This window comes from Lepisma saccharinum, chromosome 5 (genome assembly GCF_977018435.1).
Source record: "Lepisma saccharinum chromosome 5, izLepSacc3.1, whole genome shotgun sequence".
Taxonomy (NCBI): Eukaryota; Metazoa; Arthropoda; class Insecta; order Zygentoma; family Lepismatidae; genus Lepisma; species Lepisma saccharinum.
Genome location: NC_139233.1, coordinates 98,040,415 through 98,184,593, shown reverse-complemented (window position 1 = coordinate 98,184,593; position 144,179 = coordinate 98,040,415). Strand labels below are relative to the sequence as shown.

Here is a 144,179-nt window from a genome sequence, read left to right as displayed (position 1 = left end):
AGATATAAGTGGACATTTGACAAGCTTAGTCTGAAACTTACAACTGAAATCGTACGTGTGTGTGTGTGTGCGGGAAGTGGCTACGTGAGGTAACACAGTGGAATATGATTCACAATACTAAAATTAAAATAAATATGTTGGAACAATATAAATCAAAATATGTTGTAGCTAGTGACGGCGCAATAGTAAAGATGGAGGGGTAAATCATATTTTTCCGGGGCAATCATGTTTATTATTCCGTGACATACGACACAAAAATGCATCTTTTGGCTAAAAGAGTATTCATTCATTATTTATTTTTTGTCGTTTTACTAGGGGCAGATAAGAGAGAGAGAGAGAGAGAGAGAGAGAGAGAGAGAGAGAGAAATTGTCGAACGAGAATAGGGGGCGTTCTTGCCCCCCCCCCCTTGTAGTGTGGTCACTGCCTATAGCTATGCTGGAGAAGAATGCACCAATTAATGCAGTATTAAATAAAACAGATCCTTTTAAAACTTTTAATCAAATTATTTGTGAACTATGATTTAAATTTAGAGAGAGCACATACCTGTTTAATTTAATTTGGATGAGTTAACTTCTGAAGCATGCCATTTCCGAGCCTTCTTCTGATGTAACTGCACTGCCCTTTGAGCCCTAGCTCCTGCGTTCAGGTGGCGGAAGGAGCAGAATACTAATTAAAACAAATATGTGACAAATATATATTTAAAAAAAACAACGTGTTGAAGCTATTGACAGCGCCAAAGAAAGGACAGAAGAGAAACGTGGAGAGTGCAGTGATATTTTGCGGGAAGCAGCAGGCACGCATCCAGGAATTCCTTTCGTGGGGGAAGGGGGGGAACACCATTTTTTAAAGAAGTATCTCAATTGTATGTTTAAGGCAAGTGGTGTCAATTGGGTTCCAAAATGTGGGGGAGGGGGACAAACATTAAGAGGCCATAGTGTGATAGTGTGGAGGCAAAAAAGAAAAAAAATGGGGAGCAACTATCTCCTAAATCGTCGCCACTGCTTAAGGCTGTCAGTTTAATCAGAACGTGAAATCGGGACATTTTCTACCACTCAACTCCTCTGTTTCCATGCATTAACATTGTGTGCCGGAACCATCTCAGTATGTGTGTTTGTCCATTTCTTCTCATCAGTGTACCAGAAGTGTTTTTACGAAGGTGTTACACATGCACGGAATGCACAATCCACTAGACAACGCGAGATTCAAACTGTGTGCTGGGAACTGGACTCAGACAGTTCACGAATATTTTTCTCTCATTCGAGCCTGAACCCCACTAATGTGTCTCGTCCTCCCATGTTTGCAGCTCTTATAAAAGCCGAAACGCACCAAATTGTTCATATTCAGGCCTAAGCACTCGCAAGTGTTCAAAATTGTCTGTTGAGTGTGTGTCGAACCCAGTAGCCTTAAACATAACTATTTTTTATGCCATGAAATTCTCGGACTGCATACACAAAATTTGGTCCTTGCACAACCAAATCATCACTCAAAACTTTGATTTTCAGTTGATCTGTGCAGCTTATTTCTTTTTTAATAAATCGCTCCAATGCCCAGCCCGATACTGCCGAAATATTCACTTTAGAGAGAGAGACCTTCGATCTCTTCGTCTTTCGACCCGAACTACTCGTAGCACTACTCGAAGTTCCGCTGTCGTCAATGTCTTTTGCTTTGGGAGCGAACTGGAACTAGTAGTAGACTTCGTTACTTTACGGTATTTAGTCCATTTCATTTTCGAATCACTAGATCTTATAAAGCAACCAATGGACACTGACTGATCACTAATCGACTGTATGAATTGTCACACTTACCTCTGAAGTCTCCACCTATTCTGTTGTACAGATCAACCGGGAAATTGAAGCCGCGTATTAATATCCTCATTATATTCTAGAACGTTCCGCAGATAAAACGATTCGTAAATATTGCCAGTAGTTCGACTCCTTCTCTTTTTCAAGAACGTTCCCTCTCGCACTTTTCAGAGATTAAAAAAATACAATGAATCCGAATCGCCCTACGTGTGGCGCTACCTTTGTTGTGCAGCTTCCAAATGCTGACAAGTCTCTACATTGTGTTCAAGTTCTCTACGACAACACCGAAAGCGTGAGAAAAGTTTACGTGCAATATTATCAACAACAGGGTTATAGAACATTCTCCGTCTTGCCTTGATAAGTATTTCTCTCCTAAAATTATCGTCACATTATTCAAGAAGACAACAACCTAATTTTATCTAGTGAAAACTGAAAAATTTCCTGGGAGGGGCACGAGTTACGATCCCCACCTTGGATACGCGCTATAAACAATACCAGGGTTATAGAACATTCTCCGTCTTGCCTCGATAATTATTTATCTCCTTAAATTATCGTCACATTTTTGAAGAATACAAAAACCTAATTTTATCTCGTGTAAACTGTAAAATATCCTGGGGGAGGGGGCTCGAGACACCTGATGCCCACCTTGGATACGCAATATTAAGAACAACAGGGTTATAGAACATTCTCCGTCTCGCGTCGATAATTATATATCTCAAATTATTATCACATTATTCAAGAAGCAAAAAACCTAAGTAATTTTATCTAGTGTAAACAAAACAATTTCCTAAAGAGAGGGAGGGCTCGAACCCCTGATCCCCACCTTGGATACGTACCATTAACAATAATGGGGTTATAGAACATTCTCCGTCTTGTCTCGATAATTATTCCTCTCCTTAAATTATCGTCACATTATTCAAGAAGTCAAAAACCTAATTTTATCAGTGCAAACTGAAAAATTTCCTTGGGGAGCGGGTGGGGGGGGGGAACCTCGAGCCACCTGATCCCCACCTTGGATACGCGCTATTAACAATAACAGGTTTATAGTACATTCTCCGTCTTGCCTAGATAATTATCTCTCTCAAATTATCACCATATTATTCAAGAAGCAAGAAACCTAATTTTATCTAGCGTAATTTGAAAATTTTCTGAAGGGGATTGAGCCCCCTGATTCCCACCTTGGATACGAGCTGTTACCAATAACAGGGTTATGGAATATTCTCCGTCTTGTCTCGATAATTATTTCTCTCCTTAAATTAACGTCACATTATTTTATTTGACACCACAAGAAACAAAAAACCTCATTTTATGTAGTGTAAACTGAAAACTTTCGGGGGGTTGAGCCCCCTAAGCCTCCCCTTGGATACGTACCTGGGAAGCAGTCGCGTTTATTACACCCTTACATTTACATACAGTATTAAAAAGTTCTTCTTTTAGATCTCGCACAATGCCTTTTTCACAAAAATGGGCAATCCCGCATTTTTTATATCAATCAAGCTGTGATATTTTAGATTTCTTCCGATAGTTTTCTGATAATAGTTTTCACAGCTTTCCATAGCATTTAGGCATGATTTCAGTTGACAAAAGAACAAAATAATCTTATTTCAAAACATAGAGCAAAAAGAAATCCATCGCGCTTAAGTTAAAACTCCCTTACATTGGAAGCCTGGAGAGAACAAAACAGGGGTTCCTTCGTAACACGATTTCTTGTAAACCATTTTACACATTTGAATCAACTTTGTGATAAATTGATTAGAAAGGATGAATCTTAACAGTAAAAGTTGTAACTTTACCCTGGCTACTATATTTTAGAAGATATTCTTTATCAAATTTCTCAATATTTGCATAAGGAACCAGCCTTTTCCGTGCCGAGTGTTTCGACGATGACGTCATGCATCCACGCACAACTGCGCATACGATCTGCGCCGCCGAATGATCACCCCCTGGGGTGAAGGGGGCAAGCATTGAAGTAAAAAAAGCTAGGCTAGCAAAATCTAAAAGTAGCAGAACAAGAAGGAATTAGTTTTCATGTATTTCTTTATTTTTTTTTTGCAGACGGTCAAGGGCACCTGCAAAGGGACGGGGGGCAGAGAGACAATTTTCATCTTCGATTTAAAATTTTATGCAAATAAAAATACATTTCGTAATTCCTTTTTTCGTAAATTTGTAAAGTTCAGAGCCGTAGTAGCTAAGGGGGTGGCAAATAATCTATAATTAAAATGAGAGAGAGAATGCGGCACACTATTATATTAATATTGTTTTCAGCTTGCAATAATTTGAATGCAAAAATGTTTTTGCGTGCGAAGCGAGCAATGGCATTTCTTTCTGTAATGCATTATAAATTACCAGAAAGAGAGGTAAGACCAACTATGTACTTCAGACTGTTATTGCTAAGCAGTTTGGTCTTAAGTGTATGAAAAATTGTTTGGATGGAAACAAGAACGCACATTTCATAGATTTATATCATTTTTGGTGTTGGTTTGTTATGAAGCGGATGAATTATGTAATGCATTTAAATAATGTTATATAAATGTATTTAAGAAACTTTGAATACGTACACAACTTAGTGTTAACATGTTGCATATGTGTTTTCTTATTTTTTTGCATCACTCCATGTTGCATATGTGTAAAACATATGTTGGACATGAAAGTTATACATGTTATATGTTTGTACAAAAATAATTATATTCGTCATGTATTTTCTGTCTTTCATAGATACAGTTTGTGTGCTTGTTTTCGATTAGGCTCTGAATAGCGGACACCTCTAAATTATGGATTTTTTTTAATTCCTCGGCAGAAATACATGGGGTTTAATCGCAATATTACTTCTCAATAACGGACATTCTTAATAACGGACGCGGACACTGAAAACTACCTCCCCAACGCAAATAAAATTTCTTAATAACGCATAGCCTGAAAGAAAAGGGTGGCAATTCCTGGAATTCGAGACAACAATGGCCAGTATCGAGCTAGCGCGCATTGTTTCATGTTACACCGAACATATTTCTGAACTTGAAGCACATATTGAAAAGACAATTGTAAAGAACATTAACCCTCAACTACAGTTGTGACGTCCCACGGACCGGAGTGTTCCGTTTGCTTGTTACTCCGCCAGTAGTTTTGACCTTGAGGCTACCTCTCTTTCAGTACCTTCCTCAATCAACTTCAGTGTGCTGTGAAAGCGTGAAGGGAAAGTTTGCATTATCTGCTTCTGGGTGTTCTATTTATATACTGCGGTCCCGCGGACGTCACGACTGTTTTTCAGGAATAAAATCACCGATGATTTATTACGATCAATAGACAAGAGAATTGCAGATTTTTTTATTTGTGGCATATACTGAATAGAGGGAGGGACCCGTGGTTTTGAAGAATGAATGTTAAACAATAACTAAGGACTAAATTCACGTTCATCAGCTACGTGTAAATACTCAGTTGAGAGATATTTTGGCTTAGTGAATTTGTTTTCCTTAAACTCACAATATAAACAAAATACTTTCTTTTAGAAGTTAAAAAAGAATGTTTCACTCTCAAAACTAAGTAATTGTTCTGAAGAGATATTTCAAATCGTTTGTCCAACGAATGTTTTAGCACCGACTTCTCCTCTTCTTGCGTGATTTACGAGAATAATAACTTGGTACCACTGGTGCTAGGCATGGCACGTCGCACAAGCCGGCCTTCGATAGGTGAAATCCTCAAGTTACACATATCGCGTTTCGCTTCGGTGTAAAATCTCCCTAAAATCACTGATTCACCGCGGATGCACTACTAACAAACCGAGGCGACATATACGCTATTGGGAAAACGGACCACTTTGAGTGACACATGCAGCTTGCCGTTTCGCTTCGGTTCAAAAAGTTGCGTTGATTCCTGAGAGTTCGCTTCCAAGCGAAACGTGTTGCTTGTCGCTTCGGTCCGAATAGAGAGATTTCACACTGATGCAAGAAGCGATACATGTCACTTTGAGGATTTCACCAAAGTAGGTTTGTGCGGCTGAAGCAGGTGTAAACGTTGGCTGACTCGTTCCCACCCGATATGCGTCTCGTGTCGCTTCGATATGAAATCTCCCTTATGGGAGGCAACTAACGACACGGACCCCTTCAGTTTGAAGCAAAACATTCACCGTGCATGCGCCACCAACGGACCTAGGCGACACGATGGACAGCATTGAAAAAACGGCCCAGTCTAAGCGACACGTGCAGCTTGGCGTGTCCCTTTTGTTTCGGAAGGTTTAATTTATTTCTGATGGTTGGTTTTTAAGGGACACGTGTTCTTTCCGCATGTCTGAAGTCTCCCCGTTCGTTCAATGAATTTACATTCCACAAAGTTCTGAACACGTATAAACATTTGCAACAATTATCTTTATGAAACGTGCGAACGATTTTTGCTATTGCGATATGACGATTTTAAATTTTAAATTTTGTACATACCATTAATAATAATACTATTAATAAAATCGCAACAGAAATGCATGTATAATAAACATAAATATGTTGTAAGGATGTTTACCTGGGGAACGTAATTTTCTTGCACCTCTTTTCTTTTATTATTATTTACTTTTTAACATTTCTTGCTACTTCTGTTGTTGCATCCGAAAGCTGCGCACAGAGGCATAGCTTCTCATTTATTCTCTGCTGGCAGTCATAGGTGCCGGTTTCTTCTGATATTTGGGGGTGGGAGCTCAAAGCTAAGCAAAGCATAAATACCTCCGTGGGTGGGAGGATGGCGAGAAAGTATTGTATTATCAATAATAAGGACCTTAAAACTTGAGTGAGCCTTTGAAAAAGTGTAATTACAATTACTAACTCTGAAAACATAATTATATACATATCAAGGTTCATCAATTTTGATTAGCTGAATAAAAAGTAACTAATTCCGATTAAATATCATGATGCAACATAATATATTTATTTATTTCCTTCAACAGAGAAATTATCTTCTTTTACAGAAAGTTGCCAATAAAAAAGAAGAAAAACATAATATAATGCAGTGAGACAAAACACAGGTATAACACATACACAAAAATAATGTAATATAAATTACTAAACTATACTATATAATAATATAACACCAAATTAGCAATTTAGAAGCGCTTCACCCAAAACAATACAAAACAAGACCAAATAAAACAAACCAGATGTCATTTTTATTCATATGCAGTGATATAACACTAAATCTGATAATTCATGTTGTAAACACTTGTCTTAATATTCTTTTGTACTTATTGATTGAGATACTAAAATCAAGATTAGTTTGCAATATAGACATTTTGTTGTACGCAAAGTACATTCTAAATAATGGTGAATTCTTGAATCTTTCTGTTTTAGGAATATCATAAGACATCAATTGCCACAGCCTTAAGCCACATTTATTTGCTCTGAAACATATCTTTTGGAGAAAAGTAGGGTTATCTATGATGCCAGTCATTGTTTTGTAAAGAAGAATTTTGTTGTCTTATTTCTCTTCTATTAATAGTGGAAAGTCGCCAAATATGGGGAGGTTTCATAATATGAGGAAGTGGGATTTCTCGTCAATAAAAGGAATTGAAAGGTGGGAAATTATACTGCTAGGTTATTCGCATAGTAGGTTGGCAATATTGGTAATACTCATTGGCAGTCTCATTTGGTGTGCTGCAGTACTGGAGGGAATTTCTTTGTTTTTCTTTGTTGTGGTCACGAATATTTTGAGTCGACAGGGTCAAGAAGAGAAGAAGAAGAATATTCGGAGTCGCGTGAAGAAATTACCTTTTCTGGTAATTGTAAGTACTGTATTGTTTGAAGGCAGGTCAGGTCGAAACAATGGTTACTGAGAAAGTACGGAAAATAGCATACCGAACGAAGTTGCCCAATATGGGGAGGTGCCGGGTGCCTAATATGGGGAGCTCAGAGGCGTGGCGTGCATGTAGCCGCTGTTACCGCAGGTAACATCAAAATATAAAGAATTGAAGAACCTGTCTTAAAATATTATTACGTACATAAACTGGTATTATTATCGTAAAGTAAACATTGCAGACTGACATTTTTTCTGACACCGGCAAGAGCGAAGAGGAGGACTGATCCGGTACCCTCCTCAGGCAACATGAAGAAAGGGCCCTGAGCCCACCCAAGGAAGACTTTCCGTCGCGGCAAAGACTGTTACGGCGGGAGGAGGAGGCGGGTTATTGGCATGACTGTTTAGCCGCCGCAGTTGCCGGTGATCCTTACCGGATACAGATCAGTGTTGCCATATTCAATTGACAGAAAAGAGCTAAGTCGCCTAATCGGGTCTATCTTACTCTGAAGGTGTCCAGTCACACTGGGGAACGATGGCGCAGTGGACAGTCAGTGCCACGGCACGGTAGAGTACAGACGTGTTGCGAGCTGCTGTGAGCAAACAAGTTAACCGAGTACCGTGGTGAACTGTTTCGCGATCAAATCGGGATTTTTTCCCACTGAATTTGTGAATAGACTTCAGACGACAACATACGATCATCATGCAGCGTGAAAATACCATTCAGGTAAGCTTTGAGAATGGAACAACTAAACCGAGTGCTAGTGAAATACATGAATTTATATACGGAACCTTTAAATTGACATTAGATGAAATATACGCCATTCAGATACCGACAACTGTTCGCGGTGTATATGTAAAATTAGTAAGACGAGCAACAATGGATAAAATCCTAGAAAAATACTCTGGTGAGGTAAACTTCCATTATGAAAATGGACAGATGACAAAAGTGAAACTCAGTGATGCTGGCCGAGAAGTGAAATATATTCGAGTGTTCAATCTCCCGCTTGAATTGGATGATAGACATATAAGTGCCAAATTAAGTGACTTCGGCGTAGCAGATAACATCACACGTGAAACATGGAGCACGAAGTTTAGATATCAAGTACAAAACGGAGTGCGAGTAGTGAAAATGTCATTGAAAAAACCCATACCGTCCTTTCTTCAGGTCGATAAATTTATGGCGCACATAATATATACTGGACAGACACCCACGTGTGAAATTTGTGCTAGTGACCTTCACAAAAAACAGGACTGTCCTCGCCGGAAAACAATGGTATTACGTTTTCCAACTCGCCCCATTAGATCGTATAGTGGAGCGGTAGTGCAGTTATCCATGGAAGACAAAGATGACGGGATTGAAAATGGAATTCCCCAGCAGACCTGTGACCAAAAAGTGAATGATAACAATAGCGACCAAGAGACGCCCCTTACCCCATTGATTCCGACCGTTCCAGTTGAAGAAAACGTGTCCACCCTTACAAGGAAGCAACCAGACTCCTTCCCTGAACAAGAAGTGGAACGAAAAATCGACATCACACCAACCCATGAGGTGGACGACCGAGAAATGGACCACGCAAATCCAATGGAACAAGAAGAGGATGACGAATCAACGGATGTTGAAAAGGATTCCTTACTTCCAAATAGAGGTGTGCGAAAGAGAGAACTACGATCCTCCTCACAGAAATTATCGGCTGGAACTGTAAGTAAAACAATAAAAAAACGTAAAAATAAACAAAAAAATGCTTCATTGGCTTATCCTAGGACGAAAAGTTTGAAAACAAATGACCCCAATTTCGATAGAAATGACCAGCCAATGGTTGATAAACCTTGACATTGCAAAAGGACGGGTTAAAAAAAAATGAGTGTATAATGGCCAAAAATGTTTGCACAATGTTATTATTTATACTAACATGTTCCCTTTAGTTCCTCTTGCAAAGTAAAATGGCCAATCCGGTTCTCCGTTTAGCAACCATAAATGTAAATAAGTTAAGTAGTGACACTAAACTTGTGGCCTTACGTGAATTTTTAATTAATAATAATGTGGATGTTGCTTGTATTCAAAAGGTGGGGATTCCTTCCTTGAAGTGTCATCAATACTATGAAGAATATAATAATTGTGTTCAAAATTATACGGGAACATCTATTTTGGTACGTCATGGTTTAAATATGTTAAATGTTCAGTTTCACCCCGGTGGGAGGATTATAATTGGTAAATTGGGTAACTTAAGTATTTGTAATGTGCATGTTCCTTCTGGTACTCAAAATAGAAATAGACGTAGAAATTTTATAACACAGGAATTATCCCCTTGTTTAGATGGTCACACAGATAGACTTTGTGTTACAGGAGATTGGAATTGTACGTTACATAAAGAAGACCAAACTTCCACCTTCAATTATTCTCCAGAACTCAACTCTTTAGTAACTGGTCTAAATCTCGTTGATGTATGGAAAAAATTACAACCAGGAAAATTAGGCTTTACTTATAAAACACAAACCGGGGCATCGCGTTTAGACCGTATGTATGTTCATAGTTGTTTACAACATTTGGTGTCAGACATTGAGGTAATTCCTGTAGTCTTTAGCGATCATGATGCAGTAGTAATGAAAATGAGATCCCCATTTGACTATATACATGTCGGAAGGGGATATTGGATTATGAATACCATAATACTAAAGGAGGATCAATTTATTGAAGCCCTTCAAACGGCATGGGAAGGTTGGCAAAGACGAACGCTGAGAAATACCGATATTATACGATGGTGGGATCAAGTTTTTAAACCATCCCTCCAAAGACTTTGTCGTACGTATTGTATAGAAAAGACGAGAAATTGGAAAAATTTAGTAAATTTTCATTTTTGTGTGTTACGAGAACTCCATAATAAGGCACAAATGGATAGGTCGACACAAAGTCGTATAAAGAAAGTCAAGGCGCAATTACTTCAGTTATATGCCAAAAAGGTAAATAGCATAAAGGCAAGAAGTAAATTAATAAATATTGACCCCGATGAAAATGTATCTTTAAATCATGTAGTTCAAATACATAAAAGAAAATCAAAAAAATTTAATTACCAAACTCCAAAATAATGAAGGAGAATGGTGTCAAAACGAAGAAACTGTACGTAATTTATTACGGGAGAACCTTTATGAAATATATAATGTATCAAGTAATTCCCTGTCTGATTCCACAGAACATATCCAACAATATTGTCCTCATGCTGAGTTTGAAAATGACACACAAAATGGAACAGAATTTACGATAGACGAAGTTTATCACGCAGTGTGTGCGGCAAAATCGAAATCCTCCCCAGGCCTAGATGGAATTTCTGGTACCTTTTATCATCAATTTTGGCCCCTTATAGGACCTACGGTAACAGAATGGGTAAATGCAGTCTTTACGACAGGGCATCTGAGTACCTTATGTAAAACGGGGGTTGCAATTTTCATAGCAACAAAAGAGAATCCACGGAAGACAGTTGATTATAGACCCATAACAATGTTTAATACGGATTATAAAATGTTAACCAGATGTATCTTAAATAGGTTAAAAAACAATATAGAAACATTAGTTCAGCCCTTTCAATATGGAGTACTAGGTAATAAAAAAGTATATCATCTGCTATCCAACATAAGAGATTGTATTTCACTGTGTGAAAATACTAAGACGGATGCTTTCTTAGTGTCTGTTGACTTTTCTCAGGCATTTGATCGTCTAAACCACCGGTATTTATGGCAGGTGTTAAATTATATGGGTATACAACCGGTCCTTATTACTCAAATTCGGAATTTAATGGAAGGTATACACATCAAAACAAAGGTAAATGAATTTCTCTCTAAGCCCTTTGTAGTAAGTAATGGCTTACCTCAAGGTAATCCCTTATCTCTGGCGCTATTTGCGTTATCTTTGGCCCCCTTTCTATGTCATGTGAATGAACAAGTCCAAGGATTTTCTGTAAACGGATTCCACATGAAGGTCAGTGCCTTCGTGGATGACGTAACGGTTGTTTGTAAACACACTGCAGATGCTTTGGCCTTAAAAACCTGTCTTATCGATTACGAGAGAGAATCCGGTGCCAAGGTCAACACCTTGAAAACACGTTGTATGGCTTTAGGGTTACAGTGGCCTGTTTCAGCTACAACAGTGTTCCCAATGCAAAATTCGTTAAAGATATTGGGAATAATGTTTGGCTCTACCATTAAAGAAAGTATAAACTTAAGTTACCAGAAATTATGTACAAATTTAAGATATTATTTATACATGTATAATCATCTTGACTTACGTTTAATTTCACGAATTACTTTCTTAAATATATATGGCCTGTCAAGATTATGGTATACTTGTCAGATACTACCATTAACACCTCAATATACGGCCACAATCAAGGGCCTGATTGGTAAATTTGTGTGGAAAAATAACGTTTTTAAAGTTAGACAATCTAGTCTTACACGTTCCTATGTACAGGGTGGCCTTGAATTGATCGATTTCCAAGTGAAAGCGAGAACCTTGTTCTATCAGCGGTTTGTAGCGCGGGTTTTCAGCGTAAATGAACCAAATGCTGATTTCTTACGACAATTGTTCACTGAAATTCCACTGGTGTCTCCGGTAAACAAACCAAAGGTGCCACCTTTCTTCAGTCATTACTCTCCTGTGATCATTGAGTTAATATACGCTTTGATGAGAAATGACGATCCACCAAAACAAACTGTGCGTGAAATCTATAAACAAAATATGGACAAGGAATCTCCTGCTTCACATATTATGGGAAAATATCCAACTTATAAATGAAACATAATTTGGAAAAATATACATGCACGCCTCCTCACAAAAAAACAAAGATCATGTTGGTTTAGAGCGATAAATGAGTTAATAGATTGTAAAGAAAAAAGAGCTCGATTAGGATTTAGTATAGATGCGTTATGTACCACGTGTAATGAAACTGATACAATCGAACATCGCCTGACTATGTGTGGAAAAATGAAAGAGGCATGGTTATTTTTACAACAATGTATAAGTAGAATTTGTCGTTTGTCACCCACTAGTGTTAAGGTAGAGTATATCCTAAAGCCGGAGTTCAATTTTTTTCCGGCTACCAAACAACAATCTTTACAGTGGCTTTTAGCCACTTTTGTAATGTATGAAAATATAGAAAATCTGGTTTCAGGAAACTTTCGAGTATTTTGTAATGCTTATGCAAACTCTTGTGGTGTATGAAAAAAAAAACAACATATGTATGCAAATTATTTGCAAATTGTAGTTGGATAATTTAATGTAACAAGAATTGAAGTTTTGGATAATTTAATGTAAAAAGAAATGTAAATAAAAAAAAGTGAAAAAAAAGTGGTTGCGTCGCCGCCTTGTAATCAAGGGATCCCGGGTTCGATACCCGGTGGAGGCACAAGTGGTTCGGATCCCACTTTAAACTGGCCCGATTTACATTACTGTACATGAGTGGACTTAAATCGCCAAATCAAAATTTTAAAAAACAAATCACACTGGGGGAAAAGCAAACTACCAAGTGATATTTTGCATTTACTCTAAATATCAGCGATTACGCAAGTCCTCTTTGTCCTTCTTCAACGTCATGGGCGAGAAGGAGAGGAGATGGATGGGTATGATCAAGGGGTCCGCTGTCCTTCTAAAAATGTCAACCTAAAATTCTATATTTCACACATATAATATTATTTCGGTTACAGGAATTTGTGATAATTGTTGAAAGGGCCGATTGAGATTGACATACGTTGTCGCGGGAATGCGATAATTTCGGATTGAAGCAATGTGTTTGAGGTTGTAGAACTGTTTTTGGGTGAAAACATTACTTACAAGCATAATTTCCCGATTGTTATCTTAGCACGCTCTGAAGTGTCAGGTGTCGCAGGTTCGAATCCTCAGCAAGAAATGGTTATTTCAATGTTTGTTGTTATTATTTTACTTACATAATTATAAAAATTAATAATTACATACACAAAGAAATAATAATTTTATTTCAATAATTCACTATGCATCCTCATCGTCATTATTATCACATAAAGCGAAAGCCTTAAAGGTAGCAAGAAACGTAAAATATACGAAATAGTAGTGGTGTCAGAAATGATATTTCTGTGGATTTAGCGAGACATGGGAATGGGAGTAGTTAGGAAACAGATGAAGACTACATCTACTCTACTTACGTCTTATTTGAAACGAAAAGTTTCGCCATTTGGGCAAATCTGGTTTCAAAAGAACTAAAATGGCAACAGTATTAGAACTGGACTTCTTGCAGGTTCCGAAGGAAATATTGGTGAAGCGCCGATGCTGAGAGGGGAGGGGGCAAGAAGGGTGCTTCACGTGTTACAAAAGTAAACAACGGTTTGCGGGAGGGACTGTGCAGTGCGAGTTTTGTGAGTGGTGTCTTCCGTCTTTGTGTTGTTTTCTTGCATTGTCAATTAATTAACAAGCGGAATGGAGCTTGCTCCGAGTTCCGAGGTGGCGGGTTCATCCTATCTGAACAGTGTGTGTAATTGTAATTGTGCGATAGAAGATATTTTGAAGCAATCTTTTGGTTCTTTCCTTTTCAGAAAAAAGCGAAATTGTGGCGAAAGGGAGGCCAAAGCTATTTTGAACGATTAAAAAAACCAAGTTGTCTGCTGGATATGACCGACATTTCAATGTTTCGTGGTATAACGACTATCCGTGGTTATGTGGATGTGCGCAGTTGTCGAAACTGTTTTGTTGGCCATGTACTCTATTTTCGGGTGAAAAAAGTGTGGAATTCAGGTGTGGATAACATGGACCATGACCATGACGAACCCAAAAATTCAAATTGAAATGAAAAACTTCACTTTATGACAGCATCATAGAACTTTTTTGATTTGATTTGATTGATTTTTGCTAATTTGCGAAAATGGGGATGAGTGATGATATGATGAAATTGATGAATAGACATCACAAACGTCCATGCCCAAGTCAGGATTCGAACCCGGGACCACAGCATCATATAACTATTTTCAAAGAAGAGTCGTCGGATTGATCTGCTCTATAAGTAGCCTTCGATGTGTCTGTAAGTATCAAATTACGTATTTCTTTATTAGGCTAATGTTTATTGTGTCAACAACCAATGTTTGCGATTTTACTTTAGTCCATATGTCAACATTTTTTTCCCTGGTTAATAACTTTACCAAAATCTAGTATTGAATTGCAGACGTACCAGATTAATATTATATGAACTACTTCGAAGACATGGGGGGGGGGTCATGAGGTGGGGAGGCGCCCAAGTCTTACGGCTCCTCCCTTAAATGTCCTGATAACCGGTAACACTTTTAAAAATCCCACGCCACGCCACTGGGGGAGCTCCAAATTGGGAGCTGCAACTAGACGTTTCATACTGAAGGTGACATTTCATCTTTTCAGATGGTCAAACGGAAGCAATGAGACCAAGGAAACATGGATACAGCTATTGCAGCTGTGAGTAAGAAAGAAATGGGAAATTTCAAGGCATCGAGCATTTTTTGTGTTCCACAGACAACATTAGAACGACATGTTAAAAAGTATAAGTCTCTTAATGAAGGGGAGGACTGTGACGAGGTTACTGTAAGAAAAAAATCTCGGCAGGAAACAGGTGTTGCTTTCAGTTGTGGAAGATGATCTCGTGAACTATTGTCTTACGATGAAAAATGTTTCTTCGGGTTGTCTACGAGTGATGTAAGACGTTTATCCTACCAGTTGGATGTTCGCAATGGTATACCTAACACATTTTCAAAGGCAAGTGAAAAGGCAGGGAAGAAATGGTTGAAGCTGTTTTTACATCGTCATCCACAACTAGCAGTTAGAACACCTGAAGGACTGTATAACGTTCGAGCCATGTCATTCACCCGTGAAGCAGTGGATCATTTCTTCAATTTATTCGAACCGGCTATGGATAAAATCAGGCATTCCCCAGTACGGCTCTTCAACTGTGATGAGACGGGTATTGTGGGTTGGAGGTGCTGCACAGGACCTAGGAGATAGTAGCGTGAACAGAACTGATTCTCAACCCACAGAGTCATCCAGAAGAGTGCACGCTCTGCTGTGTGTGGTAAACAAAAAAGTTCAATAGGAGGCTCCTCTTGTAAGAAATTGAAACTTGCCCAATGTAATAGACTCAGGTTCCCATAATTCAGAGACTACTGCATCAGATGACTGTGCTACGGCTGACACTGAGTGCTTATATTGCAGTGGACTTTTTTCCTCAGGATCATCAAGAGGAAGAATGGGTGCGATGTGTAGTGTGTTACATGTGGGCTCATACTCTGTGTGCCGGTGTGGAAAAAGATATTTTCATTTGTGAACTATGTTCTAATTGAGGCAATTTCCTGACTCTTTGCCTTTTTCTCACTAAACCAAAATTAATTACTTATCACTTCAGCACGATACTCAATAAAGATAGTCATCTCATGTATTCTTATGTCAAAGATTGTCTCTATTTCTCTGGATTTTTTCTGTACTCTAGATAGTACCAATAATTTCAATAAAGGGGCAGACATGACATGACAGATCCTTTTGTTCTTTCCCACGTTTCTTAGATGTGCAATAAATGGTAATATGACGAATGCCAGTTATAATTCTTAGATTTTCTCTTTGCAGTATTCTTATTCCATAAAGCAATCTCACATCCCTATATTCGTAATATGGTGAAAAGTAGTACTGTCAGATTTTTATTTTTCACTTTATGCATTCTACATGGTTGTCGATTTTGATGACTGCAATAGATCCACGGGGAATACACCTATCACTCATGCGAATATGAGAGACTTGCTTGTACTCATTTTTCCAGGATCACCATTTTACAAATACCTCCCCATATTTGGCAACTTACCCGTAAGACTTTCATGATGAAACTCATTAAGTAGGTCATTGTATGATAGGTTATTATAATATGATGGTACATTATACTTTTTGTAATACAAATATCTTAAAAATAGTTTTTGAATTCTTTCAATTAACAACTCCTGGGATTTATAATATGTAAACCAAACATTAGAACCATATTCAAGCTTACTTCTAACTAATGCATTATACAAGAGAGAAATACTATCTACATTAGTTAGATTCCTCGTATTTCTTATAAGAAAACCTAATGATCTAAATGCATTGTTTACCATGTAATACATGTTTGTTAAACATCATATTACTATCCATAATAATGCCTAAGTTCTTAATAGAGTTTATTCTTTCAAGCTCTTCTCCACAAATAAAATAGGAGATTTAGAGATATTTCTCCATAAAAGAACAATTCTTAATATTAAAATTAAGGTCATTGTTTATACTCCACTCATACACCATATCTAAATCTGTTTGAAGTTTCCTAATGTCTCCATCATTATTAATTTGTTTATAAATCTTCATGTCATCAGCATACATGAGACATTTAGAATATTCAATTTGTAATGGTAGATCATTTATAAACAATACGTGTACAAGAAGCAATGGTCCAAGATTCGATCCTTGTGGTACACTTGACTTCACAATATATTCAAACGACTTCGATTGTCTATAGGTTACATATTGTTCTCGACCATTAAGATATGAGGCTATGAGAGCAAGAAAATCCCTAGTCAACTCGAAACTTGAAAGTTTGCGTAATCAAATATTGTGATTAATTTCAGTCGGCAACGCGTCTGACTACCATGCTCAAGGTCCCGGGTTCGATCCTCGGCCGGTTCAAATCCGGGAATTTTTCTAACGTTGGAAGCGGCCCCGGCGCCCACCCAGCGTCGAATAACATAGGTACCTGGGGGAAACCCTGGGGGGTAAAGGCGGCCAGGGGCGTGATGCTGATCACATCACCCCCACTCACGACCGGATCAAGAAAGTGTGGGGCGTTACCCCAAAAGCCCCTATACACCTTCATGGCATGGTGCTAAGAACAGGGGAGCACTTTTACATTTTACCTTTTTTAAAGCCTTAGCAAAATCAAGATAGATCGTATGTATAGGTAATCGATTTTGAAATGCTGCATGAACATATTGAACAAAATTAATTACATTTGTTGTTGTTGACCTTCCAGGAATGAAACCATGTTGATTTTCATTTATGTAACATTTACTGTGATTCCAGATTCTTGTGTACAATACTTGCTCTAATATTTTTGTGGGCTCACAGAGAATTGCTACAGGTCTATAATTTTCTATTTTACAGTTGTCTCCTGACTGTGAAAAATTTGGCAAACTCGAGTTGATTTCCAGATATTCGGAAAAGTTTGATATTTTAGAACTAAATTGTATATAAAACTGAGTGGCTTCTTTAATATCTCTGCACATGCCTTCAGTAAATAGGGTGGAATTTTACAAGGACCACTAGCTCTCTTAGGTTTCAATTTCTTCACAGCATCAAAATATTCTTTATCAGTAATTATATGATTTGATATAGAATATGATACATTCATTTTAACATCATCATGAATATCATATGAGCTTATACCTTTCGCATATACAGATTTGAAAAAAAGACGCAAAACTATTTGCTACACTTTGACTTGTTTCTAATTTTCTATTTTCAAAAACCACAGTCTGTTTAATACAGTTATATCTCCCTCTTCTATTTTCTATAAAGTTCCAGAAGGATCTTGTATTATTTTTAATATTTTCTTCGGTTTCTTTAACATACCTAGAATAAGCCCTTCGTATCATTGTTTTAACTTTTTTCTTGTTTCTTTATATAACATGTTATTTTCTTCATTGCATGTCATGGATTTCCCAGTGTCTTTCATACATTTCCTATAATACTCTTTTAATTTTAATGTTTCTATAATCTCTTTTGTAAACCAACAGGGATATTTATTATTCCTGTAAAATTTTATTTTTGGTATAGTTGAATCAAATACAAAGTTCATTCTATCATAAAATAAATTAATAGCTGATTTGTAATATTTGTTTTATTTAAGTTCATAACTTCTTCTTTCATATCTCGGATCAGTTTGTAAATATCATCGAGAGTTAGCAATTCTGTCTGCACAGTTTCAAGGTGTTGACTTCTTCTTCTTTTTTTGCTACAAGGTTTACAACGCCATGTTTGCCCTGTAGATTTCATGTATTCGACATCAGTTTCTTTTAATTGGGCGCATTTTAAGTGACATAATTTCATACAGTCAATACATTGAACTTTCACTTCCTGTCATGACACAACTTTAGTACATTCGACACAGGAAGTAATTGCGATATCTCGAACGACTAGTGACTTCGCTCCACATAAATATTTTTGTGACTGGCAATACTGTTTGTTTATATTCTGCGTATCTTACCGCAAAGGCAAATATTCACTGAATTGCTGGCTTAACTCATCATTATAATGAATAATTTATATTCAGTGTGCATTAGTAATGATTACTGTTCTCCGTGTCTTACTTTTGTCGCCATCACTCAATTCAAACTTTATAATACTTTGTATGTAACGTTGATTACGCATAATATAAATGTGCAGCAATGAACTATGAAGTATGACACATATGTTTACAGCTATAAGTAAAACAAATCACTAATCCTGATTAATATAAATAAAACAGTGACATATTGCAAATCAGAATAATTTTACCCGTCTTTTACGAAGAGAAACAACATTGATCGCTTTAGAGTCAATATTATGCAGATCTCCTTATGACCTTCACACAACGCCACAGACTTAAGACGCTTTTGGTTCATAGTACTTCGAAAATAGTTGAAGAGGCGATGCAAATCACAAACTACTTTCAGCTTCATCGCTGGAAGACAGCGTCAAAAGCAAGTGCACTTTCTGCGGTTGTAACTATAGTGCACTATGCACAATGGAAAATAATCGGAACATGGAATATCTATGGAATATACTGTAGTTGTAAATCAAGTTACTACTTACATTTTGGATTTCTTCTTGAAATAGTAAAAGAGTTTCCAGTTTTTTTTCTCCATTCTTAACCCTGAGCTCAACAACATCCACCCACAACAATTCACTGCTATCTACTGAACAAATACGATCAATCTGTTTTCAAATCTCTTTCTTTTGTCTCTTTCGAATGCAAGTCATAGAGATAGCCAAAACGTTCCACATTCTGAAGTTCGTAACGTGAGGATACACATACTCAGGTGTAGAAACTAGTAAAGCGGTCAAAACTAATGATTTAACTGACCAAATAACAAAAAAAAATAAACCTGACCAAATACTGACAAATTTCTGATCAAATATTGACCTATTTATTTACACCATACCAATAAATTTCCATCCTAAAAGTAATACTGGTAATATATTTTTTTCTTTTTTTAATAATCTCGTCTCCACCATCCTGATAACTTTGCCATTACACATTTTTTAATGATAGTTTTCATAATTGTACAAAATTATGTATGGCAATAAAACAATTCTTTAAACAATAGTGTGTAGCAGATACTGAAAAGCAAAATACGTTGTCTTTTACTCAAAGTCACTCTTTTGAGATGAAAATCTTACACTGCCTTCTCAAGAGAGAACTTCAGACTGACAACGCAGGGGTGCGTCTTCATGCAAGCATGCCTTAAAGTAACAGATGACAATTTGTAATCTAGAGGGTTGAAGTCTGGGCTGCCAGATGGCACCAAAGGGGGAAATGCAATCAGGCACATTACTCTCAAGCACTGGAGGGTTGTTTGTGTGCCTTACGAGCTGGTGCAGAATCCTGCTGAAAGCTCCACTCCTTACCATGAAAAAGAGCGTTGCTGATATTCTTGACCATTATGTCCGTGACTGTCTCCTGGTTCATTCGGGCTGATGTTTTAGCCCTTTCTCGCAGAAATGGAACTCAGCGATGTCGAATTAGGTTGGTGACTCCCCTGGACCCTTCTTTCCTATTACCTTCTTATTAACTTGTGGTATACACAATGTCATTTTGCGTTTTGAAAGCCTTCTCAACAATAAAAGATTTTTCCATTGGTGAACAAAATTCCTCTGTGCCCATTTACTGTATCATTCTATCACTTCTGTAGCTCAACGAGAAATGACTCACTTAAGAAATGATTTCGTCACTGGTAGGAAATATGTCTTACCTTTAACTGAATTGAGAAAAATAAGAATCATTTCACTGGGAAGTGAAATGTGAAGTAATGGAGTAACATAATCATAAAAGTAACAATTGACAGTCATGAAAACACAAAAATACGGACTTTACTGACCACTTCAAAAATGACAAGTTACAAGATGAAAGAACTGACTTTTACTGATTTTACTGACAATTTTCCACCCCTGCATACATAGACAATAGACGCCGACAATGGAAGTTAAAAGTAGCTTACAATCCTGTGGAAAAAAATTGCACATATTTTTCGATGGATTGACTCACTCAAGAACACACGAACTACAGTATTCTCATGCATTTTCCTCTACTCTTGCATATAATCTTAATATACCATACGTTCTCTGTAATTCACTGTTACTTTGGAAAAATAAATACTGAAATAGAGTAAATACACAGACACACTAAACTATAAACACTCAACTGTGTAATTTCGTGCCTGTTGTATGCAAAGGGTGCAAAACTTTTTGACCTTAAATAAAATAAATCATTCAAACTAGAAATGTGTCGAAATAAGTATCTAAATGCTCTCACAAAGAATCCTCAGATATTTTGGGAAATTTGCATTATACAAATAATATTCTGTTACAACATGGAATCCTGTTGTAAGTTACACATTAGGCCCCTTATAGGGACGGCTCAAGAAAGAACTGTGGCGCCCGGGGCACCCTTGCCCCCCTCGCCCCCCGGTTTTGGCGTTCCTGCTCGCAGTGTAACTGAAATGTACATATATTATGCAATACAAACGAACATTCCACGCTCAAATCCCTACTCCCAGCACTGTATCAGCTGCAACTGTGGCGCTTCCAAAGATGGCGGTTTTACCTCGCCCCCTTCCTCTCATGACTTCATTTCCCTCGCTCAGAAAACACGCTTAGGCTCCCTTTTCCTTACTCTAATGGCAACGCTACAAGGCAAAAGGGAAAGAGGAAGAAGATGATGATTTGGCATTTTTATTTCTGTTCATATTTCAGTCCTCGTTCAAAATCGGACCCATGGCCATATGAACTTTTTGCTTACAATCACCCATACTACCATTTCCCAAAGTATTGCCACTTTCTCCCGAGACACCCTGTATGAAATATTTCCCCTACTGTTTGTATAGATAAAGGAAGGACAGAAAAATATTCTGTTTCCGAAATTGAAAGTACAACCCTTGCTTATAATATTAGGTTCAGAAAAGTAAATATATTCAAATGATACTGGTACGGTAATTGTATTGCACTTAGAAATAATAAAAACTGAAACATAATAACCAGTTACACAGCGGCGGCGCCAGGATTATTCATCTACGGGTGCTGAAGGGGTGCGGAAATAAATTTAAGGGGTACGCTTCTGAAAATAAGGAAAACATGAAACACGCATTCAACCTTTCAAAACTGGGGAAGCAAGGAGGTGCCAAAACTGAGGGGGGGGGGGGTGCAAGGACAATTTACTTTCCCTTAGTAGATAAGATTTAGCATAATGCGGGGGGAAAAATAGCATAAAGCGGAGGGCAACTGCATCCCTAATCGCCACCACTGATTAACATAAATTACTGACTGAAATTAAAATATATATGCGAAATATATAACTTTAGATTGACATTCATTTTCCATGGATGCTGCCCCCCACCTCCCTCCTCTTGGACGTCCATGATGATATATTAAGTCTTCTACTCCAAGAAAGGGGTCATGCAGTGTGAACATTCAGATACACGTTGCAGTCTTATTGAACTATGCAGTGAAATACAAAATAAAATCATCCTGCCCTTAAAAATACAATTTTTGAACCTTTTCAATGTTACCAATGGGGGTACAAAATACATATTAGATTATACCTTCCGTCTGCCACAAGACAAAACGCGAAGAGCACAGCAACTGTGCCATCTTTAAAATCCCTTCTGCCGCACCATCCCCAACAACGAACTGTAAAATTTCTTCGTGAACACTGGGCCTCTTCCTAACAGTTTTTGAAAAAGCTTGAAATGGTACGTTTACTAGACATGTTACGTGGAACAAATACATAGAACGTATTAAGAAGAAAACTACCCTTCATAGTACAACTCGCATTAAATAATTTCCCGAGCACGACATGGTGATACTTTGAAAGCAGCTCCAGTGTAAGGAAGAACAAGTAGGCGGAAAATAAACCGTTTATCAACAATGCAGAAAGGAAAAAAACAAACATAACTCACATTAAGCTATAGGCAATTATCAAAAACAACGAACAGATCATTTGAAGAAACAAAAGAAGAAAAAATTAATAACAGCAATGCTGACGAAAGAAGGAAAAACTGTCGCTGATCTTTATAGAGGCTGCCGCCAGTACAGAAAAGTACCAGCACCTCTTTTAGTGCTTGTCTGTTGCATACAATAATAACGGTCTTACTTCAGTACCTATCATTCGGCACTCAATATGTCGACATGACATAATATTGCATATTAATGTTAGTGTTTTCAGTTGAACATAGGGGGTGATGAAGGGGGTGCGGAAGAAAATTAAGGGGCGCGCAAGCACTCCCTCGCCTCCCCCCTTGCAGCTCCACCTCTAAAGTAAACAGGAACACGAAAGCAGAGGTTATCTCGATATAATCATTCAACTAATTGGGTCTAATTCCCTTTCAACCAGGTATTGTATTTATGCTGCAGTGGGCAGTGAGACTCATTGTATCAGATTGTTTCCAAATGAAACAATAATGTATTGTTTTAGGTAGAATGCGTGGACGTCTTAGGATATCTGTATTACTAATCATGTTCCCATGAACTACGACATAGCTAGTTCGTAGGAAGTAAACGGTCATCTTACCCTGATAACATTCCTGACTGCAACGAAACACAAAGACGTCATACTGTCGTCACTCTGTGGATGACTTCATTATTTGTTGGTGCTTGAAGGAGTACAGCTGCAGCAGAATGAAGCTCTTGATTCTCCTGCTTTTAGGCCTATGTAAGTATTATGTTTTTGAGATATTCTTTTAACTTTCTTAACTATATTACACCAGAAGCACAAACAGACCTATAGAATTTACTTAAGATTCGAGTTGAGCTATTTTAATGTGAACTATACTTCATCCAACGGATGATAGGTCATAACATAAGCGACTTACGAAATTATGCGTAAACAGAATCTAGTTATTGTAGATTAGACACACGATGTACTACATAGAAATTTTCAGCGAGAAATGCAGGCTCGACCAGGACTCAAACCCGGATCTGTGGCATACGGTGCTATTGGTTTAGCCACTGAGCTACCGAGCCTACCTGGCTTCGCGTGAGACGATTCCACGAAGGTAAAACAGCGATAGCGAAAAATCAGGCGGGGCCAGGCCGGCTCGGTAGCTCAGTGGATCCAAAAATGTATGAGTATTTTGGAAACGACCTCAGTGTTGTTTAGCAACATTAATTGTATATTTGTGGTGTGAAAGTGTAAACAGATATTTAATATATGAAGAAATGTATATCTTTATTACAGGTACAAATGTATGTTAAAGCCAAAAATCTTGTATAAGATAGCGAAAATAGGACTCTTACTAAATACAAATGTTAAAAATTCTATACAATACTTCCATCAGAAATTATGTAAGTAAACAGACCTCTTCGTATGCATATATGCTGATAAAAAAAAAGTGGTTAGAGCAATGGCACGGTGTGCCAGAGACCCGAGTTCGAGTCCAGGTTGAGCCTGCATTTTTCGTTGAAAATGTTTACGTAGAATCTAGTTTGTTTTAAAGATGTCTGCATGGCTTAGTGCAGTGGTTCCCAAAGTGTGCGCCGCGGCGCGTTGGGGCGCTCTGGCTGGCTTATAGGGGCGCCGCGGAATGTTCCAATATTTTCACTGAAATGACACTTACTTGCTGGTCTACACATGGTTTTAGATATGATTATTCTACATATGTGCTTATTTAGTACTGTTTACACGTAAAATGTTTCTTAATTTGAAATATGTTTTTATTTTTTAACTAAAGGCAACGAACCTAACCACACTAACTGAGCGTTGCAAGTGTTAAATAGGCCTACATTCTAAATTTCGGCGCCACGGAAAAATTTTCAAACACTAAGGGTGCCGAGAAACGAAAAAGTTCGGGAACCTTCGGCTGAGTGTGTTTATACCAGGACTTACGATCTCGCCATTGTCGGTTCCAGGTTCGCTACCTCGTGTGGGTATGGGTGTTTTTTAATTAGTGTCAATCATCACTTTTGCCGGAGTGGTTACAACAGCGCCTTACGACGCCAGGGGTCCTGGTTTCGAATCCAGGCCTGGGCATGGTTGTTCTTTGTGAGTGTCCTTCATCAATGTCACCATTTCATCACTTATACTCATTTTCGCGATTAGCCAAGAGTGGAAGAAAAGCGAAGTAAAATAAATCAAATCAGTTAATAATCAATTTTATGTAAACATCGCTTGCATTGTCGCAATAAGCACAATAAGGCAGAGAAAAGAGGTACGATAAGATAAATACAAAAGTACAGAATCTAGTTAACAAATATCTATTGTGTAGTGGCGTGAAGGTAACGTCGTCGCCTTGTAACCAAGGGCTGCCGGGTTCGATCTCCGGTCAAGGCGCATAGTAGTTCGGATTTAACTTTAAACTGTAGGTCTTGTCCCGATTAGCCTATCTATAGAAAACAAAATCTGAATATATTTATTTAACTTATTTATAATGGATAATACATTGAGTTGATGACAAATAGCTTAAGCTGGGTTGTTATTGCGATGCTTCTGATACATGTGAAGTAGGCTACGTACAATATATTTCTCAACTAAAACCCTGTTTTATTTTGTCTTTCGTTTCTTTGAAAGACAGTATGTATTTTGTATAATTTATTTTCGCTATCAAGCCAATCAGTTCTTTTGTTTTCAAAAACTATAGTGTGGCGGTTCACTAGAAGACAGAGGGGGCTTAGGTCTCCGAAACTCTTGCATTCCAGCGACACCTAACCCTCCTTTTTACAACTATTGTTACCAAACCCGTGTAACATTTTCTGAGTTCAGGTTCACCTATTTCGTCTATTATAATAGCACAAATCTTTTATCCTTTGCATACTGGAATATAAAAGCACAGTGTCAGAATACAACATAGAAAATATGGAATACATGAAATTGCGTGAAGGACATAGGGAGGAAGAAAACTGGGAGTTAACATTTGTGTGTGTGGATCTGCAAGAAGTGCTTCCCCCGTTTGTTGAGGAAGACAACGTGGACAAAGGATGGTGCAAGTGGACTGACCATTGGACCACGGGGCACGAAGGAAGGAAAGTGTGAAATAATTGTGTAATTCAATGGCTTTTTTTAAGGAAACGCGGCGAAAATGTGGCGTCTTCGTTTTTTTTTTCTTCCTTGATCTCTCCCAAGTAATGCAGCCTGTGGCAGGAGAATGGTGTGGAAAAGGTGAAATATTATTTTAGTAAATATTGTGCAAAGAGCAATACACCCCGAACTGAAAACACAAAGAATCCAAATTAAGTTTTCCTTTCACCAAAATAAAACACACAATTTTAAGATGTCTTAATTGTAAGACAGTTGCTTCCCTTCGTAGAGTCGTCGCAATGCTTCAAATTTCACAATTTGCCCCGGTTGTTGGCAAGAAGAGCACACAATCTGTCGTGTGAAGCTCATTTTGCTTCCTGACCTCGTCTTGGAAGTCGGAGAAAAAGGCAATTGGGCGCGTTCCGAATGTCACACGAGTTTAACGCGTTAAACGAGTTATGGCCACTGGTCGTTTCACAAGTTCTGTCGTGAACTTGGTGTTCGTTATGGCTTTCCTTAAGTCGATTTCCGTGCGATGCGTGAAGATCGTTCTTGCACGAACCGGGAGGCTGCTTTGTTCAGTTCAAAAATCGTCTGCTACTTGCAGACAATGCGTGTGCATGATAGTTTCAAACTGCACTAGTTCGGAAAATACTAATTTGAACAGAGAGAGATACGTAGCAACTTGCGCAAGTTGTGTGTGCATCAACTGTTCTTAAAATGTGATTAAAATGAGGAACAATCCCAGCAGTATTATTTCTGTCAGAAGGAAATGCCTAACGCTGGATGCCATGTGGAAACTTTCCATAAACAAAATTCTGCGATTTCGTCTAGAGCGTTTCTGTAGTCTGTGAAATAAATGGTTTCACCAGGTTAACGAGCCCAGCTATCTTCGGTGAATTTGTTCGTTGTTAAGTCCAGCTTTCGACGAAAGCATTTTCCTTAGAATTTTTCTTAACATTTATGCCACGAACAAAAAGCTACCCGTGTAAAGTGAGAAATGTTATGGCATTTAAGATGCCATGGCATATTTCATGGCATTTCTCAAGGATAGAACCGGCTCTATTTCCGTAGCAATTTTCGTAGCATAACCAATCAGAAGCGACTTCATGGTCACGAGTGCAGTTGTAATGGCAGCCGCGTGAGATGTAACCAACGTATCACTTCACATATTTAAAAGATGATAACTATTCAACCGAGAGGAATATTGCTTCGTATTACATGGTTTTAGGTAGATAAAAATGGCGCTGATTAAATACATAATTTACAACGTTTACTATACACGTATGAAATAATATTTTAGCATTTTCAATTGTAAACACCGAGCACACAGCATTGACGGTGTAACTCGACGTGCCTTTCGTGCTGTATGTATTGTACATTGTAATTGAAACAGCTAACCGAAATGTTCCATGAAATGCTTTCGTGTAAAGTACTAACTGTTATAAGATTTTTGGAAGCATTTACGTAACATTTATGCTAGCAAAAATGTTGAAGGAAACGCTTTCGTCTAAAGCCGGCTTTAGAACTACACTCTTTCCCTCGAATCACTGGAGCGAGCGAAAGAAAGGAAGTCTCTACGGAAGTGGTGACTTGAGAGTGCTCGACCAATGGACGTGCGAGAGGGGAAGTGAGTGCAGCTACCAACCACTTGCAGCAGATCACACTGCTTTGCTCCAGCAACTCCCTTTCTCCCCTTCTCTTATCTTATGCGCCGCCTGGCTCCACAGATTACACCTGCAAGGATGAAGTTGGGGGATGGGGGTAGAGGGGCTAGTTGTCCTACTGAGATCTGGTGTAATTCGAAGGGTGAAACTGTGGCGATGTTATATCACATTGTTTCTGTCATTTACAGGTGATTGGTATTTTAATAATTTTCAGACGCTTACTGCGTAGAAAATATCAAGAATGAACCACATATACGATCCTTTGGAAGTTCTCGATTGTTCGGGATCCCCAAAAGTGGGAAATATTTCCCGAATTTGGGACCTTGCCATGACAATTCACAAGCCGTCATTATGAATTACTTTTTTTTTACGGTAACCTTCGGCGCCTAAAGGAACAGATTAACCCTCTGCTGGGCACGTTGGAAGTAATACGTGGATGGGCACTTGGGGTCTTTTAAGACCCCAGTTTTATGTTTTAAGGAAATTGAAATTGGTGGATAATATATTGCATGCAAATCATTACTGTAATTCAAATAAGTGTTTTTACCTTATTTTTTATTATAGTAAGATATGTCATACAGAATGAACTTTATTAGAACAATAACTCTTCATATGATACTTCCTACACTTGGATCTACGGAAAACGGGAGTCTTTGCGATAACACTGTGCACCGAGGCCAACCAACAATCCAATTCTGAGAATCAGGGAACGATACAAAAGTTGATACCAAATTACCGAATGTATTGTTTACATTTCAACTTTGGAAGAACATGGCCTCCCCGATGGCGCAGTGGTTGCGTAGTCGCCATGTAATCAAGGGGTCCCGGGTGCGTATTTCACATATGCACATTGAAATAGAGATTGGGGGCGTGGCTTGTAATGGAGACGTTTCTGGTTGGCTGGTATATTTTTTTCTTTATTGAGTACTTCTATGGCGTGCCTAACAATTGACTACAGGCTTGAACTTGTTGAATGATGTAAACCACTTATATTTTCCTTTTCCGTCTATTTTCTACTTTTTATACATTGCTTTGATCTTTTCTACATCATTCTATTGTAGTTCACTTTCACTAAATCCATACTTATCCTCCAGCGATTTATTTATATTTCTTCACCTTGTGCTGCCATCTACTTTTCTTTTTTGAAACTCCTCTCTTTTCATCTTGTGTTGTTTCCAGTATGTAATATCTGGTTTGTAACAACTTCTTTACAAAACAAATAGTATCGCGCTTATATAGTCGAAATTAAGGTTTTGGCGCTACTCAAGGTTTTGACAGATTTTTAAAGTAAGAATTAAAAATGTTCCTTGTTTGCATCTGACGAAAAGCGGAAAATGACCCAATATATTAAATAATTGTATAAGAATTTTCATCCAACGCAACATTTTAAAAAATATTGCCTCTTTTATTTCCAATAAGAAAGTCTATTCGCTTTTCGAGTATTGATTACTATCCGATTGCGTTGTAATTTTCCCAGTAGATGGTTCTGCTTGTAGTCTGTGGTTTACAGAAAGTGTTCGCACAAGTCAATGAAATAAATGCCAGTGTCCTATCCTGTATCATTGAGGCAGTCTGCTAGCCAATAGGGAGCATTCATACACAAAACCACGCCACCCATCTCTATTTCAATGTGCACATGTGAAATACGCGTCCCGGGTTCGATCCCCTGTGGAGGCACATAGTGGTTCGGATCCCACTTCAAACTGTAGGTCCAGTCCCGATTAGCCTTACTGTGCATAAAGTGTACTTAAAACAACAAATAAATCAATCAATCAAGCAAGAACAATAGATATCCGGGAAACGGCACTTGTTGCGTAATACTGGCCAGCCAGACCAACCGACAATCATAATTCTGAAAAACAGCAAATTATACTATAATAATAATAATGCAATATAATAATAATAATAATATCGAGCGGTAGAAGAAACAATAAATCCAAATATTCATTGGGGTCCTCAAAGATCCCAAGTGTCCGTACGAAGTGGCATTATATTTAGGACCAATTAACGAAAAAAAGGGGAACACTTTACTTTTTTTTTTTTTTTTTTTAGTTTTTCGATTAAAATATGGCGATGGTATAGAAAATAAATCAAAATAAGATATTTCAACCGTTGGTGACACAGGTTTATATAATTTAGTCGTTACCCTTGAAAAAACACATGTGGGGTCTCAAAAGAACCCACGTGCCCAGCAGAGGGTTAAGCGGTCTCTTCTTGATATCTGTGCCCATGGTGAAAAAGTTTAAGAAAAACTAAGACCTATTGATAAACAATTTTTAGATGTTTATGGAAAGGGAGCTACTCGAATCCAGTTCCTATATATAGTCTAAACTTAAGGGGGTTCTAAAGCCATGTTAAAGCATAGGCCCAAATTTGAATGGATGAGCGTACAACTAATATAGATTCGGTAAGGAAGAAATTTTCCGATATAAAAGATTGTTTTATTCACTAGAACATGTGAACCTTATAATTTTGTTAAGATTAATGATATTTAAGTAAATAACAGAAAATAAAAGGTCTCCGTCATGTTCAAACTTCTGCGTACAGATGGCGCTGAAGTGGTAGTTTTGTCAATACCGGTGCATTTTTTTTTTCTTTTATGACTAGTATGGAAGATTTCGTGGTGAAACAAAGATCACATGTTCTTCCCGCAAGCATCTAAAATACTATGTGAAAAAATGAAAACATTTCGTACCTTGAGAGAGTAGTGCATATCATTAAAATTTTTGAAGTGGCGTTTCGTCGCAATATACTCCGTGGTGCAGATTTTAGCCAACACTGTTGCCGAGATTTCACTCTGTGCTTTCTAACGATATGATCAATGCAAGTGCTTCAAAATTGTGAAAGTTAAACCAAGTTACCAGAGAATAACGAATCCAGTAAATGTTGGAAGAAGGAAACATCGGAAAAAACGGAAAGGTGAGTATTCTATTTAAATGTTTGTTGCTTCATCCATCAAAAGCAAAACGTTTGCAATATGCAAGAATGATGCAGAATGTATGATTTATTTACATGTTGAGGAAATACCTTCCGATATAATTTCTGTGAGAATATCGCTTCGACGTGTCTACATTTTCAACGCAGCACGCATTTTATTTTTTCCTTACAAACGAAGTTGATAAATCTTTGCAATTGTAAAATCAGAAGAACATGTTATTTTAAATTAGGCGTAATGAAGATATTACAGTTTTGTGATTATTACTAGAGCATGAAATACCTTGATATAGATTATATTCTGGCATTAAATCGATATTGCACAAAATGCTCTACTATCGTTCTTGGGAGATTATTTTCGTATTTCACTGGTGCTATTCAAATGTACGTACATCGGAATTTGTATTACAAATCAGTCGTTCATTATAGTTTCACTTTGCCCTTGTACAAGGTTGGAACGAGTTGTTTCTGGCCTGTTTTGAACAAGATTTTTCTCCTTTATATATACATATATAGCTCGCAAGTGTTAAATGCATTAAGTAGGTTAAGCTAAGTTAGGTTGGATTGGAATAGATTTAATGTCAGATCCCCGAATTTTGTGCAAGTTCTGGACAACGTTCTGTTATCTTCTTTCACAGAATCAGGTAAGAAAACAGGTTTTGTAAGTCATATAAAACTCTTCGGTTTTCTCGTTCTTTCATAATTTTGAACGCCTTGTAATGGTAATGCAGCATTTCCAATAAGTTCAAGCTTTATGTATTTAAAGTGTAAAAGTACACCCTAACAGCTAAAAGAGTAAAGTCCTAACAGTCTACCAAACAATAGTTTGCGTGTTTACTGAGAATTTACAAATTAGTATAGATTAGGAAAGTTTACATATATTTTATAAGTGCAAAGCCAATCGTTTATTTGTGGGTAAGATTGATTGATTTTCAGAGAAATCATAATCTGTCCTGATTATGTTACGAATATTTGATTCAATAACCTACCGAAGTCCAAGTCATATTTAACATGCACTGTAAAGATAGATCTGAATCTGAGCTGATATAGTGAATCAAACCTTTAATAATTCTGTTATAACAGGACCACTACGTTAACAATTATGGTGTAGTTTAGATCAATTATATTCACATCCACTTACACAACATCTCTAAGTTGTTTTCATTTTATTATTAACTCAACTTGTCTCAGGTTGTAACAATGTAATGAAAATGTTTTGTTTTTTTTATCTTTGTTAAGTTCATAGTCTCATACACCATATTAACAATATTTTTATTTGCTCCTTTTTCAGATGAACATTTGAGAATCCATTTGATATATCTTCTAAGAATACCTTGAAATTTGTAAAAAGGACAACATATTTGACAAACAATGGCATCCCAATACCGTGGAACTTTGTGGATATGCTTGTATGGAATCAAAATCGTCTGTGGATTGTTTGACCTGTACACAATTTGCAGATACATGGTTGAATGGTGATGGTTTACAAGATATCAAAAGTCCAAAATATACTCAAGAAATTATGTTGCAAGACTTCTTAATATCTGGTTGCAAGTAGTCAGCAATTGGGAACGGTATATTAGAGAAACCGAAAATAAAGGGATTGGTATAACGTGTGTGTCTTGTCTGTCAAGTTATAGCACACATTCCTTGAAATTTTTGCTACTTCCAATTTTTAAGGGTAATTGCCCATCATTGCTAACTGAATGGGATAAAAAATATAGTTTTTGTAATCCTTTCATGCAATGATTTTTCAATGATTTGAATTTTATTCTAATGGTAATTATTACCATATTGTATCTTAGAAAACTTTTCTTACAATTCTTATCAAAGTAATGCTGAACTCTAAGATATCAACAGTGTTTGGAAAGTTACTTTTCAAAAGTAATTCAAAGTTAATCACTTGAGAAATTAATTCAGTTATAATTACTGTTGCTTTAAAAAGTATCTAATTTAGTTACTATTACAATAATTGTAATTATTACTTTATTCTAGATTAGTTGTATCTTTTAAGACATGGTTCAGAACATGAAATGCAAGCGCACTATTAATTTCATCACAGATGACCACCAACAACTTGGCATTAAGTTTCATATATAATTATAACTGCTGGTCTCCGTGTTGGAGTGGTTAGAACAGCGAGTTACGACGCTAGGAGTCTCTGATTCGAATCCCGGCATGGATATTCTTTGTATGTGATCCTGCATAAGTTTCATCATATTATCATTCATTCTCATCTTTGCGATTAGACAAAAATGGCAGAAAAGCATATTAAAATAAACTAAATCAATCAACCATATAATTATAACTAAGTTAATATATTTTATACGTAAATACAGAGGCAATAAAATCCACATCTTTTACTTAAAGATGAAAAAATAATATTTTATTGTATTTTTTTTGAGCAAACAATATATTATTCAGAATTACTGTTGAACTGTGGTATACCAATGAGGATTGTTGGAGATTATATAGCCTTATGTCGAAATTATTCTAATTAAAATACGCTTGGAAGAGATACATTCTGGTTCTTGGCAATAAATAAGATTGCTCTCATGGTCTCACGATTTCAATCCATTGTTTCAGGCGAGGATATGATTCAACAAATTGTAAAAATGGAACAAAAGAAAATTCCTTTCTATGCGAAAAAAGTAGTAATTGTACACTTCTGTTCAGATCAATTGGTACATACTTCAACTGTTCGACCCTATAAAGAGTGACACTTTATGTGAACAGGAGTGACAACTAACTTTCAATTTAGTTACTAGTTAGGTGGAAAAATAACTGAAGTTCAGGTACTAATTTCAAAAAGTAAGTAGTTTACAGTTAATGTTACTCGAAAATGTCACTGTTACTTCCAAAGACAGCTGCAGAACAAACCAGTATAATTCGTGAAGAACTGTGAAACAGGACTTTGGACATTGTGCGGAGGCAACTTGTGTAATATTGTACTTAAGTATTTTGAAACGAACAAATAATCACTCTGCTTCTCGTTTACCTTTATTCCCGGTTTTCAAATAAAAGCCTCCCCGATGGCGTAGTGGTAACGTCGTCGCCTTGTACTCAAAGGGTTCGATACATGGTGGAGGTGCATTACACAGTGGTTCGGATCCCACTTTAAACTGTAGGTCCAGTCCTGATTAGCCTATCTGTGCATAAAAAGAACTCAAAACATCAATTCAAGGTTTTCAAATAAATAATTTTCTTATAGCATAGTAATTTGAGCTTTAATTTCCATTGTAACACTGTTCAGCCTTGTTTCCATGTTAATAAAACATTAAAATGCTGACCAAGGAAAACTTTTATAGTATAAAAAATATGCATAAAAACGTAACGTTTCCGCCCTCAATTGTGAATATTCGTCTGCAGAAAACCCTGTTAGAGGGTGGAAACATTACGTTTTTATGTATATATGTTTTTATACAATAAAAGTATAAAAAGTCATGATTTTAATGTTTTTTTTAATTTCATCTTCAGTTTTCTTCCAATATTGCGAATAAGAACTTTTGCAGGTTTTAATATACCCGAAAATATTATAAACTAAAAGATTATTTGGTCTTATCGTCATCTGAGAAAATGGAACACTTTTTTGTATCAATTTGAATTCTGCAAGAAAAATACATTAAGAAACTGAAATTTACGGCCTTGTGGAAAAATTAACATTACTACTTTTAAGCATTTTTCAACAATGTTTATAATTGAAAAAATACAGGGTGCGGAAAATGGCGTTTCAACAATGAAAGCACAGTATTCTATCCAAGAATATTTTGAACGGTCACTCCATGCACAAGAAAAGAACTTCGCTGTAGTTACTAGCTTTCGCAGCATCGTGTACTGCTTCGCTCTGCCTACTCGACCCCCCCTTCTCTGCCGCTATGTGCAGCCTTGCTGCAGCAGAGATAGTCGGGACAGAGTATAAAGTCTCCAATCAATGGTAGAAAGTACTGTCATACAAAATGAAGTGTACAGTCATCGCAGGCACGTATCCAGAAATTCCTTTCGAGGGGGCTGAACAATATATTTTTAAGGGGTGTAGATACAAACTCACAAGTGTATGTTTAAGGCCAGTGGTGCCCTTTGGTGGCAAAACGGGGGGGGGGGAGCAAGTAAGTTTACTTTCTCTTGGCAGACAAGGCCTAGGCCTAGCATTAAGAGGCCATAGTGCGGAGGCAAAAAAATGGTAAGCAACTGTCCCCTAAATAGTAGCCACCGTTGAAGGCTGCCATTTTTATCACAACGTGTTTGTCCGTTTTGTCTTCTCATCAGGCATCAAAACATCTTTAGTGTCTTTGAGTGTTTTCACGAAGCTGTTACACAATGGATGTACAATCCACTCGACAATGCGAGATTCAAACTGTGGGCTGCGAACTGATTCGAGCCTGAACACCACTATTGTGTCTTGTCTACCCATGTTTGCAGCTCTTATACAAGCTGAAACCCACCAAACTGTACATATTCAGGCATAAGCACTCGCAAGTGTTCGAAATTGTCCGTCACAGCTTCCGCAGTCTTGTCATATATCGGCACGAGACAAAGGAAGTCATCTCGAATACAGCTGGATCCTGAAACAATTAATGCACAGTGAAAACCCTTCCGTTCCCAACACATCTAATGTTTCGTCTTCCAATATGATAAAATGCTCACTCATTTATCTCCAGTGGCGTGCCCAAGGGAGTGAGTGTTGGTGGGGGTCATAACCCTCCTTTGGCCCAGTATTTCTAAAAAAATGAATGTCAAAAGCAGAGAAAGATGGTAAAATAAGGACTGACTATCGAAAAGAGTATACGTACCCCCCCCCCCTTCGAAAATCCTGGGTATGCCAGTATAGCAACGGCACGATATACCAGAGACCCTGGTTCGGGTCCTGGCAGAGCCTGAAAATTGCGCTAAAATATCTACATATGCAACATCTTCCTGCTTTCTCTTCTTGACATTCATAAAATTTTCGGCTGTCCCTTTGTAGTAGTTAAGTGTTGAGTGTGTGTCAAACCCAGTTGGCTTAAATAAAAGACCTTTTTAACCCATGAAAGTCTTGGACTGCATACACAAAATTTGGCCCGGGCACAAATAAAATTACAGTTGATCTGTGCAACTTATTTATGTCTTAATAAACCGCCCCAATATCCGGTACTCGTGAAATGTTCACTTTAGAGACCTTCGATCTCTTCGGCTCATGCCCCGAACTAGCACTACACTGAGACTCCTAGTCGGCAATATCTTCAACTTCGAACACGAACTGGAACTAGAAGTAGACTTCCTTAGTTTACAGGAAATTGCGTCACTAGTCCTCTTCATTTTCGAATTACTAACAGATTCTGTTTACTGATCAACCGGGAAATTGAAGCCGGGTATTTATTTATGTCATATTCTAGAATGTTCCGCAGATAAAACCTTTCGTTAATGTTACCAGTATTTCGACTCCACCTCTTATTTAAGAGTGTTTCCTTTTCCGCTTTCCAAAGAATAAATAATACAAAGAATCGTCCTACTCATGGCAGGCTTTGTTGTGCAGCTTCTAAATGATGACAAATCTTTACACAATGATCGTGCTCGCTGCGACAACAACAATGAAAGAGCAATAAAAGTTTACGTGCAATATTGTCAACAAAAGGGTTATAGAACATTCTCCGTCTTGCCTCGGTAATTACGCTCCTTAAATTATCGTCACATTATTCAAGAAGCCAAAAACCTACTTTATCTTGTGTAAACTGAAATATTTCCTGAGGGCTTTGTTGTGCAGCTTCTAGATGATGACAAATCTTTACACAATGATCGTGCTCGCTGCGACAACAACAATGAAAGCGCAATAAAAGTTTACGTGCAATATTGTCAACAAAAGGGTTATAGAACATTCTCCGTCTTGCCTCGGTAATTACGCTCCTTAAATTATCGTCACATTATTCAAGAAGCCAAAAAACTAATTTTATCCAGTGTAAACTTATAGATTTCCTGCGGGAGCTCGACCCCCTGATCTCCACCTTGGATACGTGTTATTATCAATAAAATGGTTATAAAACATTCTCTATCTTGCCTCCATAATTATTTCTCTCCTTGAATTATCGTCGTATTTTTCAAGAAACCAAAAACCTAATTTATCTATTGTAAACTGAAAGATTTCCCGATGGGGGGGGGGGGGGTCGACACCTCTCCCTGATCCCCACCTTGGATACGTGCTATTATCAATAACAGGGTTATAGAACATTCTCCCTCTTGCCTCGATAATTATTTCTCTCCATCGTCACATTATTCAAGAAGCCAAAAACCTAATTTTATCAAGTGTAAACTGAAAGATTTCCCTGGGGAGGGGCTTGACCTCCCTGATCCCCATCTTGGATACATGCTATTATCAATAAAAAGGTTATTGAACATTTTCTGTCTTGCCTAGATAATTATTACTCTCCTCAAATTATCGTCACATTATTCAAGAAGCCAAAAACCTACTTTATCTTGTGTAAACTGAAATATTTCCTGAGGGCTTTGTTGTGCAGCTTCTAGATGATGACAAATCTTTACACAATGATCGTGCTCGCTGCGACAACAACAATGAAAGCGCAATAAAAGTTTACGTGCAATATTGTCAACAAAAGGGTTATAGAACATTCTCCGTCTTGCCTCGGTAATTACGCTCCTTAAATTATCGTCACATTATTCAAGAAGCCAAAAAACTAATTTTATCCAGTGTAAACTTATAGATTTCCTGCGGGAGCTCGACCCCCTGATCTCCACCTTGGATACGTGCTATTATCAATTACAGGGTTATAGAAAAATTTACCTTGCCTCGATAATTATTTATCTTCTTAAATTTTCGTCACGTTATTTTATTTCACACACACAAGAAACCAAAAAGACCCATTTTATCTAGTGTAAACCGAAAACTTTCGGGGGGCCTCGAGGCCCCCCTTGGATACGTGCCTGAGTCAACGCAGCATTTGCTTCAAACGAATTCACAAATTTTTTTCAATTATTTAAATTATTGTCCTCACTTCGCCCGTTTCTTGTTTGAATTAACTACACTTATAATTGTATTTTCTTCTCTGCGTTCTAAATATTAAAAAAAATACTTAATATAAAACAACGGATTTTATATTAATATTTCGACTATTACTACCTTCCACCTCTAACCAATATGGCTTCATCTCACATCGAGAACCCTTATCGACCAACCTGTATGTATCTGCCTTGATTACGCGGAGATCTGGCAACATGGCCCTCGGTTGCCATGCAAACGGTTCTGCCATCTGTTATCGAAAAATTACCACAAAATTGCCTTTAGTACGGCCTTAAAGCATTTTCGATTCAATTACAATTTTATGATTTGTAAAATAATAATAATAATAATAATAATAATAATAACAACAACAACAATAGACGATAAAATATAAGTGTCTATGACTGAAGGGTAAGACGTGAAATCTTACTCCCCCCTGAAAAAAATCCTGCGGACCCCCTTGGACAGAGTGTAGTGAAGAAAATCACAGAACTGTGATTTAATCACTGTGATTCGTGAATCACAACCACAATTGTGACTAAATTGAGAATCAAACTGTAATTAACTGTTACTTCTTTGTTCTCCTTTAAAATATCAGAGAGCAAAATTTAATAGCTCATTTTACAATATTGTGCTCCCAATTCACATGCTTTCAATACAAGGTTGTTTGCATTCATTTTGTTCCTAAGAATGCTACGTGATTCCTTTCACTCGAGACAACATTGGGTATCACACATAAGTTCAGTGCTGCCATCTGTGATGAATCAGCTTTACTACTTGCTTCCTGAGAAGGAAGTCGATTGTAACTGCTACGCAGTAACAAAATGCAGGGAACGCTTGCGTCACAGAATCACAAATAACTATAATCAGTAGGGGGCGGATTTATATGCACTAAAAGAAACAAAATATTCATGCAAATATGCACTAAAAAGGCCAAAATGTGCACTTAAAATATGCACTAAAAATTTTCGAAACAACCTATTTTAAGGTTCTGTTCGCGTTACACACAAACTAAATGTATCAGTAATTCACTGAACGCAATTATAGAAATGAAAGTGTGATAAATTGTGCTATTTAGGATCACCCACCAAAAAAATACAAATGGTTTTAGTCTCATATAACAAAATGTTTATATTACACGCATTTCTTTGTCTGGAGGCTCGCTCTACAACTGCAATATTGCAATTATAATAATATACGTATTTTGTTGCAAACACTATGCTCTTTTCGTTGCATTAATGAATATCTTATTCTTTTATATTAGCATTCAAATACAGTAGGTGTTATTTATCGTTGTTTTTTATGTAGACGGCATTAGAATACACAAATCCCCTTGACGCTATCTCAGTTTCTATAGGAATGCCATCTATCTCTTTCCAATTACTTTAATGGGAAAATTAGGACTTCAAATCACTACTACTTTCGTGGAGAAAATCACCAGAAAATCATGTTTAATCCTCACAAATATGTTGTTTGAATATTTAGCTGCAATCCATCGACAGACATAATCGCAAGAAGTTATTGTATAACGTCGTTCGTAAAGTAAGTTCCACTGATGAATACCGTGGCGCTGCAAGCGGGGCAGTGTGAATGCGCATGCGCCTTGTGTAGCCACAACCTTGATGAAGTGCAGACGTCAGTCTGAGGCAGGTTGGTCAGGATAGTAGTGCGTAGTGCGTTCTTGTTATGTTTCAGACAATCCAAACTCCCGCCACGTGTGAGGTGCGATCCGTGATCCGTTTTCTGGTTGCACGTAATGTTCCAGCTGCGGAGATCCACCGTCAGATTAGTGAGGTGTATGGAGAAGGAATAATGAGTGCTTCAATGGTAAGAAGATGGGTGAGACAGTTTCGTGGTGGACGGGTTAGTGTTCATGATGCAGAACGAAGTGGTCGACCGTCTGTTGTGAATCCCAATTTGGTTCGTTTAGTGGAAGAGCAGATTAGGGAGAACAGACGATTCACTTTGTCTGAGCTGTCATTAGAGTTTCCACAAATCTCCAGAACTGTGCTGTATGAAATTGTGACAGTGAATTTGAAATTTCGCAAATTTTGTAACCGTTGGGTCCCTCACCAGCTCTCCGAAAATGCCAAAAAGGAAAGAATGGGAAGTGCACTAGAGTTTTTGAAACGGTATAGTGAGGAGGGGGAAGAGTTGTTGGCGGATTGTGACTGGAGACGAGACATGGGTTTTGCACGAAACCCCAGAACAGAAACGAAGCACCATGCAGTGGAGGCACTCCACGTCACCGCGGAAAACGCAACCAAAACCAAAGCTTACAAACAAAAAAATCATGTGCACTGTGTTTTGGGATAGGCATGGAGTATTGCTTGTGGAATTTATGGAGCCTGGACAGCCCATCAATGCCTAAACCTATTGTGTGACACTTCAAAACCTGCGTCGTGCAATCCAAAACAAACGACGTGGCATGCTCAGTCGGGGTGTCATTCTCCTCCACGACAATGCTCGTCCGCATGTGGCAAATGCAACGCAGGAACTCCTGACGACCTTCCATTGGGAAAAACTACCACACCCCCTTACAGTCCTGATCTTGCCCCATCTGATTTTCATTTGTTCCTCCACCTTAAGGCATTCCTTGCTGGAAAACATTATGGTACTGACGAAGAACTGAAACGTGCAGTTTCCCAATGGTTCTCCATTCAGGCGGAAACGTTCTATGATAGGGGTATAACGAACTTGGTATCTCGCTGTGATGCGTTCTTGAATTCTTATGGCGATTATGTGTGAATGTTGTACCATGTATATATTCTCACCCCTATAAAGGTCATGATATTACTATTTATATTTTTCATTTTATTGCATGATGGAACTTACTTTCCGAACGACGTACTTTTATTATGTCTAATTTAAGAATGAAATACGATCATAGTGCATATCTTTATCATCTGACCATCATTCCCTCAGTTTCTACTTTCCTCTTATTTTGATCTCAAATAACAGAATGATCCTTCACTAGGTTATAGTGCAGCACTGTCCGCAAAAATTAACACAAGTTTATAAAAATCAGTGTCCAGGCCAGTAGCCTGCGGTGCTAAATCAGGCAGGGGAACACGTGACCTTCACTTGCCGACTCCCCTCCCATACCTGTCGTAATATAATACAGTAAACCAAGTAAAATTCAACAATTGTTGAAATGAACTAAATAAACATACGAAACATATGTTAAAAATTTTCAGAAGTGACATACATGAAGCACGTTAAAATTATGAAAATACCAATGTTAAAGCAAATATGATATAATGTAAACAAAACATTAAAAATAAATATTTCCTTTGATGATGCGCAACAAAGGAAAAATTAATAAAAGCAATTTATGATTGATCAGGAAAAAAAATGTTTTGTCGAATTGGTTTCATCTCTCCATTTGTAGATCAAGTTGACATTTTCTTTCTAGACTTGATCATTGTAATTCAAACGTCCTTAATGCAATAATGGCAATCAGATGGTCTAGTTTTTTTCATGACGTCCGCTAGATTTGTAGAAATTGTGACAAAATCTGAACCGTTCCAAACTCCCTCTTGGGATACAAACAAGGACAACAAAAATTTGCCACTGGAAAAGTATCCAGTTAATCATTTTACAGAGTTGTAGTAACTTGTTTGAAAATGCCTTGTGTACGATTTCGTTTCAGTTTCTAATTAGGTTAGGATAGGTGTATGTCTGCTGTCTTTCTGTAAAGTTCAATGTACTAAAAGCTTTCGTCTTCAGCGGGTCGATCATACAACATTCGCTTTCTTGTCCTGCGCTGCGCTTGTCTTGCTGGTGGAACAGGTGGATGCGAGTTGTTCCCTCGGAAGCTATTTCGCAGCGTTTAGCAAAGGCATTTAGCAGACGCTTAGACTCTAGAAGATTTTTCCAGTTCGTTATGACTGGCAGACGCAATTCTGCAATGAGATTAGGAGACTATGGATTTACTACACTCAAAACTATCACTACGACGCAATTAAGCTTTAGCACATAGCAAAAACTCGAAGGAAAACGAATTCGCTATGTCTCTCGTAGGGAACAGCTTGAGAGTTCAGCTTCCTCGGTGGGAAGTGGTTCCATGAGGATCGTTTACCTTAGAGCGTGGTCGGAAATACTCGGCGTCAGAGCAGAGGGTGGGACGACGAGGGGAGGTGAAGTAAACAAACTTCCAGTCAGGGTGAAAATTTTTCTTCGGCGTGTTGATTTCGGAAGAAAGAAGTGTTCTTATTATGTTATTATAGATAATTTAAATAGCTAAAAAGGGCGATAAGTAGAAGGGAACAGCCTGTTCCCTCTGTTCTATGGAGGGACCGCCACTGGTCCAGGCCTACACACTATGCAGACAACTAAGGTTTTTCTTTTGTTCTCGCGTAGCATGATTTGTTTACTTCCATTGTTATCGTTCTTTTCTGGCTTTGTATTGTTTTGCAGCACTACAAAGGCACTACTTCAATTGTCATAAAGAATTGAAGTGAAAATTACAATGACTTTGTGTAAAACACTGTTGCCAATACTTGAGTTTGTTTCCTTGTGAAGTCATATTGTGCCAACATTTCATGCTCTAACGCTCGAGGAAGTAGCAGATATATTAGAGGATCCTGGGTTTCAAGAAACTGTGATGAATATTGTGATAATATTGATGAAGATTTTTGTCCATCTGTCGTAGACAGTTTGACTGATGAGGAAGAAAGCCCAGATGAATGCTTTGCTGAATTTGAAGTAAAATATGTTCCAGGATCATTAGAAATTCAATATGTCATCGACTTCCAGGGATGAATATGCAGAAGAGATTAGTAACGTCGCAGGCAATTCACATCAACATCGCAGAATGGAGAAGAAACTCAATCTTCGGCTGTTGCTACGTCGAGTGGCAAGAAGGCAGCTCAGGGAAAATCAAAGAAGAGGAAACTTTGTGAAGAAAGCAGTAACTGGAGGAAAATGCATCCACATTACACAAAGCTGACACCTCGTGGTAATGAGGTAAATATATATCCACTGGAAATAAGAAACCGTGTTTTGCCATTGACACCAAATGAACTTTTTGAAAAGCAAATGGAAGGTGTTTGGGGACATATAGTGAAGGGAACAGTGTTCAATTGAGTACTAATGATGTGAGATGTGATGGAACGTCAAGAAATGTGTGACCATTGCCACCAACTGTGACACAATTGAACCTGTTAGTGCTGCTTCAAGGTGGAACAGAGCCACGAGACAGAAAGTCGGTATAACACAACCGAAGGTTTTGAAATCATACAACGCACACATGGGTGGAGAAGACAATCATGATTGACTGGGGAAAGTACGCAATAAGTATCTCGACTGCTTGATATGACTTTAGTCAATGCCTGGATTTTATATAAGACAGTTCATGGAAGATAATCTATGGACCTTTTGGAATTCAGACGAGCTGCAACGGTACTTTACCTAAAGTTAGGATATTTCTCAAGAGCACAACCTGGACTTCCTTTAACTTCATCCACCGTACGTGCTGTGATTCCAGACATAAGGCTAGACGAAAGGCAAAATTTAATCGCTCGTCGTAGCAAGCAAAGAAGATGTGCGAAGCACACGTACATATTGTAAAAAGTGCAATATTACTCTGTGCATCAAGTGCTTTGTACCGTACCATTCAAAATAAACTAAGTCTGAGGAGAAGAAAGATAATGCGTTAAAGGTGTGAAACAAAATTTATGTAAACTCTGCACAGTTTTTGAAAAGTTCAATTAAAATAATTATTTACTTATAACTCGTATTTTAGAAAAATCTGCAAAATGACAATTTTACCTCATATCGGCCCAGGGTCCTCATTTGAGGACGACACATTTTGAGGAAACTGTGAATGCAAAAAGTATTTGCAATATGTAATATGCTTATGTAAGTGTTTTTCAAGTGAATAAAACAATAGAATAGAAATAATAAAATAAAAACAATAATAAACATGCAAATATGCAAAAATCCGCTCCCTAATAATTAGTGTGCGAATTAACGGGGGAATGCCGGGGATCCCCCCACAAAAAAATTATCCCGGGAGAAGATGAATCATGATTGACTGGCGGGAAAGTACGCAATAAGTATAAGAGGGAATAAATGGTACTGGTGCCATTAGTAATGGTAGGGATGTTTCTATCCCCCACAAAGAAAATGGAAATAACATTTCTTAAATATGGAACAAACACCAATTTAAAATCATTCGGAAACAGTAATTTAAGTTGTAAAACAATTGCATTCTACTTGTACTTCGCGTCTGCATTTCTATTTTCAAATAGCCTATTGTTTACTTGTTTACATTGTCGTCAGGTGCAGAGAATTTACAAAAGCTCCAAGACTAGCACCGGTAAATAAAGTACGAAAACCTTTCGTCATGGCAAGTAGAGTTGATTTCATCAGCTTATTTGTTGAAGGTTGATCACATTTCTCGTCGCACGTCGTCATGGAGTTGAACTGGCAATAGAATGGTCAAGTTTTCTCAGTGATATCATCAGATGTTATGCCCTAGGTTAGAAATAATGTTCTAAGACATTGAGAACTTCCAAGCCAATAGGTTAGTTTACTAACTGGGTGGTAACATACAAATTTGGATACCCAAAAAAACTACCCTCTACTAAAATCGCAAATACGCCACTGAGTGGGCATCCCCTCCAAAGCAAAAAGCTTAATTCGCACACAGGCTATAATCCCAAGAAAGCACTAAAATCACGCTTTCCCAGTTGCCAGTCTGTCCCCATCAAACTGCTACCAATCGCAGAAAAGCAACTCATCAGGGGACCGAAAAGTGATTCAATCGTTTCGCGGGGAGGAGTGTACGCTTAGCCCCGTCTATTTCGCTGCACATTTTGACTCTCTTTGCACTAACGGGTCTAGTTGGTTTCAAAGTGCAACGCCGACTCGTCTACTTCGTAGATTCAGTGTCACGTAGTGTATTTGGTGTCTGCACCCTTAGCACAACGTTCTGGAGAGGTGTAGCGTGTGATGAATTGTCACGTTGTACGTGCTAACCAATCAAGTGAACGATGAAAGCAGCAGACAGGCATTTGTTGAATCTTCTGAACTTGAACACTGCTTTTTTTTTTTTTTTTTGCGTACTGGATCTACTTAGTTGAACTTCATTTCCTTGAACCAGCCTGACGTTGGGATACACCAGCACTGCATCTAGCGCAGTTCTCTGGGCCCCCCTTGCAAGTAAAATATTGTGGGGACCCTTACTGACAAAAATATTATGATGCCGGAGTGGGAGGAGCTAGTCCCCCCCGAATTGTACAAGAAATTAACTTTTACCCCAAATACTCTGTCTTCCCATTTTTTGTTATCGACTTATATATCAGTGTAATTAATACCTTCTTGAAACTAAATCAGGATGGCCTGAATCTCTGACAAATATCTGGAAGAATAATCTGGAAATATTTTATCTTTATTTCAACGCAGTGGCACAGCCAGGAATCTTTTTTTGGAGGAGGGGGAGGCTTCCCAATGACAAATATTTTGTTCGTGATCCTTTGTGTCTTTGGCTTGAAACATTTTTTTATTGAGATTATATATAATACGCAGATATTAAAAAAATAATGTTTTGGCGGAATTGTTAATTGTCACTGCTCTTTTGAACTTTGAGGTGGGTGCACCTTAAGCTTCTATGCCTTCCTCTGGCTGGGCCAGGCCACGATTCAATGTAATAGTCGCTCACATTAGCCTTAGCCTTCTATAACGAATAGTGAGTAATATACTCAAGCAAACTTATCACTGCAGTTATGGGGGTTGAACCGGATATTTAGATTGTCGGTGGTGGCCTAACATTACATAAAGTCACTTGCTATCTGGTACGAAGAAATGGCCTCGGTCTCGGGTCTTGAGAGATAATGCTGTCATAGGACTCTACTCACTGAAAATTTGGCACTCAATGAAATACCGCTTGGAAGGACTGACCCCCCACCAAAAAAATGAAAGGTTGCCACAGACTCAATGTTTAATGTTGGTATTAGTGGACCTCAATATCATTATTCATAATTTTAACGCTGCCACTTTTTCTTGATTGACCAATGATCATATATTTCTTAAAGACTTTTTCATGAAACAAGAAATGTTTTATTAATAGATCAACAGTGCTCGAATTTGCATAAGCATCCTCTTCCACCTATATCCTGTCCCAGCTATCTCTGGAGCAAAGCCGTGCACAGCGGCAGAGAAGGGAGGTGAAATCGAGTGTGCAGAGCCGACTGCAGTCGCTCCCTCCCCCTCTCCACGTAATCCAGTTCCTCACGTGATCATTCTCGTGTCACTAATTGCGTAGATACTTGTTTCCGTTCGTCTGCTCCACAGATATTAGGGACAGGGTATACTGCATTGTCATCAAGGTTATCCATACAATGATCCTTCTTTCTATCTCCACACTGGAACAAGGAAATTCACAGCTAGGAATTTTCACTTCGAACTATGCAGATCACAAAATCGTAACGTATTGGAAAAGAACTAGTTCGACAGAAATGTCCACAACATTTCAATAGAAAAGAAAAATGAACTTCACGAAGTAATGGACACATTTAACTCGTACGCTGTAAACCTTGCGTGGCAGAGGAGGGAATAATGGTCCTCGGTGCAAAGAGGTAATTGCCCCTGGCCCCATCTCCTACTGAGTTTTTGGGCTCCTTTGAAGTAAAAAGGATCAGATGTAGACAATATGGGAAATTCATTTCAGCTTTTATTTCAATATGAAAAGGCTTGGGGTCCTGTTGAAAATATTGAATGTGAAGTTATATTTTAAATGTAACGTGTAAAGCTAATACTTATTTGCGGTAAAAGGTCTCCATTTCTCCGTTGCTCCACCTACAAGGAGCCCAATGTATAACTTTCAACATGATTACCTTTTTGTAACAAAATATTATTTGCGTGATGGAAATTTCATAAATTATTTGAGGGCTCTGGGAAATTACTCAGGATTCTGCTCTGAAAAGGTTGTTTTACTCTATCTCAGTATTTATTTTTGCAAATACACAGTTAGTTAAATAAAACGCACGGTATCTTATGATTATGTGCGAGAATAAAGGAAGAATCAGGAATACTGTAGCCCCCATGTTCTTGAATGAGTCAGTCCATCGAAAAATAGATGCCTTTGTTTTCCAAACGAATGTAACCTACTTTTAACTTCCGTTGTCGGTGTCTGTTGTTGATGTATTGGTTAGCTACCTTACCTTATGAACTTCTGAGGCGCCAAAATTTGGACGGTTTTTGCTTTCACTTGCCTTTGAAAGAGAGAAAAGGAAGGAATGAAAAAACGAACAGATCGTCTTTATTCAGTGTATAGAAGTGAATTGTGGCGGGGGTTGATGTTGTTGGGCTCAGGGTTGAGAATGGGATATGGTGGGAAAAAAGTCGAACCAAGAAGGAAGAAATCTAAAAATGTAAGTAATAACTAGGTTTACACAACCTTACATAAAACTTAATTGGCTTATTAGATCTCATCAAACTATTAATTATAGACTTTATTATTATCACATGTAAAACACTTAGCTCGGCAGTGACGGCGATTACGGGGGGATCACTTTTCGCCACTTTTGCACCCGCACTATGCTAAACCTTATCTACAAAAGGAAATATACTCCCTTCCCCCTTCAGTTTTAGCACCTTGTCCTCCGGGTTTGGGAACCCAATCACCCCCACTGGCTCAGATACATCCCGAACTGTACTATACAGTGGCGCAGGAATCATTTCGGGATGGATCCGAGCCATTAATATAACTACAATCAAAAGAAACTGTATTTGTCGCGGGTGACAAGGAGCATGGTTTCGAGCCTGCAAACGACATTAAAGTGCCCTAAACCTGCCATTATCGCATAGAATCAAAAGTATTTGTGGAAATACCTATAAGATAACATTTTGATGAGACACTAATTATCTAAATTGAACTGTTATCGAACTAGGACAGTAAAATGAATAACGAAACATATTATCATTACTAAGTTTGTAAAAAAAATCTTTGAACGATATGCTATAGATATTCCATGTTCCGATCAGTACCCATGGTGCAGAGTTAGGGCAACTACTCAGGGGGGTTATAAAATTTACCCCCCCCCCAGGGTATCCTTTGTTTTGGCCCTGCTGACATTAGGTCTAATATTATCATCATCATCATCATCATCATTAATTCACTTATAGTGTTAATCACATGCCCTGCATTAATAACATTTTTTAACTTTAAAATGTAGACACATCTGATTAAGAATTTGACTAGATTTTGGACTTGTACGGCTTAAAATTCAGTATTGAAAATAGAGTTACAATGTAAAAGTGATTTGAACGCTAGAAGCTCTTTCCTTCTATCTTCTTTGATGGAAAATCACTTCAACCTAAAAAGAAAAGGTAAAGTGCTCCCCTGTGCTTAGCACTACGCCATGAAGGCGTATGGGGGGTGTGGGGGTAACGCCCCATACTTTCTTGATCCGGTCGTGAGTGGGGATGATGTGATCAGCATCACGCCCCTGACCACTTTTACCCCCCAGGGTTTTCCCCAGGTACCCATGTTATTCGACGGTGGGTGGGCGCCGGAGCCGCTTCCAACGTTAGAAAAGTTCCCGGATTTGAACCTGCCGGGGATCGAACCCGGGACCTTTAGCATGGTAGTCAGATGCGTTACCGACTGAGCCACCGCGGCCACCTAAAACCACTTCAACGGTTTGTTCTATTTTCTATTATTACAAATGTAAGGAATCAATGGTCTTTTTCTGCCTCTTCAGTCTCATTTTTGAGCGGCTACAGCCTAAAATAGCCTAGTCTTGTAGCAACTATTTAAGCAGAAAGACTAGTGCGCTTGCTTTTGACGCTGTATTCGTATTCCGAGGCTGAATGTAGTTTGTGCTTTGTATCGCCTCAAGAACTACATATTTGCAAAGTAAAATGGCTCAAAATGTTACTCTGGGGAATAATTCCTTTTATAGCAGTTACTTAATGTTGATGCCACCATTCTCTGGAAAACATGACAATATGCGCCCTAATATACACACTTAAATTACAGAACTATATAGCCGAGAGAAATAACTGCCTTTTGTCTTCAGGGGGGGTTATAGAATTTAGATCCCTAGGCTATCTTTTTTTTGGTCCTTCCGACATTACTATAAGATTGTCCAGCGAAAAGAATAGACTGTTGCTTCAAATGGGTTTTTACTTTTCCTACATCCCCCCTCTTTTTAAATATTGTTTTCACTACTGAGCGCAAAGGTGAACACACGCTTGCTTTTCTTTCGAATGCAAAACGCTATTCTGGAACTGGTTAAGCTTTCAGACCAGCAAAAGTTCCTTCCAGCAGCGCGTGTTTTTAATTTGTTTGTGCAGGGGCACGTGAACGGAGGGGAACGGCGAGCCCAGCGTTGTCGACTGCTTTCCACCACACACCCTCAGCCAGACGAGACTCTCACGGCAGCCTGGGCTCCCCCACCTCCTGCGCTAGCTTGCGGTGACGCATGCGCACGAAGGTTTTTTGTAGTGGACGGGCGAAGTTGAGCGTCGTTTTTTGATTTGATTTGATTTAGTTTATTTTACTTCGCGTTTTGTGCCTCTTGGCTAATTTGCGAAGATGGGGATGAATGATGAAATGATGAAATGAAGAAATTGATGAATTGACATTAACAAACAACCAAGCCCGACCGGGATTCGAACCCGGGACCCATCGCAGCGCGATGTGCTAACCACTCGTCCACAGGGTCGGGCTTGAGCGTCGTTGTGAACGTGGAACAAAACATATAACATGTTCATGCGCACGAAGGATGTTTGTTTTGGCGGAGGGCGGAGTAAGCGTCGTTTTGAACGTGGAACAAAGAATATAACGTTTCCACTTTACTTATCGGGAAAATATGCCCACTATTGATGAAATCATGCACATAAAATCACACTTCATATTCTTACATTGTAATAACAAATTGAAACACGTACCTGTGAATGTTGCCTTATCATTCAATGTGGGGTCCAACTGTTCATAAGTAAACTTTCAAGTGAACCAATGCTTCCTACACACGGTTAAGTTGAAGTTGAAAGGTTTGTGATATTATCCTCACGATTTAAGAAAAATCTAGACGTCTATACACACAAGTTCACTGTTTTCACTCTCGTATCTAGACAATTTTATAATTATTATTCGATGAAGATTTTTTTCGGAAAATGTGACCTGACCAGGATTCGAACCTCGGACCTTCGGTATTCCGTGCCGAATTATGTACAATGTCCCGGTATTTTATGATTAAAAATATATAGAGTATAAAACAGATGTCTATACAAGTTTACTAATTTTCATACTCGTATCTATAAAATGTTATTATAATCTGTACAATGTACAGGTATTTTATGATAAAAAACATATAGAGAGTATAACACATTATTTACAATTTCACACACGTCTAGGCAGACGGTTTTTCTTTCAAAAAGATATGTTTCAGTGTTCTGTGCATAGATTCCAGATGCATGTTTGTGTTGATTCCAGCATTTATTCTGTAACAGTAAGCCCAAATATTGCAGCACTTTGTGTAGTTTTGTTGGAAATAAAATGAAAAATCTTTCGTGGCCTCGTCCTCAGTAAGTTGTTGCACAAAAGTATCTAACATAAGCTGAAATGCAGTTTCATCTGTTTCCTGTAAAAGGGTCCTTTACATATCGTATGTCTCTTTCTGTTTTTCTGAATCTTTAATTTTTTATAGATTTTTCTGCCAGGCTCTAAGCACATGCCAAGTACAATACAAGCGTTTCTTCGGTTCGCCCAATATGTCTCGCCATGCGTTATAAAAAGTGTCTGCCATATCCGACATAAACACATTGCAGCTTATGTGTCGACTTTTTGTTTCACAGCTTCAAAAAAATCCTCAGGCTTGTGGAATCCATTTTATTTGATATGAAAAAGGCACAAGGGAAGCCTTGCCTTGGGTTGTCAAGAATAAGCAACGTTGTCATTTCGAAGCCATAAGCATTCATTCCATGAGTGCTGTCGGCACATATGACATCTGATCCAAACTTCCTAAGTATTTCTTCTTGTGCCTCTGTCATTATTGCAAGAATGAAATCTTTTTCTTGCAGTTGTGGATATTCGAGTAGTTTCTGTTTCAACCCAAGCTTCCACGCTGACTGCATCATTGGAATGCCTAACTGCTTCACTATTCAAAGAAAAATCTCTCTCAATATTATACAAATCATGTTTTGTTGTCAGGTGTTTTCGGTTCAGTTCGTCTTTGCTCACGGAAGACCGCACATTTGCTAAAATGACGTCATATGGCACTTTCATTGAAATTTTCGTGGCAATTTCTTTTTGTTCATCTAAATTTAAATATAAGTGAGCTAACTCATTTTTGTGGCCTACATGTGTTGCACAGTATTTCACAAGTACCTGCCCATCTTCACGTGAAATTATCTTAATCCTCGCAGGACAGTAGGCATCAATTTTTGAGGAACCCTGTATTTTCAACTCTCTTTTTCTACTATCAGGTGGAACTTTCGGAGTGTAGAATCCAGACCGATGACACTGGAAAGTAACTAACCGTGAATTAGAAGCTAATTTTGTTTCTCTTCTGGACTTAACAAACAAAGTATTGTCGCGATCTTCCACTGCTCTCTTCCAGCTGTAGAAGTCAGAAAGCGTAGTAAATTCCTTTGTTTCAGTTTTCAGAGTGATATCATGGGCTTCGGAAATATGATCCCCAAAACTATGGTGATCACGAGAATTAAGGTGGCACACAGGACATTTGAATGTTTTGCTTTCTAACAATGGAGGCTCTTGCAAGTCGTGCTCGGGATGAATATTGGAAAAATGAAACTCTTTTTAAATATTTTATTACACAAATGGCAGATTAACTGAGGTGATATTCTTGTATTACCTAGACAAAATGATAAGAGAAAACACTCACGCACGCACAGTCAAAGAAAATTCACACATACTAAAGTTCCTTCCTACAGAAGACAGATACAGAGTACAAGCACAAAAAGTAGTGTAATTGGATTGTTTCAAAATAATACTTAGTAGGTATTGTCTTTTTTACCAATTGAATATCATTTTTTTGACATATTTTGACAATTTTTTGTCGATGTTTTAGCGTTTGACGATTTTTCAGTGCAATTTTCACCGTATCTCATTTGTTTCCCACTCGTACTTGGTAGGTATGCATTTGTAGCCTCTTTTTTATCAATTGAAAATCAGTTTTTGACATATTTTGACAAATTTTTGTCGATGTTTTAGTGTTTAGCGATGTTTTTGTAAAATTTCCTATTTTTCCCTTTTTTCCCACTCGTACTTGGTACGAATGCCACGATCTTACGTGATATAACTTAACCTATTCATTTTTTTTTCGTGCTAAACTACACGAGAGCCTCTACGTGCTTTGACCTACTTTAGAGTAGAACCATAAAGACAGAGCTGCAACCGAAAGTGAGGCTCGAAGTGAGGCTCGGTGAGGCTCGCCTTAATGGTTTGCTCTTGTAAGGCATGAGCCCTATTTTCTGGCAGTGTTGCCAGCTTCTTACTCGAAAAAATCACCAAGGTTTTTTTCTTGGTCTAACCTATGTTATTGAACTGCGTCGTCACGTCCAAACCTGCATGACTTCCGAACACTATTGGTTTTATTCATATTTTTTCTTACGTATAGGTGTATATGATGAATCCCCAAACAGATTTTTCCTAAGTCTTACTGTTTCCAAGATAACCCCACTTCCGGTTGCTATTTTGGATTTCTGAACATAGGTTCTACTCATACTTTTTCTCACGTATAGGTGTACCTGATGAATCACCAAACAGATTTTTCCTAAGTCTTACCGTTTCCAAGATAACCCCACTTCCGGTCGCCATTTTGGATTTCCGAACATAGGTTCTATTCATATTTTACTTACATATAGGCGTATGTGACGAATCCGCAAACAGATTTTTTCTAAGTCTTACCGTTTCAAAGATAACCCCACTTCCGGTCGCCATTTTGGATTTCCGAGCATAGGTTCTATTCATATTTTACTTACATATAGGCGTACATGACGAATCCGCAAACAGATTTTTTCTAAGTCTCACTGTTTCCAAGATAACTAGTAGTGCAGTTTGGACAGTTGAACGCCCTCTTGTGGTGAGCTGAAGTGGTGAGCTCGCCTTAATGGATTTCTATCGTAAGGCATGAGCTCTATTTGATAGCGCAGTGTTGCTAGCTCCTTACTCGAAAAAATCACCAAGGTTTTTGGGGTAACCTAACCTAAAACAAGGAGTTGGCAAGTTTTTTCTTGCAGTGTTGCCAACATCTTACTCGAAAAAATCACCAAGGTTTTTGGTTTAACCTAACCTAAAGCAAGGGGCTGGCAATTTTGGCCATTTTGGATTTCCGAGCATAGGTTCTATTCATATTTTACTTACATATAGGCGTACATGACGAATCCGCAAACAGATTTTTCCTAAGTCTCACCGTTTCCAAGATAACTAGTAGTGCAATTAAGCCGGTTCTAAGCCCGAAAATGAGGCTCGGTGAGGCTCGGTGAGGCTCGCCAAACCTCAAGAACTTATTTTTTCTCCATGTTTCGCGTCTTATTTATTGCGCTGACGATGTTTCACAGCGTAGAAAACAGCACCAAAACATCAAAAACTTATTTTGATTATTTGGAGCTCACTAAAACCTCAAAAACTTATTTTTATTAATTGAGGTTCACCAAACCTCAAAAAATTTTATTTTTTCTCTATGTTCAGCGCCTTATTTATTGCGCTGACACAACGTGATGAGTAAATAATGCAGTCTCTTATTCTTGAAGGATGAATGCATCTTATCGTAATTTTCCAAGCCCCGGTCAAATGTTTGTATATCGTGACTTTTGTAAACCTCTCTCTCGGGAACGATGTGCCATACACACGCGCGTGCACGCCTATATTGTGACGCAAACAAACAAACAAATAATATTTTTTTTAAGATTCTTGCCCCCTAACCCCACTTCCGGTCGCTATTTTGGATTTCCGAGCATAGGTTCTATTCATATTTTACTTACATATAGGCGTACGTGATGAATCAGCAAACAGATTTTTCCTAAGTTTTACTGTTTCCAAGATAACCCCACTTCCGGTCGCCATTTTGGATTTCCGATCATAGCTTCTATTCATATTTTTTCTCACATATATGTGTACACGATGAATCACCAAACAGATTTTTCCTAAGTCTTACCGTTTCCAAGATAACCCCACTTCCGGTCGCTATTTTGAATTTCCGAACATAGGTTCTATTCATATTTTACTTACATATAGGCGTTCGTGGTGAATCAGCAAACAGATTTTTCCTAAGTCTTACTGTTTCTAAGATAATCCTACTGCCGGTTGCTATTTTGGATTTCCGAACATAGGTTCTATTCATATTTTACTCACGTATAGGCGTACGTGATGAATCCGCAAACAGATTTTTCCTAAGTCATGAATTGGAGGGTTCTATGGCAACTTATATTAATTCTCGTAAGAGAACAGAAAACACAAAAAAAACAAAAAAAACAATACTGTGGTCACTACAACAAATAGTCTTCTTCAACCCCTATCCAACAAACCAAAAAAAATCATCATCCTAACTAGAACCATGTAACTAATATTGTGATGACTCATATTAAACACCTCTTAATTGTATTACTTATAAGGGTATACTATTGCACAATGTTTTTGCAACAAGTTATTACGTAATATTGTGATGACTCATATCTAATGCTTTTTGTTGTATTAACTATAAGGGGGTAAACTATTACACAACATATTGCAACAAGTTATGACGTAATGTGATGAGTCATATCTAACGTGGCGTCTTCTGATTGGTTAATTATTACAAATGTTTTCAATACGGTTTATATTTTTATTATATGAAACGGCATACACTACAGATCAGTCAGTCTCGTGAGAGCAGCCGAAGAGTACGGACGTTCTGTTGCAGTGCTCCTTGTTTTTTGTAAAAAAATAGGTATTTAATTTTCTTTGAAGCTACATACCATCTATTATTTCAAGTTCAAAGGTGTTTCACGTGGTTTTTCATAGTAATTTCGACCAGATTGAATTTTGACGTGATCGTGCATTTTCTATTTCACCTCAAGAAATTATATATAAATAACATACCTGAAAATTGTATCGCTATATACTAGATTTTTTTGATTTCTGTGATTTTCGAAAAAGCAATGGCATCCACCACCAGTTTCAATTGTAAAAATGATAAAACTGAATGTGTTACTTGTGGGAAGCTAATCTCAAGGAACAATTTATCGGTACACAGGGCAAGATGTAGCGAAACAGGTTCGAGAATTAATCGTTCGTTACCTTCTAAGCCTTGTGCTCGATGCGGAAAAATGATCAGCATTGCAAATTTAAGTAAACACCTCAAAATTTGCAAACCATCGACCGGACAAGCATCGAAAAGAAAAATCGATAATGCAGATACGGAAGCTTCCACTTCCAAGCAAATTAAATTATCCAATGAACGCAAACCAATTAGATCTGCATTTAACGACCAACTCCAGGATTTTTCAATTAAGTCAGAACCAGGCCGTGACATCCTTAGTTTCTTGGACGAAACGAAAACACCTGTACTAAATATTTTGAAAGATAAACTTGAAAACAACTCTATAAAAGTATATGTTGTTCTGTTTTCCGAATACGAGAAAGTCGATGGCACAACGAGTATTTTTTATCATTGTACAAAAAACCAGACTCTTTATTTTGCTGACGTCGAAAATTTGGACAACTTCTATTATAAAGTTTCCAACGAGCTGGTTAAGAAACACGACGATTTCGAGGCTAAAGGGTCGGGATGGTCTCTGTGTGGAAGTCCTCACACGTTAACCGTTTACGTGAACCGATTCTCGCCTCTTCGAGCTTCCAGCTACATTCCTCTTCCACCGAACATTCAACACAAGAGGGCCGTGTTAAATATACAGAACAGCGATAACAAGTGTTTTCTCTGGTGTGTGTTGGCTGTACTGCATCCTGTTCATTGCAAAAATAATCCACAGTGGGTTGGACATTACAAACAATACGAGACCGACTTTCAAAGTGTAATGTCTGGCATTGAATACCCGGTGACATTGTCGGATATAACAAAGTTCGAAAATCGTACAGGAAAACGCATCGCTATTAATGTGTATTCCTTCACGTCAGATAAATATCTCGTGCATCCCGTCAGGATAAGCGATATCGACGATGACGATGCTTGTGTAATAAATCTTCTTCTTATTTCCAACGAGGATGTTCATCATTACACGCTAATTCGTTCTCTATCACGTTTGGTCAGAAGTCAAACTACCAAGTATGCAAACAACATCGAAGTTTGCCCGAGATGCCTAACCACGTTCGACGATCGTGACCGACGTGATCATCAAAATCTTCATAGTCGTCAAATTGCTCTGGAGAAACTTGCCGAACATAAAATTTATTGCGGTGACAACAGACCGGCTAGAATGTTGATGCCCGAAACGAACGAAGTCGAAGAATTCAAAATGCACAAGGCATTGTTGGAACATCCCGCAATCATCGTCGCAGATTTCGAGGCGTTCCTCAAACCACTCTCCTATTGCGAACCGGATCCTGAAATTTCCTCCACAACGCCGTACCAGCTTCATCAACCTAATAGTTTCGGCTATGTTGTTGTGCGACGTGATAAAATAAATGAAGCATATATATACCGCGGGCCAAATGTAATCGAACACTTCCTGGAAAAAATGGTGGAGGAGGTTGAGGTAATTGGTAGCGTACTGCTTACATCAAAACCGATGGCACCTTTAACTGAAAATGAACTTCAAAATTACAATTCCACTGAGGTGTGTCCGGTATGTGATCAAAGTTTTACTGATGAGAACAAAAAAATATTCCACCACGATCATTTCAGCGGAAACTACATAGGTGGAATTTGCAACACGTGCAATCTTAAAATCCAGAAACCTAAATTCATCCCCATATTTTTTCACAACGGAAGCGGATATGATTTTCACCACCTGGTGAGACATCTTGGCTACGATCCGAAACGTATAGGTGTCTTGGCCGAGAATGAAGAACGCTACATTAGTCTCAGCAAGCAAGTGTCGATTCCGGGAACGAAAAATACAATCGAGATGCGCTTCCTGGATTCGTATAGATTTCTCTCTGCAAGTCTGGATGCTTTAGCGAACAAACTCACCGACGATCAATTTAAAATAACTGGAGCTAGTTTTCCCAACGTAGACATAGAACTCGTTAGACGTAAAGGGATTTATCCTTACGAATACGTTAGTGATAATTCTAAATTTAACGACGACGCTCTTCCACTTCCAAGAGAATTTTACAGCAGACTCAGAGAGAAAGGAATCACGGACGAAGAATACCAACACGCGCAACTCATGTGGGAGAAATTAGGATGTAGGACACTCGGAGACTACCACGATGCCTACTTAAAATTAGACGTGACGATACTCGCGGATGTTTTTCAAGCGTTCAGGAAAACGGCAACGAATATTTATAAATTAGATCCAGCGTATTTCTACAGTCTACCGGGATTAGCGTGGTCGGCAATGTTATTCCAGACAAAGGTCAAGCTGGAACTGATATCGGACGTTGACATGTTGCTATTTATCGAAAGAGGGATACGAGGTGGAATGGTGCAATGCGTACAGAGACATGCAAAAGCTAATAACGTACACATGAAAGAAGATTACGATTCAAATCGAGCATCGAATTACATCTTCTACTCTGACGTTAATAATCTCTACGGACATGCCATGGTACAGAAACTTCCTTACGGGGGATTCGAATGGTTAGATCCCACTTCGATAGACATTATTCATTTCGACGATAGCGAGTGTGGTTTCTTCGCAGAGGTAGATCTCCAATTCTCCGACCACCTGCACGACACGTTTTCGGATTTGCCTCCGACTCCCGAAATCAAATGTCCACCCGACTCGGTTCAAGACAAGCTTTTGTTAACATTGGACCCTAAACAGAGATACGTCGTCCACTACAAGAATCTCCGGTTTTTGATTGGGAAGGGTGTTCAGATAGTGAATGTTAGACGAATACTAAAGTTTAAACATTCCACGTGGTTAAGACCTTACATAGAAACTAACACACAACATAGAACAGCTGCCACTTCCGATTTAGTCAAGGACTTCTTTAAATTAATGAACAATGCGGTGTACGGAAAGACCATGGAGAATGTTAGAAAGCACGTAGACGTGAAATTAATTTCCGATAAGAATAAATGTCGGAAGTGGATAGCCGATCCTAGATTCAAGTCGAGAAAAATTTACAACGAGAATTTGGTACTTTTCAACCTAGATATAAAATTGATGAAATTTAGAAAACCAATTTACGTTGGTGCAACGGTTCTCGACTTGTCGAAACTTTACATGTTCGAATTTCATTACGACGTGATGAAACCCTTCTACAATGATAAGATATCACTTTTGTACACGGACACCGACAGCTTCATTTACAGCATACAAACACCTAACCTATACGAAGACATAAAAAATCCTTCCATGCTCGAGTATTTCGATACTTCTGCGTATCCTCAACCCAACAGATTTGGAATTCCATCTCGTAACAAAAAAGTCCTAGGTAAACTGAAAGATGAATGTAACGGTGATATTATTGTCGAGTTCGCGGGTTTGCGTTCGAAGATGTATGCCATGAGAACAGAGAGTAGCGTCACGAAGAAAGCAAAAGGTGTGGGCAAGAATACGGTGGAGAACAAACTCACCTTCTACGATTACATCGATTGCCTTTACTCACAATCGACGATACTAAGTATAGAACAAAGAATCCAAAGTGTAGACCATGTGATTACAACAAACGAAGTTAGGAAAGTAGCATTAGATCCGCATGACGATAAAAGATGTATTTTGTCTTGTGGAATCCACACGTTGCCTTGGGGACACTATTGTTTAGAAATCAGTAAAAATTGTAGGCAATGCAAATGAAAAAAAACTTTAACTGTCTCACATACACAATAAATAACTAGCAAGGACAATGAATTTCTTTGGTTTCCGAAAGCAAACAATGGAGACTGTACACCGCACGGTAGATCATGAATTTCTACCTTCCATGTTATCTAAACTCAACGGCCTGTTGATCAATCAATTTTTGGAACGCTGCTCTTCTTGCTGGAACAGTGACGATTTCGGATTCGCGACGATCGACATGACGAGGAAACCCAACGACGGAAAATACAGAAACAAAATCAACGACTTTCTAAACGTTGCAACGTTGTGAGAAACGTTTCTCACAACGTTGCAACGTTTAGAAAGTCGTTGATTTTGTTTCTGTATTTTCCGTCGTTGGGTTTCCTCGTCATGTCGATCGTCGCGAATCCGAAATCGTCACTGTTCCAGCAAGAAGAGCAGCGTTCCAAAAATTGATTGATCAACAGGCCGTTGAGTTTAGATAACATGGAAGGTAGAAATTCATGATCTACCTTGCGGTGTACAGTCTCCATTGTTTGCTTTCGGAAACCAAAGAAATTCATTGTCCTTGCTAGTTATTTATTGTGTATGTGAGACAGTTAAAGTTTTTTTTCATTTGCATTGCCTACAATTTTTACTGATTTCTAAACAATAGTGTCCCCAAGGCAACGTGTGGATTCCACAAGACAAAATACATCTTTTATCGTCATGCGGATCTAATGCTACTTTCCTAACTTCGTTTGTTGTAATCACATGGTCTACACTTTGGATTCTTTGTTCTATACTTAGTATCGTCGATTGTGAGTAAAGGCAATCGATGTAATCGTAGAAGGTGAGTTTGTTCTCCACCGTATTCTTGCCCACACCTTTTGCTTTCTTCGTGACGCTACTCTCTGTTCTCATGGCATACATCTTCGAACGCAAACCCGCGAACTCGACAATAATATCACCGTTACATTCATCTTTCAGTTTACCTAGGACTTTTTTGTTACGAGATGGAATTCCAAATCTGTTGGGTTGAGGATACGCAGAAGTATCGAAATACTCGAGCATGGAAGGATTTTTTATGTCTTCGTATAGGTTAGGTGTTTGTATGCTGTAAATGAAGCTGTCGGTGTCCGTGTACAAAAGTGATATCTTATCATTGTAGAAGGGTTTCATCACGTCGTAATGAAATTCGAACATGTAAAGTTTCGACAAGTCGAGAACCGTTGCACCAACGTAAATTGGTTTTCTAAATTTCATCAATTTTATATCTAGGTTGAAAAGTACCAAATTCTCGTTGTAAATTTTTCTCGACTTGAATCTAGGATCGACTATCCACTTCCGACATTTATTCTTATCGGAAATTAATTTCACGTCTACGTGCTTTCTAACATTCTCCATGGTCTTTCCGTACACCGCATTGTTCATTAATTTAAAGAAGTCCTTGTCTAAATCGGAAGTGGCAGCTGTTCTATGTTGTGTGTTAGTTTCTATGTAAGGTCTTAACCACGTGGAATGTTTAAACTTTAGTATTCGTCTAACATTCACTATCTGAACACCCTTCCCAATCAAAAACCGGAGATTCTTGTAGTGGACGACGTATCTCTGTTTAGGGTCCAATGTTAACAAAAGCTTGTCTTGAACCGAGTCGGGTGGACATTTGATTTCGGGAGTCGGAGGCAAATCCGAAAACGTGTCGTGCAGGTGGTCGGAGAATTGGAGATCTACCTCTGCGAAGAAACCACACTCGCTATCGTCGAAATGAATAATGTCTATCGAAGTGGGATCTAACCATTCGAATCCCCCGTAAGGAAGTTTCTGTACCATGGCATGTCCGTAGAGATTATTAACGTCAGAGTAGAAGATGTAATTCGATGCTCGATTTGAATCGTAATCTTCTTTCATGTGTACGTTATTAGCTTTTGCATGTCTCTGTACGCATTGCACCATTCCACCTCGTATCCCTCTTTCGATAAATAGCAACATGTCAACGTCCGATATCAGTTCCAGCTTGACCTTTGTCTGGAATAACATTGCCGACCACGCTAATCCCGGTAGACTGTAGAAATACGCTGGATCTAATTTATAAATATTCGTTGCCGTTTTCCTGAACGCTTGAAAAACATCCGCGAGTATCGTCAAGTCTAATTTTAAGTAGGCATCGTGGTAGTCTCCGAGTGTCCTACATCCTAATTTCTCCCACATGAGTTGCGCGTGTTGGTATTCTTCGTCCGTGATTCCTTTCTCTCTGAGTCTGCTGTAAAATTCTCTTGGAAGTGGAAGAGCGTCGTCGTTAAATTTAGAATTATCACTAACGTATTCGTAAGGATAAATCCCTTTACGTCTAACGAGTTCTATGTCTACGTTGGGAAAACTAGCTCCAGTTATTTTAAATTGATCGTCGGTGAGTTTGTTCGCTAAAGCATCCAGACTTGCAGAGAGAAATCTATACGAATCCAGGAAGCGCATCTCGATTGTATTTTTCGTTCCCGGAATCGACACTTGCTTGCTGAGACTAATGTAGCGTTCTTCATTCTCGGCCAAGACACCTATACGTTTCGGATCGTAGCCAAGATGTCTCACCAGGTGGTGAAAATCATATCCGCTTCCGTTGTGAAAAAATATGGGGATGAATTTAGGTTTATGGATTTTAAGATTGCACGTGTTGCAAATTCCACCTATGTAGTTTCCGCTGAAATGATCGTGGTGGAATATTTTTTTGTTCTCATCAGTAAAACTTTGATCACATACCGGACACACCTCAGTGGAATTGTAATTTTGAAGTTCATTTTCAGTTAAAGGTGCCATCGGTTTTGATGTAAGCAGTACGCTACCAATTACCTCAACCTCCTCCACCATTTTTTCCAGGAAGTGTTCGATTACATTTGGCCCGCGGTATATATATGCTTCATTTATTTTATCACGTCGCACAACAACATAGCCGAAACTATTAGGTTGATGAAGCTGGTACGGCGTTGTGGAGGAAATTTCAGGATCCGGTTCGCAATAGGAGAGTGGTTTGAGGAACGCCTCGAAATCTGCGACGATGATTGCGGGATGTTCCAACAATGCCTTGTGCATTTTGAATTCTTCGACTTCGTTCGTTTCGGGCATCAACATTCTAGCCGGTCTGTTGTCACCGCAATAAATTTTATGTTCGGCAAGTTTCTCCAGAGCAATTTGACGACTATGAAGATTTTGATGATCACGTCGGTCACGATCGTCGAACGTGGTTAGGCATCTCGGGCAAACTTCGATGTTGTTTGCATACTTGGTAGTTTGACTTCTGACCAAACGTGATAGAGAACGAATTAGCGTGTAATGATGAACATCCTCGTTGGAAATAAGAAGAAGATTTATTACACAAGCATCGTCATCGTCGATATCGCTTATCCTGACGGGATGCACGAGATATTTATCTGACGTGAAGGAATACACATTAATAGCGATGCGTTTTCCTGTACGATTTTCGAACTTTGTTATATCCGACAATGTCACCGGGTATTCAATGCCAGACATTACACTTTGAAAGTCGGTCTCGTATTGTTTGTAATGTCCAACCCACTGTGGATTATTTTTGCAATGAACAGGATGCAGTACAGCCAACACACACCAGAGAAAACACTTGTTATCGCTGTTCTGTATATTTAACACGGCCCTCTTGTGTTGAATGTTCGGTGGAAGAGGAATGTAGCTGGAAGCTCGAAGAGGCGAGAATCGGTTCACGTAAACGGTTAACGTGTGAGGACTTCCACACAGAGACCATCCCGACCCTTTAGCCTCGAAATCGTCGTGTTTCTTAACCAGCTCGTTGGAAACTTTATAATAGAAGTTGTCCAAATTTTCGACGTCAGCAAAATAAAGAGTCTGGTTTTTTGTACAATGATAAAAAATACTCGTTGTGCCATCGACTTTCTCGTATTCGGAAAACAGAACAACATATACTTTTATAGAGTTGTTTTCAAGTTTATCTTTCAAAATATTTAGTACAGGTGTTTTCGTTTCGTCCAAGAAACTAAGGATGTCACGGCCTGGTTCTGACTTAATTGAAAAATCCTGGAGTTGGTCGTTAAATGCAGATCTAATTGGTTTGCGTTCATTGGATAATTTAATTTGCTTGGAAGTGGAAGCTTCCGTATCTGCATTATCGATTTTTCTTTTCGATGCTTGTCCGGTCGATGGTTTGCAAATTTTGAGGTGTTTACTTAAATTTGCAATGCTGATCATTTTTCCGCATCGAGCACAAGGCTTAGAAGGTAACGAACGATTAATTCTCGAACCTGTTTCGCTACATCTTGCCCTGTGTACCGATAAATTGTTCCTTGAGATTAGCTTCCCACAAGTAACACATTCAGTTTTATCATTTTTACAATTGAAACTGGTGGTGGATGCCATTGCTTTTTCGAAAATCACAGAAATCAAAAAAATCTAGTATATAGCGATACAATTTTCAGGTATGTTATTTATATATAATTTCTTGAGGTGAAATAGAAAATGCACGATCACGTCAAAATTCAATCTGGTCGAAATTACTATGAAAAACCACGTGAAACACCTTTGAACTTGAAATAATAGATGGTATGTAGCTTCAAAGAAAATTAAATACCTATTTTTTTACAAAAAACAAGGAGCACTGCAACAGAACGTCCGTACTCTTCGGCTGCTCTCACGAGACTGACTGATCTGTAGTGTATGCCGTTTCATATAATAAAAATATAAACCGTATTGAAAACATTTGTAATAATTAACCAATCAGAAGACGCCACGTTAGATATGACTCATCACATTACGTCATAACTTGTTGCAATATGTTGTGTAATAGTTTACCCCCTTATAGTTAATACAACAAAAAGCATTAGATATGAGTCATCACAATATTACGTAATAACTTGTTGCAAAAACATTGTGCAATAGTATACCCTTATAAGTAATACAATTAAGAGGTGTTTAATATGAGTCATCACAATATTAGTTACATGGTTCTAGTTAGGATGATGATTTTTTTTGGTTTGTTGGATAGGGGTTGAAGAAGACTATTTGTTGTAGTGACCACAGTATTGTTTTTTTTGTTTTTTTTGTGTTTTCTGTTCTCTTACGAGAATTAATATAAGTTGCCATAGAACCCTCCAATTCATGACTTAGGAAAAATCTGTTTGCGGATTCATCACGTACGCCTATACGTGAGTAAAATATGAATAGAACCTATGTTCGGAAATCCAAAATAGCAACCGGCAGTAGGATTATCTTAGAAACAGTAAGACTTAGGAAAAATCTGTTTGCTGATTCACCACGAACGCCTATATGTAAGTAAAATATGAATAGAACCTATGTTCGGAAATTCAAAATAGCGACCGGAAGTGGGGTTATCTTGGAAACGGTAAGACTTAGGAAAAATCTGTTTGGTGATTCATCGTGTACACATATATGTGAGAAAAAATATGAATAGAAGCTATGATCGGAAATCCAAAATGGCGACCGGAAGTGGGGTTATCTTGGAAACAGTAAAACTTAGGAAAAATCTGTTTGCTGATTCATCACGTACGCCTATATGTAAGTAAAATATGAATAGAACCTATGCTCGGAAATCCAAAATAGCGACCGGAAGTGGGGTTAGGGGGCAAGAATCTTAAAAAAAATATTATTTGTTTGTTTGTTTGCGTCACAATATAGGCGTGCACGCGCGTGTGTATGGCACATCGTTCCCGAGAGAGAGGTTTACAAAAGTCACGATATACAAACATTTGACCGGGGCTTGGAAAATTACGATAAGATGCATTCATCCTTCAAGAATAAGAGACTGCATTATTTACTCATCACGTTGTGTCAGCGCAATAAATAAGGCGCTGAACATAGAGAAAAAATAAAATTTTTTGAGGTTTGGTGAACCTCAATTAATAAAAATAAGTTTTTGAGGTTTTAGTGAGCTCCAAATAATCAAAATAAGTTTTTGATGTTTTGGTGCTGTTTTCTACGCTGTGAAACATCGTCAGCGCAATAAATAAGACGCGAAACATGGAGAAAAAATAAGTTCTTGAGGTTTGGCGAGCCTCACCGAGCCTCACCGAGCCTCATTTTCGGGCTTAGAACCGGCTTAATTGCACTACTAGTTATCTTGGAAACGGTGAGACTTAGGAAAAATCTGTTTGCGGATTCGTCATGTACGCCTATATGTAAGTAAAATATGAATAGAACCTATGCTCGGAAATCCAAAATGGCCAAAATTGCCAGCCCCTTGCTTTAGGTTAGGTTAAACCAAAAACCTTGGTGATTTTTTCGAGTAAGATGTTGGCAACACTGCAAGAAAAAACTTGCCAACTCCTTGTTTTAGGTTAGGTTACCCCAAAAACCTTGGTGATTTTTTCGAGTAAGGAGCTAGCAACACTGCGCTATCAAATAGAGCTCATGCCTTACGATAGAAATCCATTAAGGCGAGCTCACCACTTCAGCTCACCACAAGAGGGCGTTCAACTGTCCAAACTGCACTACTAGTTATCTTGGAAACAGTGAGACTTAGAAAAAATCTGTTTGCGGATTCGTCATGTACGCCTATATGTAAGTAAAATATGAATAGAACCTATGCTCGGAAATCCAAAATGGCGACCGGAAGTGGGGTTATCTTTGAAACGGTAAGACTTAGAAAAAATCTGTTTGCGGATTCGTCACATACGCCTATATGTAAGTAAAATATGAATAGAACCTATGTTCGGAAATCCAAAATGGCGACCGGAAGTGGGGTTATCTTGGAAACGGTAAGACTTAGGAAAAATCTGTTTGGTGATTCATCAGGTACACCTATACGTGAGAAAAAGTATGAGTAGAACCTATGTTCAGAAATCCAAAATAGCAACCGGAAGTGGGGTTATCTTGGAAACAGTAAGACTTAGGAAAAATCTGTTTGGGGATTCATCATATACACCTATACGTAAGAAAAAATATGAATAAAACCAATAGTGTTCGGAAGTCATGCAGGTTTGGACGTGACGACGCAGTTCAATAACATAGGTTAGACCAAGAAAAAAACCTTGGTGATTTTTTCGAGTAAGAAGCTGGCAACACTGCCAGAAAATAGGGCTCATGCCTTACAAGAGCAAACCATTAAGGCGAGCCTCACCGAGCCTCACTTCGAGCCTCACTTTCGGTTGCAGCTCTGTCTTTATGGTTCTACTCTAAAGTAGGTCAAAGCACGTAGAGGCTCTCGTGTAGTTTAGCACGAAAAAAAAATGAATAGGTTAAGTTATATCACGTAAGATCGTGGCATTCGTACCAAGTACGAGTGGGAAAAAAGGGAAAAATAGGAAATTTTACAAAAACATCGCTAAACACTAAAACATCGACAAAAATTTGTCAAAATATGTCAAAAACTGATTTTCAATTGATAAAAAAGAGGCTACAAATGCATACCTACCAAGTACGAGTGGGAAACAAATGAGATACGGTGAAAATTGCACTGAAAAATCGTCAAACGCTAAAACATCGACAAAAAATTGTCAAAATATGTCAAAAAAATGATATTCAATTGGTAAAAAAGACAATACCTACTAAGTATTATTTTGAAACAATCCAATTACACTACTACAAAAAAAAACACATTTCCTTTATGAGAAACAACAGAATTCGCGCGCAGGAAAACACGTACGCGAAGCTCTCAATCGAACCTCCCACTCAACAGCTGACGCTAGCGCATGCGCAGACAGAGGAGCCCAGGCTGCCGTGAGAGTCTTGCCAGTACCGCGGTAGACAAAATTTCACGGAAGGAGAGGGTGACTGACCGTTGGTTTCGACGAGGAATGACTGTGGCGGATCTGTGCGTTGGGTTCTGTTGTGTTGTGCTGTAAAAAACCGTTGGTTTTAATACTGAAATATGAGCGAAAGTAGTGTAAAGATGAGAAGGCGTGATGAGTTTCTCAAAAGTGAAGAAAGGCAAATAGTAATGAATATTTTTGTTTATTTAAAACAGATAAATCCGGATCGCAGTGTAAGTTGTTTAGCCAGCGAGACGGCGAAAGCAACTGGAGTTTCTCGGGCTACTGTGTATAAAATTCGGGGCGAGGTTTCTCAAGGTCCTCTTGAACTACCAGGTAAGAAACGACCCAGAAAAAGATCGCCAATTACAAGTAGAAATGTAAAATATAATGATTTTGTCAGAAGTGCTGTGCGACGTAAAGTTTACGAATTATTTTTTAAAAACAAACCCCCAACACTTAATTCTGTTCTTGTTGCTGTTAATTCTGACTCCACAATACCGAATTTTAAAAGATCAACGTTTCATGTCTTTCTCAAAGAACTTGGCTTTTCGTATGAGAAAAGGGGCAACAAATCCATGTTAATGGAAAGAGAAGATTTAATTTCTCTTCGCCATAAATATTTAAGAGAGATTAGGAATTATAGGCGTGAAAATAGAAATATTGTTTACACTGATGAATCCTGGGTGAACACCGGAACCTCAGTCAATTATGAATGGAAAGACAAGACAATTACAACTGCAAAACAAGCGTTTCTGGCAGGTCTTTCCACTGGTTTAAAAAATCCAACAGCTCGCGGAGCGCGATACGCTTTAGTGCATGCGGGTAACGAACGCGGTTTTCTGCAAAATGCCCAACTTGTGTTTCAGTGCAAAAAGAATACAGCAGATGCCCATGATGAAATGGATGGAGAAACGTATGAGATGTATTTTCGGGAACAGTTGCTCGTCAATCTCCCTTCGGGATCTGTTATTGTTGTTGACAATGCCTCTTATCATAGCCGCAAGCAAGAGCCAATGCCGACAAGAAGAATGATTTAAGAAAATGGCTGAAATCTCATGGCATACGTTATGATGACGGCATGTTACGGAGAGATCTTCTGGAACTTACAAATATTCATAAAATTAAGTACGATAAGTATAAGATCGATGAGATGGCAAAACAGATGGGGCATACGGTGCTTCGTTTGCCCCCATATCATTGCGAACTGAACCCGATTGAACTTGTGTGGTCACAGGTTAAGCATTATGTGCGGTGTAACAACACTACATTCAAAACTAAAGACATTGAAAATTTAATCACTGAATCATTTAAGACAGTAACAGTTTAAAACTGGCAAAATTACGTAAAACATGTCATGGACATAGAGAAGGAAATGTGGAATGCAGATGAATTGCAGGATGACGTTGATCAGATAATAATCCACTTGGGTGAAGATTCCAGTGATGATCTGACAGAAGAAAATGATTCTGGTGATGATTCTGCAATGGAAGGAATTAACCCCCTGGAGTGACATGTGAGAGAAAAGTAAGTTCATTAAGAATTATTCTTTCAGTTTATGTAATTTTGTGAATTTGTTTCTTGTTTTTAATAATAGCTCACCGTGATTCAAGCGCCACGCACGTTTGTTTGGTCTTGTACTTTCACTGCCAGCAAGTCCGTTACTCGCCCCTGCGGCAAGCGGCAACGCTGTTCTCATATACCCAACAGTCTATTCTTTTCGCTGGACAACCAATATGACTGTAAAACAAGGATGTTGATTTTAACCGTCAATATCCCTTCACTTGCCTTTCAATTGTTGGCATTCAAAATGTTTACATTCGTTTCTTCGAGGAACAATTGAGGAACATTCGAGCACTGTTACGTGAACTCGCACGCCTTCATTTGAAGTTTGCCATAAAAACTTGCACTCCACTTAAAATACAGTAATGAAAATAAGGTTATGATGTTACTGAAAGGCTAGGAACGCTTCCATTCTACCTTCTATCATGAAATAAGCAAGTACAAATACTTAACATGCTGTTTTATAGTTCTATTATCATATCACAATATTAAGAAATTTAGTAGTCGATGGTCTGTCACATCTTCTCCTTTCTCGTCTCATTCTTTTGTGTTCCCCCTGGACTTACGGTCCCTAGGTTATAGCCTAAGATAGACTAGTGACAACCCCCCCCCCCCCTAGTTGTCTTGAATAGGCACTGCTGGCAATTTAACAGACTCCCTTTATTTCATGTCGGTGAGAGTCTTTTTCAGGCTGTATCCATCACTGGCGCAACCACTGGGGGGGAGGCAGGGGAGCATTGCCCCCCCCCAACCTTGGACGGAAATGAGTTCTAGGGTTTGCAACAGTTATTTAATGCAAAGATATTTTACAATTATCAGGGTTGCTACGCGACTGGAAAACCTGGAAAACGGAAAAGTCAGGGAATTTGGTTGGTCAGGGAAAAGTCAGGGAATAGTCAGGGAATTTTGCATATTTTCTGGAATTTATGCGCATTTTGGAGTTTCAGGAGAACCAGTTACAAAATGAACGAATGATTCATTTCTACTTCCGAATTCGGTTCTTGTGATTCCAGTCCCCCCAAAAGATTCAGTTCAGAAACTTGTTCCTCTCATCATTATGACTTCTAGTCTGTTACGTACAAAATTATGGTTCCTTCGCATTTCAATTCTATATTTATTCACTCTCTGATCTAGGTTCTTGGATCCGTTCATTTTGCGACTCGTTCTTGTGAACCTGTTCAAAGACTGGAATTTGGAGAGGCGTGAGATTTTTCCTTAGAGAACAAGCTACTCAAGACGAAACCTACGCACCAGCCATCCTCAGAATTTCTTGTGTGTGGTGAGGAAATTTTCTTTCTTCAAGAACACACCCGTTCGGAACCGTTCTCTTTTGATACGTGAAGCAGAGCAGGTTGGTGTTCAGACAGTTCATTGATTTTGGATCTGCAATAAAGCTTGAAGAGCAGAATTTCACGTAACTGGCTGTAGTTGATGTCACACTGGACAGGTGCGGACGCCGAGTAAAAACAAAGGGACTCACTACTTCGTTCCCCCCGTGAACCCGTTCTGTGAATTTGAGTCCTTCGTTTGCGACCCGTTCAGAAACAACCTGATCAACTAGTTCATTTGCTCGTTGTCGTAGTTTTTACATTGCAGAGATGTGTTACACCCGAGAAATTAGTGATTTTATGCAGTATCAGTGACGTCATTATTCGAATATGCACGTGTTTTGTGCATGTAGAACGAATTTATTTTTTAAAAACTGGTGTGAAATAGAGGAATTAACGTACGCTGGTCGCATATCATTGTTAGGTTAGGAATGTTGGTTTCATGCCGATAGTAATTTTACGTATTGTTTGCGTGTAGAACGAAATTATGCTGAAAAGTGGTGAAGCCCAAGTTCCTTTTGTTTTATTACGATGTCGTCAATCTACAAATGCAACTTTTACATGGTTCGATTTCGATTTATGTCTGTTAACACATACTGCAGAGTTTTAGCGATTACTTAAGATTTTGTGAATATATGCTTTTGTGGTTAGGTTAGGAATGTCAGGTTTGGTTGTCTTAGAATAAAAATAAAGACCCTGAATGCACTCTACTAAGGTTCCGATTTATTTCTACATTCATTCCCACTAGTTTACGATACTTACTGTCGCTTGTCAACCGGAGAATACCTTGTCCGTGGAAAGCGTGTATGATTGAGTAAGTTCATTTTGAAGGTTTTTTTCAAATCCAAATAGTGCTCATTATTTTAAGGAAGGTTCAAATTTCGTGTCACAATGATTGCCAAAATTCTATGATAATTAGTCTTCCTGCTAGGAAAATTTGAGAAAAAAATCATAAAACATTCGGAACTGTTACCTTTTAAAAGACAGATTTTGATGTTTTCCATAATATAAACCATGTTTGTTACAACTTGTCCCCTTTCCCGCGCTAAGGAGCGCTCGGCAGTTTCTGTGCCAATGAGAAACGAGGAAAAAATCGTCTGCTGGGCAGCGAGGAGCGAATGGAAGCCAGAAGAGAGGCGCTTACGTAGACGCTGTTGCGACGTTGCGTATTTTAATTGGCTGCCTGGCTTTGACTTTCTCCAGCACCGAGAAAAGCCAGGGAGCAACTAGCGCGGGAACCGGGGCAGGTTGTAACAAACGCGGTATAAAATTGGTTCCAGCATGTGGAAAACTCAAATAGTGGAGATATTTGATTCCAAAGCATGGCCCGCGTATATATTTTTTTTAGGTGTATGGTTGGTCACCGGCCCCATTCAAGTTCTGAATTTCCGTAATATGTACTATTTTCAATAAATTAAAAAATATAATCATTAAACTTATTGCATATTTTCTAAAGGTACATGACCTAATTTTCTGTTGTTTCTCATTTGTATTGATATAGGCTAATTGAGGTTGTATACAGGTTACATTGTAAAGCTTTGATATATGCCACATTTTTTTATTGATTTTTTTACACCACCTTAATTGTAATGACTTAGTGAAAATGGGGAGGGAAAATAGTTATTTATTTTTTCATTGAATAGCATTATATTAATCACTTGGTAAATTTTCAGCTAATAACTGTGTATATTCATATTCATAATAATTAACGTGCCTGCATATTTCATTGAAAAACATGAGGTACAAAAGCAAAAATCATGACGACAAACATGTCTGGAAAAAAAATATTTCTGGTCTGGAAAACCTGGAAAAGTCAGGAAATTTCATAATCAAAAAATCGTAGCTACCCTGAATTATATTTTGTTATTTAGTTGTGAGCATAATCTGAAAAGAATGAAGAAAATTCTGTTGTGCTACTCTGTTTAATTTTGATGTTATTTTGTTTGTTATTCGTTACTATAGTGACTGTAGAAATTAGTTAATATACTAATTTTGTTAAGTAACATTTGAAAAGTTATTTTTATTTAAAATATTGCAACAAACTGCTCCACACCAGGGACAGTTTCAGGTTCTAAGGGAGGGACAAGGGGGGCATTTTTTTTTTCGCATTGAGTATAACAATATGTACGTAATTGTATCGGGACTGAATCTTCTTATGTAGATGTCACCCTTGTTTGAGGCATCTTTACAAAATCAGGAGTTCATTCATATGTGTGTGATCTGTGAGAAATATAATGTAGCCAGACAGTTAAGAATTAAAGGAAACAATGCGTGCTGCAAAAAATGCGCATGGAAACGATTGCTAAGGACGTGGAAAAAGGGCGTTTTCACCCTTAAAGAAGGGCTAATTGAGCGATTTCTTAATTCTCTCTGCCTTCTGGGACGATTTCATTGGGGGTCGTAATCGGGCATTTTTGGCCTCCGGGGCTTTCTTCGTGGAGAACATTTATGTCAGTGAGTCAGTGGTATTTGGGCTATATACAGGGTAATTGGTAATTCGACCTATTCCTGGAAAGGGGCCATACTAGAGCACATTTGCAACAAATTTTACCCTATCCACCGGGGGTCGGAAATCAATGGGTTTCGAGTTATTGCAGTTTGTAGATTTTCTTGACACATTCCGAATTGCGACCAAAAGACTATAATTTCTGAGAAAACTACTCCACCCTGGGCACTTAATTGACACGTTGCTAACAGCTGAAGAATGAGTGACTACTGGAGAAAAAAATAATGCCCAAAATTCCCATACCCACAGAAAGAAACAGTCATGGAGCATACGTCATGAAAAAATTTGGAAATTATCGTTTAAATCGAAGAGGATTACTCAAAAAATGGTAACACACTTAGCGTAAAAATTCCTCGTTTCATAAGCTCTCTAAAAAGATAAAATGTTGTAAAATGGCACACGGGTTGGGAAAAAAGTCTGAATAAATAGCGGAGATGGCGGGTTGTAGACCTCTTTGAAAAGTGAAAAGAAGTTGTCGGTTGTGAGAAATAAAGGAACGAAAATGAGTGAGGTAATAATGTAATTTACCATTCTCATGATTCCAGGTTGTCACAATTAACTGTTACAAAAACTACAAATCCTGTTCAAATTCCCTCCCCCGGTTACGTATGCAAGCAATAATTCTTTCTTATTTAGTTAAAATATTGTATTTGTTCCTTTTCGATTTGGCAAATATTTATGATGTCATAGGCAACTAGTGTCAGATCGAAAATAAACTAACCTTGATGTGCCAGGACCTGGCAACATTTATGAAACTGATAGATTTATCAACAAGCAAGAAATACCATAGCAACTACGAAAGATAGTGGAAAAGATGTCTTGAAAATTTCCAATATGTGATTTAAAGTTTATTTAATTGCGGTTAAGTTTGTGTTTCCAAGAATAAACCTTGTATAAAGGTGAAACAGTAAGTTTTGTTTTCCACGCCTTGTAATTGATAAGAGTCTTGTGACAACGACATCCGTTTCAAAATAGTTAATTAGATGTTTTATACATACGAATTCAATAGCGATACTAAATTGGAAGAGCAACTTTTACTTCTGTTGACATTTTTAAACGTACCATTGCCCTCAAATTCCTACCTCCCCTCTGTTTTGGATCTAATGCTCATATTTTTAAATTCGTAAAGTGTAGCATAATTTACTTACAGTAGTTTTCGAGTTGAAATAAATAAATGAATAAATACATAAATAAATAAAACTTTATGTTCCCTAGAAAAGGCCGTTTCCACGGTCAACGAAAAGCACGGTAAACTTTAAAGAATTGTATGTTATTATACCTCAAAACATTTAGGTAATTAAAATAACCACGATGTAGATATTTTGCGCATTGACTATAAGAATCAATAATTAATTGTATCTGGACAGGATCTTCTTCTTATGTAAAGTCTCCCTTGTTTGAAGCACTTTTTTCAAAGCAAGGAATTAATTCACCTGTGAGTGATCTGTGAGAAATATATTGCAGCTAGACAATGAAGAATTGAAGGGAACAATGTGTGCTACAAAGAAAGGCGCCATGGAAACGAGTTTGCTAATGACGTGAAAAAAGGCAATTTTCACCCTTAAAAAAGGGCCAATCGAGCGATTTCGTAATTTTCTCGGCATTTTGGGACAATTTCATGGTTGTCGTATTCGGGCATTTTTCATAGAGAAATTGTATGTCAGTGAGTGGTGGTATTGGGGCTGTATATTGGATTGGACTCGTTTTCTTTCGACGTGGCCTTTGGCCACTACTTGTACGCTCGAATGCGACCTTCGGCCACGTTGTGGACGCAATCACGTTATACAGGGTGGTCCGAATGTCTTGTTACCCCTGCAGAACAATTTACAATGTTACCGATCCAGAAGGTTAGTATGTATGACTTCCACCCTTTTCTTGATGCAATTTGTCTGCATGTCCTGTGTGAGATTATTATCTGTCCCGGTTGGGTCTCCTTGTTAGATCTTGCAGCGAAGTCATATTGCACTTCCACTAGTCTGTGGACGTTCATGTGTCCATACACATGCTGCTCACCATTCACCCACCCTGTAGTTACTTGTGTCATCCATCTGAAGGCAGAGAACAAATTTAATTAGTTCCACTGTGATAACCACCTGGGGGTAACAAGACATTTGGACCACCCTATAGATGGGGTTCCTCAATGATCTTAATGACTTTGAAAATGTCTGCATGTTGTATTGGATGAAGGGCAACAACTGTATAAGTTCGCTAATTTAAAAAGTTTAGAAAGTAACTTTATGTGTGTACTCTCATATTGTACAAATATTCAACACATTATTGTCTATTTTCATAATAATTAACTAGGTAAATATTGTCCGTTTCAAAATAGTTAGATATTTCATATAAACGAATTGAAAAGCGACACTATATTGGAAAAGTAGTATTTATGTCTTTTGTCATTTTCACATTTTTAAACGTAATTTAAAAATAATTGTTTTCCTTCATTTCGTGAGCTCGCCGTCGTGGTTCGCTTATTTCGAAAGTTTTTAACGTAACTTTGTGTGTGTATGGTCTCCAATATGGTACAAATATACAGAATATTCAAAGTTGTCTATTGATTAAAAAATACGTGTGACACTTGTGCAATTAACGGCAAATAAATGGTCCTTGCTTTTTGTGGTATTTTATATAAATGCACTTGTATAAACACGATTCGAGATCAAAAGGTTTGTTTTTCGTGCGTAAGAATTATCTAATTAAATAACTAAGAAATATAAAAAAAAATAGAGGTGGTGAGCCTGACAGCCCTCGGATAAGTCAGGGTTAATACATATCAGAACATTAGCGTTTCAACTTTTAATCAACATTTTTTGTCATAATTTTCCAAAAATACTATTTAGAAAAATGCAGATTCCAGAAGTCTTGAATCAAGGGACTGAAGTTAATAGCCCCCACGGAGACATTTAATTAACGGAAGTGGAAATGATTCGAGTACAAGATTTGGCACTATCTCATTTTGTCCCATGAAGAAGGACACATTCCCTGATTTCGATTTTGAGATGCAATAACCTGTCTATTCCAGATCCATGTAAATTAGATGTATGTCTTGTTCTTGTTTCAGTCTGAAGGAGGAAGTCTCGTCCTCGAAATAAGATGTAGTTAGTAAAGTATGAGATTCCGTTGGGTATTTCTCAAATGGCTGGCACAGCAAAGCGATTTTCCTTGGGATGGAAATTTCATATGACCTATGTACAGTCATCAGCAATACGAATGAGACAGCTGTATCCTGAAACGTTTGCTTCCCTGCAAAGCATTTTGTGTGTTGCCTACGACGGTGGTAGAAGTTGCCATTAAAAATTTGCTCTTAAAATTCACTTATCGCGGCAGACTTAGGGAACACGCATAACGCTTTGCAGGGGAGCGAGTATTTCAGGTTGTATGTGTCTCATTTTCATTGCCGGTTAGTGTACATTCTGACTTAGTTGAAAAAGACGAGGCACGCAGTATGTCTCGGCCTTGTCTTAATTTTACAGACTCCCGTCGCATCTCTATTGAATCTCATCATTTATTTGTATTTGGGTTATTTACGTTGTTTTTCTACCTCATAGGTTAATCGCGACAATAAGGATGAATGGATGAATGACGAACTGATGAATTGGATAATGGTTCAAAATAAATGATTGTGTTGATTTCGTAGAAGTGTTACTGGTCAAAGGCAGTGTTTCTGATGAAGGCGATTCTTAGTATTAATAATTCTTTCGCCATGAACAAATTCAGTAGCGGCTTCTGCCTATTCGCACACCCAAATAAATCTGCTATGTAATTATTTTTTATTATACTTATTCACTGAACACTCTCTCCTTCAAAACATCAAACGTTCCTAGGCCCCATCACCGACCGTATATGCCTCGCATGCCTCGTTTTGTCAGCGCCTGCAGACTGAGGCGAGTTCGTTTCGCACAAGTAGCAGTGCGCTCAGATTCCGCTATTTGCAGCACGCAAGGAGAGAGAGAAAGGATTGGCGCCTGTAGCTTGCAGTATTATAGGCTTTACGCACACAGCTCGTGCTGTGTTCACGACGCAGTGTTGCAATCCCATTCCATTCGATATCGTGTGGCGGAATAGAGGCAGCCCACACATCATCGTAAATCGAGGGATATTTTTTTGGGAAAGGGATATTTCTATGGTATCTTCACCCACCCTGTTCCGATCATTACAGGGGCAAGCAAGTAGGGGAGGAGGGAGGGGGCGGCGGCAACTGAAAGCGAAATGCGTGTTTTAAACAATGTCTTCCATTGCCTTTGCTTAGTGCAGCTTGGACAAAATAAACTGTCCTTGTGGCTCTGTAGTCGATCAACACGCAGGGGTGGGGAAGTGGGGACATCGACCAGTCAGCTGTTTTCATGGTGTGCTTGTTCAAGCATTGCAAAATTGTAGCACTGTCAAATCTCGTTCCTGTTTTAGTGCAAAGTGTTTGATTTCACGACGAAAGGGTAAACTGTACAAAGGGAAAGCATATTTGTAATATTTAACGTTGTTGAATATTTGGAGGGAAGTCAGCTATACTACGTGCAGCGACTCTAGTAATAATACGGATACGGCGGAAAGGAAAGAAACATTCTGAAGTACAAAGCAGGGCAGTGTTGACTGAGTGGTACTGTTTTGTTCATTAACATTTATTATTCTCTTGATTTTATTTTGGTCAGTCGGTCATTAGAAATAAAGAACTGCTAGATAGATTACAACTGTTTTTCTGCATGTGGTCTTTGGATCGGCTACCTTGTTTGCAGGAACGGCTTGAGATAAAATTTTCACCCGGACGAGGTGACGCAGGGGGACATGCTCCTACTTTCCACCTTGCTCCAATGTAAATCATTGTCATGTTATATAATTACGGTTTTGATTACGAAAAATAAGAGCCATATTTTAAAAATACTTTGAGTGTTACTGACCGTTAAAGAACATGTTTATTGTAGGTATGTGAGTATGCGTTTATTTAATACTAACATAATCACATCAAAATAATAATAATCTCTTAGTTTAAATTCCTACATAATTTTACTATATGGTTATTGAGTTATTCAGCAGTAACTTCAATTAATTCTTGACAACAATAAATCCGACTCTATTTTAAGAACAAACAGCTACGCACCCGGTGAACCTTTAACAGACATGTGTAAATTTATGTAAGTCACAGTAATTTTATTAATGTCTGTAAGTTTCTTTATTTCTTACTTCATAGTTGTATCTCTTGCATGAAAATTGCTTCATACGATTTGGGTGCACACCACGAACCGCCACATGAGCAAATTGCTCGTTGAGAGCAAAGCCCTGTCAGGTGCTTCTTTGTTGGCTGACGCGTGGTCACCACATCAAGTCACGTCGCTGCTGTTTCTGGTTTTGGAGACCGGAGCCCGTCGCTTCTCTTCAAGTAGCTCTCCAATCGTCCTTACGATGCTGTATTAACGTCCAGCTCTCATTTGCTGGGCATTGCCCTCCAAATAATATTATACTCGTACGTTCTCCTTTTAATATTAATTTTCCATTCTTCAAGTTGTTATAAATATCGTGTCATTCCCTCAGGAATGGAGATCTTACTGGGTTGATGTAGCTCTCTGATCATTCATTTTTGATGGTCGAGCAACTAGCTTTCCTGGACAGCCTGATGGTAAGGCTCAAGAGGTACTAAAATAACGCACACACGAATGGCAAAACACACACTTGAGTTTAAACCCCTACAGATTGGATCAGCATGTTGAAAAGAAATACCTGTCTCGTTATGACTGCTGCAGATCTGCGATGAAAGGTTATGCTCGCCGATCACGGTCTCGCCCACACGTCCTCCTTCTCTCTGTTATCCTCGTACTCCTCGTTTGACTGACTTAGAACTGGTCCCTCACCTCTCAGACCCCAGATATTTATTCTGCCCGATTTTAGCAAGCTAATGTAGAGTCAGATCCGTGGCCTCTTCCTGGTTTTCGTCTGTTTACATGTTTTCATTGCCGATGACCTGGAAGAGCTTAAGTAATGTCTGACTCTGCATTCCTGATTGACAAGTTCCTCTCTGGAATATGATGGCTGAATTACTGGGATTTGAGAGTCCATTGTATTGATATTTCTAAGATTTCTACGGATTGCTACGATGCCCCTCTCCGGAAAAGAATTCCTTTGAATTCGCTTTTATCTCTGATCTAATCTTAGGGGGATATCGTTTATTAACAAACACAAAAACCAAAAGACCCGATGCAAAAAAATAATAACGTAAAAACAGTAGTCCCATCCAAAAATGAATATCCTACACACCAAATGACACAATTATATATAACACAATCCACTGTATCTGCTGAATATGTGAGTGGAATAGCGTGACGTAACCTAAGAGATACATTTGTTGATGTATAGGCCTGACGTCACATTGCGCCAGCTATTTGATATGACAAACAGAATTGCGTGACACGTCACTCCAGAGTTTGACACTCCTCCTGCATTATAAGACGTATCTCTTTACAAGAGGAAATCACTGCATTGTTTAAAGATAAGTGACTAGACATGACAACATATTTGTGTCAATACTGAATGATATATAATTGATGGCTTCCCTTCGCCGGAAATGAATTTGGAGCACTGAATGAAATAACTCGATGGACTATGATGTGGCAAGATGTTCGCACTACGTAATTGTATACATACAATCAACTGTGTATCCGTAACTCGTTGCACTTGTGTTGCTAGTAATTGCGAATATTGCATGTTTATCGAACATAAATATGTCACACATAAAATAAAATCGTAGTAGTACGATAGTTTTAGTCATAAAATTGTAATCGATGAATCACCGTCTTTATTTTACACATAACAACAATAATTATCAACTTATGTAACTCAGTCCTGCAATATGTACATATTTCACGTAAGATGTGTAAATTAATTATAGAAAATTTATTTGTTAAACTGGAATTCGGTTGCTAATGAGTTCATTAACACGTTGCACACGCAGAAAGTGAAAAAGGGTCGTGACAACACTGTTGACCACTACGCTATCCAAAGAAAGTTCGATGAATAATGAATCTGAGCATGATTCATTGAGGATAGACGTCCAATATTCATCACACGATGTTCAGTTCAAATTAACTGTGCACAATCGCGTTCTGAATCTGACTGTACCTCTTGGAATTTTCCTGTACCTGGGGGTACATTGCACGTTTTCCTACAGCATACTATTTCCACGTTGGCAGAAAAGATTTATGACAGTTCGCACTGAGGGGTGGAATGGGGACTTCCTCTTACGCTGTTTTCAACTGGAACATTTGGGGAATATACTTGAAGACTAAAATTGGTAAACGCTGTAAGTGCCACAATAATTCAAACACCGTTTTCCACGTTAAACTGAGAAATGTACCATGCTTTATAATGTGGTAAACGTGAAATGTGGCTGGTAGCCCTCTAAGTAGTTCAACGGGCGGGTAAAGAGGTCACTAGTGTGAACGTTCTTACGGGCTGATGTGCTGAACGATGCGATTTCCCAACACTTTCGCTTTTGGCACTTACAACGTTTACCACTTTTAGTCCTCACTTATTCTCTGGCGGGTGTATCGCGTAAGAACTTCCATGAAAACTGGAAGATTTGGCAGCATTCTGCTTCCAAACTGGCAAATGCTGTCAGGATACTGGGTACACGGGTGCACGGGTACACTGCTCGTGGTTCCTGGTTCGACCTCCTCCCTTCAGGCTTGGGAATTCCGAATAGTTTCCCTTGCACCTGACCCGTCGGCTTTCTACTGTCGACAGCTGACGAATTTCGAATTTGAGACAGGTGTAAGGTAATGGGAATATTACCATGGTTTTGAGATAGGAAAAATTACGGGAAAGGGTTATTCTGATCCAATCTTTTTGGTACAAAACTCAAGAATAATATTTCACCACTCATGATTGAAAAATTTCCAATATCAATTGAAATATTCTTAAACTACTAGATTAAAATGCTAATGAATTCCCACTGGGCATCGAACCCTGAACTCATATAGTCTGGTTGATATTGAGTGCATTCTCCTCTGTAACATTCTGAAAACGATGAACTCCAATGTTAATACGTTAAGCTGGACAGCTAATTGTCTTCTTAGCGAAAACAGTTTGGATACACACGTCCACTCTTGTCCCCTATCTCTGAAATATTGAGAGGAGTACAACCTTCCCCTTCCCATCGCCAGCGGTAAGACTTAATCGAATTCAAATAGGACATAACACATTGACAAATCAGAAGATAAAAATAACAATAAAAAGTATAGATTATACGTGGATGTAAACTTAATGGATGAAATGTTTGATGTATATTACATTGATATACTGACTATATGTATAATTTGTATCAAATTATGGAATGCTATATTTGAAGTTGGATGGTCCATAAACTGAAATGATATAACACATCAAGAGATAGGTCCTAGATAATATAATGTATACGTACCACTTGATTGAGAAGGGTTGTTGAATAATGTTGAAGAATAATTGTTACGTTTAGCGAGAGAATAACAATGTACGTAGAGTGCATACTCAAACGCAACTTATATAGTGGTTCGGATCCCACTTTAAACTGTAGGTCCAGTCCTAGTTAGACTTACTGTGCATAAAGTGGACTTAAAACACCAAATCAATCAATCAATCAAATCAAACGCAACTTCTAGTCTACCTCCGTGGCAGAGTGGTTAGCACAGCGCACTACGACGCCAAGGGTGCAGCTTCGAATCCCGTCCTTGGGATCGGTGTTCTTTGTGAGTGTCACTTCATCAATTTCATCACTCATCCTAATCTTCACGATTATCAAAATCCGGCAAAAGCGAAGTAAAATGAACCAGATCAATAAATGAATCAAACAAATTCTTAATTAATGTTATTTATGGGTATTGAAAGAAAGGATTTTTAAGAATTTCTTATCACCTGTTATGGTACTTAACTTTTCATTTTATTTTATGCCAGAATACTGTACAATGAAATGAAGCTTACAATAAGTTAAGGAATCTAACTTGTGCAAAAGGGTCGAAAGTATTAAAACAGCAATTTCTGGAATTGTTTTCTTGCAGGCCTTGGTGTGAGGGGCATCTTCATTGAGCGACTAATGGACACAGCAATCATGGAAGTTTGCTTCGAGAACGGAGGCCTCCAGGCCATTGCTATGAATCAGGTAAGTGTTCGTGTGTGTATTACAGAAATCGTCGTATTAAAGCAACAACATTTTATCAGTATTACGTAACACTCCGTTTGGCTTAAATACGAAGGAATCAACACACAATTGTTGAATTTTTAACATTATAATCAATATTTAATCTAAACATTCCTATTTAGAGAAAGGCCTAACTTAGTTTTTTGCTAATCGTACTTCTTCTTAATTTTCTATAATGATATTATTGCTGTCACGATGTCAGTACTTAGATCATGCCTTTGAATCATGTATGCCGGGGCGTAACGAGACTCATGGAGGGCCCGGAGCAAACTACCCATTTGGGGCCCCACAGTTACTGTAAATATTACATATTAAAAAAATATTTCAAGTCATAAAAAGTATTTTTGCTCTTTAAGAGCATACACGTCGTGTTGGATTAAGTGTTTTGAGATTTGGGTACTGTTTATATTAACTCTTGCCATCGCAGCATACTGTTACGAAAACAATTATAAGCATTCTGAACTGTTACAAAAATACAGGGCTCTTTTCCGGGGTTACCTTCTGCAGTTAAATTATAACTAACGCAATTTGGAACCGCAAGATGTTGGGTCTTTTTTTGTACTTGCGATTTCCCAGGCAGCGTTGCAGTTCTTATTTAATTGTGTTAAAACCTCCATAATTTTACCCTGCTGGCATTCTGTGCTTAGCATACTGGGAAATAGTGACATAATTACTGCAGACGTGAAACCATACGTAACCACAAGCTGTGGGCCTCAGACGTCAATATAATCTGCCTGGAGCGAGCCAGTCTAACAAACATATAAATCAGGAAAATCCATTACAGTCTTCCGGTTTTTCGGGACCCTTTAGATCGAGGCTCCCGGGACACCGCCCCGGCTGCCCCAGCCTAGTCACGCCTCTGCTTGTACGAATTTTAGATTATAATCGTTCCTAGTTGTCATTGCACCATCTAAATTTCATCAGTTCGGTAATTCATCCTAGTTGGCGCAATTAACGTGAGCATAAGTCTAACGTGGAAGGGCTTGAGGGGGCACGTGCCCCCAAATTTGCACGTTTACTGCATTCTACAAACCAATGGTATTTCTGGTAACCTCGTTGAACCTGAGATGCAAAGTAATGAGTAATTTTTATGATTTCGCAAATGTAACAGTTATATAGCAAAATACTCCTGGCGCTATTTTATGGGATAGAAAACTTTTTGATTTCACCCGAAAATTATATCTGAAGTTACGCCCATGAAAGCGTATATAAAGCGAATAAAACAATCGAACACAATGTAAACATTACATAGTATTGACCCATTGATTCCTTGCTGACATCACCTCTGTGCATGCCACGTAAAACTTGTGATTTTAAAAGTTATGTGGTTTGCGAGGAAGCAAGGGGTTAGTGGTATAGATCTGTTTGACAAATTCTCCATGTGTTTCACTGTTGTCTGTTTTCCAGGACACAGCAAAGATATTTTTCATCTGCATTGGCCTAGCCAGAATGCAGGGCAGTTTCTTTTGCCCTTCTCGAAGAGCCCAAAATATCGATCACCAAGCAGAAATGCATGTCCGGTCGCCAAAAACGATTGGCAGTATGAATTTCTAACTCGTCCAGAAGATAGTACTAAAGGCCCATTATTACATAGTTACTATTTTGTATTACACAAGAGTCTAAATAAACAAGTACTGATGTCGTTTCTGTCTGCTCTGCTATAATGGCTAAAATTGCTGATCTCAAAGAAAGAAGGAAAGAAACTAGTGGGGTTACGCCTGGCCGTCTGTCGATACAAATGTCTAAACCACGATTTGCTTACGAAGCTAAATTTACGAAAATGAGCAGCGCAACGAGAAGTTATCAGCGGCGAAACTTATTTTTCGTGGGGTGTAGCGTCCCGTGGAACATTTACTAGGTCCAAAATGACCAAAATGTGAGAATTTATACCCCTCCCCTTCAGTTGCGTACCGATGGATCTAAACACATCCCACACAAAATATGCGATCCGAACGAATTTTCCGGCCGTGCCCCACGTGTTTTTATTTTCCCCATAAAAACAGCCAGAATGTAGGCATCCTCCCGAACCTGCTTTGTGACCCTCAAAGGGCCTGATCACTTTAATGTTCTTTTAAACTTGAGCTCAAAGGCATGCAGAAGGCCATGGAAGAGTAAAGAAAGTCACACATATTAATTGAAGAAACATTACATTGGGAATTTATATATAGCATCATAACAAGATTGTGTTAAAAAAAGAGTACAAGCAATAACTTATGTGCTTGCTTAACATTAAAAAAAAAGAGTACAAGTCACAACTTAAGTATTTCCCTAACAATTGTTAGGCAAGTACTTAACATCATACGCATGGAGGTAGTATTCTATGTACGAGGGGAGACTGATAAGTATTGAGCCTTACCCAGAAAACAATTGAGCTAGGAAGCTGTAACTGCCACACTATTCTACATATTCCTACAAGAAGTTAATGTACTAGCAACATCTGTCGTGCATCTTCCTAAGTCCCTGCAATTAAAATTTTTCCGACTGCTGGTGTAACCACTGATTTGCAAGATTAGTTGCCTCCTGAACACTCCCAAATCGATGTCCTTTAAGTGCTTCTTCAGATGAGGAAGAGATGATAGTCAGATGGAGCCAGGTCAGGCGAATAGAGTGGATTTGGCAACACGTCAAAGCTTAAGGAGGTGAGTGTCGCCATTGTTTCACCTGCAGTATGTGACGATGCATTGTCATGCAACAGCTATGCAACTTTCCTGGAGGTGCTGCCATTTTCACTTTGGACCTGACAAACAAAAGGAAAGTTAAAATCATAGAAAGTTCATTTTTGCACCATTATATATAGAAGAATTGAACAGTGCATCCCACAAATTTCAGCCTCCTAGCTCATATTTTTTCTGCGCAAGACTCAATACTTATCAGCCTCCTCTCGTACAGGGTGAGTCAAAAGTCCCTTAACAGCCTATATAAAATGTAAAGGAGATATGCCAGGAACGGTTTACGCCAAGGAGAAATCTTACTTGTGTGTGTCAAATGCATATTGCATTCCTTTAAGCTCAAGTTTACACAAATTAAAGTATTTAGATTCCTTGAGAGTCATAGAGCAGGTTAACACTGCAATGGTCGCGCCGAAAAACAACTCGCGTCTTGGGTCCCGTGGATCACTATTGTGATCCATAGAATAGTTTCGTTTTTTGCCATTATTTGCTAAAAAATGATCTGGTTTTATAGCGAGAATGTCTTTTTTGAAATATACCCGGTGGAGGCACATAGTGTTTCGGATCCCACTTTAAACTGTAGGTCCAGTCCCGATTAGCCTTACTGTGCATAAAGTGGACTTAAAATACCAAATCAATCAATCCTTTTTGAAATATTCTGGTTCATTTAACAGAAAAATATAAATTACTTCACTCAATACATTTTCTTTAAAACAATCACATACAGGTTTTTGGTGGTCTGGACACACTTATGTTTATAACAGATTTTACAAACACGTACTTATATATACAGAGGTACTACGTATCCGAGAACACTTTCATGGATGGTCGCGCGGATCACTGTTGTGCTCCATTGACATATGAGATGTAATAACAAGTGAACAATGCGTTACCGGCTGTACCCGGAAAAGTTATCCCAAGCATTTCCAAACCCCCGAGAGCACTATAAATGGGGTTAACAACCTGCCTCAGGAGGAGAAGCCAAGGATCGAGATCGTGTCGCGAGAGCGCAACAGTACGAACGGGGAGAATCGTCCACAGGGCCGCCCAGAAGCCGTTAGACCCAAGCCGGGGCCTGTCCAGAGTGGAGACGCCTCAGGCCAGACAGGGAAACCAGCGCCCAGCCGACCTTTCCAGCGTCCAGGCGATCCGGAGATAAGTATCTGCCCCTTTATGGTGTCCCCTAACTTCTCCCTCTTAATATTCTATTGGAGTGTCTGCCAAATAAAACTCAGTCACTTAAATATTCTATTGTGTTACGTTAATTACCTGCTCTATCAATATTTTCAAAAAGTCACAGAAAAGATAGTATCTATAGAATTAAAAGAGTACATTGCAAAATATAAAATCTTACCTGATTCTCAATCAGGTTTCCGTACTTTTCATAGTACAACCACGGCATTATTATCTGTCACGGACAATATTTTACGTTCGATTAACGATAAAAACTAACTATACTAGTATTATTAGACCTTTCTAAAGATTTCGATCTTTTCAATCATAACCTTCTCCTAGCAAAAATGAAATACTACAGTTTTTCGAAGCCTGTAATAAACTATCTACACGAAAGAAGACAAAGTTTTTTTTACCCTGCCGACACCGGATCATCACCGATAACATTAAATGGAGGAGTCCCGCAAGGTTCCATTCTGGCTCCCCTTTTATACACCTTATACGTCGCTGATATATCAAAGACCATCAGCCATTGTAATATACATTGTTATGCGGATGATACGCAGTTGATGATATCGTCATCACCATCGGATTTGTTAAACAAGATAGATAATCTAAACAATGATCTACATACCCTTAACAAGTGGCTCACTGCAAATGGGCTCGCAATTAATCAGAATAAATGCGTATACACAATTTTAGGCTCTAACTATTATCTTGAAAAAGTAAATTATGATACAATTAACATCAAAATTAAAAACCAAAACATAATTTATGCACCAACCGTTAAAAATCTAGGCCTTACTTTTGATCCCAAATTTTCCTGGGCAGGACATATCTCAGCGCAATGCACAAAAGCACTAACAATAACGAGATCACTCTACAGGAGGAGATACTTTTTCACTAGAGAAACTAAATTATATCTCATCGAAACTCTAATATATCCTATTTTCGATTACTGTGATGTGGTGTACGGCACGAATTTACAACGTAAAATATCGAACAGAATACAAAAAATACAGAATTCTTGCATTCGTTACGTTCTCTCGATCAGGAGAAATCAGCACATCCTACCCTTGCTCAATACATACAAAATCCTTAACATGTCTAGGCGACGCCTCCTGCATCAGTGTTCTACAATATATAAGGTATTAAAATTGCAAACACCTATCTATCTCCACGAGAAACTGGCATTTAGAAATTCCATACATCCATACAATACTAGAGGTCGGCGAAAAATCGACATTCCCCGCCACTCTGCTGTCAGTTTCGAAGGCTCCTTCTCCCTCTGGTCTGTAAAGGCTTGGAATGCTCTTCCCGATTATGTTTCTTTTGCAACAACACCCAAAAACTTCAAAGAACAAGTCGTATTATTTTTATTGCAAAGACAACAATTGAGCATTAGCTCGTACGGCTAAGCAACAGGAATCAAGTAAAGTAAAACCATGTATTTTGAAAACACTTATCTAACACAACGAATATTTCAACCTGTGGGCATGCTATTTTAGTATCGATCTGGAAATTGCGTATGTACACGTGTGTATGTGTGTGTGTGTGTGTGTGTTAATGTATCTGTCATTGTATTCTCTTATAATTTTATTATTTTTCATTTATGTCGTATTCATTCATGTTATGTTATTTGATTTCAGTATTATTCAGTATTATAAATGTATGTATTGTAACTTTTATTCACCAGAGTTAGGTGGTAGAGCAGCCCAAGGCTGAATCTCGCTTTGTAGTAAATAAAAAGACTTTTCAATTCAATTCAATTCAATTCAATCGTCGCCTATTCGTCAACGGGTCCTATCCTCCAACGCAGAGGTTGAAATCCGGTTCGGCTAAGGTTTTAACGCCCTCAATTGTGTCTCCAGGGACGAGCCCTGGGACAGAAGCTTAGCTCGTAACGAATGGATAAATTTCAAATAACGGCTGCACGAACAGAGTTCCTGGACTGTTCTAGGAAGAGAGACTGAGAGCCAAGGTGAGGAGTGTTGTCAATCTGCAGTAGCACGTGAAAATATACGAGTAGATCACTAATGTGATCTGCGCGACCACTGCAGTGTTAAGCGGGAATGCCTACATTCTTGGCATGTTATACTTGTGGGTAAAATAAAAACACACGTGGCACACCCGGAAAATCTCGTTCGGATCCCCAATTTCGTGTTAAGTGTGTTCAGGTCCATTGGCATCCAACTTGGAGGCGGAGTGACGTGCTAAATTCTCATACGTACTTGCTGTTCATTGTGATTGCGATAAAAAAAGATTTGAATGAAACTTACCTTTCGGCTCCAGCACTGTCAATTCATATAAGTTGGCATTCTGTTCATTGTATTTACAACTAGAAAAAAAGCTCCTTAAATATCCCCTGGCTTCCATCGGTAGAAAGTGATTAATTTAAACTAAAACTGGTCGTGTAACATCCGTCGTTTCACAGTCTCAGACACCTCTGACCCTATTAAAAAAGCACCGAAATAGCCCTCGATGTCTGACCACCAAGCGCCTTGTGTATAGACAACCCAACCAACATTACGATTCTGCGGCTTGCATACCATTAACTGGTACACATATCATCAGATTGAGCAGAGATTCCAAAGGAAAATGGAAGATGAACATTGTCTTGTGTTTTCGTCATGTAGTAATACTCGCTCCAAGGTATGCTTGTATATTTAATGCTGCTTAGAAACGAAACCTGACGGACTTGCTTATCAGTTTTATTCTAATCATGTCTCATTCTTATCGTGGAGATTAGCCATGAGTGGTAAAAAAGCGTCTTAAAATTAGAAAATTGCCTGCTATCCAAAAATCCAAATCTACGACTCGATGGCACGGCAACACTTAACTCCTGCACATATGCTGTCAAAATGTTTAAGAAATTACGTGTATGTTATAAACACACGCTTTACATTGAGAATTTGGCCAAATTGTTTTTTAAGATGTGTGATGTAGTAAATTATATTAATTTATACAGAGTAAAAAACGCTGTATGTAGGGATACTCCTAAGTACAAACAACTAGATTGTACAGAATGAAGTTCAAATTATACGGGCGATTCTCCATAATAATGGTTATTGAAATTGTAACTAATGACGAAGTCATGTAACCTTTGAAAAGCGTGCCAATGGTTGATCTCTGTGTGAACGAGATTGTGAGTCACCAGTCTTATACCTATTCTAAAGCCACAATCACTCTGATAAGTAGCTTAAAGTTCTTCAACGGCATTTCTGGACATACTGGACTTCATGGAGCTATTTTGAACATGAACGTTCTATTCCAAATGAAAATCCATTCGATTCATCTTTGCAATGAAATGGTTATTGCGGAACGTAGACAAACATAGACACGTGTTTCGTGTGAGAGACAGGGGCGACTTAATGGCTGGGCGACTGCCTGGAACGCCGTCCTCGGAGGCCGCCAAACATATTGTTTGCTGCAAATCCTTATTTCTGATTACGAAAGCGTGGCTATTTGTTTCAAAAATATTTGTGTACACTAGAATTAATTGGGAGTTACTGCTGCATAACATGACAGAGGCGCAACCACGAATTTTCGTCTGGGGGCAAGTACCAGGATAAATGTACCAATAATAATAATAACAATAATGGCATTATTATTATTATTATTATTATTATTATTATTATTATTATTACTAGTGGTAGTATCAAATATTTGAAATATTTTTTGGCCACCGTAAATTTCACATTCGATAATAATGTAAAACAGGCAAACAAACTATACTTTTGAATGGTAGAAAATGAATGATAAATGCATTCCGAAAATAATTATTTTTTGTACATATAACATGTATAACTCTCATGTACAACATATGGTTTACACATATGCAACATGGAGCGACACAAAATAAAAAAATACATATGCAACATGTGTATTTGTATATTGAGGTTGATACACTGGCAGTTCGGTCGGGAACAGGTTCTGCAATCGTGTTTACGAAAATTCCAAAACCCCCCACCCCTCCTTTCTCGGAATATGTCACGTGTTTGGGCTTTGGGCTCACGTGTTCGCTGGTCAGTTGACGGACACAATGAATGCTTGGTATTTACGATGCTGTTTTCCTCCAAGCTTCCAACGCTGTGATTTAGTACTGATAAGGCACACATTCTTCTTTGTGTTTAGACCTGGTGATCCAGCTGAAGTAGTGGCGGGGGGGGGAGGAGAGAGGGGATTGGTGTCAGCTTTCTGTCGCCTCTATGTTAGAAATGCAATGAAGCTTGACGATAGCCAGAGGTGCCAGAAGCGTGAGTCTATCCAGAAGTACAGACAAAACAAACGATTGCAAAGTCTCCCTTCCCTCCTCTGTATCATATAATAGCTCATCGATTTCCCTAACGCACAATCGTTGCACAATCGTTTCCTAATCGTTTTCTTCCGGACATATTTCCACAAAGAGCAGAGTCAACAGGGACGAAATAGATTCACAGTAGCTACACAAGATGCAAGTGCGAACGAAAAAAAGCAAAAATTCGGGTTTTCTCCCCAAAGTAGCTGGAGAAGAGGGGGCAAACTCCACATTTTTATGATTTTTTCATTGAAATTCGGGGGATGCAGCCCCCGCCCGTAACCCCCCCCCCCACGGTTGTGGCATCCAAATTTTACATGGTTGCATGCACTGATGTTATACCTGCAAAACAAAAGTTATTCGAAGTAGATTGGTTCCATAGTGTCAGAGTTATAACAATTTTATGAATAATATGCAAATTGGCTAAAATTCGCTAGAGTTTTACCTTTTGCCTTATTATTCAAATTGTATTGCACCCACAAACATGAATCAAGTTTTATTCTCTTGCGGAAGGTCCATTCTTTAAAAAAAATCAAAAGTTCCGGTTTTCTCCCCAAAGTAGCTGGAGGAGAGGGGGCAAACTCCACATTTTTATATTTTTTCATTGAAATTCGGGGGATGCAGCCCCCGCCCGTAACCCCCCCCCCCGCTGTTGGGGCATCCAAATTTTACATGGTTGCATGCACCGATGTATTACCTGCACCCACGAACATGAATCAAGTTTTATTCTCTTGCGGAAGGTCCATTCTTTAAAAAAAATCAAAAGTTCCGGTTTTCTCCCCAAAGTAGCTGGAGGAGAGGGGGCAAACTCCACATTTTTATATTTTTTCATTGAAATTCGGGGGATGCAGCCCCCGCCCGTAACCCCCCCCCCCGCTGTTGGGGCATCCAAATTTTACATGGTTGCATGCACCGATGTATTACCTGCACCCACGAACATGAATCAAGTTTTATTCTCTTGCGGAAGGTCCATTCTTTAAAAAAAATCAAAAGTTCCGGTTTTCTCCCCAAAGTAGCTGGAGAAGAGGGGGCAAACTCCACATTTTCATGCTTTTTTCATTGAAATTCGGGGGATGCAGCCCCCGCCCGTGGATGCATTACCTGCAACACAAAAGTTATCCGAAGTAGATTGGTCCCATAGTGCCAGAGTTATTACGATTTTTCTCCATTATGTATACGAATTCAAATTTCGCGCTCAAAGCCTCGGCATAACTGGGCTTACTTTCGTCAGACCGCGCGGCGTACTAAGGGCTATTATAATCGGAGGGAATATTAACGCACATCATCCATTGTGGGGTTGTTATGGTTCAGATATCTCTGGCAAATCTCTGTGCAGATACATTCAAGAGTCAAATGTAACAATACTAAACGATGGCACTCCCACATATATCTCGAGACCAAATGATAATTCCTAGTGCTCCTGACATAACACTCGTGGCAGAGAATATAGTTGCTGATATTAACTGGAGAGTTCTGCAAAATCCATATAATAGTAATCATCTTCCAATTTTGATATCATTTGATTCAAACATAGATACAACACTTATATCTAGTAATCTTCCGGAAAGACCAACACGTCCATACTATTCTAAAAATATTAACTGGAACGAATTTTCAAGACAAATCAATCTCTCTACTGAAAATTACCAACAACAAACTTTAGGGAAAGATTACGAAAACTATACATCACTAATTAAAGAGAATTTGAACAGATCTACAATTTCCCGTCAACGTGACTCGGAAAGAAAGATTGCTCCGTGGTGGACGACAAACTGCCAGAAATTGATAAACGCTAGGCAAAATGCATTCATCAAATATAAAGAAAACCAAACAATGAACCATTTCTTGAAGTACAAAGAAAGAGCAGACAAAACTCAAAGGTACTTAAGGCAAATTAAGGCAGAGTTTTGGAAAATGTTTTGATCCTCATTAACAAATGAATCATCCTTAACCACAACGTGGAAAGTTATTAACAGAATGTCTAATGCCAATAATATTAGTAGATATCATGGAGGCGACATAAGCAGTAAATGGATAACAGAATTTCATCAAACCCTAACACCAGACTCCAGCGACTGTGATTTTAATGCCATATTAAATTCAATGAATGAATCCACACCATCAACATTGGAATGTCCATATAACAGTGCAGAATTAAGAAAAGTTATAAGTGAAAGGAAACCTTCGTCGTCACCAGGAATGGATGGCATATCATATGAATGTATACAAAACTTACCGCAACTGGGAATAGATAAATTATTAGAACTTTATAACGTGATATGGAATAGTGGACAAGTTCCCCTTCAATGGAAGGAAATTGTTATAATTCCAATCCTTAAACCAGGAAAAACACCAGTATGTTCTAAAAATTATCGGCCAATAGCACTAGCGTCATGCTTATCAAAAATTTATGAACATCTTATACTTAATATAATTACTTGGTGGATTGAATATAACAATATATTACCAAAATATCAAATGGGATTTAGAAGAGGAATGGGGGCAATAGATGTTTTGACTACACTTATTTTAGACATATGGTTGTCAATTGTTCGTCGCGAATTTGGTGTAGTTGTTTTTCTGGATCTTTCTAGTGCATATGATGCAGTCCTTACAGATTTGCTCTTAAAAAACTAACAAATCTCAATCTTACTAAGCAATTTATTAAAAGTATAGTTGAATTATTACTACAGAGAAAAATTTATGTTCGTTACGGTCATCAACTTTCGAATGCTCGCACAAATAGTCAAGGACTTCCGCAAGGTGCGGTGTTAAGTCCAACATTATTTAATTTGTATACTTATGATCTTGGTAAACAAGTATTGAAGTATGCTAGATTATTGCAATATGCAGATGATATTGTTATATACAAAAGCAGCATGTAACGACCGCCATGTTAGGCAGATTTCAGTTGTATATTGGTTTTATCTTATTCGTATACTTTCAACTTAAGAACTTGGATTAAATTATTTATACTTAATTGTTTTTATAATTCATGTATATATTTACGTTTTATCTTATGTTATAATATTATTCGCGTATTTTTGTAACATTTATTCAGAATTCATAGGCTAATAATTATCCCAAATAATATATGCAACGTTTTCATTGTTTAAGCACAAGTTAAATACATTTCTTCTTAATAACGATTTTTGTTCAACAATGTACAAGATTGAAGTAATTTGTCTTCGTTATAAACTAAATCTTTATTTAATCATTTTTTTAATGTGCAAGGGCAAATATGATTTATTTGATAAAATCAGTTTAGTTATTTCTATATAGTTTAACATTGTAATATTATAACAAAGTATTTCTCCCTCGTTTTCAATAAAATATCGTATTCCTATTGGCTGTTTATGTTTTACAATTCCCTTCTCCTGGCCACCTAACTTCCTGGACAGGTACTACATCTGATTTATACTTAACTATCTCATTAATTGTACACTGAAATGCCCCAGGCCGGTAAAGGCTCACAACATTCCAGGTGCCTAATTTAATATCCTTATTCCTAACGTAGATCTTATCCTTAGTCCAGTGACCTCCCAAAGTAGTCCCCACTCGGAGATCCGAATATTTTACCTTGGGAACATCCATGGCCTCATATTGCTGTTTCTTGACATGTCTTTTTACAGTGCAGAGTTGTTAGCTCTACGCCTAACCCCCAATATGAATGGAAGACCGCACCTGTCGTTGGTCAGCGGATCCCTCGGATCTAGCTGGGAGGATCACATTGTAGTCCATCAACCATACCCCACTTCTGCCGATTGTGGGACGCTCATAGAGCCATGACAGGACAGCTCTGTAAATCCCAACAGAGCAAAATGTTGACCATTTCACTGTTGGTTGACTAATTGCAGTAAACACGTCACTGGGCGATGAGGTCGTCACATCCCTACGCCTTTAATATTTCCGCACCCCTAATAAATGTGCACAAGTTACCCAATTAAATTTTCCAAATACAGGGTGTCTGATAGGTCGCTCCTTATATTGAAATGATTGTAACTTTTTTTTACTCAGGATACAGTATTTCTTTTGTCTGGACTCCTAGGCATACATCCATAGAAGGGAACCACATAGCAGACGCATTAGCCAAGTACGCAGCTCAAGAATCAAGTCACCGATCGCTTCGGATGAAATTTTGTGCGAAAGCGCTAGAGACGCATGCTAAAACAGAATTGTTGAAAAGTTGGCAGAAAAATGGACAATTACAGGGAAGACTAATGGGAAAAAATATTATTCAATTCAACGACTTATACCTAAATAACCTTGGTATCAAGACATTAACCTTTCAAGAAACTCTTTACCAAGCCTTCTTAGACGTCGGCTAAATTACACCCTAGCCCCTAAAGACCTGTACACTAGGAAGATTGTTCAATCCCCAATCTGTCAGTGTGGTGCAACTGAAGGAACACCTGATCATATTATATTTGAATGTCCTCTTAATGCAACTACGCGTGATTATTTCTTTAGAGACCTAAAACAAGCAGGATATAATGTTCCATACGCCTTGTCAACACTTTTGAGGAACCCAACGAAGAAAATTATATATGTACTTACCAACTATATTGTGAGAGAAAATATTATATTATAAAATTATGAAATTGTAAAATTATGAAATGTAAAACAAATGTAACTGCTGCATAGCTACAACCAAATATACATTTATATATATATAAAAAAAAGCAGTAGCTCTTCGCGATGATGGTCGCAGTGTGTGCTATATTGCTAGGGTGCTAAATATAGCACGAAATACTATCCATGAAGCTCTCGGACGGTATGATGCAACTGGTTCCTATGGTAGAAGACCGGGTTCTGGTAGAAAACAATGCACAACAGCACGGGAAGATCGTTTCATGCGTATCATAGTCTTAAGAGACCGTCGTACGACTTCAAATATTGTGGCACAGCGTTTGAGAAATGTTCATAGAGCTGTGGTTTCTTCACGAACAGTTCCTAGAAGACTGAATGAAAGTGGCTTATCGTCTCGGAGGCCGGCTACAGGTCCCAGGTTGTTAGCACGTCACCGGAAGCGAAGACTGGAATTTGCTACACAACACTTACATTGGAATGTGGAGCAGTGGGAAAAGGTTTTATTCTCCGATGAGTCAAAATTCAACCTACGTTCATCAGACGGGCGTGAAAATGTGTATAGAAGACCTAATGAGCGTTATGCGCAATGTTGTTTCGTTGAAATAACACCCTTTGGAGGCGGTGGTGTCATGGTACGGGGAGGTATCTCTTTACAAGAACGTACGGAATTGGTTCTTGTAGAGAATGGGGCAATGACAGCTTGCAGGTATATTACAGAATGTGTGGTAGATCATGTAGTACCATATGCACCATTCATAGGCCCGGACTTTGTTTTTATGCATGATAATGCGCGTCCTGACATTGCGAATATTGTCACGGAGTACTTGGATGAAGTTGCGATTACGCGATTAGAATGGCCACCACAAAGTCCGGACCTAAATCCGATAGAGCACGTCTGGATCAACTGAAACGACATATCAGAAACCGCACAATAGTTCCAGAAACAATTGAAGAGCTAAGAAGTGCTATTCAAGAAGAATGGGAGCAATTGGACCAAGAAGTGATTGCCAACCTTAATTTGAAGTATGCCATTGCGGTTACAAGCTGTAATTGATGGCAGGGGAGGTAACACCCGCTACTAGACAGCTTATATACCCCACCAGTACCAGTTAACAATATTAAAAAAAATATTGCTAAGATTTTTTTTCTAATTTTTTTTTTTGGTACTTTTCTGTAACTTTCGTTTATGTTCTAATTTAACTTATCAACAATAAATTTTAATTTGCTTTCTGTTGAATATATTCAGGTTTTCTTATTTCCAATAATTTCTGGAACATTTAGTTAGCCTTCGAATCAGAATTTATGCGTTATCACAAAAAATGTAAGTAACCAGTTTTTTTTTTGTCCAGCAGTGTATATATACATATATATATAATGTTATAATGTTATGTTTTAATTTGAGGAAACTGGAAAGTAAGGCTCAGGGTTGAAAGTTGGCAGGTAGGCAAGGTGGACAGTACGGGGAGCACCAAAACTCCACATCGCCTGGGTGAAAATGTTATTTTGAACCTCTTCTGGTGAGAGGTTGTAGATGGGTATAGGAATCTTCATTTGCATGTAATATATCCAGTACCTGACTCTTAATGCTTCACATAGTGCACTACCAATCTGGGGATAACGAAATAGTATCTGCGTACGGCATGCATCGCCGCGATTGTTTTAAAGAAATAGAAATCCAATCTAAAGTAGAAACAGAACATATGTAATACGAGTATATGAACACAAACAATGCTGACTTTCAATAGCACACTTACAAATGCAAGCAAAATTATATTCCACTAAAGCTATAAAATCCCGTTAAGAAATAAAAAAAAGATTAATATACTTGTAGTTTTTCAAAATAGTTTTTTGTCAAAATTAAACATGTCTTTGATTGATTTTATATTGACTTACATAAAATATTATTTATGAGAGTAAGTAGGCGAAGAGAATGCCGGCAACCGTAATTTCCACAACGAAAAGGTGGGCATCGTGGACATGATTAGCTCCAAGCTTGCCACCTTCATCGTGAACGACAACAAAGGCATAGGGTACCTCATCAAGATCATCAACACCTTACCTCCGAAATTTTGGAACGTGGCCGAGGGTCGAGGTCTCGTGAACGACATCATCAACAAGCTACCCTTCGAGATGCACCTGCCAGGTTACCAGTACTGCGGCCTCGGAACCAAAGTTAATCAGCGACTGGAGAGAGGCGACAAGGGTGTGAATCCCCTGGATGCTGCATGCAAGGATCACGATATTGCCTACAATACTAATACCGATCTCGATGTACGTCATGATGCTGACAGAAAGTTAGAGCACGCAGCTTTCGGGAGACTCGTCAGCAGAGACGCCTCGCTGGGTGAACGGGTCGCTGCATTAGGTACGACCATCGCCATGAACACAAAACAAAAATTGGGGTGGGGTCTATAAATAACAACCTACCCGAACTGCTCTGTAAAAATATTCAAGCTTACACAATATATAAATAACATATCGTCAAAATGAAGCCCAAGGGTGTAGTATACCAAATACCTTATTCGAATCTGAAAACTCTGGGTGCCCTCGATGGGTTACTCACCAAGAAACTATAGCAATATTTATTAAAAATAAAAAAAGGAGGCGTTTAGGGTTCGAACCTAGGTTACGTTACTTATAACATGGATGTTCTTTCTTGCTAGGGGAAATTAAAATGTACCATTAAATTAGTCACGGTCCAGAATTCGGCCGATGGAAGAAGACGATGAAGTTCCTTTTCCATCGATCTTCGTTTACAAGTCAAATGTTGTTTTTACATGTAGTAATTGAAAATTGAAAAAAAATCAGAAATCAGAACACTGGACACTGAAATATGTTACAAAATAATGTTTAATACATTTCTGTTGATATACTTACAATCTCTGGTCGCTCACCGACACAAGACAAAACACTCCCGGACCCATCATGCACCGGGTCAGACAGGTTAGCAACGCAGACCGCTGGTGGTCGATGCTTTACATAAACGCTATGTTTCTAGCACCATGGCCTATCCAGTTACGTTAAAGAAGTTTGAAATCACAAAGCTAGGACTCTATGCATGGTCCAGAGTAGAGAAAACAACTTCTCTCTGACCTATAAAGGTGCTGAAAGTTTTAACTGTGAATGTTCTAAAACTGTATCTCTAAAAAGTGACTGTCGAACTGCCAAATCGAAATGTGTCTATCGAACTGTAACTTTCCACTGCCTCTGCTAAGTCCTTACTTCGTCTTTTCTTTCCGTTCTCCGAAGAATTGTCCTTCACTCTATTGGTCGTTGAACTTTTTGCCCCGCCCACACGTGGTCACTTCTGCATGTAGGGGCGATAATCGTAACACAGGGGGGGTGATAGGGGCCATATTCGCGTAGCACAAAAAGACAATAGGACCTTGTTTGAGAGCTGATCTCGAGGAATGAAAAGCATCTGTTCTAATTAATTTTAATGGCTCTCAGCTCAAATTTTATCGCACACAACTCGGACACTTCAGTAAAGTTATTCCTTCCTTTGCTGTCGAAATTGCATCGAAGCGAAGATATACGAAAAGAAATGTTCTGGCAGGGTTGAAGTTCAAAATTCTGTGCTATTTACTCTTGTCAATCCACTGTCACTGAGCCAGACTAGCGGGCAGTGGTCGTGGAATTTATGACGTCTCGTCCAGGCTGCCATGTGTAGGGAGATTGTCTCGATTCCGAGCCTGGCCAGCTGCAAACTCTCGCGAGGACAGAGGATCTTTGTTTCCTACAGGGGAAAAAGTCTTTAAATTTTAAATGCCTGAAGTTCCAGGTGATTAGCTCCTTCTCGGCCGAAATTATCTCGATAGGCTCCATCTGGGCTGAAATTATCTTGACGTGAACCAGAGTTTAGATGAATTTGTACGGTACAGATATGGGAATTTATTGCCGGACACACTGTTTCCTTCACCTTGAAGTAGGGGTGGTGATATATGGGAGGCTTCATGGGAACGAACGCTCAGCGAGGCAGCTGGGTTTCTTCTCAGAGAGCAGAAAATTAGATCTTGGGGGAAAGCGTAGAAAGACCGATGGAGATTTGTAAATGGCACATCTGGGGATTTGTAATTGGCACATCGGTTATAAAACAGCGCGAGAAGAAACATTCTTGCTTGGTCAAAGGACACGGAATGAAAATGCTGCCCAGCATCCCTCAGTTGAAGAGGTTGCAACATTCGCGAAAGCATGAAAAAAAGACCGGAGGTTTCATATTCACCATCCCGGCCATCCTGGCTGCTCTGGGTGCTGTGGGTAGCTTGACCGGCGGAAGTGCCGCTATCGCCAGAACCGTCATCGATGCAAAGAAGAACAAGGCCGAGTTGGAAGAGCAAAAACGCCACAACCTGGCAATGGAAAAGAAGGGGAAAGGCGTGGGCAGGAAGCTCAAAGCTTTGAACAAATTTTAAAAAAAGAAGAGCCGCTGTCCAACCTCGACATTGATGCTCTGATCGAGCCGTTGGGAATCAAGCACTTCAGGGGTGTTTTCATGTCCGATTCTCTACCCTCTGTTGTGAAGAAAAAAGAGTGTGGTGTGGTTAACCTGGACAGTTACGAAAATCCAGGTACACATTGGATTTGCTACTTGAAAACCAGCAACAACAAAGCATTTGTTTTCGATTCATTCGGCGGTGTGCCACCTGCTGGGTTGGCAAAGTACCTCGGTGCTTCGGGTCTCTACTACAACGGCGAACGCATGCAAGGTTTCGACGAAGTGAACTGCGGTCATCTCTGCATATCAATGCTTGTGTTTCTGTCTCGATCGACGATTTTCAAAAAAGCATTGTGGCACCTGAAGCACTATGGGAGTATTCCATCTCACCAGTGAGACTTCGGTCTTAAATCTCGTGTTGCACGACGACATCATATATCCTAAATCAATTGCTCTTCGCGCATTCTACAGCATGTACCTGATACCCAATGTGACGGTGCATAACAACACAATCAAAGTCGGCAACGACAAAATCAGTATCACCCCTGGTCAGTACAACCTGTCTACCTTGCAGGCTCACTTGCCGAGAGGTGTGCTACTTTCTCACTCACAGAGTTGAAATTGTGTCTGCAACGAAAACCGTGGACCTGGGTACCGCCGGAGAGCTCCTGGGATTCGAAAACAATGCCAAGCTCGAACGTGGCATCAAGCACATCGGTGCCAACAATTCCTAAATTTCTAGCCATCGAAACTTTTGAACGTCCACTGCAACGTAGCGGAAGGCATGATCACCAAATCTTCGGACGGCCACAAGCAGACTGGGATCATTGCCACGTTCAAACCAAGTTCGGAGTTCATGGAGCCAATCATCTACACACCCTCCTCACCGATGTATTTTCCTGTATCTCGTAATCGCATAGACAACATAGAATTAGCAGCGACAAACGAGAAGGGTGAGGTGGTAAATTTTGCCGGAGCCACGACCCCTGCTGTCGTGGAGATTAACATATAAATAACCATCATGGAACAAATCGAAAGTTACGAATATATTTGTAAAATCCATCTAATGTCTGAATTAAAAAATATATATTATATTTGTTAACTGTTTAAGGAAAACTTTTGCAAAATACCCCGACAACGTTTCAGCTACTAGGACCTCATTACCGTGAGCCTAATCCTAGTAAGCCACATACACACCTGTTCTTCGTATCGCATATGCTAGTAAGTCAGACGACATCATGGGAGAATCACATTTCCTCCAATGATCCCACCACAACAAACGTCGCACATGCTAGAAGAAACAGGATCAGGATATTTTATGCTAAATTTACGGCTGCCTGTATACAGTTATAGGCAAATCATGAAAAGAGCGCTCTAATATACAATGATTTCTCCTACCATGTACCCTAACATACAATTTAACATAACAAGTAAAATTTCGATTCGTCTATATATACCCAACAAAACTCAGAAACTGTCATACGCGAGAGCTATATATTTTGCAACAACTATAATTATCCAACACTAGCAACAAGAACAAAAAAATTATATCAATTACTTGTATACTATTAATTAGTAACTTTAGATAATATTAATTATTAGTTTTCAGTTGTAATTAATTTTAAAAAACAATTAATAACAGGTTAGGTGATGATAACCAAGTGCAAAAAGCATTGCATTTTTTTTACACACAAACAAAGCACCACTTAGTTCACAAAACATCTAACAGATGGTAGATAGTTACATGGTTCTAGTTAGGATGATGATTTTTGGTTTGTTGGATAGGGGTTGAAGAAGACTATTTGTTGTAGTGACCACAGTATTGTTGTTTTTTTTTGTGTGTGTTTTCTGTTCTCTTACGAGAATTAATATTGGTTGTCATAGAACCCTCCAATTCATGACTTAGCAAAAAATCTGTTTGCGGATTCATCATGTACACCTATACGTGAGAAAAAGTATGAATAGAACCTATGTTCGGAAATCGAAAATGGCGACCGGAAGTGGAGTTATCTTGGAAACGGTAAGACTTAGGAAAAATCTGTTTGCTGATTCATCATGTACACCTATACGTGAGAAAAAGTATGAATAGAACCTATCTTCGGAAATCCAAAATGGCGACCGGAAGTGGGGTTATCTTGGAAACGGTAAGACTTAGGAAAAATCTGTTTGCGGATTCATCATGTACACCTATACGTGAGTAAAATATGAATAGAACCTATGCTCGGAAATCCAAAATGGCGACCGGAAGTGGAGTTATCTTGGAAACGGTAAGACTTGGGAAAAATCTGTTTGCGGATTCATCATGTACACCTATACGTGAGAAAAAGTATGAATAGAACCTATGTTCGGAAATCGAAAATGGCGACCGGAAGTGGAGTTATCTTGGAAACGGTAAGACTTAGGAAAAATCTGTTTGCTGATTCATCATGTACACCTATACGTGAGAAAAAGTATGAATAGAACCTATCCTCGGAAATCCAAAATGGCGACCGGAAGTGGGGTTATCTTGGAAACGGTAAGACTTAGGAAAAATCTGTTTGCGGATTCATCATGTACACCTATACGTGAGAAAAAGTATGAATAGAACCTATGTTCGGAAATCGAAAATGGCGACCGGAAGTGGAGTTATCTTGGAAACGGTAAGACTTGGGATCGCCGACCTATTTTCCAGTATGTCGCAACCGCATAGACAACATAGAGTTGGTGGTCACGAACGAGAAAGGCGACGTGGTGGATTTTGCAGGTGCCACGATGACGGCCGTCCTGGAGATCAACGTATAATAAATAACCATACACATCATGGAACAAATCGAAAGTTACGAATTGCAATCTTTCCCTCCCAACCGTCGCACGTTGGCAAATTTGAACGAAGCGAACCGGGAGATCGAATACGACGTGGACGTAGGCGATGGGTTCGTTCATCCTCACAGAGCGGACCTTTACCTTCAATTCGACGTGGTGAAGAAAGAAAGCGGAGACGCGTTCCCCGCAGCAGCAAATTTGAAACTCGTGGACAACTTCGTGCCTCACCTGTTCTCGCAGGTGGAGGTGAGGAAACACAACACCGTCATCGACAGAATCGATTATCCAGGCATCACGTCAACGGCAGTGGGAACATTGAAATTATCCAAAACGGACGCAGCATACTATCAAGCGGGAGGATTCGAAGCGGGGACGAAAATATCGACGAGAAGTCACACGGTGCTCTTTCCCATGCGTCTACTTCCGGGATTCTTCTCGGACTACAAGGAGATAATGTGGAAGGGAGGACTGAGAATCACGTTTCGAAGAGCGGCCAACGATAACGACGCACTGATGCGATACAGTAACTTGAACGCGGACGGTATCACGCCGCTGCCCAACACTTTACCCGAAGCAGCCAAATGCGTCATCCGGAGCTTGGAGTTGAGAATGCCGATCGTGGAATACGAAACGAACTACGCCCTCAAGTACAAAGCGGAGATCTTGAAAAGTCCACAGGTGCCCATTCACTTTCACGGTTACCAGTGCGTGCAGAAGATAGCGTCAGGAAGTCACATGGAATTCGACGTCACGACGCAATTCAACAACATACAGTTCGACATGCCAGATTTCGTCATTGTACTCTTTTAGACCGGGAGGGACAAGAATCAGGAAAAAGATTCCAGCAAATTCGACGACTGCAAGATCAAAAACGTTTATCTCAAGAATGGCAGGAACGAAGTGTTCCCGCGCGAGAATTACAACCTCGACATGACCAAAGATGATTACCTAAAACTTTACGAAGCGTACTCTGCTTACAAGCGCGTGACCGAGGGAAACGTGGACATGTACTACACGCCCAGCGAATTCAAAACCCACAGGCCGATGTTCGTCATCAACACGACGAAGAGGAAGCAGGTCGTGGTCAACGATCGAACCAACATCAAGGTCGTTTGCGAGTTCCACGACGCGCTGCCCGAGGACACCGTCTGCAGCGTCATCCTGGTCGCCGAGAAGTCCTTCATCCATGACGTGAAGAACGAGAAGGTCACGGAGCAGTTTTAAATATATCGCCTTCAGAACAGTCGCTCTAGATGATATGGAAGTTTCCACGGCAGAGAGCTTTCGGATTATAAGGGATGCGAGGTGGCGTAATCCGCATCCGAAAATTAGTCCCCCAATTCCATTGTCTGAACTGAACATCATCCCCCCCCCCGTTTTTTCGATGAAAAGCCAGGAAGTACTCTTCCAGCTGTCCTATTTGTTCAGTGAACATGAATTTTTTTCCCCCTTCACGCAGCACAGTCGATTTCAAATACCGCTACAATACCAATTTTTTTTGCACCATGAGGAGAAAAAACATAGTAGCAGTGGGGGCCCAAAACCATCCGTAGGAACGAAGTCCTCCCCCGTTAGGTCGTAGCAGTGGGGGGGGGGGGCACATTGTAGAAGATCACACATGAGAGTTTTTTTTTTAAAAAAAACCATCGTATTTTAGGTCGTGGCAGATTACGCTGAGAGCAGGTCGTAGTAGATTACACTGAGGGACCTTACAGTAAGAGGAGACAGACTTATAGGAAAATGTCGTAAGTCATTTCAAAAGTTGGTCAAAGGACGAGGTGGGCGAGGTTAGCATAAGAGCAAAATTGCAGAAGGTAAAAAATAGCTTAAAAAGTAATGCCAGAGGTTTTTCTGTCCACTTTTCTCTCATTGTAGGTTAGTTTAGTTCGTAAAACGTCGTAAAATAAAAAGTAGGTCAAAGGACGTTCCCTGAACGAAGCATTCCACCTACTACTCTAAAGTAGGTCAAAGCACGTAGAGGCTCTCGTGTAGTTTAGCACAAAAAAAATGAATAGGTTAAGTTATATCACGTAAGATCGTGGCATTCGTACCAAGTGTGAGTGTGAAAAAATTGAGATGCCGTGAAAATTGCACTGAAAAGTCGTCAAACGCTATAAAATCAACAAAAAATCGTCAAAATATGCTACCACTGAGGTTAAATCCATAAAAAAAAGGGCTCGTACCAAGTGTTACTTAGAAACAATACGTTTACACTACTAGAGTAGATACGAAAGGATGAATGAAATAATATTTCACTATCCTTGCAATTGAAAACCTTTAAAATGCATTATGAATGATACTGTACATAAAAAGAGTTTTAGTCTGGAGATCTTCATGAGCCCACGCACACCTTCTTTCGAAGTGAACCTTGTACGTAGCTCAGCTTGTCTATGGTAATTCAAACGCATTTAAATTTGGATCCTTAATTTAAAGTTGAGAATTGCATGATAGCCTATTTTCATATAATCTGTGTGACTGATTACATGAAAATTTGCGAGACAGGATAAGAGAGAGAGAGGGAGAGAGAGAGAGAGAGAGAGAGAGAGAGAGAGAGAGAAAGAGAGAGAGAGAATGTAAAAATTTTCACCTGAATAATCTCTAATTTCTCCTTCAGGAAAAGAAAAAGGCTACCGTGGAATGCCTTTCGAACTTGATGAATGAAGTTGCAAAGGCCTCGTGGACCTTTCCAGATACGCTACCTGCAGTTTATCTAGCCATTTGCAGGTTAGTACATTCCTTTGTCAGAAGTTTTCAACATCTTTTATTACAAACAAAGCATTTGTACGTGTTATTGGAAACCATCAACTACATTGCTTCAACAAAACATCATATTCTACAGTATCAAGGCGGTGGTAATTTTTTTCCTGTCAAATTCCACCATTTTATGCAAATCCTGCATTCCTCGATTATCAATTCTGTCTTCAAGTCAAGCACGGTCAACTCGCTAGCACTTGTGTAGGCACGTGAGCTAGCTCTCCGTGCACTGCTTGCCTCCCGAATACAAACTGGGTCTCAAGGCATTCCGCTTCGTTCACGTTTTCCTAATGTTGCCAGTGTGTGCGTATTACATGAAATGTATATATTTCCTGTTCCTGTGTGTAATATGGTGTGGAATGTAATGATGCTTTCTTGTGTGGGTTCATAAAGAACTATAATCCATGTGATTTTATCGGCCATGTTATTTTCCTTTTGTTTCACCAATATAAATGTTTTTCGCACAATTTGGAATCTGACGAAACATGAAACGTCTCCGTTTCTTCATTTTCCTTATCCAAGAGTGCATATATTTTTGTCACTTTCAAAGTATAGCATTAGCGTGAAACAAAATGGTGGAAGGAACACGTCAGCTTGATCAGGACAAAGGATGAAACTTTCAATTTTTTTAAAAAAATCAGATGTATACACCCTAACATTTCTGCATATTTTAACAGTAGACTTCAAAATGAACCATTTTTCATACTTTTATTTTATTTATTTTATTTAATAGAACATTCCAAATACAGCGTTAGCCATTTTACATTGGAACGAATTTATAGAACATAAGGACAAAAATAATAACATAGAAAAATTACATGTGGTTAAGAGACTTACATACTTTTAGTCACTGGGCAGTCCATGGAACAGAGAGCGCTGGATAAGGCACAATCTCGGCTTCTGAGAAGCAAAAAGTTGAGTGCTTCTTGTTGAGCGGGCAAGCACACGAAAGTGAATTTCCTGAAGAAGGCGGTCACTTCTGATGTTGCCATTCACTATTTTATGTAGAAATATATGGTCAGCCAGTCTATGTCTCCCTTGAGGAGTTTGGAAATTTAACATTTGCAGGAGGATGGACTTTTGCAAGTGTTTTGTGGACGGAATTCGGTGTCGAACAATGGTCAGGAGGAAATTTAGGACGGCATTTAGTCTATCTGAATGTGAGGGGCATGCCATAGACCAGTAGTAGGTAGTGCTTGAGCAGTGAGAGAAAGTTTTCATGAATATTGAAACGGTGGGATAATTTATGAAGCAAATATAATTTACACCAGAAGATACGCTCCTGATCACTATTCACATTTTCGTTATTTCACCTTCCATTTCTATCTCTTGCATCATTTCGTTATTTGCAACGAAAGAAAATAAATTATGCAACACACACCCAGAGAACTACCTCGGTGTCCCAGGCCATTCAGTGATCCTTGTTACCGGAGAGTCCAATTCAAGTCCAATAACTCAGCATGAATTCTCATCGTCGAAATTAGCCAAATTCACCAGGAAAGCGACATAAAATATGAATTATACAAACATATAATTAATGTATTATCAAGGATATGAAATTACCGACTCTTTTATTTGTAGAGTATTAGCCTAACTACTCTGCCAGAGTGTCAGTCGAAAACAAATTCACAGAATATAGATCAACGTTTTCGCTTTAATCCCTCTCTTATAAATTGCAAGGAACAATGACCTAGTTTGTTTTTTTCAAATTTGAATTATTTAAATTCCTCACAATTCTCTTCATTTCAGTATGGGAAATTCCTTTCCTTGATCCTAAAATTGTGCACTCGTCGACAGCCACTCGCCGACCACAGTGCTGTTGAACATGTGGAATAAGTTGTTTTTTTATTTTACAATTTGAGAATGTCTGTAATTGTATGTAACTGCACAGCATTTTCTGAGTATTATATCGTGCTTAAGTCTCTGGCCATTCTGCTCTCTCCTTGGGACTTCTCTTGCAGTACCTACGGTAACGCTATTCGCTTTGACTTCCGCGTGTGCATACGAGACCGCTCTTACACAAATAAAACGAGTTGCCCATGCTTGGTCCAAGTGAAAAATTCTCCAAATAATGTATTCGTGATCTATACTTCTTTGTATTGTGTATCGCTCTCTTCATAACAAAATGTCGAATGGTAACACTGTTAAGCCTTGTTTTCATGTTAATATAACATTAAAATGTTGACCAAGACATCATTTATTGTATAAAAAATATACCTCTAACAGGGTCTTCTTCAGACGAAGATTCACAATAAATTAATGAAAGATCCAACCACCATCTTAGATATACATTCCTAGAACAGGGTCCATACCCAAAACAACAAGAAGGCACCAGTCCTTATCAGAGAACATTTCCTGTTAGGAATTCCTGAGTGTGGAATCTTCTAACAGGTAATTATTGACAGGTACCTGGTGAGAGTCTGTGTCTCATCAATTCCTCCACTCTTGGAGGTAGATAGATTATTTATCTCCTGGACCCCTTCTCTCTTCTTTTTTTTTCCTTGCTTATATTTCTTTCTTCTTTCCTAATTCCTTTCTCTCATCCTTTTTACTCTCTCTAACACTCCTTTCCATTCTTTGTTGATTTTCAGCCCCCCATTCTAGTTCATAATTTTATCTTCTATTTTCTCTATTTCCTTGTCCTCTTTCCACTTCCTCATTAGTCCTCTCTTTTCCCTCCTTATCCTCCTAGCCATCTCCCATTCTATTGTCGTGTCCCGTTTCTTTTGTGTGCTTGAACATAGTATTTTTCTCCCTCTTTAGTCTTACGTCATCCTTATGTTTATATTATTAGTGTGTATTTTTTGTACAATAAATTTTGCCTTGGTCAACATTTTAATGTTTAAAGATAGCAAAATAGAGATCCTATGGGAGGAGCTGGAAAAGAATGGGTACGAAAAGGAAGACAGACTTGACGTAAACAGAAGAAGAAGGAAGAAAGATGATAGAAACAGGAGAGGGGAAGAGAAAGCAAAAGGGAGGTGGTTTTGCATAAGGAGTAAGGAGTATGGGGAAAGCCACAGAGATGATAAGCAAAGTACGTAGAAAAGCGGGCATAAGAACATACAGAAAGGGAGGCCGCAGCATTTTAAGAATAGCGAACAAGAAGAAGGAAGAAAACAGAGAAGACGAAGAGGAAGGGATTGTAAATGGGGTTCAGTGCAAGGAATGTGATAGGGTGTACATAGGGGAAACGAAAAAGAGACTGAAAGACAGGTTGAAGCAACGTAAGAAGAAGAATGCAATATTCAAGCTCACAAAAGAAACGGTACACAACATAGAATGGGAGAAGGCTAGGAGGATAGGGAGGGAGAAGAGAAGACTAGTGAGGAAGTGGAAAGAGGCCAAGGAAATAGAGAAAAAAGGAGAGCAAGAAATATGAACTGGAATGGGGGACTGAAAATCAACAAAAAATGGAAAGGAGAGTTAGAAAGAGTGGAAAAGATGAGAGAAAGGAAGGAGGAAAGAAGAAGGAAAAAAATTAAAAAGGAGGGAAGGAGTCCAGGAGATAAGGAATCTGTCCACATCCAGAAGTGGATGAATTGATAAGGCACAGACTCTCATCAGGTACCTGTCAATCACGTGTCAGATGATTCCACACTCAGGAATTCCTGACAGGAATATTCTCAGATATGGACTGGTGCCTTCATGTTGTTTTGTGTATGGGCCCTGTACTGGGAGTTCATATATAAGATGATGATTGTATCATTCATCAATTTATTGTGAATCCTCGTCTGAAGAAGACTCTGTTAGAGGGTGGAAAGGTTACCTCTTTAGTGTATATTTTTTACGCAACAAATTTTGTTTTGGTCAACATTTTAATGTTTCTTAACAAAATATATTAGTCTACATTCTATTTCCAATATTCTATGCTAAACTGATAGGTTTTGTTTATTATTTCATATTCAATGGAGTTCTGTACTCGATACTAAATTAAGGGTTTACGAATATTGGAACACCTAACCTAACCTAACCTAACCAGGTTACTGCAGCGCTGTGTGATCGACCCTCAGTTCGATGCCTGTGTGCTTTTCACTGATGAGGCCTGTTTAACGAGAGACGGGATGCTGAATAGTCGCAATAGCCATGTATGAGCCGATGAAAATCCCCGTGCCACATTCGTGAAGGGCCATCAAGACAGATTTGCTGTAAACATGTGGGCGGCCATTGTCGGCGAACATTTAATACGTCTGTATCTTTTTCAGCCACGATTAACTGGACTAGTGTACACTGTGTTTCTGAGAGACATCCTCCCCGAGTTATTGCAACATGGTCCACTTCTTGTTCGTCAACGCATGTGGTTTCAGCATGATGGGGCCCCAGCTCATTTCGTAGCTTGTGCTCGTGATATTCTGACGCAGATCTTTCCACAGCGGAGAATAGGGAGAGACGGACCTGTTGCTTGGCCTACCCGTTCACTGGATCTGACCCCACTTTATTTTTTTTGTAGTATCATGTCAAGAGTGTTGTCTACGAGACACCTGTGAGCAATGCAGAGGAACTCTCAGCAAGAATCCTTGAAGCCTGTGATCTGATCCGAACGACTCCTGGAATATTAGACCGGATGCGACAGAGCTTATTGCGACGCTGTCATGCCTGTATGGTGACTGCTGTGACTACTCATTGAAGTCAATATAGTGATTCTTCTGTGTTTGTTTTTCACTTCCGCAGACACCTTTTATTGTTTCCCTCCGCGTTGTGCGTGGTTGCCTGCCCTTCTAATGTTTTGGCTTGTAACTTTTGACTCAGGCATTTCCGGACCACGGTTCCTTATCTCATTTTGTTGCGTTTGTTCCCTTCCATCAGCTCTCCAAGTTTGTAACACGGTCACAGAAACACCCTGTATATATATAATTATAACTGCAATCGGTATTCTGCATTACTCCTGTATGTATCAATAATCTAGTTCAATTACAAATATTTTTCTCAATCAGCAAGTTAATACCAAAGTGAAATAAGAGATTTCTAAATACTGTTACAACAAATTTAATATTTAATATTACAATTAGTTTCCGTAAAATTTTCGAAGCCGGGAAACGCCTCTAACTCGTTTTTCTGTTATTTTTAACATTCGTACTTACCTATTCTGCATTGCGAAAGATTGTTGAAGTTGAGATTTCGCTTTTTTTTTTAGCGAAATTAGTATCTATTGTCGACATATCGAGTAATTATTGATCGTTCTTTTATCACTTCCTGAACACGCAAATTGGCGGGCAAATCTTGACTAGCGTTGTCGATATGCTGTGTTTCAAACGGCAAAGCAGTGTTTCAACCTTAACAGAAAAATTCCCGCATTGCCCCGAAAACCATTGTTTCATAGCCCCAAAAACCATTCACGCATAGCCCCAAAAACCATTCGGAATCGTATGACCATCCACGAATAGCCCCAAAAACCATCCACGAATAGCCCCAAAAACCATTCACGCATAGCCACAAAAACCATTCTGGATAGTATAACCATCTTTGAATATACCCAAAAACCATTCACGATAACCCCACGCACCATCACGGTAAGGTTAGGTTAGGTTGCTTTACGTTGGGCAATATAGTGAAAAAACGGTGTGTTTGGGAACACTTACCGGGGATTACGTCATCAGATGCTCGCAACATCCGGTTCAAGTACATGGATGGAAATGCAAGCAACAGCTTTCGTGCATCGGACGGACATATTATAGAAAAATACATGAATTAGCGGCCAAATACATTGGAAAATGCGAGAAAACACTTCTACGACCTTCCGAAATTCCACAAAAGCTCAATTCCGTAAGTACTTTTCCTGTAAATTTGAAGAAATCCGTTTCCCGGCTTTAAAAATTTTACATTAATTTCTTCTTGTTCGTGTTTTATTCGGTTGTGACTTCAATAACATTGCACATCCTCCTTTAAATTCCAATGGCCCTTGATATTCTATTATTGCTGGATGGTAGTATTGAACATGTGATTTCGGTTACACAATATTTTCTCAGACGTGTCTTTTTTTTAGATACCATCTGCATAATTTTGTAAGGAAATTTCGTTACCTATAATTAATCTGAAAAGCCTTTGTTCTCCTAAACACAAGTTTCAAACTCAAATGCAATGTGGACAATTTTCTAGGGATCGCCTATCCAAAAGAGCCTAAGGGAAACGACGTTTTTATTGTACTTGGTTACTAATATCACCATTCATGTAATATAAGAGGTTTAGTGAGTGAAATAGCAAGTAATTACTTGAAAGAAATTTCATTTCGTACTCCTGGCAGCAACAAGTCGAAAATCCTGTCATGTGCTGGAGGTTTCACAGAATCCTTAGACATCTGCATGTACGGAAATGATGGAGAGGAAGGAACGCCGACGTATCGGAAGCTAGTAGCAGCGGCGGACCATGCATGCTCCGAAGAGGGAAGCCAGCTTTTTTGTAAGTATTTTCATTAGTTGCAAAACTATGACCCGGTCAAGTAATTCTTCAAGCTTTCCTGGCGGGGAATGATGCAGAAGTTTTCTCGATATCAGCCAGGTGATTTCCTGATAGGGTTCCGAGCTTTCCAGAGCTAGCGTCACTTTCAGCTTCAAGGATCCTGAAGCTCTCGAAAGCTCGGGAGCCTATCCGGAAATCACCTAACTGATATCCAGAGAAAACCTCTTCATGTGACCCAGTTATTTGAAGTACACTTACCCCAGTGAAAGTTAATCCGACCTTGACCCAGTAAATGGTGGCAGAGTAATAATCATGCTGTACTATTCATTATGACTAAGTTCATTCCATATTTTCAAATTTTATCATGTATGTTTTTGTACTTTCTTGTTACAGAGACTCGGGTTCTTTCAATTTATATTCGAATAGGTATTAACCAAAGTTATTGCATGGAAATGTAAACAAAATTGCCAAACTTACGTACATTGAGTTTTCGTTTTGAAGCGTAATAGAATCAAGAAACAAAATACCTACTGGCTTTTGAGAATGTAAATTGTACTTTTGTTTTAAGTATATGCAGTTTATAAGTTAATGTTAGTACTGTACAAGTACAATCATTCGACTAGATGATGACCTAAATCAGGGCTTCCCAGACGTTTTCGCTTCACGGCGCCCTTAGTGTTTCAAGATTTTTCGGCGGCGCCCTACTCAGAATGTAGCCCTCTCTAACACTTGCAACGCTCAGTTAGTGCGGTTAGGTTGCTTGCCTTAAGTTAAAAATAAACAGATATTTCAATTTCAGAAACATTTTATATGTAAAAAGTACTAAAGAAGCACATATTTGGAACAATCAAATCATTAATTGAATATATTGGAACATTTCGAGGCGGCCCAGGGCGCCGCAGCTCACACCTTGGGAACCAATTACCTAAATACTTACGTGAAGTAATAGGCCGAAACCTTAGTTTCAATGAACACATTGATGAATGTATTCATACGCACAGGCCTTTCATATAGTCGTTTCGTAAAATTCTCGACTAAAATGTTATCGAAGCTCATTTTCTCACATATAGACGACACAGCTTTCAATAAAGTTTTAGTCCCCTCATGGATGAGAACATAGCACACTTCAAAGAACAGGAAACGTTTCAAAATATTCCACTAAGAACCAATCGTATATATTTACGTGACTATTTTGCAGAGTATGTAATACGAGATATACTCTCAAAAAACGATTAAATTTTTGCAAAAAAAATTCCAAGCATTGCAAAAAAAAATCTCCCCTCTCTATTATGGATTACAATTTGTAAACAATTCAGACATCCGAACCATTAGATCATGTACACAAAACAATTTGGAAGTCCACATGGCCAAATATTTAGTTACCTGGCAGCTACAACATAGGATTTTCTTCTTGGATTATAACATGTTCTGCATGTTCACATTCAAAACAGCTGTAAACTTTTTTCTGTTTTTCTTTCTGACATTCAGTTATGTTTAGCCTATTTTCCTTTTTTCTACCCAATGCTGTGAATTATTTTCATTTTATTAATTAATTTTGTAATCAATATCAATGTCATTGCTCCTCGTATGCGTAGTCTCCTTTTAACCTTCACAATTTATTCATATTTATAAATTATGCTCGTCAAGTACATTATAAGTACTAATTTAATAATAATAATAATAATAATAATAATAACAATATTACTACTACTACTACTACTACTAGTACTACTACAACTACTACTAGATCTACTACTACTACTGCTACTACTTCTGCTACTACTACTACTACTCAGTGACGACGCCAGAGGGGGCAGGGGGTTCGGTTTACCCCAGTCAGACACTTCGCCCTTCCGTCCGCCCCACCAACTGTAGTTAATGAAATATCGAATAATAAGAGAGTTCTTTTCTAAGAGTATGACAATTTTCACCTTTTCTAAATGGTGTATTCTGCATGATATCACTTTTCCTGCTTATAATACCAACATGACTAACAAATATTAATATGTTTTAGTATATATATGTGTGCGTGACTTTCGTTCAAGATTCGAGCACCGACCTGGACATAGGCGATTTCTCATTCATTTATGTCCTGTAATCGTTGCGATTAACGAAGTTTTAACCAGTTTTAAGAAGTAGAAAAGAGCTTTGAATATGGATGGTTTTTAAAACATCACGAACATTCTGAGGACCACAAAACATCATCTGTATTACGGGCTAATTATTCTAATCGTGGGTCGTTAGTGACAACGCTAATTAGTAAAATACATTCAAAGGCGATTCAAGATTTGGTTGGTTGGTTTATTTTGTGTTTGAATTCCACTTTATGCACAGTAAGGCTAATCGGGACTAGACCTACAGTTTAAACTGCCTCCACTGGATATCGAACACGGGACCAAAGGTGATCCAAGAAAACCGACACTACACTTCAGTTCTTGCGTATCCATCGCGGTTTCTTACTATTTAGGGACTTGATTTTCGAGATGAGCCTGAGGCAAAACTTACCAAAAGGAATTCCTTTGATACTCTTGTTAATTTCAAAATGAGGGGATATTATTCGGTAACGTATTGAACTTGAACCTTAAAATGTAAATTAGACTCAAAATTTCGATTCAAAACAAATTAATGTCCGCACTTATTCTCAGTGAAATAAGCCAGGAAGTGGAAGAGACGAAAGTATTCGCAGATGAAACAAAATACATTGCGAGAAAGGAACAGGACAGATATTTGTATTGCAGGCAGGTAAAAGAACGCTTTGAAGAATTTGTCACTCTTCAGTCATCAGATGCAGGTTCGCTCTTTCTCGTACATATCAACATCGAAGAACTTCTTCCCAAGAACTCCATAGGTGCCTGTAATTGTGTAGCACAGACATACTTTGGAGTGATAGAGTGAGGTGCACCAGGGTCAGAATATTTCTTGAATTATGAGATAACTAGCTATAACCTTTTTCTGGTTTTTATTCTTGTGATAACATTTCCCTGAAAGTTGAAATACAGATAAAGACCCAAAACTATTCAGCGTTACGAAGATGGAACGAAAGTAGTCCCAATGAATTTTTCGAAATCCTCTAATGTATAAATTGGCATTTCACAAGGTTCACACTAGTTGTATTCTCTGTAACAATTCCAGTTTTCAGAGTGTGAAACAACCTCTTCGTGTTTGAAACCTTTGAAGAACCTTGCGCAAAACAGGATGCTGGATGCCAGCTGCCTTATTTGGCTGTCCTTGCTATTGAGAAGAAGATGTCAAATCTTGGACGTACCGAATGTGGGCAATGTGATCTCCAAAGCACATGAAGCAGAATTCTCCCACAGGAGAACCACTATACCCTGTCCCTTATATCTCTTGAGCAAGCGAACGAAAACAAGTCAAGTAGTGACGTGTTACGGCTCCGCCAATGAACACGCAAGAGGAAACTTTATTTCGTGAAGGGGAGGAGGCTGTACCTATCAGCCTTCGAGTAGCGTGTACTGATTCGCTCTGTTCACTCGACCTCCCTTCTCTGCCGCTATGCGTCGCCTTTCTCCTTGATATTACCCCAAGACGGGGACACAGCATAAGTGCTTCCACCGGGTATCGAACCCAGGACTCGCTGATTGTAAGGCGACGACGTTACCACTACGCCATCGGAAGGCATGATCATATTTTATTTTACGCACCAGTAGCGGCTTCTGCCTATTCGCACATTCGCACGTGCACACCCAAATAAATCTGTAATGCAAAACATTATTATTATACTTATTTATTGAACTCTATCTCCTTAGAAACATCAAGTGTTCCCAGGCCGCTTCACCAAGAGAGATGGTGGAGAAGCTTGTGATCAGTGATATCAACCCGCGTCGACCGAGCCGCGCTTGGAGCTTGAACACAATGTAAGTTTCGCTCCCTATGACGCTGTTGAAGCAGTCGCGTAGAGGACGCTGATTAAGTCTTTTGGCTTGAGCGCCGTGTGAGGGGAGGTTGCATCATTTACGCAGCGATCGGTGTGAGAGTAAATGTAGTGTTTCAAACCCATTCCATTAGAGATCGTGTGACAGAGTCGAGCCAACCCATATATCATTGCAAATTGATTTTTTTAAAAAAAAGGATAGTATATTGTCCCTCCGATTGTGTCCCGTGCATGATAGGGGAAGAAAGGGGGGAAGGTGAGGAGGGCAACTGAAAGCGAGACGGGTGTTTTAACCATGCCTGATATTGCCTTTGCTTAGTGCATCTTGGCCAAATAAACGGTCTCTGTGGCGCAGTAGCGGAATTATCAACACACGCGGAGGGAGCGAACATCAATCAGCCAGCTGTTTTGCATTGTGTGTTTCTGTTACTGAGTTGCAACATTGTTTAGCGCTGTCAAAAGCTCGTACCTGTTTCTGTGCAAACTGTTTGATTTCATGATGAATAGGGAAACTGTACATAGCGAAAGCGTTGTTGAGTTTTTGGAGGGAAGTTAGCTACAAAGCCTGTAGCAACTGCAGCAATATGTTTATAGATATTGCGGAAGGGAAAGAAACATTCTGAAGTATGAAGCAGGGCAGTGTGACCTGAATGAGTACTGTAATTTTCTTTAAGAGTTATTATTCTCTTGATTTCGCTTGATTTGCTTGGTTCGATCAGTCTGTCATTAGAAGTAAACAAGAGATAGATAGATTACAATAGATTTCCTACATGTGGTAATTGGATCGGCTTCTTTGATGTAGGCCAACGTTATTATTCTCCTTGTTCATTAATATCAGCGGAGCGGAGGAGGAAGTTTTATGAAATATATTTTGCAAATCGACAATAGTATTGATATTGTAGAACGGTATTTCTATGTATTGAGTGATTTTGTCAGATTATCCAATGCTGAATTACATATTGCACAATAACATAGCTCTTCTCGTTATTGGCTGGATAATTTCCGACATATTTGAAATTTGTAAAAAATCCATTTTAAGAAAAATCATGAAATATAACTCTACCATAGCCTCATTTCCAGTGAATGTTGATCCAAACTTAGGTTGCCAATATATTAAGCATGAATATGTGCTCAAAAACGGGTGCGAGTATTTGACAGGGGTGTTATAACACTTCTGGACGCGAGACTAAAGTGCACACCCATAGAGCCAGACCATGAGCCGCCACTGTTACGCTAACTAACTAACTAACTAACTCTCTAGCCTTCTTAAACCCGAAGGTTCATGGCTGCAGCAACACAGGCCTCCCATCTTTCCCTATCTTGAGCAAGATCTATATACTCTTTTCCATCCCTACCGATTTCCTTTAGGTCCATCAAAACGTTGTCCCTCCATCTTCGTCTTGGCCTTCCTACAGGTCTCTTACCATCGGGTTTCCCAAAAAGAATCTTGTAAACTCCTCTTTCCTCTCCCATTCGTGCCACATGGCCTGCACACCTAAGTCTTCTTGATTTAATTATTCTAATAATATCTGGACATGAATACAAATTATGTAGTTCAAAAATATGTAACCTTCTCCACTCACCTGTCTCCTCATCCCTTTTAGGTCCAAATATTTTCCTAAGGATCTTATTTTCAAATACTCTCAATTTATGTTCCTCTTTCAATGTAAGGGACCAAGTTTCACAGCCATATAATACGAGTACTACAGGCAAAATTACTGTTTTGTATATTTTAACTTTTAGTTTCTTAGATATTAAACGAGAAGACAAAAGTTTATGAAGAGAGAAGTAACATGCATTTCCTGAATTCAGCCTACTTTTTATTTTCTCCTTAATATCATTTTCATTTGTTAATATTACTCCTAAGTATTTGAATTTGGAAACTGGTTCAAACGAGTTGTTATCAATAATTAGATTTTGATTATTACCTAACACTTGGTTTCGACCTTTAAGCATATATTCAGTTTTCTCTTTGTTAATTTCCAAACCTATCTCTTTAGCAGTTTTGAAAAATATTTTAGCATTATTCTTAATTGTATTTATATCATCCCCTAATAAGTCTACATCATCTGCATATGCTAACAACTGAGTCACACCATTTAATTTTAGTCCTCCTTTAGTTTCTTTTACCTTCCTAACAGCATATTCTAAGGCTAAATTAAAGAGCAATGGAGATAATGCATCTCCTTGTTTTAACCCATCATGAATTGTAAATTTGTGAGACACATTAATACCCACACGAATTTTAATTTCTGTTTCACTGGTGCATATTTTTATCATACTAACAAGCTTCTTAGGTATTCCAAGCTCGACTAATATATTATATAATTTATCTCTTTTGACCGAATCATATGCTTTTTTGAAATCAATGAATAGCTGATGGACATTTTGATTATATTCCCACTTTTTTTCAAGTGTCTGTCTGATGTGAAAAATTTGATCTGTAGTTGATCTGTTACGTTTAAATCCACATTGATAATCACCTATAATTTCATTAGCATATGAGGTTAATCTTGTTAAATGAATGTTAGATAATATTTTACATGTTGTTGAGAGTAGAGAAATTCCACGGTAATTATTGCAATACATTTTATCACCTTTCTTAAACACAGGAACAATTATGGACTCTTTCCACTGTTGAGGGATTTCTTCTTTATTCCATATTAAACCAATTAATTTATGAATTTGACATATTAACGAATTTCCACCATATTTAATTAACTCAGCTGGTATTAAATCAATGCCAGGTGCTTTGTTATTCTTTAGCCTTTTAATAGCATATTTAACTTCAGTCAAGTTAGATTCTGGAACTAAAGGTTCTGCTGTGTGTACTTCATTTACTTCTGATTTATCTCCTACATGAACATTTAAAATGTCATTAAAGTAGTTCTTCCATCTATTTAGAATATCGCTTGGGTCAGCTAGAAAATCACCGTCTTTGTCTTTTATCAAGTTTAGTTTACTTTAGGTTGCCACCCCTTTCTAAATTCATTTAGACCTTTATATAAATCTTTGATATTTTTGTTTTTGCTGTTTGTTTCAATTTCGTTAATTTTGCTTTTCAAGTAATCTCTTTTTTTTACTTCTAAACGTGCGGTTAACTTCTCGCTTTATTCTATTATAATTGTTTAGATTTATATCATCAGAGTTATTTAACCACCTTAGTCTGGCCTGATTTCCTATTTCTATTAGATTATGACATTCATTATCAAACCATGGCTTACTTTTTCTTGGTTTATGGTATCCTATACTTTCTTTAGCTGCTGATTCTATTGCATTACGTATGTGCTCCCAATTCTTATTTACGTCTGTTTCATTTGTATTTTCATCATCATTTAAATCCTGCAAAACATCAAATCTATTTGACAGTTTAATTTGGTAACCTTTCTTAATTCTTTCATCAGCAAATTTTCCTGTATTAAATTTTAGAACTTTTAGATTTTGTTGCTTATGATTTATCACTGCGAATCTTTCTCTTAATTTAGCAATTACTAAATAATGGTCACTGGCACAGTCAGCACCTCTATATGTACGAAAGTCAATTATACTCGTATGCCTTATCTTATCAATGAGAATATGATCTAACTGATTATGAATTTTACCATCTGGAGAAGACCAGGTATATTTATGGATATCTTTATGTTTAAAAGTGGTACTTTTCACAATTAAATTCTTTGAGGTTGCAAAAGTAATCAATCTTATACCATTATCATTACTTAATTCATGAAGACTTTCTTTACCAATCGTGGGTTTGAATGTCTCTTCTTTGCCAATCTGTGCATTACAGTCACCTAACAGAATTTTCATATCATACTGAGAAAATTTATCAAAGACCTGTTCTAACTCTGCATAGAAATCATCTTTAGTATCATCATCTTTATCTTCCGTTGGTGCATGTATGTTTATTAAAATATTTTTACACCACCTAACCTGTAAAACTGCATATGATATCCTATCATTAATACATTCTACTGTTTTAAGAGCCGAGATAATTCTATTATTTATGAAAAAGCCTGTTCCAAATTATGATTTTCAGTACCACCATAGAAAAAAGTATAATTTTTAGTTTTACAATTCCCTTCTCCTGGCCACCTAACTTCCTGGACAGCTACTGCTTCTAATTTATACTTAACTATCTCATTAACTGTACACTGAAATGCCCCAGGCCGGTAAAGGCTCAGAACATTCCAGCACTACTCTGAAATACCACATGCACTTTGCCGGAGAAAATTCCGCAACTTATGTACAGAACAGCAAACCAGAGGGTGAGGAGCATATTGGAAATTTAGAGTTCAGAGCTGAGCCGGCATATCGATATTACCCCAACCATAATACATGATTTCGCAACGTGTTTCAAGTGAAATATCTCTACTCTCAATTTCAACGAACGAATCTCCATGTGACTGGGCATCCCAGGAGTTGAAATATCCTCTGAGTATAATCCCTGCCGGAGAAGATCTAAGTGAACAGCGCCTAACTTTTCCAGGTTTTTACCAGTCAAGATTTGCTATGTTGTCTGTTAGTGACAAATAGTCACCTCTAACCTAGTCAATCCATCAAACTGGAGCACTGTCTCTTCCCTTGTTCGAATGATTACCTCAAAGAGGCTTACAGCAGCCTCCAGTTGCATTACATAACAACTCCAAGAGTTTGATGCATGTCTTGAAGTATGAAGAATAAGGCCGAGGGGTTATTGAATTTCTGATAGATCTCGAAGGTGGTTTTAGCAAGTTCCGTTGCTACCTTTGCCTTTGGGATACCGAGCTACGCAACACGCCACACTCCACTACGGAAAGATAATCCTCTGTGGGAAGTAATGACGTCAAATTGGTGCAGTAACACATACCTAGAAAGTGTAGGTGAACAATACATATAATTGAAATAAACCCTTGGAACTATCTCCGATACTTGAAAGTTTATTGGCTTTGTTTCAGTTTTTGCACAGAAGGCTAATCGGGATTGGACTTACTGTTTAAAGTGGGATCCGAACCACCATGTCTCTCTACCGGGTATACTTGAAACTTTTGAATCGCACATCTATCGCTTCTAGACATATTTTGATTGTTTTTATATTATCAGGGTGTAATAACATGCTAATTAGTTTGTATCGGTGTTTTGTCTTTCAGTGACTTTTCTTACGAACTTTTAGCAAATGTTCACATTTTTATTATTGCAATGTACATGTGAATTTTAAAATATTCAGAACCAGTTCACAATATGAAAGTGTGGTAGGAAGGAACATTCACTTTCTATTATTTTTAATCCAAGCGTTTCAGAAAAAAAAATACTACTGAAGAATAAACCTTTACATTGTTTTATATAAATAAAAAAATGAAGTATATTAACACTAAATATTTCATATAACCTGCACATAAACAAGAAAAAATAGTCAAATTTATTATGGTTAAATTGACAAATCAACATTTAAAAGGAACAAAAAAATAGAAAATCTAATGTTAGTTCAAGGAATGCATGTTATGGTTCTTATAATATATTACGTAAGTGCATAGGGTATCAATCATTAATTAATAACTCTTTTCTACACACATTTTGTTACAGAAAGTAATATTGGATATTTAATTCCATTTGTTTAAAAGTCCCGATTAGTTTTTGTGCACAAAGAGGAGGACGATATAGATAATAGTTTAAAATGTTTAAACCTGATGTTTTTAATCAAACGGTGCTGGGTTCCATTCCCAATGTTGGCAAAATTGGATATTTAATTCTATTTGTTTAAAAGTCCCGATTAGGTTTTGTGCACAAAGAGGAAATTAACTAAAGTGGAAATAGTGTGTGAAAGTTATTGCTGAAATCAAGAGATCCTGGGTTCGATTCCCGCAGTTGCTATTGTTGGCGTTTTTTTTAACGAAGTCTCGATTAACCATATTGCATAAAGTTGTTCCACCGGATATCGAACCTGGAACCCCTTTGATTAGAATGCAAAGTCATTACCACTAATGTATAAAGAGAAAGCATATTCTGTTGTTTCGCCGTGTGGGATTAGTACCGATTAGGTTTAATGCATAAAGAGTAGGTAAGATAAGCAACATGGCCGACGCTATCGCTTTGTGATCAAAGGGGGGAGGTTGCAGGTTCGACTACCCCCAATGGAGGCAACATTTTATGTTTCAATTCCATGTAAAATTCTAAAGTTACGTTTCGATTAACCTCAATGCATAAATGGAAATTAAACAAAAAGATGTGTTAAAAGAAAAATGGAATTAGTTTCTATGAGTGTCTTTTATAGTGAGAAGAAAAATAGAGAATCACTGCTAGAAATAGAATGAAAATAAAGATACTTGCCTGTCTATGCCCAGCGCCGTGCAGAAAAACTCTCATGGTTTATCTCCGACAAGTCCACAATATACACTTCCTTTTTCATTATATAGTTAAATATTAATGTTGTTATTAACACTGATTCTTGCCAGTAAAAGTATAAGTTATGTGGATTTTTTAAAGGGCTGATAAGTTAAAGAAAAAGCAAAAACATCTATTTTACCCCCTGTTTGGTACCAATATTTACAAATTCAAAGAAACCACACACACACACACATACACACACGTAACATGTTTATATTGTGTCACGAGTTTATCAGCATGCTATTTAGCAAGTTTTTATTTTTTCACTTTTGTTCACTCACGCACATAAGGAATTGTATCACTATCATAGCCATTGTCTGCTGCAACCACTGAATTAAAATGGTTCACTAATTTTTTCCACAAGCATGTTCTCGCAAAAAAAAAAAAAAAAACATTTCTTTGGAAAGTCTTTTCCCGTCGATGTTTTGTATAGACAAAGGCTCAGGTTTTATACATCCATGCAGGTGGGAAAGCACAAAAATCTCCTTATTACATGCACGGACAGGGAGAAGATCCGTGCATCCGAAATACTGTTCGCGAAGGTCGAGAATGAAAGATTTCACACACTTTCCAAAATATGATTTCAGGTTCGGCGACACTGTTTCACACATAACCACCGCATGCTCGATGCATACGAATATGTTCATAAAGTTCCGCCACGAACTTTCTGCGATGAACACTATCTCCAGGGAGCCGTATGCTGTTTTTTTCCTTAGTATGATCTGACGGCGAACCGAAAAAATTAAACATTATGAATGATTATTACATACACATCTGGATGAGAACTAACATAATATCGGGCATCAGAGACCGAAACATTTAAGAATTATCGGGGGAATTTATGTAATAGAATTTCAAAAGAATTATCTTCACAAATCCAAAGTAGAATCCGTGATGCAACAATTTCTTGAGCACTGAGGGCTGTTCGTTGTCAGTATTTCCTATCTGAACAGAGTTCGTATGGGATTTTCTCTTTCACAGTCCACCATTATTCTCGTCTAGGTGTTCAACAAGAGTTTCGCGATACTGTTTCGCTGAAAAATTTCCACACACAAAGATTGAAGCATTTCCTCATAAAACATAGTAATGATTTCATAATGTTCACATGTCCCCCTAATATTATAACACGATAACACGTTCTCTGCCATGTTGGTCATTATGACCGAAACATGTGACTTGACTTCGTTGTTCCTAGGGCGCCTTTGGTCACGAGTATATAACAATGATGCTCATAAGGCATGGCCGTGGAGGTCGAGTGCACATCAAAAGTATTTTGGCTTTTCTCTTCCTTTATAGGAAAAAAGCGAAATTTTCGAATTTGCGAAATAAAGTCCAATGCAGGAGGCAAAATTGGTGAAACCACCCTGGCATAGAATGTGTTATATCCGTGCTTGCCTATTACTTGTACCAATATGATGTGATTATTTTCAGATGACATGTTGTATGAAAGACAGAATATACCACTGACCTTCTACCATTGCTTCCATTATGAAGTACCTTTGGGGATATTTTCCTGCATAGAGTCAGCAAATAATATTGCAGTAGAAGACAAATGCAGGTAAATATTTTTTTGCTACTAACCACAAGAAACGAAATAAATATTTAATTTCTGTTAATATGCAAGGCTTCCACAGGATCATATCCTGATGTCGAAGTAATGCATTATTTCCAAAGAAGGTTTTCCTCATCTACAAGTCCAGCAGTCTTGCTTCTAACTTTGATCTCATATAATAAACAATTCAATACGTTCTCACTGGAATAACATTATACGTAAATTTGTAATTTTCGCCTTACAATTCTCTTTCCAAGCAAGGAGATGTCGCCCGCCCTGATTTCCTCTTATCTGGACGCTCATCAGCAAATTTTCTGCTTGTAATCCAGATCCTTTCCCATCCTCATCATGTTTTAAATTAATTCATAGCAAAATATAGTTTGACCAAGGCACACATACGTATTCAGTATCTAGCCTGATGAGTGAAATGTTTACTTTCTGAAACAAATTTACATAATAGGCTTAACATGCTAACCTGGATATATTTATTTTTATTATTTCATCCGAAATTGTATCAGTTAGCAATATATCTTTCCAAGGACTCCTAATTTCATTTTACAACAGATATAAGTTTTATAATTTGCAGCAAATGGCTACGTCTTACAGATTGAAAAACTTAAAAGTTGCTTTGATTCATGAAATATTAGTGTGACAGAAAGGGACGCAAATTAAAATGGATTTACTAGTTTAAATCTTAGATATTTTTACAATAATAGTCTTTGTACAAGCATGTCAACAGGTGTTTGTTAAGGGTCCAAAAATTCCTGTGTCGTGAGAGTGAAAATTGGGTCACTTATAAAATCAACGGAAAGTACTCGCCGTGTTTCTACATCAATTGAGTTCTTTATGTCAGTAATGATAATGGAGTTTACATAGATATACTGTATGTATCTCGGAAATTATGTTTACACAAAACTTGGAAATCTTGGTTTAAATTATTGAACAGCACACACCGTACAGGCAATATCAGCAATGTAAAAATTAAAGTCACTTGCTGCTGTGCTCGTGTTTAACCAATATCTATCGCACCATCTATTTACGAAAAACTCATGTACGTATATACCTACCTCGTATTTTAAATATCTATCCCCTCTCTCAAAATAATCCTGGGCATGGGCCTGAGCGGAACAACATGTTTACGGGGCCTCCCCGATGGCGCAGTTGTAGCATCCTAGCCTTGTAATAAAGGGGTCCCGGGTTCGATACCCGGTGGAGGCACATAGTGGTTCGGATCCCACTTTAAACTGTAGGTCGAGTCCCGATTAGCCTTACTGCGTATAAAGTGAACTTAAAACACCAAATCAATCAATCCAACATGTTTACGGAATCAAAGATACGAAGCAATGTGATAATTATCTTCAGAGAATAAAATTATTACAAACTCTCGACAATGAAAGATGAAAATATAAAATTCATAATGAATTTGAAAATAAAATCATAAGATTCACAATAAATTGCCGCTGTCATACAAAATACATAGAGGCGATTGTGAAAACACAATGAATAACATTAGCTTTGCAACGTTTAATTTTGTTGATACTTTCGACGTGCATGTTTGAATGACTGCATTTCATAATATAAGTATACTTCCTTGTTTTAGTATCGAAAAGAAATTCATGGATTGCTTGAAAGACACTTTGAAGTTTTGCTTACTTCCTGTCACCAAGAAATTGTCAGATTATTTGATTGACGCTGCTTTCGCAACTAGTCTATGTTCAAATGCAACGGAGTCTACTGCTGCCCCATCAAGGAATCTGACTGACTTGTATTAAATGGGAGAGGAACCAAGGAGACGGTTGATGTGAGAGTGGTGCTCCAGCTTTACAAGTAAGTAAATTTGTATTCGTGATTTTTGTTGTTTTCCGAATTTCCATTGATTTATTATAATAATTATGCGTAATCATAGATGTGCATACATGTTCCAAACTTCAATTTAGATAAAAACTTTTTCCATTCACTTTTATTACTGAGTGGAATCTTCTGTTCGGTATAGTGGGTGCGAGTCAGATGTAGCTATAATTTTTAATTTCATACCTCCCTTAATGGCTATTTTATATTGTTTTTTTTATCATGTTTTGAAGCTGTATTATATCTTCATATACACCCACTATGCGAAAATGTGTGTGTGGGGAGGGAGGAAAGATAAAAACGCAATTTCACTCAAAATTAGGCACTTGATTAAAGTTAAACATAAACATCCAAGTGTACAGTGGACACTAAAGTAGAATTTAGTACCTACGACAGGTGAGTTCTATTTCCAGAGCCCGGAAAGTGGACTTTGATCATTCTTTCCTCGAGACCTCCATATGTACAGTAGATCGGATCATTAAACTAAATTGAAATATATCTTTTGCTAAACTTTCACTACACGCTAAGTCTAATATTTGTATGTTTTAATTCTATGTCTTACATGGCAATGTTCTGTAGCGTTTGGAATTGGAAGTTAGCTTATAGCAACTGTACTTCTGGTAGAAAATGCCATCACTACGATGAACATGAAATAAAAGAAGAAATGGATGTTAAAATACAACGTTCAATAATACAGGGCATCCACGTATAGGATTGCAAATGTTCAATATCGCACCCACCTGATGCCAACTGTTTCTGTTATTTGAAATTACAATTTGTTCAGACTTGAATAAAAATGTAATAGTGTTGAGGTGCACCATAACATAACAAAAAAAAAAAACAACCTCCAAAGAGAGGAAGACAATAAGGGATTATGGGGTTTCATGTAATTCAAATAACCAACATGCATTCTGGCTCTTTGTGTATAGGAGAATCACATTGCACAGGTGTCATCTATTTGTACTCTATCTGAAATAGAGTGAACTTGAAAATTCCGCAGAACTCGTTAATGTGATTTGACCTCGCATCTATAGTTGGTCCAGAAAGGAAGGCAGCATATTTTTGAATGCCGTGTTTGGCTATTAATACTAGTTACAGCTCTTGTCTAGTCATACGGCAGGCGGCCTACATGCTGGCAACGGAAGTGGGGAGAGAGGAGTACGAAGCAGACAACCAGACAACGGAGGTGGCGCCGAGAGTTACGACGTCGCGGGTGGAGATGCTACGCACACCTCGTTCGACAGGATGATGTGTTTCTTATCGCGCTGGATAGGTTGCTTCCTTGCTCCCCACTCCCCTTGCCCATATGTAAGACTGGACAAGAGCTATAATGTCACAAATCCTTTTCCTTGTGTGACATTGTGAACAGGTTGCTTTTTACGTAGAAAGATACTTTGGAAATTTTTGGAGGTTATTTCTGATTAGATGAATGAGCCTAACATCTAGAAGAAAATAAAAAAAAATCACACGAAAATATGTAGATACTTGATGAATTTTCATATAATCTCGTTTACTTCATAACTTTCTTAACCCTAGAACACTAACACATACTGGGAGGAACGTTTTCGCTAAGCTCTTATAAATTTTACGACGGTACTTTATTTCTAATTCCTGATTTTCAAAACTGAATATTTTCTCTCATTCTTACATAGTAATGCAAGTCTAAATATATAATATCGTTAGTTTCTGATTTACCCTTATATTTTTATTTACAATTGCCCTCACGTAACACAGTCTAGGAAATAAAAAAAAATAGGATGTAAAATATCGCAACAGAAAATTGATTTAAATAAGTGTTTTGCAAAGTAAACGTTTTCTTTGCAATAATAAAAATGAAATTAAAAATGCTGTCTAATATAAGAAATGTAAAATATTTTTATAATTAAGAATTAGATTTCATATTGAAATTAGAATTAAAAGATATTACGTCCTATCGGCACTTAGACCTCCCAAAAGTATGATTAACTGATTGACTTATTTAGAATATTTAAAGTTATTTTTCTCTATTTAGCCTTGCACCTGGACTCACAGCACCACCAAAAATAAAATTAAGATCGCACGAGTAAAATATAGCCTACACCACCAACCACAACGCGTCGAAAGATATATGTCGGTGTGAATTTCATTTTCTGAACTTATACAAGTATAAAAAAATATCTCGCTCACCTATAACAAAGTCAATAAGATACTTTGAAGCTCAAGATCCTTCTTAATGTTACTTAATTGAAATAAAAGAGCTGACACTGAAATGTTTTGTTGTTTATAAACACCCTTTATTGAAGATATGTATGTTGCTAGATAACATAATATTTATGAAAACAATTGCATTTAAATTTAGTAACTGCATATTAATCATTAAAATTTGCTTACAGAACCTACAAGCTAAAATTGATTGATTTATTTATTTTTGTGCCACTTTTGCATAATTTGCGAAGATGGGGATGAGTGATGAATGGGCACTCACAAACAACCATGCCTATACCAGGATTCGAACCCGGGACCCCTTGCGGCGTAGCGCGATGTGTTAACCACCCCGCCTCCGGGGCCGGCTTTACAAGATAAAAATACATGGACTTACGATTTAGATAAATCTATGTAGAATGTGTTAAATAACCAATAACTGAGTATATCTTTCTACATACATCTTAACCTAATACATAAATTTGAGTTGTTGTTTGTATTTTCTTATAAATACACATATTGAGACTAAAATACACATTTCTCCTTTGCAGGTATTGCTGAATACGTAAAGGACTTTTCACCAGCAGAGTCTATTGAATTTGGATTTGCGTTGTATTTCGATGGTTCACATATCTCTACAAATTACAAAATTAAATATGATGTGCTTACCGTGTACATATTTGTATCTAAAAATATGCAATAAAAAGTAATCCAAAAACATAGTTTCTGAATAAAAATACTCCCAGATACTTGTAAAATGAATTTTGGCGTATTTTCCAGTCCTATTTATTAATAGCGATCAATTTCATGATCCAACGTTTTACTATGTTAAGTTATACAGGGTGAGTCGAAAGTCAGGAACTATAGTACTAATGTGTGTATGTGTGTTTCAGGTGCTGACCAAAGACGCTGGCCAAAGACGTGCGTTTTGAATGGTACTGCTGGCTGGCAGTCGCAGTCCAAGAGATGTTGGTTCAGAATTCTACCGTCTGCACCCCGATAGACTTCACAACTGCACTATGCGTGATTGGGTGTAGTCAGTTGAATTCTGTTGTAACATATCTTGCACTGCGACTGCCAGCCAGCAATACCACTTCAAAACATTAGTCTGTGGTGAGCACCATCTCAACACCTGAAACAAACGTACACACATTAGTCAGTCCTATGGACCTGACATTTGACTCACCCTATATTTTGGTAATGCATGTTGTTAATAACAGTTAATAAATACAGGTCTTCTACAAATGAACCGAGCAAAGTTTTGTTTTGTTAGGTCAAATGATTCCAAATTCCTGATAGTGAAGTACTGTCAACTTTGATTTTCAAAATCCGGGAAGTTCAACCATGACTTGGCGAGTTTGGCTACCTCTGTATTATTGTATATAATGTTAACAATATTTCGGCCCATTTCGTCCAATTAAATAGCAGACAAGTATCCAAAATTATTCTACCCTATGAAAATTCCACCTAAAAATGTGTAATTGTAAGGGAGATATGATGACTAATCACCTTGTCTCTTCAGTCTTCTATGGCCTAAGATATAACCTAAAATGATTGAGAATTTTGTTTCTTAATATTCCAAAATGTACACTAAACAGAAATTATTAGAATTTTGTTGTTTTACAAGATATAAAATATTCGTCAAATTCTTTACCGGATTTGTTTCATATGCAATAGCAGATACGTTATTCCAGTTTTCTGGCAGGTATATAAATCAAGGCTTGAAAACTTTACAATTCTGCACCTATCGTAATCTCATATTGGTTACTTGCTCCTCATTGATACCTGAGCCCCACTTAAATCACGAACTCTATGAACTACTTTTAATATTAAAAAGTGTAGTTTCAGCGCAGTCATAAAAATGCTGACTTTTTTTTCTTTATCTGCAAAACAAATCCTAGTCAAATATCATTAAACTCTTGTAAGATAGGAAGAAATAGTTTTTTCCTCTGCCACCTAAAATGTGTTGGCAGACTTCACGTGTACAAAATCAGACCAGTCTCCCAAGGTATCTGGTTGTTAGAAAAATCGGCTCAGAAGTTCTAAATTTAAGTGAGTTATAATATTTAGAATTTGGTTTCCATTTACTTTTTAATAGATGCTACACAAACTAACACTGAAAATTTAATTGCAAATTTCTTTCATTAGAAATGTACAAAAAATATTGTGAAATATATTTCCTTTAAATCCCGAACACACCCACAATCTGAACAGAGTATGATTTATCAATATCAAAAATGAAATAAGTAGGGCTGAGCCGATAGCACTTGTAACCGATATCTATTTCCGATTCCCACCGACACCTATACCGATATTTGAAAATTGCAATAATGAAAATTTGTTGAAATATCGGTGTGTAAATATTCTTCTCCAATAATATGCAAGAAATTACCAAGAAATTTGCTTTAGAATATTCAAGAAGTACATCAGAATATAAAAAAAGTATATCATGTAATCACAAAATATTGTTTTGTGCAAAACTGGTGCAAAATATAAAGAAAGTTTGAATTTACATAATTTCCACGATAATTAGAAACCGAGAAAGTGTCTTGCGAACACCGTGAAATACCAAAGTGTCGGAAAAATATCGGCTGGTATCGGTAGATGAATTTCAACCGATACTTTCCTATACCGGTACCACAGGTTTTGTCTGAATCATTATAATATATTGAATATCGACATGCTGTGGTGAACTGATTTGAACGACATGACAATAATTAAACGACAGATATGCTTTGCTGTTAAAGAATAAAACCAAGACTTTTGTAACCAAGAATTAAAAAGAAACATTTTTCGTAATATCAAACGATAACCTTTTACGCTTCAAACTGGAAAACCGAATTTACAAAACCTGTCAAAGCCAGTATGGTAGAACTTTTCAACATAACATTGAAAAATGAATGTTAAATAATTTTACTGCATAACAAACACTGCAGGCATGTATATATTCTACCTCAGCTACGTGAAAGTTACAATTGTACAGTGGGTTCTTCCATAGGAATACCACCCAAACATGACAACGAAACAAATGTTTATAAAGTATGGAAACGACACAATAAACGTGCCCCTAATTTTCTTCAAAATTCATATGAATGGAATGTTAGTGACACTGTACACATTTTTGTCGTCAAATGCAGTGTGCAAATTAACGGGGGGTTTCGGGGATTTCCACCTCACAAAACATTTTATCCCCGCCAAAAGAAAATTATTCTTATCCCTGCCAGGGATGTTTTTATCCCCTTCAAAGAAAATGTAATTGATAGCATGTAGTAGTCCCTAACATTTCCGAACTATGCAATAAACACAATTAAAAAATCATTCATGTATAATGGTCTAGACATCAAACATTTCCCTGCTGAAAAGTGTTCAGCCTTGTGAATCAAAGAACTAAACAACTCACCGAGCCAAGACACAACAGACTGTTTTCCATTTAATTCGTCATGGTATTGGGCTGATAATTTACAAAAGGGACATTCCAGCGTTACATGTGTGACATTTTAGACACAAAATGGAATGTTCTAGACATGAGATTGGATTAAAATATTCATAACAAACTGATTTCATAGAATCAAAGCATTCCACCGAATAACGCTGTATGGCACATTTCAGTGATTCCGAGAACAACGGATAAAACCTGTAGTATGTTACTGTACTACAATAAAAAAAAAACATTAAGAAACCTTATGCAAGCACAGTATCAATCTTTGAGCAACATCCTACCTTATGACTGGCCAACTTGTTTCCATTGGTAACTCAGCACATTTCCAAAAGTGCCATATGGCGTTATTCAGTGGAATGATTCAATTATAAAGTACTTTGTGGTATCTGCTAACAAATGAAAAAAATTAGTGTGATCGCATAAGTGATGCTTCAAAATGTAGAAAATTTTGACTTCATTTGTCTGTGATGCATATACGCTGCAGATGTTATTAACCTTTGTTGGTGAAATGTGCAAATTATATGCATTCACAAATATCTAAACCTTAATGCAATTAAAAACAATAACTTAACATACTCTACGGTATGTGGGATCGAACTGGGTTGGTGTAGCTCACTGATCATTCATCCTTCATTATGGAGCAACTCGATATTCATGGTAAGCTTGATGGTATGGTGCGAGAGGTACAACTACACACGTATGAATGGCATAACACAACACTTGAGTTTTGAACCCCTAAAGACTGCATCAGCAAGGCTAACGAAAGGTATACCTGTCTCTGTATAGTAGCTGAAGTTCTGCAAGGAATGGTTATGGTCGTGACTGTACGACAGAGTCTGACTCGCGACTAGCTCCAACACATTCTTCCTCGAATCTTACTTCTGCGTCTCTCTATGCCTGCTCGTAACTGACTGACTAATAACCTTCCTGCACCCAGATATTTATCCCGATCGAATTTACTAATAATAATGCCTAATCACTTACCTGTAGTCTCTTCCTTGATTGCAATTGCTTACACCTGTTTACAATGATGGCAATCAAGGAAGCTCGGCAATGGCTGAAATATAGTCTTGAAATGAAAGTTTGTTTTGTACAGTATTTTTACCAACACCTTTAGCTTTCTTCGTGATGCTGCTCTCAGTTCTAAATGTATACATTTTGGAACGCAAACCGGTAAACTCGAGAATGATGGCACCGTTACACTCGTCTTTCAATTTACCTAGAACTTTTTTGTTACTAGATGGAATTCCAAATCTGTTTGGTTGAGGGTAGGAAGAAGTATCATAATAATCAAGCAAGGATTGATTTTTTACATCTTCATATAGATTGGCTGTTTTAATGTTATAAATAAAACTGTCGGTGTCCATGTAAAGTAATGAAATGCTATCGTTGTAGAAAGGATGCATAACATTGTAGTGAAATTGAAACATGTGAAGTTTCGATAAATCTAAAACTGTTGCTCCCACATAAATTGGTTTTCGGAATTTTATCACTTTTATATCTAGATTGAAAAGTGACAGATTCTCGTTGTAAATTTTTCGTGATTTAAATCTAGGATCAGCCACCAACTTACTGCATTTATTTTCAGATGAAACCAATCTCACGTCCACGTGATTTCTCACGTTCTCCATTGTCTTGCCATATACAGCATTATTCATCAATTTGAAAAAATCTTTGTCTAAATCGGAAGTGGCAACTGTTCTATGTTGTGTGTTTGTTTCAATGTATGGTTTGAGCCACTCGGAATGTTTAAACCTGAGGACTCTTCTAATATCCAATACTTTAACACCCATCGCAATAAAAAACTGAAGGCTTTTGTAATGGAGAACATATCTTTCTTTTTTCTCCAAAGTTAATAAAAGCTTGCGTTGATTAGAATTAGGCGGACATTTGAGTTCGGGTGCCGGTGGTAAATCGGAAAAAATATCATGCAAATTGTCTGGAAATTCAATATCCACTTCTGCAAAGAAACCAAATTCACAATCGTCAAAATCAATAATATTTATGGAAGTTGTTTCTATCCATTCGAAACCTCCATAAGGAAGTTTCTGTACCATAGCATATCCATAGAGATTATTAACGTCGATGTAAAAAATATAATTCGATGGTTTATTTGCATCATATTTTTCTTCCATGTGCATGTTGTTGGCTTCTGCATGTCTCTGTACACATTGCACCATCCCACCTCGAATCCCTCTCTCGATGAAAAGTAATATGTCTACATCTGTTAATAATTCTAACTTAATTTTTGTTTGCAACAATATTACAGACCACGCTAATCCCGGGAGGCTGAAGAAATGCGCAGGGTCCAACTTGTAAATAGACATTGACGTTTTCCTGAATGCTTGAAAAACATCCGAAAGTATTGTTACGTCTAATTTCAAGTATTCGTTGTGATAATCTCCGAATGTTTTACATTCTAGTTTATCCCACATCAGTTGTGCATGTTCGTATTCTTTGTCTGTAATTCCTGCTTTTCTCAGTTGACTGAAGAATTCTTTTTGAGGAGGGAGAGTGTCGTCATTAAATTTAGATTCGTTGTTTACGTATTCATACGGATAAATCCCTTTACTTCTAATAAGTTTTATATCCATGTTGGGAAAACTATCTTTCGTAATTTTGAATTGTTCGTCACAAAGTTTACTTGCTAGAGCATCCAAACTTGCAGAGAGAAATCTGAATGAGTCAAGAAACCTCATCTCTATGGTTTCATTTGTCCCCGAAATCTTAACTTTCTTACTTATAGAAATGTATCGTTCTTCATTTTGAGCAAGAATATCTATTTTTTGTGTGTCATATCCAAGATTCCGAATTAAGTGATGAAAATCGTAATTCGATCCATTATGAAAAAATATGGGGACAAATTTGGGCCTTTGAATTTTGAGGTTGCAAGCATTACAGATTCCGCTGATGAAACGACCGTCTGTGTGCGAATGGTGAAAAACTTTACGATTCTCGTTTGTGAAGTATTAATTGCACACTGGACACTCGACAGTTTCATCAAATATTTTTTGTACCTCTGGTGTCAACGAATTCATCGGTTTGGATATTTGCAAGAAGCTGCCAATTTTCTCAACCTCCTCTTCCATCTTTTCAAAAAAGTATTCGATAACATTCGGTCCACGGTATACATATGGTTTACTTATTTCATCTTGTCGTATGACAGTGTAACCAAAACTATTTGGTTCATGAAGCTGGTATGGCGTTGTGGAGGAAATATCTGGATTTGGTTTGCAGGAGGATAGTGGCTTCAGAAATGATTCAACATCTGCAACGATAATGGCTGGATGTTCAAACAAAGCCTTGTACATTTTGAATTCTTTGACTTCGTTCTTTTTGGGCATCAACATTCGAGCTGGTTTGTTGTCACCGCAATATATTTCATGTTCGACACGTTTTTTAATAGCAATTTGCCGTGCGGTATATATTTGGTGATTGAATTTTCTTCGATCATTAAACGTGGTCAAACACCTGGGACAAACCTCGATGTGATTTGCATACTTCGTTGCTTGACTTCTGATTAGTCGTGATAGTGAACGAATAAGGCAGTAATGGTGAATATTGTTGTTTGAAATTAAAAGAAGATTAATTATATGAGCATTATTATCGTTGATATAATTTATCCTGATGGGATGCACAAGATGTTTTTCTGACGTATAAGAATATACATTAATAGCAATGCGTTTTCCATCAGAATCTCGTGCACGCGACTCAAACTTTGATATGTCTGACAATGCCACGGGGTATTCAATGCTAGACATTACATTTTCAAACTCTGTTCTGCTTGTAATGATAAACTTGCTCTGGATGATTTTTTCAATAAACAGGATACAGAGCTGCCAAGATGCACCAAAGAAAGCATTTTGAGTCGTTATTTTGAATATTTAACACTGCTTTCTTGCTTTGAATGGTCGGTGGTAGAGGAACGTAACTCGATGCAGAGAAAGGCAAAAATTTGTTCACGTAAACGGTTAATGTATGAGGACTACCACATAAAGACCATCCCGACCCCATAGCCTCGAAAGTGTCATGTTTCATAATTAACTCAATAGACAGATTAGAGTAAAACTCGTCCAAATTTTCAACATCTGCCAAATAAAGAGCCTGGTTTTTGGTACGATGATAAAAAACTTCTCTTGTACCATCGACTTTCTCATATTCGGAATATAAATCAACGTATACTTTTATGGAATTATTTTCAAGATTACTTTTCAGAGAATTCAGTACAAAAGTTTTCGCTTCACGCAACAAACTAGGAATGTCACGTCCTGCTTCCGACGTAAATGATAAATCCTGAAGTCGACCATTAAATGCAGACCTGACTGGTTTATATTTATTACTTAATTTAATTTGTTTTGGAGCAGAAGCTTCAGCATCAGAATAATCAATTTTTCTTTTCAATGTTTCTTCTCTGGTCGATGGTTTGCAAATTTTCAAATGTCTACTTAGATTTGGAATGCTAATTTCTTTTCCACATTGAGCACAGGCTTTAGAAGGTAACAAACGATTTGCTCCGTTACACCTTGTCTTATGTATCGATAAATTATTCTTTGAAATTAGTTTCCCACAAGTGACACATTCGATCTTATCATTCTTGCGAGTAAAACAGGTAGGCGATTCCATTTTTTATATGCTTTAAAATATGAGCAAACAAACGATAGAAATTTCAGATATGTTATTTATATAAAATTTAAAATTTTTTTATATAAAATTTAATGGGATATCACCAACCTGATAAAACTATTCCCTATGAAAAACTCTATGACCTTACTTGGGTTTTTCCGCCAAATTATATGCTTCTAGTCTCCTATACTTTGGTGGAGCCCGTTCAGGTTCTATCCCCCGCGATGTGGGTTCCACTGCCGATCCAGCAAAGGTGAGAAATCAGCACTGTGCTCTGACTTATATAGATTTATAGAGCCAATAGAAATCTTGCTTACTTAAACCAATCAGAAAACACCACGTATAAATTATTAGCCAATCAAAATCTCTGTTATTTTAGCTATCATATAAAAAAAATGCAAAATATCCCAGTTTCAATTCGATCCATTTATCTGAATCGAAGAAACCGACAATTCACATATCCCCATATCATTGTATGCTTGCCCTATTAGCACCTCTTTTGCTGTTGTGCTCAATTAGTTTTCACTAATTGGCGATTTTCTTGAAGAGGTCTAATAGAACAAGATACGGCGGTATGAGAAATATGTAAATTAAATATATTTTAGCGAATTACGCCGGCATAAACTAAGTTCGTATTGCTAGAAGGCCTTCGTCGTTGCAAGCCACCTAACCTATTCACTGGGAAAAAGAGTTAAAAATGTTGACGTACTGAAAAAAAAATGACTTGTCCCCCTCAAGCATTCATCGAGTTCCAACATTTGCACAGATATGGCTCTGTTGTTGTCGCTTATCAAATATATATATATTTTGGAATATCTCTAAAACAGAGAGAAACAGGTAAAATCTGTTTACAGATTTGTAATGTACACTCGAAGATAAGTAAAAGTATGAATACAACCTATGATCGGAAATTAAAAATGGCGACCGGAAGTAAATCAGAAGTAAATGAAGTCCACACAGCAGAACCTTTAGTTCCAGAACCTAACTTGATTGAAGTTAAGGATGCTATTAAAAGGCTAAAGAATAACAAAGCACCTGGCATTGATTTAATACCATCTGAGTTAATTAAATGTGGTGGAAATTCATTAATATGTCAAATTCATAAATTAATTTGTTTAATATGGAATAAAGAAGAAATCCCTCAACAGTGGAAAGAATCCATAATTGTTCCCGTGTTTAAAAAAGGTGATAAAATGAACTGCAATAATTACCGCGGAATTTCTCTACTCTCAACAACATATAAAATATTATCTAACATTCTTTTAACAAGACTAACCCCATATGCTAATGAAATTATAGGAGATTATCAATGTGGATTTAAACGTAACAGATCAACTACAGATCAAATTTTTCACATCAGACAGACACTTGAAAAAAAGTGGGAATATAATCAAAATGTCCATCAGCTATTCATTGATTTCAAAAAAGCATATGATTCGGTCAAAAGAGATAAATTATATAATATATTAGTCGAGCTTGGAATACCTAAGAAGGTTGTTAGTATGATAAAAATATGCACCAGTGAAACAGAAAGTAAAATTCGTGTGGGTATTAATATGTCGACAAATTTACAATTCATGATGGGTTAAAACAAGGAGATGCATTATCTCCTTTGCTCTTTAATTTTGCCTTAGAATATGCTGTTAGGAAGGTAAAAGAAACTAAAGAAGGACTAAAATTAAATGGTGTGACTCAGTTGTTAGCATATGCAGATGATGTAGACTTACTGGGGGATGATGTGAATACAATTAAGAATAATGCTAAAATATTTTTCAAAACTGCTAAAGAGATAGGTTTGGAAGTTAACAAAGAGAAAACTAAATATATGCTTACAGGCCGAAACCAAGTGTTAGGTAATCAAAATCTAATTATTGATAACAACTCGTTTGAACCAGTTTCCAAATTCAAATGCTTAGGAGTAATATTAACAAATAAAAATTATATTAATGAGGAAATAAAAAGTATTCTTAATTCAGGAAATGCATGTTACTTCTCTCTTCATAAACGTTTGTCTTCTCGTTTAATATCTAAGAAACTAAAAGTTAAAATATACAAAACAGTAATTTTGCCTGTAGTATTATATGGATATGAAACTTGGTCCCTTAAATTGAAAGAGGAACATAAATTGAGAGTATTTGAAAATAAGATGCTTAGGAAAATCTTTGGATCTAAAAGGGATGAGGAGACAGGTGAGTGGAGAAGGTTACATAATTTAGAAGTACATAATTTGTATTCATGTCCAGATATTATTAGAATAATTAAATCAAGAAGACTTAGGTGGGCAGGCCATGTGGCACGAATGGGAGAGGAAAGAGGAGTTTACAGGATTCTTTTTGGGAAACCCGATGGTAAGAGACCTGTAGGAAGGCCAAGACGAAGATGGAGGGACAACGTTGAGATGGACCTAAGGGAAATTGGTAGGGATGGAAAAGAGTATATAGAACTTGCTCAAGATAGGGAAAGATGAGAGGCCTGTGTTGCTGCAGCCATGAACCTTCGGGTTTAAGAAGGCTAGGGAGTTAGTTAGTTAGTTAGACCGGAAGTAGGTTTATCTCTTAAACGGTACGAGTTAGCCAAAATCTGTTTGCAGATTTGTAATGTACACTCGAAGATAAGTAAAAGTGTGAATACAACCTATGCTCGAAAATTAAAAATGGCGACCGGAAGTAGGTTTATATCTTAAACGGTACGAGTTAGCCAAAATCTGTTTACAGATTTGTAACGTACACTCGAAGATAAGTAAAAGTATGAATACAACCTATGCTCGGAAATCCAAAATGGCGACCGGAAGTAGGTTTATCTCTTAAACGGTACGAGTTAGCCAAAATCTGTTTGCAGATTTGTAATGTACACTCGAAGATAAGTAAAAGTGTGAATACAACCTATGCTCGGAAATCCAAAATGGCGACCGGAAGTAGGTTTATCTCTTAAACGGTACGAGATAGCCAAAATCTGTTTGCAGATTTGTAATGTACACTCGAAGATAAGTAAAGTGTGAACACAACCTATGCTCAGAAATTCAAAATGGCACCACCACTATTGCCAGTTAGCGTACTCACCAACTCTCCACCTTACTGCATACCTATCATCTTAGAAGACTACAAAATATTACAGCATAGATCGCTGTCAACTTCTATTTGTAGATTAGCCTCGCCTGTGAAATATCATATGGCAAAATTAAAAAAAAGGGGGGGTTGTGAAGCAAATTTCTTGGTACTAGTCTGTGTTGCCAACTTCTAATTGTAGGTTAGCTTCGCCTGTGAAATATCATGTGGCGAAATTTTTGTGGAGTAGTTTGGCAACACTGCGAGCCCCTCCCACCCTCCAAAAGTAGTAGTGGGGGCATTGAACCTGACATACATCGTGAAAAGGGGGGGGCTCGCACATCATAAAAAATACATCGTAGCCGTTTCTGCTGAGGACCCACCCCACCTACAAAAAACCACCCAAATACATCGTAGGCTTTTACGTTGAGGGCCCACCACCTACAAAAATAAGATTGAGCAAAAAATAGGACTAGAACATCGTCAAATGGTATAAAATCAACAAAAAAACATCAAAATCATCAAAATATGTCACAAGTGAGGTTAAATACCAGGTCCACCTACAAGGGTTTCGTAGAAACAACCAGTTCTACACTTTGTAGGTTATTTTAACCCGTAAAAGGCTGTAAAAAAGTGAATAGGTTAAGTTATATCACCTAAGATCATAGCATACCTACAAAGATGAGGCTCCAAAAAAATGAGCAAAAAAAAATAGGACTAGAACATCGTCGAACGCAATAAAATCCATAAAAAATCATCAAAATATGTCACAACTAAGGTTAAATACTAGGCATACCTACAAGGATTGCGTAGAAACAATACCTTTCAACTACTGATACGTGTATTTGTATCTGTATGTAGTTACAGATTATGCTAATTATATAGTGTGTGTGACTGTTGGTGGGTTCAAACAGCGAGGATTCATCGGAAAGAGTATCAAAATAAATTTTAAATTTTTATAATCCTACATTATCGATAACAACTATTTTTGGGGCTCTTTCGTAAAATACTACAAACAACATTTGAAAAGGACATTATTAATGTAATAATTAGTAAATTAATGTAGTAATTATTAAATTATTATTTATTAAGTGACAAATTGTGTATATTTTCTCTTATTTTCAGGTTTGGTAGTTCAATATTAGTATTATAATGGCATATTATAAATCAAGTGATGCGATTAAGAAAAATGCGGAATCATGGACGCAGAATGTAGCTATTGATGCAACAATAAGACGAGATGTACCTATAATTGAAACACTTAGTTCTTTTACTCGACTTCCGCAAAAGAAAGACATTATTGGTCGCTACCATACACTTCTGGAAACAGAGAAAGATAAGAAAGAAAGAATGGCTATGATAACTGGTGAGCTTACTGTTCTCTGGGAAAAATTAGCTTTCCAAATTTATCAAAACAAGCAATTATGTCAAAAGTAGTTAAATTGATTGAAGAGAACGATAAAAATAGAAAGAGGAAACAGGATTCACTTCAAGTTGAAATAGAAAATATATTTGACATAACGAAAACAGATTGACATTGGTGAGCCAAGAAGATAAAGAACTATAAAGTTACAAGTTAAATCACAAGGTAAAATTGGATATGTAACAAGCACAGTTACTCCACAATCGTCCAACCATCCCTCTAAGCGAGTGTGAAAATCAGCTTCACAATCTGGACCAAACGCTGTCTTTGCCACTGATGTAGACGACGCATCATCAGCAGAAGTAAGTAGTGATGACATTTTTATGACACAGACACAGCATATGTATCAGAAGAAAATGAAAATGAAAATGACAAAAGAAAACGAGTCGTGCATTTTTCAACATCACATGCAACTAAGTTGGTGACAAAAACATCTCTTTCAATTAATAAAGCTGCTGTAGTGTGCTCCAGTCTAGCTGAAGATGGAATCAGTGTTACAACACCATCACAATCAGGTGTTTGGCGAACTGTTATAAGAAGTGGCGAAGATGCAAAGCATAAAATAAAATCTATTTTGCAAGAAGAGAAACAATTCTGCCTTCATTTCGACGGTAAGCAAATTGCAAATCACGAGTATCAAGTGGTAATCTTGAAGAGTTCCCTTAAAGAATTGAAATTAGGTATAGTAAAATGTGAAAGCAGATCATCACAGGATATTTTTAATGCACTGCAAAGTTTGCTGAATTAATTTGATGCATGGAAGAACTTCAAAATGATCGTATGTGACACAACAGCAGTAAATACTGGACGAATAAATGGAATTGTTCAAAAATTAAAAAGTGAAATCATCACAAGAGGATTTGATCAGCCACAGTACATTGGCTGCCAGCACCATATTCTTGATAGAATCGTAAAGCATGTGTTAGACTTCTTTAATCCGATTTCTTCTACCAAACCAACTCTGAACTATGAATTCGTGGGCGAAGTGATAAAACAATACGATCGATGTCTTGCAGCAGTCCTACAAGCCAGAAAGTGAAATGATAACTGTTCAAAATACAGGTTGGCGAGATGATTTTAGATTTCAGTATGAGTTATGTAGAGCATTTAGTTTCCTTAAAGAAACTGGTGCATACCCAGCAATTAAATGGAGAAAATTACCGTCTCTTCACAATGCCAGATGGAATTCACGTGGTATATATGCTCTTATTTCATGCTTCCTCATTCCTAAATGGAGAATATCACGGGAAATACCGTGCTCTTTCATCTCAAATACATGGCAGGAAGCCTGGTTTTCTAACCAAATGTTCAACACAGAGATTCACCAGAAACCGATGGATGGAATTTCCGAATTAAATTGCTCTGCAGCCATGAAGTGCTTTGTAACTCACTGGAATGTTGAAATATCCGTTGTAGATATATCACGGACGAATATTTGTGCCGAATCAGGGGTGAAATAAGAAAGATTCATTGTAGATATATCACGGATGAATATTTGTGCCGAACGAGAGGTGAAATTAATGGAAGAACTGTACCAGAAATGCAAAACAGATAAATATTGTAATCTGAAGCTTATTTCAACTAATACATTTTGACTGTGCTGAATGTACTTAAATTTGAGAATTTTCATTGTCATTGGTGCGGAACATTTTTTATGAATTGAACGAAATAATTGTCATTTTCTGATTCTGTATTAAAAACTTCATTGATTTCTACTACAGGCTAAAAAAATATTTTTTTGTCATAACCCTACTGAGCATGTGTGACTTTCTCCGAGCTAGTAACATTTAGCAACGCCTCAATGTTTATACATACAGTTGCATATTACACTTTTCCAGAAGAGGGAAAAAAAGAGGGATTACTAACAAATAGAAGTATGTGTGCGTAAGTGCTCGCCATCTACTTGCAAAAAAATACTCTTAAGTTTGGCGTAGCTAAGTTTGTAGGGCCCCCCCTCCCCAATGTTACTAAAATAAAACTAAACCCACAGCGCTACAGCCCTTGAAGGGCCTTGGCTTACCTACCGACTGCTGGTCTCCCTCCCACACTGTTCCTCCGTCACCTGTTTGAGCGTGGAGGTCTTAGACCAGTATTGGGATGACGGGTGATCAGCCCGACGAACCCCCAGCCGTTGATGTAGGTCTTCTCGATCGGATTACGCTAGGCCGAATAAATTCCGACCAGAGCCGGATTCGAACCTACGACGTCCCGCAGCGAACGATCTCAAGACGAGTGAACGCCTTAACCCGCTCGACTACGGAGGAGGACCCCCAATGTTACTAGTTAAGAAAAAGTTTTTTTTAAAAAAAAAATAGAAAAAAAACACTACGAAAACCTATGACCTTAACAGGTTAATTCCACAATATTCAAACGCTCCCGTAAGTACGCCAATCTTCACACATACACTCAGGAATGTTTGGAATGCAAAGAATTCTTCAGACAAAACTATTGATTTGTCTGAGTAAAAAAAAACTAGCTTACATGAGAATTCTTGCATGTGACGCAAGTTAGGTTCGCAAAAAATACTTCCTACACAGTAATTTATATATCACCGATGCCATCTAGTTGCAAATAAATGTACTTAGAGAACATAAAGCAGTAAGTATCACTAGATGCTGACATCTAGTTGCAAAAAAATATACTTGTTGTAAAAAAGTTTCATTACTCAATGATTTTATATATCGTCCGGCAGTAACGGGATTTAGCTGAAGACCCTCATAGAGCGCTCTTAAGTTGACGTAGCTACGTTTGTGGGCCCCCCATACTAGAATACATTAAACTTCTATATTTCTTGTACCGCCATGATGTTACTGATTACTTACAAGCACAAACAGTGTGAATAACAATATCATAACACTTGGAGGATATGAGAATATTCAAGTACGGTATCTTCGGTTCAGATATAAATGGACCGAATGTATACTAAGGTATTTTGCAAAAATTTTTAAAATTGACTCACATGAGTCAATTATTTTTTACAGTTAAAAAATAATGGATGTCATAATGGAAATTATCTAAATCTTAGAATTTTTATACAATAAAATTGAAATTTAAGCTCTTGCGTAAAACAAATTTTCAGTTTTTACACTTGGAAAATCAGCTAAAATCATGATTTTCAGTTAAATTACACTAAGAGAGCTGACTATGAAATTGTTAAATTTGGGGGGGGGTGTTTGCTCGTGCCCCCTCTATAACTACTGTGTTACTTAAATCAACCAAACGATGAGATTACATTTTCCCGCTTGGAATGAAACAGAGGAAAGGCCAGTGGTGCTCCATTCCTGATGCATCGAGTAAGTAATATTGCAGACAAACGAGGGCTTCAAGACTTGGGATCTGGGGCGTTTTAGGTTTGGGAATTAATGTAGTACCCTCCCTCCAAAGGGCACGTTCTCCGCCGGAAGTGCAATATTTTCCGGTGTTAGGTCCCCACAAAGATGAAACTACAATATATGTTTCATATCGCTATCCGGACGATGTAGTGAAAATACTAACATTTTGTAATCAAGGGGTCCAGGTTTGGATATCCTCGCATCCTGAAAGTTTTATCTGGTTCACCGCAAAATTTTTATGTACTGTATGTATTTGTAATATATACGAGGATTGTTCAAATAGCATCAGACTTTTATTAATAAAAAAAATTGTGTATTCAGATACCACAATCTTACATTAATCTCCTTCAAAGTAGTCCCCTTGGGCTCCCACACACTTCTCCCAACGCTTCTCCCACTGTTGGAAGCAGCGCTGTAACGCCTTTTTTTTATTGCGGCCAGTTGGTCCGTCGCATTTTTCATGATGTCTTCTCTGGCTTGAAATCTGGTTCCTTCCAGGGACATTTTCATCTTGGGGAAAACCCAGAAATCACATGGAGCCATGTCGGGAGAGTAGGGAGCCTGACGAAGCACTTTTCACAGTCTACAGCATGTCCTGTACGATCCCCAAGTGGAGGTTTTTCTGCTCGATCGTTAGCAGCTTCGGCACGAACTTCGCCCAAAGGCCCAAATCATTAGTGAAAATGGAATGAACGGATCCAATGCTGATGCCCACCTTGTCTGAAGGTTCTCTGATCGTGATCGGACGATCCTGCATCACCAGGATCCTCACTTGGTCAATGACAATCTTATTTCTGGATGTTTAGGGCCTACCAGAACTTGCTTTCCTCCCCACTGACGTGCGGCCATCTTTGAAGCCGTTGTACCACTCCTTTATCTGTGTGGTGCCCATTGCTTCGTCGCCGAAGGCCTGTCGAATCTTGCGAATCGTTTCCACTTGGGATTCTCCAAGCTTGAGACAAAATTTCATGCAGTACCGTTGTTCAAGTTTTTCAGTCATTTTGTCAAAAACAAAATTCCGACCCCGCTCACTTTGCAACGTGCCACCACAATCGCAACTCCCGGTAAGGAGTCACGAATTTGTCAACACTCAGCTCCTTTCTCCAGTTGGAAGCACGCGTTCTTACCCAGGGATCGGGAGTAAGACGATCCACCCTTCCCCTAGAAGGAAACCACCGAATTGCTGCACATCACGTCAAATAAAATCCAAATACTTTATAATTAAAATGTCCAAAATATTTAATCACGAATCGAGCGTGTACATACTCATTCGCACAAGTTAAAAGTATAATTAGTTAGGTGCCTCTCGCTCGTTAGGCAGTAATAAGCAACTTATTTAACACGACAGATTCGGCGTACAGCCTTCTCCGTTAACAGCAAGTCCTCTACTGCCTACCTCAAGCACGAGGCGCAGCATAACAGATTGTTTATCTTACAATACTACAAACTCATAACATAAAAACCCACAAGAAAAACTGATAATTTATATTCAAATTAATGCTAATTAGCAAATAGTAAGCTTAATTGTAGTAGGCAACAATTGAGAATGCCAACTTGGAACTTTTGACGTCGCCAAATACACGGAGCGTCATTCCCCACTTCTAACATAAACAGCCAATAGGAAATCGTTATTTTATTGAAAACGAGGGAGAAATACGTACTTTGCTATAATATTACAATATTAAACTAAATATATAGAAATAATTAACTGATTTTATCAAATAGTTCATATTTGCCCTTGCACATAAAAATGATTAAATAAAGATGTAGTTTATAACGAAGACAAATTACTTCAATCTTGTACATTGATGAACAAAAATCGATATTAAGAAGAAATGTATTTTACTTGTGCTTAAACAACAAAATTTGCGTGAAAGATAGAAATAATCCTAGCCTTTTTGTATTTGAAAAACAATGAAAATGTTGCATATATTATTTGGGATAATTATTAGCCTATAAATTCTGAATAAAATTTGCAAAAATACGCGAACAATTTTTGGATCGTGACACTGAGGGACGAGGTCCTCCAGCCTTCTCTCGCCACTCACACTACGCAACCCTCTCTCTTGTTATACTTTTGCGTAGATTGCTTTTCATAGCTGTTATTTCGCCAAGAGCGGAAGTGTCCTGTTTAGGATTGGAATAAGGAAGAGGATTCGAGTATTTGTAGGGAGAAGTTTCTGACCTTGGTACCTATTAATAAAACCAAGGTGTGTATATATATGTTTGTGTTTTCTAAGATTATTGTACTTGAGGAATAAATATAATAAAAGAAAAGTATGTACAGAATATGAAAATAAAATATAACAAATAAAATTATATATATGTTTGACCAGTGTTTCCAAAATTTCTAAATTGACTTGTATATGTTAAGGATTTGGTTGGTGGTGATTTTCAGCTTGAAAATCTTACGGAAATTTATAATGATAAATATAATAAAATACTAACTTAGAATATATGATATTATCTAGTAAATTTATTGAGTAATATAGGTCCTTAGACCTTAAGCCTCCCAAAGAAACAGGAGTTGCAAGTATCTGGTCTTCCAGAAGTAGGACGTTCCAAAGGCTTCTTCTTATTTTGCTTTCAAGGAATTTAGGCTATCTTCTTCATTAAGAATAAATAATGAGTACGTAATGAAAGAGAAATTTTATATATATTAAATAATTAAAACATACCAAATTATAAGTCCTTAGACCTTGAGCCTCATAGAACTAACTCGAGATGCTGATTTGTAGTGAATTTCTTCTAATGACGAAATTAGTCCAGCCAGTCTGTTAATCCTGCCGAAGGTCTTGATGCTATGGATTT

The 144,179-nt window shown here is 38.0% G+C and overlaps 1 protein-coding gene across 2 annotated transcripts; it reads left to right on the top strand.

Moving 5' to 3' along the window:
- The first annotated feature begins 23,470 nt into the window (after nucleotides 1-23,470).
- On the top strand, nucleotides 23,471-126,176 carry LOC145988434 (uncharacterized). 2 transcript variants are annotated; one of them, XM_083123326.1, is made up of 7 exons: nucleotides 23,471-23,525; nucleotides 80,419-80,519; nucleotides 103,139-103,248; nucleotides 109,520-109,674; nucleotides 121,358-121,484; nucleotides 123,079-123,305; nucleotides 126,059-126,176. In XM_083123326.1, the coding sequence occupies exons 1-6, from the start codon at nucleotides 23,492-23,494 to the stop codon at nucleotides 123,248-123,250; spliced, it is 699 nt and encodes a 232-aa protein (XP_082979452.1). In that variant the 5' UTR covers nucleotides 23,471-23,491; the 3' UTR covers nucleotides 123,251-123,305; nucleotides 126,059-126,176. The 2 variants fall into 2 exon arrangements, with proteins under 2 accessions (XP_082979452.1, XP_082979453.1); XM_083123327.1 differs by lacking the exon at nucleotides 23,471-23,525 and adding an exon at nucleotides 72,211-72,308.
- The last annotated feature ends 18,003 nt before the right edge of the window (nucleotides 126,177-144,179 follow it).

Coding starts and splice junctions, on each gene's coding strand:
- LOC145988434 (XM_083123326.1), top strand. CDS start 23,492: ATGAAGCTCTTGATTCTCCTGCTTTTAGGCCTAT. Junction 23,526..80,418: donor TCTCCTGCTTTTAGGCCTAT/GTAAGTATTATG, acceptor GTTTTCTTGCAG/GCCTTGGTGTGAGGGGCATC. Junction 121,485..123,078: donor GCAGTAGAAGACAAATGCAG/GTAAATATTTTT, acceptor TCCTTGTTTTAG/TATCGAAAAGAAATTCATGG.